General features: G+C 40.6%; 3 protein-coding genes across 3 annotated transcripts in view; 2 read left to right on the top strand and 1 right to left on the bottom strand.

Moving 5' to 3' along the window:
* The first annotated feature begins 56,504 nt into the window (after positions 1 to 56,504).
* Positions 56,505 to 63,891, top strand: Cd209al3 (CD209a molecule like 3). Its single transcript, XM_039089901.2, has 6 exons — positions 56,505 to 56,632; positions 57,121 to 57,210; positions 57,528 to 57,599; positions 58,226 to 58,377; positions 59,478 to 59,587; positions 61,908 to 63,891. The coding sequence occupies exons 1-6, from the start codon at positions 56,584 to 56,586 to the stop codon at positions 62,056 to 62,058; spliced, it is 624 nt and encodes a 207-aa protein (XP_038945829.1). The 5' UTR covers positions 56,505 to 56,583; the 3' UTR covers positions 62,059 to 63,891.
* Positions 63,892 to 89,481: 25,590 nt separating this feature from the next.
* Cd209cl2 (CD209c molecule like 2) lies at positions 89,482 to 103,293 on the bottom strand. The gene is made up of 8 exons (XM_039089902.1): positions 103,194 to 103,293; positions 103,007 to 103,085; positions 102,423 to 102,494; positions 95,725 to 95,814; positions 94,773 to 94,844; positions 94,224 to 94,375; positions 92,485 to 92,594; positions 89,482 to 91,615 (listed from the first exon to the last, which is right to left on the bottom strand). The coding sequence occupies exons 1-8, from the start codon at positions 103,215 to 103,217 to the stop codon at positions 91,462 to 91,464; spliced, it is 753 nt and encodes a 250-aa protein (XP_038945830.1). The 5' UTR covers positions 103,218 to 103,293; the 3' UTR covers positions 89,482 to 91,461.
* A 39,952-nt stretch (positions 103,294 to 143,245) lies between these two features.
* Cd209cl1 (CD209c molecule like 1) overlaps positions 143,246 to 144,179 on the top strand; it is a 4,681-nt gene continuing 3,747 nt past the window's right edge. Inside the window, exons 1-2 of the mRNA XM_039090085.2 lie at positions 143,246 to 143,270; positions 143,340 to 143,423. Coding sequence (XP_038946013.1) covers positions 143,246 to 143,270; positions 143,340 to 143,423 — 109 coding nt within the window. The remainder of the gene's footprint in view (positions 143,271 to 143,339; positions 143,424 to 144,179) is intronic.

The following is a 144,179-nucleotide window of genomic DNA, read 5'->3' on the forward strand; positions in this document are numbered from 1 at the left end:
TCTGATTTTATTAATTTGTACAAACTGTGTCCTCTCGTTAGTCTGGCTAAGGGTTTATCTAATCTGTTGACTTTCTCAAAGAACCAATTTTTGGTCTGTTGAATCTTGGTATGGCCCTTTTTGTTTCTACTTGGTTGATTACACCACTGAGTTTGATTATTTCCCGACATCTACTCCTCCTGGGTGTATTTGCTTCTTTTTGTTCTAGAGCTTTTAAGTGTGCTGTCAAGCTGGTGACATATGCTCTCTCCTGTTTCTTTCTGCAGGCACTCAGAGCTATGAGTTTTTCTCTTAGCACAGCTTTCATTGTGTCCCATATGTTTGGGTATGTTGTACCTTCATTTTCATTGAATTCTATGAAGTCTTTAATTTCTTTCTTTATGTCTTCCTTGACCAGTTTATCATTGAGTAGAGCATTATTCAACTTCCATGTATATGTGGGCTTTCTTCCCTTTTTGTTATTGAAGACCAGCTTTAGCCTGTGGTGGTCTGATAGGACGCATGGGATTATTTCTATCTTTCTGTATCTATTGAGGCCTATTTTTTGACCAATTATATGGTCAATTTTGGAGAAAGTACCATGAGGTGGTGAGAAGAAGGTATATCCTTTTGTTTTAGGATAGAATGTTCTATAAATATCTGTTAAAGCCATTTGTTTTATGACTTTTCTTAGTCTGTCTATGTCTCTGTTTAATTTCTGTTTCCATGATCTGTCCATTGATGAGAGTGGGATGTTGAAATCTCCTACTATTATTGTGTGAGGTGCAATATGTGCTTTGAGCTTTAGTAAGGTTTCTTTTATGTATGTAGGTGCCCTTGTATTTGGAGCACAGATATTTAGGATTGACAGTTCATCCTGGTGTATTTTTCCTTTGATGAATATGAAGTGTCTTTCCTTATCTTTTTGATGACTTTTGGTTGAAATCAATTTTATTCGATATTAGAATGGCTACTCCAGCTTGCTTCTTCAGACCATTTGCATGGAATGTTTTTTTCAAGCCTTTCACTCTGGGGTAGTGTCTTTCTTTGTCTCTGACGTGTATTTCCTGGAGGCAGCAGAATGCAGAGTCCTTATTGCATATCCAGTTTGTTAATCTATGTCTTTTTATTGGGGAATTGAGTCCATTGATGTTGAGAGATGTTAAGGAATAGTGATTGTTGCCTGTTATATTCGTATTTGGATGTGAGATTATGCTTGTGTGCTTTTCTTCTCTTTGTTTTGTTGGCAAGACGATTAGTTTCTTGCTTTTTCTAGGGTGTAGCTTTTCTCCTTATGTTGGGCTTTACCATTTATTATCCTTTGTAGGGCGGTATTTGTAGAAAGATATTGTGTAAATTTGGTTTTGTCATGGAATATCTTGCTTTCTCCATCTATGTTAATTGAGAGTTTTGCAGGATACAGTAACCTGGGCTGGCATTTGTGTTCTCTTAGGGTCTGTATGACATCTGTCCAGGATCTTCTGGCTTTCATAGTCTCTGGTGAGAAGTCTGGTGTGATTCTGATAGGTCTGCTTTTATATGTTACTTGACCTTTTTCCCTTACTACTTTTAATATTCTTTCTTTGTTTTGTGCACTTGGTGTTTTGACTATTATGTGACGGGAGAAGTTTCTTTTCTGGTCCAATCTATTTGGAGTTCTGTAGGCTTCTTGGGTGTTAATGGGCATCTCTTTCTTTGGATTAGGAAAGTTTTCTTCTATGATTTTGTTGAAGATATTGGTCCTTTGAGCTGGGAGTCTTCACTCTCTTCTATACCTATTATCCTTAGGTTTGATCTTCTCATTGAAATCTGGATTTCCTGTATGTTTTGGATCAGTAGCTTTTTCTGTTTTACATCATCTTTAACTGTTGTATTGAAAATTTCTATGAATCTTCTGCTCCTGAGATTCTCTCTTCTGTCTCTTGTATTCTGTTGGTGATGTTTGTATCTACGGTTCCTAGTCTCTTCCTTTGGTTTTCTATATCCAGGGTTGTCTCCCTTTGTGCTTTCTTTATTGCTTCTTTTTCCATTTTTAATTCCTTCACCTGTTTGACTGTGTTTTCCTGGAATTCTTTCAGGGATTTTTGTGATTCCTCTCTATAGGCTGCTACTTGTTTATTTATGTTTTCCTGAGTTTCTCTAAGGGAGTTCTTTTTTTTTTTTGGTTCTTTTTTTTTCGGAGCTGGGGACCGAACCCAGGGCCTTGCGCTTCCTAGGTAAGCGCTCTACCACTGAGCTAAATCCCCAGCCCTCTAAGGGAGTTCTTTATGTCTTTCTTGAAGTCCTCCAGCATCATGATGAGATTTTGAATCTAGGTCTTGCTTTTCTGGGGTGTTTGGATATTCAGTGTTTGCTTTGGTGGGAGAATTGGGCTCCAATGATGCTATGTAGTCTTGGTTTCTGTTGCTTGGGTTCCTGTGCTTACCTCTCCCCATAGATTGTCTCTGGTGTTATTTTTTTTCTGCTATTTCTGACAGTGGCTAGACCATCCTATATGCCTCAGTGTCAGGAGTGCTGTAAACCTGTTTTCCTGTTTTCTTTCAGCCAGTTATGGGAACAGAATGTTCTGCTTTCAGGCGTGTAGTCTTTCCTGTCTACTGGTCTTCAGCTGTTCCTGTGGGCCTGTGTCCTGAGTCCACCAGGCAGGACGCTTTGAGCAGAAAAGTTGGTCTTACCTGTGGTCCCACAGTTGAAGTTGCTCCTGGGAGGTTGCTTTTGAGCTCTCTATGAGGGCGACAACCAGGAGGGCCTGCGCCGCCTTTTCCTGGGGACCCCATGCACCAGTGTCCCAGATGGCATTAGGTGTTTTCCTCTGGAGTCAAAAATGTGGGCAGAATGTAGTCTCTTCTGGCTTCCCAGGTGTGTCTGCCCCTCTGAAGGTTTAGCTCACCCTGCCACAGGATTTGGGTGCAGGGAGCTTTTGACCAGGTCCCTTCAGGTCCGGGTGGTGTCTGGACCTCAGGGGACCTGCTGCTTGAGTGGAAAAAACAATCTTTATTGAAAAAAGTTTCATCTCTAAGCAAGTATGTAGAGCATTTTCTTTATTGGTGGTTGATGTAGGAAGTCCAATACCGTGATGAGTATTGCAATATCTGGGCTTGAAATCTTGGGATGTATGAGAAAGCAGGCTCAACAAGCTATGGGGGACAAGACAATAAAGAGAATTCCTCCATAACTTTTGTGTCAGTTTGTGTTTCAACTTCTTGCTCTGATTTCCTTTGATGATGTAAGATGAGGTATAAGATAAAGTAAACCCTGACCTCCACACAATGCTTTTGGTCATGGTATTTATCACAGCAATAAAAACCTTTATTCTTCCATTGTTGGCCACCAAGTTGGGCTTCCTACCTTAACTATTATGAATAGTGGGGCAAGAAACATATTTAAGTACCTCCATGACGGCAACATGTCTTTCCTTAAAGAGAGATGTGGGAGACCCATCTGCTACACCACCACCAATGTAAGAGAGAGTCGATACCCAAAACATTGTTTGATTAGTGGATTAATCCACCGATGCTCTCAGGCTGCAGATAGGACTTGAATAATTGGGGGAAATCATCAGAAGTTTTGTACAGGAGGGGATGGATGGATGATGAATGGATGGAAGGTAAAGATGCAGGGATGGGATAGTGTAGAGGCTCTGGAGTTATAGAGCAAAGCATGGCAATGTTGACCCTCTAATCTAGCAAGCAAATCAACATTTGTATTATAAACGCATAGTCCCTGAGGATGTATCACACCTAGCCACTGTATTAAATTGCAAAGAAAGGTCATATCAACAACCAATAAGCCAAGTGGGGTCTGGAGATATCTGAGGAAAAGTAGCAGTAAACCAGCACCTCAGAAGACAAGAGACAAAAGAGAAGACAACAGCTGAGTTATTAAGGGTTCCTTGATGCAAATAGAGAGACATGGTCTCCACAAAGGTAGGTAAAGTGTGGTCAGTTTCAGGGAGGTTGGAGCTGCAAGGGCTGAGAGGAGGACAGTTTTGGAGCATGGTACTGACAATTTCTTGCAGATCCAGAATTTCTTCAATGTACAATTGTTGTCATTCCAGCGACCATTTGTCAGTTCTGCACAGTCTTTCTCTGAAGCATTTTTGGTTTCTCATGGGGTCCAATATTTGTTTTTAAAGCTGCAAATCCCATGCACAGTGTTAACCTGTGTCTCTACACCCATTTATAATTGGTTTTGTAGCTTCTGAAAACTAGATGTTTTCATGTTTCTCCTGGTCCCTTAGTAATTATCTGCCTAGGGCTAGAGAGAGAATTCTTCCTGCTGAATGTATATTTACACACAAATTAATAGGCTGAGACTTTACATCTCAACATCATTATCGAGATTTCATATTCTGGATGCTATGCAACCACTTTAACTAAGCCAGGCAAAAGGAGATATTTAGGAATTGAGTTTATGGAAATGATTAGTACTGGCTACTCCTAACTGAGACAACTATATTAATTTAGAGCTATTGACTTAATAAAAAAGCAGCTTCTTATTTCAGGATTTATTTTAATTTAAGTTTGTGTGTGTTTGTGTGTTTGTGTGTGTGTGTGAGACAGAGAGAGAGGGAGAGAGAGAGAGAGAGTGGGTGTTCATGTGTATGTGGGGAGAAGGGTGTTGTACACCATTTAGATTCCCTGAACTTGGAGTAACAGGTGGCACTGAAATGCTTGACCTGAGAGTTTGGAACCTAACTCAGGTTCTTTGCAAAATCCATACATAATCCTAATTCCTAAACCAACCACTCTGGTTTTAGATTATTCATACCACACTATATTTGTTTCTCAGACTCTAAGCTCTCCAGGAATCTCCACTACAGGAGTTTCAGATCAACTACCATCTTACCTGAACTTGAGTATGAGCTCCCTTTCCACTCAGTTAGTGACATCCTTTCATGTGTAGGGGACAAAAACCCTAGAAGAATATTTCACATTAGCTTTTCAGACATCAGTCTCACACCTCCATTCTACCCTTGCTATTTGACTTACCTTGGTGAAAGAGGAGAACCATCTACCCACTGCCAGGAGCCTTCCTCTTTTATGTCTGAGAGCCCAATCCAGAGATTCCTTTTACTCTTACTCATCTTCTATAGAAGGGTCTGAAAGGGCAGAAGAGTATTTGATACAAAGCTGAGTAGATGAATTTTCATCCAGTGTTCCTGAAAAACTCTAGAGGGGAAGTTTTGTTTGCAGTCAGACCTTCTCGGACTGACCATGATTTCTAACATGTGTTCAGTAGATCTGAGTCCTCCCATGTCTGTACTCTATAGCCAAATGACTCATACAGAGAAGTGCACAGTTGGTATCTTGTCGTATATACTTGTTTTTACTGCGTGTTTCTCTGACTTGTGAGTTTTGAGAATGCCTATTTGGATTTTCCCATGATTGACTGAATGTGTGTGAGCCATATTCTAGCAATTGATCAATGGCACAAAGCAGAGTTTTCCCTCTATGAAGTGGTTTGCTAAGTACTAGCCAACCCAGCTTAAGAATTCTTTATATTTTCAAGGCTTCCTAGAAATCTTACACACATGGACAAGAGTTGTCTGGTGTGCATGCGTGTGTGTGTGTGTGTGTGTGTGTGCGTGTGCGTGTGTGTGTGTGTGTGTGTGTGTAAGTTATTTTGATTCTCTAATTGCTTCTCTTCCATTTTCCCTTGAAAATTTATGTCTATCCATCTTAAACTACTTTCCTGTAGTAAAATGCATACTTCTCATCTACATCAGAATTCCTTACCAAGGCTTTGAAATCATTAGAGAAGAGGGACAGAAAGATGGTAAGAGCCAGAAATAGTGGACATCTGAGGTGAAATGGACAGGACAACTTTGATACTTCTATTACAAATGCTAATGTTTATCCCCCAAAACTGTTTGAACAGGGTGTCTGCACATACCTTCAGGAAACCTGCTCCCAGTTGGTTTTGATTGGTAAATAAAAATGTGAGCAGTTAATAGCTAGGGAGGACAAACATAGTGTGATTTTAGGATTCTAGGTCTAGGGACAAGGAGATATGATGGAAAAGATCTAATATGTTTTAGGAGAATGTGGAGAGTGAAGAGACATAGAGGCCTCTGTGGAGTAGAGAAGCAAGGAGAGTTCCCTGGGGTCTGGGCCAAGAAGGCATGACCCAGAGGGACACACACATGGAGTAGTTATCATAATTCTCAGTGGGAGGCAGATTCTAGCAGCATAGAGGCTAGGCAATTGCCTAGCTATTGTGCTGACCACGGCATCTTAAAATATAAAGTGTGTGTGTGTGTGTGTGTATGTGTGTTTGTATGTGTGTGTGTGTATGTGTTCCAATTACTCTATTTATTGAGAATGTAGAAAGTAGCTCCTATTTCTCACATACATATATATGACATATATATGACATATATATATTGTCAACACCATGACCCCTTTTGGTGCTATCCTGTTTCCATTTCACAAGTAATAAATCTGAGACTTAAAAAAGGTCAGAACTCAAGCAAATTGTCCTCACATGGATTGCCCCTTAAGAACATCAGAAAACCAGGCTCGCATCACTCACCTATCCTAGTCTTCAGTTGCGTGAGTTTCTTGTACATTTCCTCCTGATCCTTGGTTTAGGGAACCTTTGGAACTGTTCCAAGAAAAAAGAAACACCTACAGTGTCTCATGGTCTACACTACCTATGTAGGAACATTGTGTCTGAGAGCAAACTGTTTGTTGCAGAACTCTTGAGGAAGAGGAGTACTGGACTGGAGAGATGATTTACTTCGTTAAATAACTGAATGCAGAAATGATGACCTGAATTCAATATTCCAGAACCTAAAAATAAATCCAGCATGCTAGTCTATACACTCATAAACACGTTTTTGAAGATTAAAGGACAGATGGATCCCTTATCCAACCAGACTAATTTCTTGAAAACCTCAGGCAGAAAGAAATATTTTCTCCAAAAAAAGGGGACAGAGTCTGAAAAATGACCCCTGAGGCTGTCTCCTGGGATCTACATATTGCACATACACATGTATGCTTATCTACACAGATCCATGTGCATGCAAATGCATGTGTGTATGTGCATAACTGCACATAGATGAATGAGGGAGATAGAGACAGAGAAAGAGACAGAGGGTAGAGAGAGAGACAAGACAGAGACAGAGAGACAGAAAGACAGAGAGATCTTGCCACACAGAAAGATAGCAAGTGGAATTAAGGCATTCTCAAGTTCCTTTTCAAATTCTCTTTCTCTGTAAGTTGGAGGGTCCTCATATATGCTTAAAAGCCATAGAAGAATCAAGTTTCATCTTTAGGCTTGTCATGCTCCTACATGTGTTTTCTCTAGGTTCGCCCCCGCCAAAAAAACAATATTAAGATCCCAAGTACTAAGGGATATCTGATCTTGGAGAAGAAATGCCACAAGGACCCCAGAGAAGAGAGTGAAGAAAAGCAGCTGCAGCACCAAGGGAAGAAGGCCATGTCTCACACACCCTGTGGAAGAGAAAGATGGGATTTCAGCAAACATGTGCCCTTTTATTGTCTGGACCTAGGGACACACAAGGCACCAGCATACTTCTGCCCAGACACAGGACGTTAATACTTAAACTTCCAGCATCCCATAGCCAAAATCTAGTCTCAACTATCCAGGACCCATGATGGCAGAATTCCCTCTTGCATTTCATAGAAAAAATGTTTGTAGAAAGTATTTACTCCTACTCAACCCCACTTTCTGCAGTGAATACAAAACTCAGTTTCTCCTCTGTTCAACTCAGAGAAGGAAAAGTAAGAGCCTGGTCATATTGCTCTTGGTTACTCAATAGAAACTGTTGGTAAAAACCATTGCTGATGAGACCCCACAGTTTTATCACAAGATGTGGACAAATCTAACTGGCAGTGATAAGGACACTTCCTCCCCTCTAATTATTACTACAGTCCAGGAAGGTTCTGTGCAAGCTTCTAGGGGTAGATAAGTCATCAACAGTCTCATCTAGATATGAACCATGAGAACTGCAGTGATGAAAATATGGCAAGATATGACCACTGATATAACAGTGGCAGTAATGTTATACACTTTCTGAATAAAAGCCTGCTTCATAAAATGGAATTCAGGCCTGACATTCTAGCCAAAAAATGTGTACCTGACTAGTTTCCAAGGCCCTAGAAGTGATATACTAATTATTTTTACCAATGGGCATGATATAAAACTGTCTTCTACATACTCTATACTTGTAGATTAGTGTATCTCTCAGCTATCTTCAGGTAAATTTGTTTGACATTGAATGATGTTTAGAACCAGGTAATAGGTAACACAAGTGCTAGACAAAATTACAAGAGACCAAGATATGATTTAGAAAGCCATGTACTAGATGTTTGCTGATTGATTGTGAGATAGTTTGAAGTATTTAAATATAAATTTTTATTTAGCTGGATGGTCGTTATGCATGCCTTTCATTCCAGCACTTGGGAGGCAGAGGTAGGTGGATTTCTTTGAATTCAAACTCAGTCTTTACTACAAAGTGAGTTCCAGAATAGCCAGGGCTACACAGAAAAACCCTGTCTCAAAAACCCAATTATACACAAACACACACACACACACACACACACACACACACACACACACACACACACACACACACACACACACTGGGGTTTTATTAAACCATGTAGACAAGTGAATGTCACCTACAGAAAATTAGGTGAAAGCGAACATTATTATTCTAAGCAAAATAAGCCAGAGATATCTACCTGTCTCTCTATTTCTCTATCTACCCATCCATCTATCTATCCATCTATCTGTCTGTCTGTCTGTCTGTCTGTCTTCTGTCTATCTCATGGTTTGAATATGATTCCACAAGGCGAGTGGCCTTGTTAGAGTAGGTTGTCCCTGTAGGTGTGGGCATTAAGACCCTCATCATAGCTTCGTGGAAGTCAGTATTCTGCTGGCAGCGTTCAGATGATGATACAGAACTCTCAGCTCAGCCTGAACCACATGTACCTGGATGCTGTCATACTCCCACCTTGAAGACACTTGACTAAATTTTGAACCTGTAAGGCAGTCCCAATTAAATGCTGTCCTTATAAGACTTGCCTAGGTCATGGTGTCTGTTCGCCGCAGTAAAACTTTAAGACAAAAGTTGGTACCAGGAGTGGGGAATTGCTGTGATATGCCTGACCATGCTTTTGTTTAGACGAATGTAGATTTTGGGACTTTGGAAAGCAGTGGTATATTTTAAGTTCATCTTAATGGGCTATCCTAGGAGGAAGTTGTTGCTCTGTAATAAATTCTTTGGTTCTCAAGGGTAATCTTTAGTGGAATTGTTCTATTGTTCTTTGAGTTGAGACATTATGGTGGGGGCGCTTATGTCTCCCTGTGGGAGGAGTTCTCACAACATCCTAAGAACTATCTCCTTCCCCTCCAGGTCCCATGAATGGAAACCCAGAACTTTTGAGTAATCTCCCTGAAGCTCACTGATCCTTTGTACTGTAGATACTTCCTTCTTTGAATAATTTTTACTACCTTTTGCACGCAATTCTTCAGTATTTGAGTGTGACTATGAAGTGTCCTTCCTACCTTTTTTGATAACTTTTGGCTGAAAGTCGATTTTACTCAAAATTAGAATGGCTACTCCAGCTTGTTTCTCGGAACCATGTGCTTGGAAATATTTTTCTAGCCTTTTACTCTAATGTAGCATCTGTTTTTGTCACTGAGGTGCATTTCCTTATTCAGGGAAATGTTGGGTCCAGTTTACCTATCTGGTCAGATGGTCTATGTCTTTTGATTGGGGAACTGAGTCCGTTGATGTTAAATGATATTAAGGAATTGTGATTGTTACTTCCTCTTGTGGTTGTTAGAGGTGGAATTATGTTTGTGTGGCTCTCTTAGGATTTGTTGAAAGAAGATTGATTTCATGTTATTTCTAGGGTGTACTTTCCATCCTTGTGTTGGAGTTTCCCATCTATTATCCTTCGTAGGTCTGGATTTGTGGAAGATATTCTGTCAATTAAGTTTTGTCATAGAATATCTTTTCTATTTATGGTAATTGAGATTTTTGCTAAATATAGTAGCCTGGGCTGGCTTTTGTGTTCTCTTATGGTCTGTATGACATCTGTCCATGACCTTACAGCTCTCATAGTCTCTGTTCAGAAGTCTGGAGTAATTCGGATAGATCTGCCTTTATATGTTACTTGACCTTTTTCCTTTACTGCTTTTCTTATTCTTTCATTGTTTCATGTATTTGGTGTTTCGGCTGTTATGTGACGTGAGAAATTTCTTTTCTGGTACAATCCATTTGATGTTTTGTAGGCTTCTTGTGTGTTCTTAAGCATCTATTTTTTTTTTTTACTTTTTTTTTTTTATTATTAACTTGAGTATTTCTTATATACATTGCGAGTGTTATTCCCTTTCCCAGTTTCCGGGCAAACATCCCCCTCCCCCCTCCCCTTTCTTATCGGTGTTCCCCTCACCACCCTCCCCCTATTGTCCCCCTCCCCCCAATAGTCTAGTTCACTGGGGGTTCAGTCTTAGCAGGACCCAGGGCTTCCCCTTCCACTGGTGCTCTTACTAGGATATTCATTGCTACCTATGAGGTCAGAGTCCAGGGTCAGTCCATGTATAGTCTTTAGGTAGTGGCTTAGTCCCTGGAAGCTCTGGTTGCTTGGCATTGTTGTTCATATGGGGTCTCGAGCCCCTTCAAGCTCTTTCAGTTCTTTCTCTGATTCCTTCAACGGGGGTCCTATTCTGAGTTCAGTGGTTTGCTGCTGGCATTCGCCTCTGTATTTGCTGTATTCTGGCTGTGTCTCTCAGGAGCGATCTACATCTGGCTCCTGTCTGCCTGCACTTCTTTGCTTCATCCATCTTGTCTAATTGGGTGGCTGTACATGTATGGGCCACATGTGGGGCAGGCTCTGAATGGGTGTTCCTTCAGTCTCTGTTTTAATCTTTGCCTCTCTATTCCCTGCTAAGGGTATTCTTGTTCCCCCTTTTAAAGAAGGAGTGAAGCATTCACATTTTGATCATCCGTCTTGAGTTTCATGTGTTCTAGGAATCTAGGGTAATTCAAGCATTTGGGCTAATAGCCACTTATGAATGAGTGCATACCATGTGTGTCTTTCTGTGATTGGGTTACCTCACTCAGGATGATATTTTCCAGTTCCAACCACTTGCCTGCGAATTTCATAAAGCCATTGTTTTTGATAGCTGAGTAATATTCCATTGTGTAGATGTACCACATTTTCTGTATCCATTCCTCTGTTGAAGGGCATCTGGGTTCTTTCCAGCTTCTGGCTATTATAAATAAGGCTGCTATGAACATAGTGGAGCATGTGTCTTTTTTATATGTTGGGGCACCTTGTGGGTATATGCCCAAGAGAGGTATAGCTGGATCCTCAGGCAGTTCAATGTCCAATTTTCTGAGGATCCTCCAGACTGATTTCCAGAATGGTTGTACCAGTTTGCAATCCCACCAACAATGGAGGAGTGTTCCTCTTTCTCCACATCCTCGCCAGCATCTGTTGTCACCTGAGTTTTTGATCTTAGCCATTCTCACTGGCGTGAGGTGAAATCTCAGGGTTGTTTTGATTTGCATTTCCCTTATGACTAAAGATGTTGAACATTTCTTTAGGTGTTTCTCAGCCATTCGACATTCCTCAGCTGTGAATTCTTTGTTTAGCTCTGAACTCCATTTTTTTTTTTTACCTGTGTATCTTATTTTTCTTTTTTTTTTTTCTAGTTCAACTTCTTTTTTTTTTTTTTATTAACTTGAGTATTTCTTATATACATTTCAAGTGTTATTCCCTTTCCCAGTTTCCGGACAAACATCACCCTCCCCCCTCCCCTTCCTTATGGGTGTTCCCCTCCCAAACCTCCCCCCATTGCCACCCTCCCCGCATAGTCTAGTTCACTGGGGGTTCAGTCTTAGCAGGACCCAGGGCTTCCCCTTCCACTGGTGCTCTTACTAGGATATTCATTGCTACCTATGGGGACAGAGTCCAGGGTCAGTCCATGTATAGTCTTTAGGTAGTGGCTTAGTCCCTGGAAGCTCTGGTTGCTTGACATTGTTGTACTTTTGGGGTCTCAAGCACCTTCAAGCTCTTCCAATTCTTTCTCTGATTCCTTCAACGGGGGACCTATTCTCAGTTCAGTGGTTTGCTGCTGGCATTCGCCTCTGTATTTGCTGTATTCTGGCTGTGTCTCTCAGGAGCGATCTACATCCGGCTCCTGTCGGTCTGCACTTCTTTGCTTCATCCATCTTGTCTAATTGGGTGGCTGTATATGTATGGGCCACCTGTGGGGCAGGCTCTGAATGGGTGTTCCTTCAGTCTCTGTTTTAATCTTTGCCTCTCCCTTCCCTGCCAAGGGTATTCTTTTTCCTCATTTAAAGAAGGAGTGAAGCATTCACATTTTGATCATCCGTCTTGAGTTTCCTTTGTTCTAGGGATCTAGGGTAATTCAAGCATTTGGGCTAATAGCCACTTATCAATGAGTGCATACCATGTATGTCTTTCTGTGAGTGGGTTAGCTCACTCAGGATGATATTTTCCAGTTCCAACCATTTGCCTACGAATTTCATAAACTCGTTGTTTTTGATAGCGGAGTAATATTCCATTGTGTAGATGTACCACATTTTCTGTATCCATTCCTCTGTTGAAGGGCATCTGGGTTCTTTCCAGTTTCTGGCTATTATAAATAAGGCTGCGATGAACATAGTGGAGCACGTGACTCTTTTATATGTTGAGGCATCTTTTGGGTATATGCCCAAGAGAGGTATGGCTGGATCCTCAGGCAGTTCAATGTCCAATTTTCTGAGGAACCTCCAGACTGATTTCCAGAATGGTTTTACCAGTCTCCAATCCCACCAACAATGGAGGAGTGTTCCTCTTTCTCCACATCCTCGCCAGCATCTGCTGTCACCTGAGTTTTTGATCTTAGCCATTCTCACTGGTGTGAGGTGAAATCTCAGGGTTGTTTTGATTTGCATTTCCCTTATGACTAAAGATGTTGAACATTTCTTTAGGTGTTTCTCAGCCATTCGGCATTCCTCAGCTGTGAATTCTTTGTTTAGCTCTGAACCCCATTTTTTAATAGGGTTATTTGTTTCCCTACGGTCTAACTTCTTGAGTTCTTTGTATATTTTGGATATAAGGCCTCTATCTGTTATAGGATTGTTAAAGATCTTTTCCCAATCTGTTGGTTGCCGTTTTGTCCTAACCACAGTGTCCTTTGCCTTACAGAAGCTTTGCAGTTTTATGAGATCCCATTTGTCGATTCTTGATCTTAGAGCATAAGCCATTGGTGTTTTGTTCAGGAAATTTTTTCCAGTGCCCATGTGTTCCAGATGCTTCCCTAGTTTTTCTTCTATTAGTTTGAGTGTGTCTGGTTTGATGTGGAGGTCCTTGATCCACTTGGACTTAAGCTTTGTACAGGGTGATAAGCATGGATCGATCTGCATTCTTCTACATGTTGCCCTCCAGTTGAACCAGCACCATTTGCTGAAAATGCTATCTTTTTTCCATTGGATGGTTTTGGCTCCTTTGTCAAAAATCAAGTGACCATAGGTGTGTGGGTTCATTTCTGGGTCTTCAATTCTATTCCATTGGTCTATCTGTCTGTCTCTGTACCAATACCATGCAGTTTTTATCACTATTGCTCTGTAATACTGCTTGAGTTCAGGGATAGTGATTCCCCCTGAAGTCCTCTTATTGTTGAGGATAGCTTTAGCTATCCTGGGTTTTTTGTTATTCCAGATGAATTTGCAAATTGTTCTGTCTAACTCTTTGAAGAATTGGATTGGTATTTTGATGGGGATTGCATTGAATCTGTAGATTGCTTTTGGTAAAATGGCCATTTTTACTATATTAATCCTGCCAATCCATGAGCATGGGAGATCTTTCCATCTTCTGAGGTCTTCTTCAATTTCTTTCCTCAGTGTCTTGAAGTTCTTATTGTACAGATCTTTTACTTGCTTGGTTAAAGTCACACCGAGGTACTTTATATTATTTGGGTCTATTATGAAGGGTGTCATTTCCCTAATTTCTTTCTCGGCTTGTTTCTCTTTTGTATAGAGGAAGGCAACTGATTTATTTGAGTTAATTTTATACCCAGCCACTTTGCTGAAGTTGTTTATCAGCTTTAGTAGTTCTCTGGTGGAACTTTTGGGATCACTTAAATATACTATCATGTCGTCTGCAAATAGTGATATTTTGACCTCTTCTTTTCCGATCTGTATCCCCTTGATCTCCTTTTGTTGTCTGATTGCTCTGGCTAGAACTTCAAGAACTATATTGAATAAGTAGGGAGAGAGTGGGCAGCCTTGTCTAGTCCCTGATTTTAGTGGGATTGCTTCAAGTTTCTCTCCATTTAGTTTAATGTTAGCAACTGGTTTGCTGTATATGGCTTTTACTATGTTTAGGTATGGGCCTTGAATACCTATTCTTTCCAGGACTTTTATCATGAAGGGGTGTTGAATTTTGTCAAATGCTTTCTCAGCATCTAATGAAATGATCATGTGGTTCTGTTCTTTCAGTTTGTTTATATGATGGATCACGTTGATGGTTTTCCTTATATTAAACCATCCCTGCATGCCTGGGATGAAGCCTACTTGATCATGGTGGATGATTGTTTTGATGTGCTCTTGAATTCGGTTTGCCAGAATTTTATTGAGTATTTTTGCGTCGATATTCATAAGGGAAATTGGTCTGAAGTTCTCTTTCTTTGTTGGGTCTTTGTGTGGTTTAGGTATAAGAGTAATTGTGGCTTCATAGAAGGAATTCGGTAGGGCTCCATCTGTTTCAATTTTGTGGAATAGTTTGAATAATATTGGTATAAGGTCTTCTATGAAGGTTTGATAGAATTCTGCACTAAACCCGTCTGGACCTGGGCTCTTTTTGGTTGGGAGACCTTTAATGACTGCTTCTATTTCCTTAGGAGTTATGGGGTTGTTTAACTGGTTTATCTGTTCCTGATTTAACTTCGATACCTGGTATCTGTCTAGGAAATTGTCCATTTCCTGAAGATTTTCAAGTTTTGTTGAATATAGGTTTTTATAGTAAGATCTGATGATTTTTTGAATTTCCTCTGAATCTGTAGTTATGTCTCCGTTTTCATTTCTGATTTTGTTAATTTGGACGCACTCTCTGTGTCCTCTCGTTAGTCTGGCTAAGGGTTTATCTATCTTGTTGATTTTCTCAAAGAACCAACTTTTGGTTCTGTTGATTCTTTCTATGGTCCTTTTTGTTTCTACTTGGTTGATTTCAGCTCTGAGTTTGATTATTTCCTGCCTTCTACTCCTCCTGGGTGTATTTGCTTCTTTTTGTTCTAGAGCTTTTAGGTGTGCTGTCAAGCTGCTGACATATGCTCTTTCCTGTTTCTTTCTGCAGGCACTCAGCGCTATGAGTTTTCCTCTTAGCACAGCTTTCATTGTGTCCCATAAGTTTGGGTATGTTGTACCTTCATTTTCATTAAATTCTAAAAAGTTTTTAATTTCTTTCTTTATTTCTTCCTTGACCAGGTTATCATTGAGTAGAGCATTGTTCAATTTCCACGTATATGTGGGCATTCTTCCCTTATTGTTATTGAAGACCAGTTTTAGGCCGTGGTGGTCCGATAGCACGCATGGGATTATTTCTATCTTTCTGTACCTGTTGAGGCCCATTTTTTGACCAATTATATGGTCAATTTTGGAAAAAGTACCATGAGGAGCTGAGAAGAAGGTATATCCTTTTGCTTTAGGATAGAATGTTCTATAAATATCCGTTAAGTCCATTTGGCTCATGACTTCTCTTAGTCTGTCTACATCTCTGTTTAATTTCTGTTTCCATGATCTGTCCATTGATGAGAGTGGGGTGTTGAAATCTCCCACTATTATTGTGTGAGGTGCAATGTGTGTTTTGAGCTTTAGTAAGGTTTCTTTTACATATGTAGGTGCCCTTGTATTTGGGGCATAGATATTTAGGATTGAGAGTTCATCTTGGTGGATTTTTCCTTTGATGAATATGAAGTGTCCTTCCTTATCTATTTTGATGACTTTTAGTTGAAAATTGATTTTATTTGATATTAGAATGGCTACTCCAGCTTTCTTCTTCTGACCATTTGCTTGGAAAATTGTTTTCCAGCCTTTCACTCTGAGGTAATGTCTGTCTTTGTCTCTGAGGTGTGTTTCCTGTAGGCAGCAGAATGCAGGGTCCTCGTTGCGTATCCAGTTTGTTAATCTATGTCTTTTTATTGGGGAGTTGAGGCCATTGATATTGAGAGATATTAAGGAATAGTGATTATTGCTTCCCGTTATATTCATATTTGGAAGTGAGGTTATGATTGTGTGCTTTCATTCTCTTTGTTTTGTTGCCAAGATGATTAGTTTCTTGCTTCTAGGGTATAGCTTGCCTCCTTATGTTGGGCTTTACCATTTATTATCCTTTGTAGTGCTGGATTTGTAGAAAGATATTGTGTAAATTTGGTTTTGTCATGGAATATCTTGGTTTCTCCATCTATGTTAATTGAGAGTTTTGCAGGATACAGTAACCTGGGCTGGCATTTGTGTTCTCTTAGGGTCTGTATGACATCAGTCCAGGATCTTCTGGCCTTCATAGTTTCTGGCGAAAAGTCTGGTGTGATTCTGATAGGTCTCCCTTTATATGTTATTTGACCTTTTTCCCTTACTGCTTTTAATATTCTTTCTTTATTTTGTGCGTTTGGTGTTTTGACAATTATGTGACGGGAGGTGTTTCTTTTCTGGTCCAATCTATTTGGAGTTCTGTAGGCTTCTTGTATGCCTATGGGTATCTCTTTTTTTAGGTTAGGGAAGTTTTCTTCTATGATTTTGTTGAAGATATTTACTGGTCCTTTGAGCTGGGAGTCTTCACTCTCTTCTATACCTATTATCCTTAGGTTTGATCTTCTCATTGAGTCCTGGATTTCCTGTATGTTTTGGACCAGTAGCTTTTTCTGCTTTACATTATCTTTGACAGTTGAGTCAATGATTTCTATGGAATCTTCTGCTCCCGAGATTCTCTCTTCCATCTCTTGAATTCTGTTGGTGAAGCTTGTATCTACAGCTCCTTGTCTTTTCTTTTGATTTTCTATGTCCAGGGTTGTTTCCATGTGTTCTTTCTTGATTGCTTCTATTTCCATTTTTAATTCCTTCAACTGTTTGATTGTGTTTTCCTGGAATTCTTTCAGGGATTTTTGCGATTCCTCTCTGTAGGCTTCTACTTGTTCTCTAAGGGAGTTCTTTATGTCTTTCTTGAAGTCCTCCAGCATCATGATCAAATACGATTTTGAAACTAGGTCTTGCTTTTCTGGTGTGTTTGGATATTCCGTGTTTGCTTTGGTGGGAGAATTGGGCTCCGATGATGCCATGTAGTCTTGGTTTCTGTTGCTTGGTTTCCTGTGCTTGCCTCTCGCCATCAGATTATCTCTAGTGTTACTTTATTCTGCTATTTCTGACTGTGGCTAGACTGTCCTATAACCTGTGTGTCAGGAGTGCTGTAGACCTGTTTTCCTGTTTTCTTTCAGCCAGTTATGGGGACAGAGTGTTCTGCTTTCGGGCGTGTAGTTTTTCCTCTCTACAGGTCTTCAGCTGTTCCTGTGGGCCTGTGTCTTGAGTTCACCAGGCAGGTTTCTTGCAGGGGAAAAATTGGTCCTACCTGTGGTTCCAAGGCTCAAGTTTGCTCGTGGGGTACTGCCTAAGTCCTCTCTGCTGTGGCAGCAACCGGGAAAATCTGTGCCGCTCCTTCCGGGAGCCTCCGTGCACCAGGGTTTCAGATGACGTTTGGTGTTTTCCTCTGGCGCCTGGATGTGCACAGAGTGCAGTCTCTTCTGGTTTCCCAGGCGTGTCCGCCTCTCTGAAGGTTCAGCTCTCCCTCCCACGGGATTTGGGTGCAGAGAACTGTTTATCCGGTCTGTTTCCTTCAGGTTCCGGCAGTGTCTCAGGCGCAGGGGTCCTGCCGCTCCCGGGCCCTCCCCTACGGGAACCCAGAGGCCTTATACAGTTGCCTCTTGGGCCAGGGATATGGGCAGGGGTGGGCAGTGTTGGTGGTCTCCTCCGCTCTGCAGCCTCAGGAGTGCCCACCTGATCAGGCGGTGGGGTCTCTCTCCCACAGGGTTTGGGAGCAGTGAGCTGCTGCGGTCCGGGATCCGCCGGTGTGGGACTTCCGATAAACACAGGAAGTGCCCGGCCTTAGAGAAATTTTGAGTCTGTGTGTCCTGAGTTCACCAGGCAGGTTTCTTGCAAGAGAAAAGTTGGTCCTACCTGCAGATCCAAGGCTCAAGTTTGCTTGTGGGGTACTGCCTAAGTCCTCTCCGCTGTGGCAGCAACCGGGAAGATCTGCGCCGCTCTTTCCGGGAGCCTCCGTGCACCAGGGTTCCAGATGGCGTTTGGTGTTTTCCTCTGGCGCCTGGATGTGCACAGAGTGCAGTCTCTTCTGGTTTCCCAGGCGTGTCCGCCTCTCTGAAGGTTCAGCTCTCCCTCCCTCGGGATTTGGGTGCAGAGAACTGTTTATCCGGTCTGTTTCCTTCAGGTTCCGGCAGTGTCTCAGGCGCAGGGGTCCTGCCGCTCCCGGGCCCTCCCCTACGGGAACCCAGAGGCCTTATACAGTTGTCTCTTGGGCCAGGGATGTGGCCAGGGGTGGGCAGTGTTGGTGGTCTCCTCCGCTCTGCAGCCTCAGGAGTGCCCACCTGATCAGGCGGTGAGGTCTCTCTCCCACGGGGTTTGGGAGCAGAGAGCTGCTGCGGTCCGGGATCTGAACTCCATTTTTTAATAGGGTTATTTGTCTCCCTGCCGTCTAACTTCTTGAGTTCTTTGTATATTTTGGATATAAACCCTCTATCTGTTGTAGGATTGGTAAAGATCTTTTCCCAATCTGTTGGTTGCCGTTTTGTCCTAACCACAGTGTCTTTGCCTTACAGAAGCTTTGCAGTTTTATGAGATCCCATTTGTCGATTCTTGATCTTAGAGCATAAGCCATTGGTGTTTTGTTCAGGAAATTTTTCCCAGTGCCCATGTGTTACAGATGCTTCCCTAGTTTTTCTTCTATTAGTTTGAGTGTATCTGGTTTGATTCTGAGGTCCTTTATCCACTTGGACTTAAGCTTTGTACAGGGTGTTAAGCATGGATCGATCTGCATTCTTCTACATGTTGACCTCCAGTTGAACCAGCACCATTTGCTGAAAATGCTATCTGTTTTCCAGTGGATGGTTTTGGCTCCTTTGTCAAACATCAAGTGCCCATAGGTGTGTGGGTCCATTTCTAGGTCTTCAATTCTATTCCATTGGTCTATCTGTCCATCTCTGTACCAATACCATGCAGTTTTTATCACTATTGCTCTGTAATACTGCTTGAGTTCAGGGATAGTGATCCCCCCTGAAGTCCTTTTATTGTTGAGGATAGTTTTAGCTATCCTGGGTTTTTTGTTATTGCAGATGAATTTGTAAATTGTCTGTCTAACTCTTTGAAGAATTGGATTGGTATTTTGATGGGGATTGCATTGAATCTGTAGATCGCTTTTGGCAGAATGGCCATTTTTACTATATTAATCCTGCCAATCCATGAGCATGGGAGATCTTTCCATCTTCTGAGGTCTTCTTCAATTTCTTTCTTCAGAGGCTTGAACTTCTTATTGTACAGATCTTTTACTTGCTTGGTTAAAGTCACTCCAAGGTACTTTATATTATTTGGGTCTATTATGAAGCGTGTCGTTTCCCTAATTTCTTTCTCGGCTTACTTCTCTTTTGTGTAGAGGAAGGCTACTGATTTATTTGAGTTAATTTTATACCCAGCCACTTTGCTGAAGTTGTTTATCAGCTTTAGTAGTTCTCTGGTGGAACTTTTGGGGTCACTTAAATATACTATCATATCATCAGCAAATAGTGATATTTTGACTTCTTCTTTTCCGATCTGTATCCCCTTGACCTCCTTTTGTTGTCTGATTGCTCTGGCTAGAACTTCAAGAACTATATTGAATAAATAGGGAGAGAGTGGGCAGCCTTGTCTAGTCCCTGATTTTAGTGGGATTGCTTCAAGTTTCTCTCCATTTAGTTTAATGTTAGTGACTGGTTTGCGATATATGGCTTTTACTATGTTTAGGGATGGGCCTTGAATTCCTATTCTTTCCAGGACTTTTATCATGAAGGGGTGTTGAATTTTGTCAAATGCTTTCTCGGCATCTAATGAATTGATCATGTGGTTTTGTTCTTTCAGTTTGTTTATATAATGGATCACGTTGATGGTTTTCCGTATATTAATCCATCCCTGCATGCCTGGGATGAAGCCTACTTGATCATGGTGGATGATTGTTTTGATGTGTTCTTGGATTCGGTTTGCCAGAATTTTATTGAGTATTTTTGCGTCGATATTCATAAGGGAAATTGGTCTGAAGTTCTCTTTCTTTGTTGGGTCTTTGTGTGGTTTAGGTATAAGAGTAATTGTGGCTTCATAGAAGGAATTCGGTAGTGCTCCATCTGTTTCAATTTTGTGGAATAGTTTGGATAATATTGGTATGAGGTCTTCTATGAATGTCTGATAGAATTCTACACTAAACCCGTCTGGACCTGGGCTCTTTTTGGTTGGGAGACCTTTAATGACTGCTTCTATTTCCTTAGGAGTTATGGGGTTGTTTAACTGGTTTATCTGTTCCTGATTTAACTTTGGTACCTGGTATCTGTCTAGGAAATTGTCCATTTCCTGCAGATTTTCATGTTTTGTTGAATATAGGCTTTTATAGTAAGATCTGATGATTTTTTGAATTTCCTCTGAATCTGTAGTTATGTCTCCCTTTTAATTTCTGATTTTGTTAATTTGTAAACACTCTCTGTGTCCTCTCGTTAGTCTGGCTAAGGGTTTATCTATCTTGTTGATTTTCTCAAAGAACCAACTTTTGGTTCTGTTGATTCTTTCTATGGTCCTTTTTGTTTCTACTTGGTTGATTTCAGCTCTGAGTTTGATTATTTCCTGCCTTCTACTCCTCCTGGGTGTATTTGCTTCTTTTTGTTCTAGAGCTTTTAGGTGTGCTGTCAAGCTGCTGACATATGCTCTTTCCTGTTTCTTTCTGCAGGCACTCAGCGCTATGAGTTTTCCTCTTAGCACAGCTTTCATTGTGTCCCATAAGTTTGGGTATGTTGTACCTTCATTTTCATTAAATTCTAAAAAGTTTTTAATTTCTTTCTTTATTTCTTCCTTGACCAGGTTATCATTGAGTAGAGCATTGTTCAATTTCCACGTATATGTGGGCATTCTTCCCTTATTGTTATTGAAGACCAGTTTTAGGCCGTGGTGGTCCGATAGCACGCATGGGATTATTTCTATCTTTCTGTACCTGTTGAGGCCCATTTTTTGACCAATTATATGGTCAATTTTGGAAAAAGTACCATGAGGAGCTGAGAAGAAGGTATATCCTTTTGCTTTAGGATAGAATGTTCTATAAATATCCGTTAAGTCCATTTGGCTCATGACTTCTCTTAGTCTGTCTACATCTCTGTTTAATTTCTGTTTCCATGATCTGTCCATTGATGAGAGTGGGGTGTTGAAATCTCCCACTATTATTGTGTGAGGTGCAATGTGTGTTTTGAGCTTTAGTAAGGTTTCTTTTACATATGTAGGTGCCCTTGTATTTGGGGCATAGATATTTAGGATTGAGAGTTCATCTTGGTGGATTTTTCCTTTGATGAATATGAAGTGTCCTTCCTTATCTATTTTGATGACTTTTAGTTGAAAATTGATTTTATTTGATATTAGAATGGCTACTCCAGCTTTCTTCTTCTGACCATTTGCTTGGAAAATTGTTTTCCAGCCTTTCACTCTGAGGTAATGTCTGTCTTTGTCTCTGAGGTGTGTTTCCTGTAGGCAGCAGAATGCAGGGTCCTCGTTGCGTATCCAGTTTGTTAATCTATGTCTTTTTATTGGGGAGTTGAGGCCATTGATATTGAGAGATATTAAGGAATAGTGATTATTGCTTCCCGTTATATTCATATTTGGAAGTGAGGTTATGATTGTGTGCTTTCATTCTCTTTGTTTTGTTGCCAAGATGATTAGTTTCTTGCTTCTAGGGTATAGCTTGCCTCCTTATGTTGGGCTTTACCATTTATTATCCTTTGTAGTGCTGGATTTGTAGAAAGATATTGTGTAAATTTGGTTTTGTCATGGAATATCTTGGTTTCTCCATCTATGTTAATTGAGAGTTTTGCAGGATACAGTAACCTGGGCTGGCATTTGTGTTCTCTTAGGGTCTGTATGACATCAGTCCAGGATCTTCTGGCCTTCATAGTTTCTGGCGAAAAGTCTGGTGTGATTCTGATAGGTCTCCCTTTATATGTTATTTGACCTTTTTCCCTTACTGCTTTTAATATTCTTTCTTTATTTTGTGCGTTTGGTGTTTTGACAATTATGTGACGGGAGGTGTTTCTTTTCTGGTCCAATCTATTTGGAGTTCTGTAGGCTTCTTGTATGCCTATGGGTATCTCTTTTTTTAGGTTAGGGAAGTTTTCTTCTATGATTTTGTTGAAGATATTTACTGGTCCTTTGAGCTGGGAGTCTTCACTCTCTTCTATACCTATTATCCTTAGGTTTGATCTTCTCATTGAGTCCTGGATTTCCTGTATGTTTTGGACCAGTAGCTTTTTCTGCTTTACATTATCTTTGACAGTTGAGTCAATGATTTCTATGGAATCTTCTGCTCCCGAGATTCTCTCTTCCATCTCTTGAATTCTGTTGGTGAAGCTTGTATCTACAGCTCCTTGTCTTTTCTTTTGATTTTCTATGTCCAGGGTTGTTTCCATGTGTTCTTTCTTGATTGCTTCTATTTCCATTTTTAATTCCTTCAACTGTTTGATTGTGTTTTCCTGGAATTCTTTCAGGGATTTTTGCGATTCCTCTCTGTAGGCTTCTACTTGTTCTCTAAGGGAGTTCTTTATGTCTTTCTTGAAGTCCTCCAGCATCATGATCAAATACGATTTTGAAACTAGGTCTTGCTTTTCTGGTGTGTTTGGATATTCCGTGTTTGCTTTGGTGGGAGAATTGGGCTCCGATGATGCCATGTAGTCTTGGTTTCTGTTGCTTGGTTTCCTGTGCTTGCCTCTCGCCATCAGATTATCTCTAGTGTTACTTTATTCTGCTATTTCTGACTGTGGCTAGACTGTCCTATAACCTGTGTGTCAGGAGTGCTGTAGACCTGTTTTCCTGTTTTCTTTCAGCCAGTTATGGGGACAGAGTGTTCTGCTTTCGGGCGTGTAGTTTTTCCTCTCTACAGGTCTTCAGCTGTTCCTGTGGGCCTGTGTCTTGAGTTCACCAGGCAGGTTTCTTGCAGGGGAAAAATTGGTCCTACCTGTGGTTCCAAGGCTCAAGTTTGCTCGTGGGGTACTGCCTAAGTCCTCTCTGCTGTGGCAGCAACCGGGAAAATCTGTGCCGCTCCTTCCGGGAGCCTCCGTGCACCAGGGTTTCAGATGACGTTTGGTGTTTTCCTCTGGCGCCTGGATGTGCACAGAGTGCAGTCTCTTCTGGTTTCCCAGGCGTGTCCGCCTCTCTGAAGGTTCAGCTCTCCCTCCCACGGGATTTGGGTGCAGAGAACTGTTTATCCGGTCTGTTTCCTTCAGGTTCCGGCAGTGTCTCAGGCGCAGGGGTCCTGCCGCTCCCGGGCCCTCCCCTACGGGAACCCAGAGGCCTTATACAGTTGCCTCTTGGGCCAGGGATATGGGCAGGGGTGGGCAGTGTTGGTGGTCTCCTCCGCTCTGCAGCCTCAGGAGTGCCCACCTGATCAGGCGGTGGGGTCTCTCTCCCACAGGGTTTGGGAGCAGTGAGCTGCTGCGGTCCGGGATCCGCCGGTGTGGGACTTCCGATAAACACAGGAAGTGCCCGGCCTTAGAGAAATTTTGAGTCTGTGTGTCCTGAGTTCACCAGGCAGGTTTCTTGCAAGAGAAAAGTTGGTCCTACCTGCAGATCCAAGGCTCAAGTTTGCTTGTGGGGTACTGCCTAAGTCCTCTCCGCTGTGGCAGCAACCGGGAAGATCTGCGCCGCTCTTTCCGGGAGCCTCCGTGCACCAGGGTTCCAGATGGCGTTTGGTGTTTTCCTCTGGCGCCTGGATGTGCACAGAGTGCAGTCTCTTCTGGTTTCCCAGGCGTGTCCGCCTCTCTGAAGGTTCAGCTCTCCCTCCCTCGGGATTTGGGTGCAGAGAACTGTTTATCCGGTCTGTTTCCTTCAGGTTCCGGCAGTGTCTCAGGCGCAGGGGTCCTGCCGCTCCCGGGCCCTCCCCTACGGGAACCCAGAGGCCTTATACAGTTGTCTCTTGGGCCAGGGATGTGGCCAGGGGTGGGCAGTGTTGGTGGTCTCCTCCGCTCTGCAGCCTCAGGAGTGCCCACCTGATCAGGCGGTGAGGTCTCTCTCCCACGGGGTTTGGGAGCAGAGAGCTGCTGCGGTCCGGGATCTGAACTCCATTTTTTAATAGGGTTATTTGTCTCCCTGCCGTCTAACTTCTTGAGTTCTTTGTATATTTTGGATATAAACCCTCTATCTGTTGTAGGATTGGTAAAGATCTTTTCCCAATCTGTTGGTTGCCGTTTTGTCCTAACCACAGTGTCTTTGCCTTACAGAAGCTTTGCAGTTTTATGAGATCCCATTTGTCGATTCTTGATCTTAGAGCATAAGCCATTGGTGTTTTGTTCAGGAAATTTTTCCCAGTGCCCATGTGTTACAGATGCTTCCCTAGTTTTTCTTCTATTAGTTTGAGTGTATCTGGTTTGATTCTGAGGTCCTTTATCCACTTGGACTTAAGCTTTGTACAGGGTGTTAAGCATGGATCGATCTGCATTCTTCTACATGTTGACCTCCAGTTGAACCAGCACCATTTGCTGAAAATGCTATCTGTTTTCCAGTGGATGGTTTTGGCTCCTTTGTCAAACATCAAGTGCCCATAGGTGTGTGGGTCCATTTCTAGGTCTTCAATTCTATTCCATTGGTCTATCTGTCCATCTCTGTACCAATACCATGCAGTTTTTATCACTATTGCTCTGTAATACTGCTTGAGTTCAGGGATAGTGATCCCCCCTGAAGTCCTTTTATTGTTGAGGATAGTTTTAGCTATCCTGGGTTTTTTGTTATTGCAGATGAATTTGTAAATTGTCTGTCTAACTCTTTGAAGAATTGGATTGGTATTTTGATGGGGATTGCATTGAATCTGTAGATCGCTTTTGGCAGAATGGCCATTTTTACTATATTAATCCTGCCAATCCATGAGCATGGGAGATCTTTCCATCTTCTGAGGTCTTCTTCAATTTCTTTCTTCAGAGGCTTGAACTTCTTATTGTACAGATCTTTTACTTGCTTGGTTAAAGTCACTCCAAGGTACTTTATATTATTTGGGTCTATTATGAAGCGTGTCGTTTCCCTAATTTCTTTCTCGGCTTACTTCTCTTTTGTGTAGAGGAAGGCTACTGATTTATTTGAGTTAATTTTATACCCAGCCACTTTGCTGAAGTTGTTTATCAGCTTTAGTAGTTCTCTGGTGGAACTTTTGGGGTCACTTAAATATACTATCATATCATCAGCAAATAGTGATATTTTGACTTCTTCTTTTCCGATCTGTATCCCCTTGACCTCCTTTTGTTGTCTGATTGCTCTGGCTAGAACTTCAAGAACTATATTGAATAAATAGGGAGAGAGTGGGCAGCCTTGTCTAGTCCCTGATTTTAGTGGGATTGCTTCAAGTTTCTCTCCATTTAGTTTAATGTTAGTGACTGGTTTGCGATATATGGCTTTTACTATGTTTAGGGATGGGCCTTGAATTCCTATTCTTTCCAGGACTTTTATCATGAAGGGGTGTTGAATTTTGTCAAATGCTTTCTCGGCATCTAATGAATTGATCATGTGGTTTTGTTCTTTCAGTTTGTTTATATAATGGATCACGTTGATGGTTTTCCGTATATTAATCCATCCCTGCATGCCTGGGATGAAGCCTACTTGATCATGGTGGATGATTGTTTTGATGTGTTCTTGGATTCGGTTTGCCAGAATTTTATTGAGTATTTTTGCGTCGATATTCATAAGGGAAATTGGTCTGAAGTTCTCTTTCTTTGTTGGGTCTTTGTGTGGTTTAGGTATAAGAGTAATTGTGGCTTCATAGAAGGAATTCGGTAGTGCTCCATCTGTTTCAATTTTGTGGAATAGTTTGGATAATATTGGTATGAGGTCTTCTATGAATGTCTGATAGAATTCTACACTAAACCCGTCTGGACCTGGGCTCTTTTTGGTTGGGAGACCTTTAATGACTGCTTCTATTTCCTTAGGAGTTATGGGGTTGTTTAACTGGTTTATCTGTTCCTGATTTAACTTTGGTACCTGGTATCTGTCTAGGAAATTGTCCATTTCCTGCAGATTTTCATGTTTTGTTGAATATAGGCTTTTATAGTAAGATCTGATGATTTTTTGAATTTCCTCTGAATCTGTAGTTATGTCTCCCTTTTAATTTCTGATTTTGTTAATTTGTAAACACTCTCTGTGTCCTCTCGTTAGTCTGGCTAAGGGTTTATCTATCTTGTTGATTTTCTCAAAGAACCAACTTTTGGTTCTGTTGATTCTTTCTATGGTCCTTTTTGTTTCTACTTGGTTGATTTCAGCTCTGAGTTTGATTATTTCCTGCCTTCTACTCCTCCTGAGTGTATTTGCTTCTTCTTGTTCTAGAGCTTTTAGGTGTGTTGTCAAGCTGGTGACATATGCTCTTTCCTGTTTCTTTCTGCAGGCACTCAGAGCTATGAGTTTTCCTCTTAGCACAGCTTTCATTGTGTCCCATAAGTTTGGGTATGTTGTACCTTCATTTTCATTAAATTCTAAAATATCATTAATTTCTTTCTTTATTTCTTCCTTGACCAGGTTATCATTGAGTAGAGCATTGTTCAATTTCCACGTATATGTGGGCATTCTTCCCTTATTTTTAATTGAAGACCAGTTTTAGGCCGTGGTGGTCTGATAGCACGCATGGTATTATTTCTATCTTTCTGTACAAGTTGAGGCCTGTTTTTTGAGCAATTATATGTTCAACTTTGGAGAAAGTACCATGAGGAGCTGAGAAGAAGGTATATCCTTTTGCTTTAGGATAGAATGTTCTATAAATATCTGTTAAGTCCATATGTCTCATGACTTATAGTCTGTCTACGTCTCTGTTTAATTTCTGTTTCCATGATCTGTCCATTGATGAGAGTGGGGTGTTGAAATTTCCTACTATTATTGTGTGAGCTGCAGTGTGTGTTTTGAGGTTTAGTAAGGTTTCTTTTACGTATGTAGGTACCCTTGTATTGGGGCATAGATATTTAGGATTGAGAGTTCATCTTGGTGGATTTTTCCTTTGATGAATATGAAGTGTCCTTCCTTATCTTTTTGATGACTTTTAGTTGAAAATTGATTTTATTTGATATTAGAATGGCTACTCCAGCTTGGTTCTTCCAACCATTTGCTTGGAAAGTTGTTTTCTAGCTTTTACTCTGAGGGAGTGTCTGTCTTTGTCTCTGAGGTGTGTTTCCTGTAGGCAGCAGAATGCATGGTCCTCGTTGCGTATCCTGTTTGTTAATCTATGTCTTTTTATTGGGCAGTGGAGACCATTGATGTTGAGAGATATTAAGGAATAGTGATTATTGCTTCCTGTTACATTCATATTTGGATGTGAGGTTATGTTTGTGTGCTTTTCTTCTCTTTGTTTTGTTGCCAAGACGATTAGTTACTTGCTTCTTCTAGGGTGTAGCTTGCCTCCTTATGTTGGGCTTTACCATTTATTATCCTTTGTAGTGCTGGATTTGTAGAAAGATATTGTGTAAATTTGGTTTTGCCATGGAATATCTTGGTTTCTCCATCTATGTTAATTGAGAGTTTTGCAGGATACAGTACCCTGGGCTGGCATTTGTGTTCTCTTTTGGTCTGTATGACATCTGTCCAGGATCTTCTGACCTTCATAGTCTCTGGCGAAAATCTGGTGTGATTCTGATAGGTCTGCCTTTATATGTTACTTGACCTTTTTCCCTTACTGCTTTTAATATTCTTTCTTTATTTTGTGCATTTGGTGTTTTGACTATTATGTGTCGGGGGAAGTTTCTTTTCTGGTCCAATCTATTTGGAGTTCTGTAGGCTTCTTGTATGCCTATGGGTATCTCTTTTTTTAGGTTAGTGAAGTTTTCTTCTATGATTGTTGAAGATATTTACTGGTCCTTTGAGCTGGGTGTCTTCACTCTCTTCTATACCTATTATCCTTAGGTTTGATCTTCTCATTGAGTCCTGGATTTCCTGTATGTTTTGGACCAGTAGCTTTTTCTGCTTTACATTATCTTTGACTGTTGAGTTGATGATTTCTATGGAATCTTCTGCTCCTGAGATTCTCTCTTCCATCACTTGTATTCAGTTGGTGATGCTTGTATCTACAGTTCCTTGTCTCTTCCTTTGGTTTTCTATATCCAGGGTTGTTTCCATGTGTTCTTTCTTGATTGCTTCTATTTCCATTTTTAATTCCTTCAATTGTTTGATTGTGGTTTCCTGGAATTCTTTCAGGGATTTTTGTGATTCCTCTCTATAGGCTACTACTTGTTTATTTATATTTTCCTGGAATTCTTTCAGGGATTTTTGTGATTCTTCTCTGTAGGCTTCTACTTGTTTATTTATGTTTTCCTGTGTTTCTCTAAGGGAGTTCTTCATGTCTTTCTTGAAGTCCTCCAGCATCATGATCAAATATGATTTTGAAACTAGATCTTGCTTTTCTGGTGTGTTTGGATATTCCGTGTTAGTTTTGGTGGGAGAATTGGGCTCCGATGATGCCATGTAGTCTTGGTTTCTGTTGCTTGGGTTCCTGCGCTTGCCTCTCGCCATCAGATTATCTCTAGTGTTACTTTGTTCTGCTATTTCTGACAGTGGCTAGACTGTCCTATAAGCCTGTGTGTCAGGAGTGCTGTAGACCTGTTTTCCTGTTTTCTTTCAGCCAGTTATGGGGACAGAGTGTTCTGCTTTCGGGCATGTAGTTTTTCCTATCTACAGGGCTTCAGCTGTTTCTGTGGGCCTGTGTCTTGAGTTCACCAGGCAGGTCGCTTGCAGCAGAAAAGTTGGTCTTACCTGCAGTCCCAAGGCTCAAGTTTGCTCGTGGGGTGTTGCTTATGAGCTCTCCGTGGCGGCAGCAACCAGGAAGATCTGCGCCGCCCTTTCCGGGAGCTTCTGTGCACCAGGGTTCCAGATGGCATTTGGTGTTTTCCTCTGGAGTCAGAGATGTGGGCTGAGTGTAGACTCTTCTGGTTTTCCAGGTGTCTCTGCCTCTCTGAAGGTTTAGCTCTCCCTCCCACGGGATTTGGGTGCAGAGAACTGTTTATCCTGTCGGTCCCTTCAGGTTCCGGCGGTGTCTCAGACACAGCAGATTTCCTGCTCCTGTGCCCTTATCCAAAGGAACTCAGAGGCTGTATCCACAATTACTCTTATACCTAAACCACACAAAGACCCAACAAAGAAAGAGAACTTCAGACCAATTTCCCTTATGAATTTCGACGCAAAAATACTCAATAAAATTCTGGCAAACCGAATCCAAGAACACATCAAAACAATCATCCACCATGATCAAGTAGGCTTCATCCCAGGCATGCAGGGATGGATTAATATACCGAAAACTATCAATGTGATCCATTATATAAACAAACTGAAAGAACAAAACCACATGATCATTTCATTAGATGCCGAGAAAGCATTTGACAAAATTCAACACCCCTTCATGATAAAAGTCCTGGAAAGAATAGGAATTCAAGGCCCATCCCTAAACATAGTAAAAACCATATATAGCAAACCAGTCACTAACATTAAACTAAATGGAGAAAAACTTGAAGCAATCCCACTAAAATCAGGAACGAGACAAGGCTGCCCACTCTCCCCCTACTTATTCAATAGAGTTCTTGAAGTTCTAGCCAGAGCAATCAGACAACAAAAGGAGGTCAAGGGGATACAGATCGGAAAAGAAGAAGTCAAAATATCACTATTTGCTGATGATATGATAGTATATTTAAGTGATCCCAAAAGTTCCACCAGAGAACTACTAAAGCTGATAAACAACTTCAGCAAAGTGGCTGTGTATAAAATTAACTCAAATAAATCAGTAGCCTTCCTCTACACAAAAGAGAAACAAGCCAAGAAAGAAATTAGGGAAACGACACCCTTCATAATAGTCCCAAATAATATAAAGTTCCTTGGAGTGACTTTAACCAAGCAAGTAAAAGACCTGTACAATAAGAACTTCAAGCCTGTGAAGAAAGAAATTGAAGAAGACCTCAGAAGATCGAAAGATCTCCCATGGTCATGGATTGGCAGGATTAATATAGTAAAAGTGGCCATTTTACCAAAAGCGATCTACAGATTCAATGCAATCCCCATCAATATACCAATCCAATTCTTCGAAGAGTTAGAACAATTTACAAATTCATCTGGAATAACAATAAACCTAGGATAGCTAAAACTAACCTCAACAATAAAAGGACTTCAGGCAGAATCACTATCCCTGAACTCAAGCAACATTACAGAGCAATAGTGTTAAAAACTGCATGGTATTGGTACAGAAACAGACAGATAGACCAATGGAATAGAATTGAAGACCCAGAAATGAACCCACACACCTACGGTCACTTGATTTTTGACAAAGGAGCCAAAACCATCCAATGGAAAACAGATAGCATTTTCAGCAAATGGTGCTGGTTCAACTGGAGGTCAACATGTAGAAGAATGCAGATCGATCCATGCTTATCACCCTGTACAAAACTTAAGTCCAAGTGGATCAAGGACCTCCACATCAAACCAGATATACTCATACTAATAGAAGAAAAAGTGGGGAAGCAACTTGAACACATGGGCACTGGAGAAAATTTCCTGAACAAAACACCAATGGCTTATGCTCTAAGATCAAGAATCGATAAATGGGATCTCATAAAACTGCAAAGCTTCTGTAAAGCAAAGAACACTGTGGTTACGACAAAACGGCAACCAACAGATTGGGAAAAGATCTTTACCAATCCTACAACAGATAGAGGGCTTATATCCAAAATATACAATGAACTCAAGAAGTTAGACCGAAGGGAGTCAAATAACCCTATTAAAAAAATGGAGTTCAGAGCTAAACAAAGAATTCACAGCTGAGGAATGTCGAATGGCTGAGAAACACCTAAAGAAATGTTCAACATCTTTAGTCATAAGGGAAATGCAAATCAAAACAACCCTGAGATTTCACCTCACACCAGTGAGAATGGCTAAGATCAAAAACTCAGGTGACAGCAGATGCTGGCGAGGATGTGGAGAAAGAGGAACACTCCTCCATTGTTGGTGGGATTACAGACTGATACAGCCATTCTGGAAATCAGTCTGGAGGTTCCTCAGAAAATTGGACATTGAACTACCTGAGGACCCAGCTATACCTCTCGTAGGCATATACCCACAAGATTCCCCAACATATAAAAAAGACACATGCTCCACTATGTTCATAGCAGCCTTATTTATAATAGCCAGAAGCTGGAAAGAACCCAGATGCCCTTCAACAAAGGAATGGATACAGAAAATGTGTTACATCTACACAATGGAATATTACTCAGCTATCAAAAAATGATTTTATGAAATTCATAGGCAAATGGAGGGAACTGGAAAATATCATCCTGAGTGAGGTAACCCAATCACAGAAAAACACACATGGTATGTACTCATTGATAAGTGGCTATTAGCCCAAATGCTTGAATTACCCTAGATGCACAGAACACATGAAACTCAAGACGGATGATCAAAATGTGAATGCTTCACTCCTTCTTTAGAAGGGGAACAAGAATACCCTTGGCAGAGAATAGGGAGGCAAAGATTAAAACAGAGGCAGAAGGAACACCCATTCAGGACCTGTCCCACATGTGGCCCATACATATACAGCTACCCAATTAGACAAGATGGATGAAGCAAAGAAGTGCAGGCCAACAGGAACCGGATATAGATCTCTCCTGAGAGACACCGCCAGAATACAGCAAATACAGAGGCGAATGCCAGCAGCAAACCACTGAACTGAGAACAGGTCCCCCACTGAAGGAATCAGAGAAAGGACTGAAATAGTTTGAAGGGGTTCGAGACCCCATATGAACAACAATGCCAAGCCACCAGAGCTTCCAGGGACTAAGCCACTACCCAAAGACTATACATGGACTGACACTGGGCTCCAACCTCATAGGTAGCAATGAATGGCCTAGTAAGAGCACCAGTGGAAGGGGAAGCCCTTGTTCCTGCCAAGACTGAACCCCAAGTGAACGTAATTGTTGGGGGGAGGGCGGCAATGGGGGGAGGATGGGGAGGGGAACACCCATATAGTGGGGGAGGGGGAGGGGCTAGGGGGATGTTTGCCTGGAAACCGGGAAAGGGAATAACATTCGAAATGTAAATAAGAAATACTCAAGTTAATAAAAAAAAAAGGAGTTTCGATGCTGATAATATGCAGACTGGTGTTTTTCAATTCTCTCCAAGTAAATAGCAATTAAATTAGGGTACTACAGAATACCTGCAGTTGAATACATAAGAAATAATAAGAATATGAGGTTTTAAAATACTTGCAAAATTAATTTAATTAAAAAATAAAAATAATTTTCTTCATTAAAAAAAAAGAGTTCTGTAACAAATAGTTGGCTCTCAGACACAATGTTCCTACATAGGCAGTGTAGACCATGAGACACTGTAGGTGTTTCTTTTTTCTTGGAACAGTTCCAAAGGTTTCCTGCACCAAGGATCAGGAGGAAACCTACAAGAAACTCACGCAACTGAAGACTGGAATAGGTGAGTGATGAGAGGCTGGTTGTCTGATGTTCTTAATGGACAATCCATGTGGGGACAATTTACGTGAGTTCTGACCTCTTTTTTTTTCACTTTTTTTTTTATTAACTTGAGTATTTCTTATTTACATTTCGAATGTTATTCCCTTTCCCGGTTTCTGGGCAAACATTCCCCTAATCCCTCCCCCTCCCCTTCTTTATGGGTGTTCCCCTCCCCATCCTACCCCCATTGCCGCCCTCCCCCCAACAATTACGTTCACTGGGGGTTCAGTGTTAGCAGGACCAATGGCTTCCCCTTCTACTGGTGATCTTACTAGGCTATTCATTGCTACCTATGAGGGCAGAGTCCAGGGTCAGTCCATGTATAGTCTTTAGGTAGTGGCTTAGTCCCTGGAAGCTCTGGTTGCTTGGCATAGTTGTTCATAAGGGGTCTCAAGCCCCTTCAATCGAGTTCTGACCTCTTTTAAGTCTCAGTTTTATTCCTTGTGAAATGGAAACAGGATAGCACCAAAAGGGGTCCTAGTGTTGACAAAAACATATATATATATATATATATATATATATATATATATATATATATATATATATATATATATAATCATATATACATATATATATGATTAAATTATTCTATTTATTGAGAATGTAGAATGAAGCTCCTATTTCTCCTAGTGTGGATGAGATGGGGCAGAACACGTGGATTCCCACAGTACGAGGAAAATACTTAGGAAATGGAAAGGGTAATGTCTCTCATCTGTGGTACTTGGAGGTCCCTGATTCTGGAGGTTTTGAAGGCTGAGCAGACACAGTAATACAATCAAATTTGGGTTCATTCTAACTATCCCAACAGACCTCCCATCTCCTGGGACTGGATGCTTTTCAATGGAAATTGTTACTTCTTCTCCGTAACTAAACATAACTGGCATGATTCTCTCACTGCTTGCAAGGAAGTAGGGGCACAACTAATCATCATTGAAAGTGACGAGGAGCAGGTGTGACTGACTCTGGAGACATCCGTGCATGTTTTTATTACTAAGAAGTTAATGCATCACATCATGCTTCTTGAGTAAACATATTAACTACCTTCACATTCCCTTCTTATGGTGCCACCACTTTTGCTTTTCAATTATGTGTACTATCTCTTTCTTAAGTCATGGAGTCCCCTTAGTGCTGCCTACATGTCCACAAGTATAAGAATATCCACTGGAACTTGGATAGTCTCTCAGGAATTACATGTCTGAAAATACTTACTTTTCACCTTTCAGTTGTCAATAGGTCTTTAGTTAAGGGTGAGACTCCGTGAGACTTTCTCCTGCCTAAGCTAAGAGTTTAGCTGCCTTGATCTTGTGCAGCCAGTGTGAGTTCATGTGTGGAATTGCCCTGTTGTATTAGTTAACTGACAAATCTCATCGTGGAGTTTGCTATCCACCTCAATGGTTTATGTGCAAAAATGAAAGACACACACATACACAGTCTTTATATTTTAAGATGCCATGGTCAGCACAATAGCTAGGCAATTGCCTAGCCTCTATGCTGCTATGATCTGCCTCCCACTGAGAATTCTGAGTGAGTTCTTACTAACTGCTATGCTCCGTCTTAGCTACTCCATTTGTGGGTCACTCTGGGCCATGCCTTCTTGTCCCAGACCCCAGGGAACTCTCCTTGCTTCTCTACACCACAGAGGCCTCTATGTCTCTCCACATTCTCCTAAAACGTATTAGACTTTCTCATTATTTCCTGGTCCCAAGACCTAGAATCCTAAAATCCCACTGTGTCTGTCCTCCCCAGCTATTAACTGCTGTTTGATTTAATTACCAATCAAAACCAACTGGGGGCAGGTTTCCTGAAGGTATGTGCAGACACCCTTTTGCAAAGAGTTTTGGGGGAGCACAATTAGCATTTGCAATAGAAGCAGCAATATTGCCCGATCATTTCAGCTCAGATGTCCACTATATCTGTCTCTTAACAATCTTTCTGTCCCTCTTCCCCAATGATTTCAAAGCCTTGTAGAAGGAATTGTGATGTAGATGAGATGTGTGCATTTTACTACAGGAAAAGTAGTTTAAGATGGATAGACATTAATTTTCAAGGGAAAAGGGGAAAAAACAATTAGAGAATCAAAATGGCTTAAACACACACACACACACACACACACACACACAAACACATGCACACACATGCACGCACACACCAAACAACTCTTGTCCATGTGTGTAAGATTTCGAGGAAGCCTTGAAAATATAAAGAATGCTTATGATACATTGGCTACTACTTAGAAAATCACTTCATAGAGGGAAAACTCTGCTTTGTGCCATTGATCAATTGCTAGACTATGGCTCACACACATTCAGTCAATCATGGGAAAATCCAAAGAGGCATTCACAAAACTCACAAGTCAGAGAAACACGCAGTAAAAACAAGTATATACGACAAGATACCAACTGTGCACTTCTCCGTATGAGTCATTTGGCTATAGAGCACAGACATGGGAGGACTCAGATCTACTGAACACATGTTAGAAATCATGGTCAGACCTAGAAGGTCTGACTACAAACAAAACCTCCCCTCTAGAGTTTTTCAGGAACACTGGATGAAAATTCAAGTACTCAGCTCTGTATCAATTACTCTTCTCCCCTTTCAGACCCTTCTACAGAAGATGTGTAAGAGTATAGGAAATCTCTGGATTGGGCTCTCAGACATAAAAGAGGAAGGCTCATGGCAGTGGGTGGGTGGTTCACCTCTGTCACCAAGGTAGGTCAAGTAACAAGGGAAGAATGGAGGTGTGAGACTGATGTCTGAAACGCTAATGTGAAATATTCTTCCTGGGATTTTTGTCCCCTACACATGAAAGGATGTCACTAACTGAGTGGAAAGGGAGCTCATACTCAAGTTCAGGTAAGATGGTAGATAAATTGAAACTCCTGTAGTGGAGATTCCTGGAGAGCTTAGAGTCTGAGAAACAAATATAGTGTGGTATGAATAATCTAAAACCTAAGTGGTTGGCTCAGGAATTAGGATTATATATGGAAAAATCCAAAGAACATGAGTAAGGTTCCAAGCTCTCAAGTCAAGCATTTCAGTGCCACCTGTTACTCCAAGTGCAGGGGATCTAAATGGTGTACAAACCCCCGCCACACACATGCTCTCGCTCTCTCTCTCGCTCTTTCTCTAACACACACACACACACACACACACACACACACACACACCACAGAACACACACACACTTAAATTAAATCCTCAAAAATCCTCAAATAAGAACCTGCTCATTGATTAAGACAATAGATCTAAATAAATACATTTATCTCAGTTTGGATTAGCCAGTTTTATTTTCCTCCATCTTTATTAACATGGGTATTTCTTATTTACATTTCAATTGTTATTCCCTTTCCCGGTTTCCAGGCCTACATTGCCCTAACTCTTCTACCTCCCCTTCTATATGGGTGTTCCCCTCCCCATCCTCCCCCCATTACTACCCTCCCCCCAAAAATCACGTTCACTGGGGATTCAGTCTCCACAGAACCAAGGGCTTCCCCTTCCCCTGGTTCCCTTACTAGGCTATTCATTGCTACCTATTCAGTTGGAGCCCAGGGTCAGTCCTGGTATAGCCTTTGGGTAGTGACTTAGTCCCTGGGAGCTCTGGTTGGTTGGCATTGTTGTTCATCTAGGGTCTCAAGCCCCTTCGCGTTCATTAAGTCCTTTCTCTGAATCCTTCCAAGGGGGTCCCATTCTCAGTTCACTGGTTTAATGATGGCATTCGCCTATGTATAGTTCTATTAGTTTGAGTGTGTCTGCTTTGATGTGGAGGTCCTTGATCCACTTGGACTTAAGTTAAGCATCTATTTTTTATTGGAAATATTATTTATTTACATTTCACATGTTATCTCCTTTCTCTGTTCCTCCCTCTCCCATCCCCACTGGCTCTGCTTCTCTGAGGATGCCGCCCTTCCCACATAGGCACTTCCACCTAACACTCTGGCATTATCCTATGCTGGGCAAAGAAGTCAGCATCTCTTTCTTTAGATTAGGGATGTTTCCTTCTACACTTTTGTTTCAAGATATTTACTGGAATTTTATTTTGAAAAATCTTTGTTATCTTCTGTACCTATTATCCTTAGGTTTGGTCTTCTCATTGTGCTGGATTTCCTGGATGTTGTGTATTAGGAGCTTTTTGAATTTTGCATTTTATTTAAACATTATGTCAATGTTTTCTATGGTACATTGTGCCTCAGAGATTCTTACTTCTATCTCTTATATTCTGTTGGTTATGCTTACGTCTATGACTCCTGATCTCTTTCATAGTTTTTCTATCTCTGGGATTGTCTCCCTGTGATTTCCTTATTGTTTCTATTTCCATTTTGTAGAACCTGAATTGTTTTTCTTTAATTCCTTCACCTGTTTGATTGTTTTCCTCTAATTCTTTAAGAGGTTTTTGTGTTCTCTCTTTAAGGCTTCTATGTGTTTATATATGTTCTGTATTTCTTTAAGGGAGTTATGCATGTCCTTTTTTAAAGTCCTCTATCATCCCAAGATGCGATTTTTAAAACCACATCCTGCTTTTCCCATGTTTTCAGTTAGTCAGGACTTGTTGTGGTGGGTAACTGTGTTCTGATGATGACACATATCCTTTGTTTCTCTTTCTTATGTTATTGACCTTGCCTCTTGCCATTTGGTTATCTCTCTTATTAGTTGATCTTCTCTCTGACTGGCGGCTGTCCCTCCTGTTGTCCTGTTAGCCTATGATGATAAGAGTGAGAGTGCTCCTGGTAGACCAGCTCTCTACTGATAGGATTTGGTTACAGGGTTCTGTGAGACAGCTTTAGCCATGGGCGAATATGAAGACTGGAAGGATCCTGTTTCCAGCTACTCCTCGGTTTCTGTGCCCTGTGTACTTCTGGTGGGTCCCTCTTGGACAGTTATTTGAGCAAAAGTGGTGGTCTCACCTGTGGGCTTAGGAGTGAGAGCAGTCCTGGGAGACCAGCTCTCTCTGTGCAGAATTTAGATATGGAGGGCTGTGGGATAACCTTAGCTCTAGGCACAGATAGAAACCAGAAGGATCCTGTCCATAATCTTAAATTTTTAAATTATTTTAAACATGGGAATTTGAAGGAAAGAAAACTTTGGATGGTTTCAATGAGTTTTTGTGCAGTCCAGGCTGTGAAAAAGGAATGAATATCAAGAAGGAACAGAAGTACTGTAAGTCGGCAGCACAGCACATATCATCAGCATCTGCTCACTGTCTCTGAATCTCTGTAGTGCCAGTCCAGGAAGGAGGCAGTTTAAGGTGCACAGAGCTCACAGTCACTAAAAGAAAGGAAACACAAATCTTAAAAAGGCACACTCAGAATTTAGTAGAGAGGAATTTCGTGAAAATAAAAACAAACAACAAACAGACATAAACGCACCCCCCCCACACACACACACACAGACAAAAAATGTCAATATGCTCTTGGGTATGCCATTTTCTTTCCCTGACTACATTTCTATTTTACTATTTTGTTCATTAATTAACTCACTCATTCATTGTGTGTGTATGCTCTTGTGTGTGTGTGTGTGTGTGTGTGTGTGTGTGCATGCACATGACACTGTGAGTGTGTGAAGGTCAGAAGATGACTTGGTAGAGTTGATTCTCTCCTTTCTATTACATAAGTCTTGGGAATCTTACTCAGGTCATGCATGACAGTAGTTTTACTCCCTGATCAATCTCCTTCAACCATTACATTACTTTAAAAAGCCATCAAATTTGACTTCCTACTGCCTTGCCCTGAACTTTTTCTCTGCATCAAAGCAAAGGAATTGGTTTCAAAGTAGTTGAAACCCTAAAAGTTGACAGGAAATCTGTATGCTGCAATCAGTGACTACATGGGGCTGTACTCATCTCTAAATTCTAGATTATTTTTACCACAAATATTAAACAAGTGTAAATGGTGATGATTCAGTTCCCAGAATCAATCACTAGACCTTACTACAAATAAGAACATCAGCAACACAAGGCAGGGAATCCTAGAGTTGGGTTTCCAGGGAAGGAACTTGCTGATCTTCATCATAGGTCCAGGACACATAGCAAAACAGTCTTATTTTGCAAGTTGAATTTTTCTGTTTTTACTTTGCTATGTTTTGTCAAGAAGATTATGGTAATATATGCATATGGAGGCCTGAGGTTGATATGGGTATCATACTTGACTTCTATTGCACTTATTCCTTGAGGCAAGGCCACTCAATCAAGCCCAGAAGTCATCAAGTTGGCTAGTCTTTCTAGTGCTCTAAGATTTCACTGCCTCCAGTGTCCAAGGTTATGGTTAAATATGGGCTTCCATCTTCATACAAAAGACATTAAAATAAACATGCGGTTCAGTGGAAATAATTACATTTATAGGAGTGTGCAAATTGTCCATCCGTAAGTTGATAGGCGCTTCAGTAGGTTCCATTTCTGAGTTACTGTAAGTCCTGCAGCAATGAGCATGCGTGAATACAAACCTCTGTAGTAGGCTCCAGAGATCCTGATGTAGTTCCCCAGAATACGATGGCTGCATTGAGAGATTCTCTGCTAAAAGCATCAAAGAGATTGATCACTAACAGTGGAACAATACTCTCTACCCTGAGCTTCTAAACTATCTGCTCTCCCATGGAAACCAGGGACTAGTCTATGTCATCTATGTTTAATCTTCAGACTCCTTACCGTAGCTCTTGTGGTGACTATTACCACTTCCCTTTTACTCTTCCAGGTTGACTGTAGGTTTGAGGAGTGAGAAAAGGTTTGGTCAAAGAGAAACTGTGCTCCCCCAAATTCTACACATTTGTGGACAGCAGTGAAGATGAGCATATGCAATAGAGAAAGTAAGAAATATCTATGTTTCTTGGGTGAAACTAAGCTAAGACTCAGGGAGCTTAGGGATGAATGAGAGGGGTAGATCAGGAATCAGCATTTTTAGGCTCTAACTAATGCTCTAACCATCCAATGAATGATCTTGTAAACAGAATCAGTAGCCTTTTTAAAAAGCTTTGGAGCAGCTTTTTTTTTAAACTCTAAAAGGATAAAGATACTGAGAAGGGAACAGATGAGGTAATCCTTAATCCCCGGGAAAGAGAGACTGGAATAGTAAATATTTGGTTTCTAGAAAGATTAAGTCTGTGAATCTATTTCTAATGTCTGGGAAATGGAGGATGTGAAATTGGATCCATTGGAGGATGTGACTCAGAAGGTGATGAACACTTGAGATCTTGACTCCTGGACACTAGAAAGGTAGACCCTGGAGACTAGAGTCCTGAGTCCTAAGAAAATTGATTCAGAAAATCCACAATCCTGAAACCTGAGAAGGGTGAACTATTGGGCCTTAGAATCTTGCTTTTCAAAAGGTGCAAGCCAGGGTTAGAATTATTTCTCCTAATAAGGATGAGGTTTATTAATTGATTTCTGGGTTTTAGAGAGGGGGAAAGTGAGTCTATCCTCCTGTTCTTTGGAAATAGGGCATGTGTTAGGTGAAGTGAATACTGGGAATCAGGAACCTTCAGTTTGAGGGGGCGAGGATTGGAATAGGATGCCTGAGACTTGAAGTAGAGCTGGGGTCTGAAGTGTTGATTCTGTGGACGTGGCTTCTGACAGCTGACCTCCTGGTTCTTGGTGTAGTAGGGGCTGAACATCTTTCCTATTGGGTTCCAGGGAGTTCAAAACTGGCACACTGAAATGCAGGATCCAGAGATAGCTGAGGCTGGAAACAGACTTCTGATGCTCCTCTAGTGGATTATGGACAGGACAACTGAAGCCGAAGTAGAATGATGACTATCTGTAATTCTGCATTCAGAAAGGGAAAGAAGACACCAGGTTATCCCTGGTTTAGAGGGTGGTAGGAACCTTTGCCTGATGGGATCACTCTATTCTCTTTCCTCAGGGTGTCTGGGCCGTGAGCTATTCATCACTGTCCTGAAGTTCACCTCCATTGTGATCTTGGCTGCTCTCCTCATAGCTATCCTTGTCAAAGGTCAGAAAATTTCAATGTTAGAGCTTCCTGCTCTAGTCTCCTAGCACATGGGTGGAGTTGATACTGAAGCTGGGACTGTGGTCTTACATGTCTTCTGGGAACCAGCCAAGGGTTCTCTCAAGTGGAAGTAGTTTCAGAGGCGTGGTCTGACTCCTTTTACCCTTGTGGTCATGCTTCCCTGGGCCTCAAGATTCCTCATGATCAAATGAGACAGATTCAAGTAAGATTCTGGGATTTGGACATGATGGTCCTATGAACCCAGTACATGTTAGTTAGATCCTAGTTTGCCCTGCCTTTATAATTTATTTGTGAATTCCATACATGAATAAAATGTTTTGATCAATTCTAATATCTCCTCCCTGTCTTCAAGTTCTCCACCACTACTTTTCCCTCCCAGTTTCAAGAACTACTTCATGTTTATTATCCTCTGAATACTCTTAGTGTTCTCTATGTACATGGATTTAAGACCATTTACTGGAGCATTGGTAGTCTCCTGGGGCAAAAAAAAATCCCAATAACCCTCCATGCCTCCCGACTATCCTATCTTTCTTCCTCTCTCACTTTCACCCTCCTACTCTACCTCCCCCAGAAGCTTTAAGTTGCTGTTACAGAGCTACAGTTGAGGCTTCCTGTGCCCATTCTCCACCTTTGCGGTGATTCTGACTAGCTTGAGTTTCTGTAGGTTTGAACTACAGCCACAACACTGTGAGTTCCTATGAACAACATGTCGGAATCTCTATTTCAATCACAACTTACTACAAAAAGAAGCTTCCATAAGAAAGATTGAGAACTTGTGGTCACCTAAAAGCTGTTTGTCACAGCCTGAACTACTCAGAATTAACACCTGGTTCCTCCGTGTCTCTCTGTTTTTCCGTCTCTCTCTCTCTGTCTCTCTCTGTATCTCTCCAGCTCTCTGTCTCTATTTCTCTCTCTTTCTTTCTCTGTCTCTGTGTGAGAGAGTTAAGAAGCACCTGCATGTGGCTTACCAGACTCCTGTGTTATGATATCCAGCTTCTGTATGATCCTTTTCAAACATGCTATGCTGAACAAATCATGTCATATGAAACTTCATGTGCCTCCCTGAAAGTATAAGAGGTTCAGGTATTTCTCTTGTTTGGAGGAACATCTCGGAAGGCTCCTGTGGCCAAGTTCTACCATCCTGTCATGGCACCTAGCTCTCTGATTTTTATGGGAAGCTGTATTTGGGGTGTTAAGGGGAAACCTCTCCTGCTTTAAGATCCCATTTTATTGTTTTGCTTCTCACTCAGTTTTCTTTTTAAAGGCTCTCCAAACTAGAGGCATGTTCATAGTCTTGAAGCCATTTTAATAAAGCTAATCCCTCAAGGATGATTATTTGTCAGATCCTTTCCTGAACTCGCCTTACATTTATCAGCACTTTGTATTTTCATCGTCTTTTCTTTTCATAGGCACTGAGGTACTTAGATCCCAAGGTCGTGATCAGGAAAAGCAATACATTCACCAGAAACTGGACCAGCTGAAGGTTGGACTAAGTAAGTTAACAGAAAATGGATCTCCAAGAGCATGGAAAGGTTTCCACATGGGATGAAGTGACTGAAGAGACTGGTTCTCCAGTTACTTAATTTCTACCTGTGTTGAATGGGAACACCGAGGAACATTAAAGATCTAAGTAACTAGACACAATAGGCCTTGTCTACTGTCCCTTAGTTTTTAGATCTGTTGAATGGGAACTCAGATAAATATTTAAATTGGTACCTACTAGATTCATGGGGCCACTCACATAGAAGACACTCATTTAAACCAGACTCCTAATGTCTGTTTGAACATTTAAAATCTCTGCTATTCTATGTATTAGGGAGAGCTGTCCAAGATCTCCTGGGTTATCTTGGAGGGAAAAGACTCAGGAAGTTAAGAGGGGAATGGCTGTGACTGAGGAGGTAGATCAGTGAATAAAGTGCTAACCAAACAAGCTTGGGGACCAGAGTTTGGATCCACCACATCACATAGAATTGGAGCAGAGCCACACAGGCCTTAACACAGCAGTGGTGGGGTCCAGGCATAGCCCAGGGCTCACCTGCTAGTCTAGTCAAAACAGGGAGTCCTGTGTTCAGAAAGAGCAAGTCTCAAAAGTAAAAAAAAAAAACATGAAAAAGTTAGAGATAAAGGCATAGAGAGAAAGAGAGACAGATGAGACAGAGACAGAAGAGACAGAGACTGAAGCCAGGCTATACTGAATGGCAGCAAGGAACTAGATCAAGTACCCTGATAAAACTGCATGAAGAAGTTGACAGGGATGTGTGATAGGGCAGTTCTGACAGGAATCTGAAGAGAATGAGTGGGGTGTATTTGATCAAAAGATATTCAGTGTGTACAGACATTCAGTTTAAACCATTATGGATCTGAAGTAGAGTGAAAAATGCATACATAGGAGTGTTTGGAAGAAGGAAATTAAAGTAAGAAATGTTCTAATTGAAATACAATCTCAAAAATGAACAAGCCAAAAAGATATTGTCTGCATATAGCAAATAATCAAAATTAAATAAGAATACATTTCTAATTAGAAATTTTAGTTAAAATATAATTGTATAAATGCCCTCCTGCCCTCTGTCTACATTCCCATTCTAAGCACCCAAAACTCTCTCGAATATTTAGCCTTTTTAATTTCATTTTTGTTGTCTCATATACAGAAGCATTTTTAAAAAATAATGACAGTGATCGATGAAAATCTTTAATATCCACTCTAGCCTCTACTTGTACATACACAGAACAGTGCACAAACACATGTGCATATGCATGAACAACACACATCCAAGAAAATATCGGGAGAACGTAAGGAAATGGTTCCCCTTGTACAGTTTCAAGGAAGGAAAAAGATGTAATCTCAAGGATTTGAAAGTCTAAACTGATGCAGGTACCTTGGTAACTTTGTATATCCACCTGACTCATTTCATAAACAGAATGCCTGTGCCGCCCTTGCCCCTGGATGTGTTCGGAGGGAACCAGAGCTTGTTCCAAAGAAACTGTTATTTCTTCTCCAAATATAAAAGGAATTGGATGGAATCTGTCAAGGCCTGCAAGTACATGGGGGCACAGCTAGTGGTCATAAAAAATAATGAGGAGCAGGTATGTTGAGCTGGGCTTTTCTATTCTATGGGCACGATTCTAGTTAGATGGGATCCTTCTTACAAGGTATTTTTACTATACTTGAATAGGTGAGAATTGTACATTCAGATAAATACAAAGTGGTACCATGTATGTATGAATTAAGGAATAATTAATATGTAGGAATCTTTTGGAGTGCTGACCAGAGTTTAACAAACACTGCCATTCGTGTTCAATGCCCTGATTTGGGGCTCCAGGATGTCTTGATGGGTAAAAGTGCTCGCTGTGAAGCTCAGGAGTCTGGGATCCACACAATAAAAACAGAGTCAATTGTTAGAAGTTGGCCCCTGACCTACACACACACACACACACACACACACACACACACACACACACACACCTTGGCATCTACACACACACACACACATGAATTTTATTATTCTGAGGAGAGAAATCCTGAAGAAATGTTCAAAACCTATGAATCACCAGACTCTTGTAAGTTTGGAAAGCTGGCAGAAAGTTTCTCATATTATTATTTTAGTTGAAAAGCATAAGAGGAAAAGATGGGCCAGGAGCTTAAAATTAAGATCTGTCAAGTCACTCCACACACTGCTACTAAATTCTGAGTCCTCAAGGGAGCTATGTGACACCTGGCCTGATCTTTTAATGTCTAGGCCTGCATGTGTATATGAGTGTAAGTGTAAAGATGTGTAAGTATGTGTGTGTGTGTTTGTAGCAGTATGTGTCCACTGTGTGCATGTGTGTGTGTGTTTGTGTGTGTTTGTGAGTGTGTGTGTAGTGATCCCATCTAAGCACAAGTGTGCATTCATTGTTGTGGTATAAAGCTGGGGTCTGACTGCAAGCAAGAATTCTCTTCCTAGATACCAAGAGGACAAAATGTGAAAATGAGAGCAGAAGTCCAGCATGACTCCCCCCTTTCCCTTCCAGAGCTTCCTCAATAGGACCTCTAAGAAGAAAGGCAATTCCTGGATGGGTCTGTCATACAATAAGAAGGAAAGCAAGTGGCAGTGGGTGGATGGCTCACCATTGCAAGGGAGGTAATACAGTTTGTTGTGGGTGACTCCATGATGCAGGAATGAGTTGTGGTTTGTACACACTCTTTGGAGTCCTAGGCATGAGAGTCTGCCTGTTGGAATGTTATTAGATGAGTTCTGATATGATTTTGCAATTCTATCATGTGATCTGAGGGAGGACATTACAACATGGTAGATATTGCAGGAATTTCTTCTCCCTGAGGGAGGTGAGAATGAGATGGCTGTGACATGTGAGGACCTGATGGTCCTTCCCACACCCTCCTATAAGGAAATGTGAATTGTCCACAAACCCAAAGGACATGGACTTTACCAGAAGACCGAGCTATTCCAATGAAAATGGTGTTGGTTTTTTGAGGGATGCATTTCGCATGGTATTCATAGAGAATCTGAAACACAGGAGCATGCTTGCCTTCAAAATACAATTTGTCCATCATAAAGATCCATTTTACCGTTAGAGCTGCAAAGGAGTTGCTCCATACCATGAAGAACTTGAAAATAGACAGGTGGGAGGATCAAGGCCAGTGTTTTTCTTTTGATGTGTATGGAAAGAAATACATAAGATTGTATACCAGGGTAATTTGGAATGTTAGTGGGATCTTAAATGCCATAGTTTCCCATTTTCAGTAAGAGGCATGCTTAGTGGTCATTCAAAAACCAGGTGGCATTCACCTGGTTCTTGCGTGTCTAGGCAATCTTTATTCATATTAGGCTTAGCAAGTTACAGAGAAGCTAGCAATTGACTGAGACCATTTATCAGGGACAATGGGCAGAGGAATTTTAAGCCCTAGAATATTTGTTATACAAGGCTTTGTGCTCTGAATCAATAGGATGGAACGTTTTGGGAGGAGACTATACTAAACATTGGAAAAATGGTATCTTGATGAAGGACTAAGCCAGTGAAAAATAATCAAGGACAGACAAATGTAGAAAGGACGATAAAAACGACTGCTTTGCTTTAAATATTTGTGGCAGTTGTTTGTTTTGTTTCATTTGGCCTTCTGTCTAGTCCACCACCTGAATCCTCAAAACCTAAGATAAAACTGTCTCAATTTCACAATACGAGTCTGTGAATTCTGTATTATAGACTATTGGTTTCTCACAGAAATATCTTAGGCGTGCTGTCAGGGTCTGAGTGAAGTATGGCCTCCATATGCACACGAGACAGAGAAGGAATAATCCCAGTGCCAGAAGTTAGAAAAGGTTGACATCACGGGGCTGGGAAAGAAGCTCATGTTCTTTGGGGTTTTCAATTTCAGGAACCATTGGTTTGTAGGGGAACCCAAGATGCGAGGAAATAAAGTTTGTGCAATATTCACAGATTACGGATGGATTGCCATCACATGTTCCCGTGAGTCACTCCGGATCTGCATGAAGCCTGCACTGCCCTGCCCTAAGTGAATACTGTTCCCCTCCATGGTCTCCGTACAGGGCTCTTCATCATCTAGTTGAATTTTAGTTCATTTTGCTTTTCTGTGGCACTTGGGTCTCAAAATTCCATCTGAATCCTATATTTCCAGACACCTTGTCTTTACACACTCGGTCCACTCCTGTGTCCTCTCCTGGGCCAAAATTTACGTCGGTTGGGGTCAGGGTTTTGCCATGTTCTTAGCTTTCTTCCTGGATTGAAATCTGGGTTGCTTATCACTCCCCTCACTTGCTGTTCTCACTCTTCCTCCTGAGTGTGGAAGGAAGTATGACCAGCCATCCTCCTGCATCTGTTGTCATGCCGTTACTTCCTCCAGCTGTTGCTATGCCTACACCAAGACCAAGATCATCAGCCAAAATAAATGGTTTCACCCATATGCTGCTTTCTGTCTGGTTATTTTATCAAAGTAACAGAAAAGTATTTCAATCAAATCTACTGCATAAGAAGTGGATTTGGTACAGAGGAATCAGGTGTGCTGAACCTATGGATCCTGGAACAGACCGGTCTATCACCATCTATCTTGAAGAACTCATATTTCCAAATGTTTTTATTAGAAGAGGGAGGTACAAAGAGAGCATGAGCAGTAAGCCTGTCTCCTGAACAAAATACTCTTATCTACAGCGTTTGTCTCCTTTATCCTCATCATTAGAAAATTGAAGTTTATTCTGGCCACTATACCAAGTGCTTTTAATTTTCTTTAAAGAGACATGTTTTATTTCATAAAATTAAACCTATCATCCCCTTACAGTATTCCCACAGGGAATGACTATGAACATACTAGCTAGCTCAATAAGAAAGTATTCTCACTCTGAATGGCAGACAAATATACGTCTCAAGGCCTCCCAAGATTCTGAGAATAAGTGCTAGTTGTGGACTTAGCATGAACAAAGACATAGACATGTTCACCCTTCTAAGGCATAGACAACATTACAGAAGAGATTAAAGAGTACCTAAGGCCTGCACTCTGAATTGACCCAGTGCCACAGCTCTCTGTATCCAGATCCCATGGGGATAGAGCTGGATTCTCAGAAGCGCGGCCCAACCTGAGAGCACAGATCCTGCCAGGAAAAAGCTGGTCCAGGAGTGCTGACACAGCTGAGAACCCAGATAAGACCATCACTTCTGTTCCAAGGGACATGCTAAGAGCCTTCAGGACACAGGAACCAAGGGACAGTCTGGGACAGGATTCTTCTGTTTTCCACCAATGCCTGAGCTGACCCTATGCCAAAGCTAGTTCCTCCTGGGAGAAAGCCTGTCTCCAGAAGTTCTGACACACAGGGTTACAGGAGGGTCATGCCACTGTCAGAGACAGCGAGACCTGCTAGCACCAGAAATAAGCAGATGGCAAGAGGCAAGGGCAAGAACCTAAGCAACAGAAACCAAGGCCACTAGGCATCATCAGGATCCATTGATGTGAATACTCTTGGTGTCATTTGGGGAAAGTTTTCTGAATTCTACAGCCAAAAAAAAAAAAAAAAAACCCTCCATTATGTTTGATGACATAGGAAGAAATTTTATAATGAACCCACAAAATGGACTGAAGATAAGTTCTTTTCAGGAAAGCTTATCTAAACCATGATAAAGACAAGGAACTGGTGAAGCTCACTCAGTATCTCAAGGAGACAACCAAGCTTGATGACTTCCTGGAGCTGAATCACAAGTACTGGGAATGGTATCTATCTAAGAAGCAAAGACGGTAGTTACCAGTTACATTCACAATTGAAGATCCTTGAGATCCATGGACCTTCGTTTCTTTGCTAGGCATTAGCATGTTTGTGTTGGACACTGAAGTGGATGCCGGGCTGCCTAGCTGTGGTCTTCCAGTGCTTTGTAAATTTAATTTTGTATTTTTGAAGATCATAACAAAGCATTAAAAAGCAAAACAAAACAAAACAAAACGTTCTCTTCCCTCTGTGTTAATTTACTCTTAAAGAAATGTTCTCGGGCATTATTTACTGAGATGTTTCCCAAACCCTAAAAAATGCAAAAAAAGAAAAGTGGAGAAAAATATTTCTACCAGTGTCATCCTGTGACTTTGGAAATGAGTTTTGTCTTATGGTTTTATGCTTTTTTCTTCTTTTATAATCAGCTGCCTGAGTCTGAGACCAAATCTATCTCCAAACTAGCTAGTGTTCTCCCCCTTAAACGAAATGCAAAACCAAAAAACCCAGACCAGCTTTTAAGTAATGACCTGGTTTTTTATGCTGAAAACTCCCAAGAGTTGTCTTTCCTTGTCAGAGTTTCTGTACAGTCTACCACAAAGATCTTGAATCTGGAGTTGTCAGTGTTCTTTAAGAATGAAGGACATCTGTGTGATAAGACTGTGCCCTAGATGACACAGTAACAAGCAGACTGAAATAACACTGCAGGACAAGAATATGTTTCTTTTTGGTGGCTTGTTAGAAGAAGCACTTCTGCCTAAAATTGTCATCATGAGCACAGCTTACCACAGAATTAAAAAGGCACTGTCACCAACTCCACTCTCAGAAGCATGGATAACATTTCTGTGAACTCAACCTGGGTGCCATTGTAACCGCTAACACCAAAACATCTAACCTATGGATTAAAAAGACCTGATACTTGCAAGACTTAAGACTTCTGCAAGTATGTAATGTGACTGTTGTATTATATTGACAGTATTGCTTTATACAGTTCTTTCATTGAAGGGAATTGCTCCTTTTAAATGAACATGGTGTACATTGTTTTCATGGGACTATTTCAGTGGTGTAAACAATAAATATATTTTCTTAACAAAGAAAGAAAATGAGCTTTCACAGTTACAGTATGAGAGAAATAGAATTGGAACAAATATGTGTTCAAGGAAAAACATTTACATGCAAGGAAAAAGACATGGGTATGCACTATGATAAAACAAGGCCATGTAAAATTGTTGTTTTGAATGTATAATGAGCACATAGAATGAAACACTGCTATTAAATTAATATTAGCATCCTTCTGTAACTCCCATTTTGTTAACATTTTATCTGGGAGCTAATATTCTAAGAATTTTGTCTATGGAAATATTTTAAAGGCCAAGAAAACAAGGATGTGGAGAAAGAGGAACAATCCTCCATTGTTGGTGGGATTGCAGACTGGTACAACCATTCTGGAAATCAGTCTGGAGGTTCCTCAGAAAATTGGACTTTGAACTACCTGAGGGTCCAGCTATACCTCTCTTGGGCATACACCCAAAAGATGCCCCAACATATAACAAAGACACATGCTCCACTATGTTCATAGCAGCCTTATTTATAATAGCCAGAAGCTAGAAAGAACCCAGATGCCCTTCAACAAAGGAATAGATACAGAAAATGTGGTACATCTACACAATGGAATATTACTCAGCTATCAAAAACAATGACTTTATGAAATTCATAGGCAAATGGAGTGAACTGGAAAATATCATGCTGAGTGAGGTAACCCGGTCACAGAAAAACACACATGGCATGCACTCATTGATGAATGGATATTAGCACAAATGCTTGAATTACCCTAGGTGCACAGAACACATGAAACTCAAGACGGATGATTAAAATGTGAATGCTTCACTCCTTCTTTAAAAGGGGAACAAGAATATCATTGGCAGGGAATAGGGAGGCAAAGATTAAAAGAGGTAGAAGGAACACCCATTCAGAGCCTGCCCCACATGTGGCTCATACATATACAGCCACCCAATTAGACAAGATGGATGAAGCAAAGAAGTGCAGGCCGACAGGAACCAGATGTAGATCTCTCCTGAGTGACACAGCCAGAATACAGCAAATACATAGGTGAATGCCAGCAGCAAACCACTGAACTGAGAACAGGACCCCCGTTGAAGGAATCAGAGAAAGGACTGGAAGAGCTTGAAGGGGCTCGAGACCCCATATGAACAACAATGCCAACCAACCAGAGCTTCCAGGGACTAAGCCACTACCCAAAGACTATACATGGACTGACCCTGGGTTCCAACCTCATAGGTAGCAATGAATAGCCTAGTAAGAGCACCAGTGGAAGGGGAAGCCCTTGGTCCTGCTAAGACTGAACCCCCAGTGAATGTGATTGTTGGGGAGAAGGCGGTAATGGGGGGAGGATGGGGAGGGGAACACCCATAAAGAAGGGGAGAGGGAGGGGTTAAGGGGATGTTGGCCCGGAAACCGGGAAAGGGAATAACATTCGAAATGTAAATAAGAAATACTCAAGTTAATAATAAAAAAAAAAAGGCCAAGAAAAGAAATAAGGTTGTTGGCTTGAGGGTTTCTGCCCTATCCATCCAACAATACAAATGTCTATGTCTGTTTGCTTATATGTACATATGAAGGTATTTGTGTAAGTATGCAAGCATGCATGAACACTAGTGGTGCTGATGAGACAGATGGCTAGGCCCAGCCAGAGTGGGTGTATGTGAAAGTGTTTAAAAGCTATAAAAAGCTAAATAAATAATAATAAATAAAAGGTAATGTAGCCATTTCCTGCTTTGTTCAATGTGTGTGTGATTTCTGTGTGAGTGACTCCTTCTTTTCTGGTTTACATATGATTAACCAGTCAAATCAGTAAGGGGATTCTGGCTACCTGGACATAGAAGGGAGCACTAGCAATAAATACTTTACTTACCCCCATCCCCAACCCCTGTTGTTATCAACAAATATCAATAGGTCCAGAGGCCTGCAGCTTCAGGCCTCAGAGTAACTTAGTCAAGATAGGTATACATTATATCTAATCTCTCCCAAGGCCGAGTCTTTCCCCCACTACCTTCAAGAGAGAACCAGGGCTCCAGGTTTACCCTCTAACAAGGAACAAAGAGAGGCAGTGGATCCATCTCCACACACATCCATCTTGCAAGGTGTAAAACAAGGCTCAGTTGTAACAAGAGGGCCAGAGATGTATAGAGCTAAGCAGTCCCAAAGATGTGGCCTGAGCCTTCATCATTGTCTAAGCTCCAGTCTCTCTTGAGCTAGTCTGTCAAGTTGGAAGTGCAGTGTGAAATCTCTTCTTGGGGAAATGCCCCACCTGCAGCTGGCACCAGAATTACAGCCTTTGCTTTCTATTGAGATAATATTGCTTGGGAAGATTGAAATTTCCTGGATTCCTGCCAGTCTATGTAGAGGACACTGTCCATAGACATCTGAAGGTCTCTGGTCTAGCCAGACTGACCAAAGAGTTACAGCTCTTCAAGGGGAAGCCAGAGTAAGGCAAATTTCTGCACCCCTTCTGAGGCTACTACTACCCTGGAGTTGGTGGCAGTTGGCAGAACATAATGCCAGCTAGGGGCCAACATTTGATCCACCCAGCAGAAAGTGGCTGAGGTCAGGTTTGTGAACCCTGTTGGTTAGGCCAGTTCAAGGTCCAGCCTTGAAACCTTTGGGAGAAAAACATCTTCCCTGGAGTGTTATACCTTCATAAGACAGGCACTTTTACAATCTTTAGTGAAAGAACTCATACTTAATTCTTTGTGGATAGGGCCCTACAAACATTTGGGGGTGGGTTGGGATCTAGAAGCAGATGCTTTCTATTGACTTGGTGTGATATGTTAGGGATGCCTCATCTGCATGTGAAAGGACTTCAGGTGTTGTCTCTATATGACTGATTATCACAGTACTCTCAATGAGCTGTTGTGGTCAAGTGTTCCAGGATAGACAACTGGCCAGGAGTAGATTTAAGTGCCTACCATTCTCAATGATGAGAATTGCTGTGATTACTGAATCCATTTTACATTACCGGGTTTTCTGTCTGGAGGCACAGTCCACTACCCCACATGTTCAATATTTAGATACCTAGGAGAAGGCCTAAGTGTCTCTTTGAATAAATTCATTCTCCTGAGGGTTGTTAAATTACTGCCATCAAGAGCCATGAGATTCTGCAGTAAACTCTTGTCAGATGCCGTGGCTATCATGGCAGCAGACATGAGTGAGCCCCGCTCCTGGAAGCAGGCTATGAAGTGTCTGGTGGTGGGTGGGGGAGGCATGCTGCTAGAAAACAAGCAGAGCCAGAGCCAAAGCCAGTATGGGGAGGGCAGCCCAGGTACCTGGTTCTAAATATGTCTGGAGTGTCCCCTTAGATCAGGGCAGCAAGATGTCTAGGGGTCCATCATGCAGATGATTGGCTATTTCTCTTTTGTGAGCCTCCTGGCCTCCTGCCTGGACCTGGGGCTGTCAAGATGCAGAGCCATGCCCCCTAGAGGAGCTTGCACAAATCCCTCCTTCATTCAGTTTCAACTAGACATCTCTTAAGTCTACTTTCTGGCCCTGGCAGTGAACTGGCTCCAAGCCTCCTACCTGTATAAACTCTATCAGCAATACCACTTCCTCGAGGGTCAGATTGCTATCCATTACGGACCGTGGCCTTGTCTCCACGGTCCTCTTTTGTAAGGATTGGATTTGGGCCTGGTTACCTGGTAGATTGTTGGATAAAAACCTCTCCCATGAATTTACCACAAAAGAAGATAACAATCAGCTCAAACAAAATCCTTCTGAGTCTCTTGCAGGGTTTGACCCCTGCTGAGCCCTGCTGAAGCCTTTTGTTCTGAACTATGAACAGTCTGCTACTTCTCACCTGAGTCAGAATTAGGCTGGCCTTCCTGGTTATTTCCCTAATTTATTCAGGTCTCATAGTCAGTCTTTTGTTAAGTCTCCAGCCAGGGTTTCCCCACCTGCTAAGTGGTGTACTTGGGATATATAGTTTGGTCAATAAAGAAACCAGAGGCCTTTTCCTCTTCTGGCTTGACATGAATAACCTGTGTGTGTGTGTGTGTGTGTGTGTGTGTGTGTGTGTGTGTGTGTGTGTGTGTGTCTTTAATCCCACAGGCTTTCGCCCGATTCTCGGTACAGTGTCTGTGCTGGCACCGACACTCTTTGGCCTAGTAGCCTCCTCCCTGTGGACTAGCTGGATCATAAGAATTCCTGTGTCCTTTTCTCCCTCACTCTCTATGCTGCATAACCAAGCACATTCAGGACAAATTTGGGTTTCTGGAGGGAGTAGTTTGTGGGCTGTCCATTGTTCTCCTCTTCTCTGCCTTGAGGCCTGGTACATCCATGCACACGTGGAGAGGCATGACTATGCTGCTGAGTGGATCCCAGCTGTATTTGCCTGGGCTGCCTTCAGGAACCATGTGCTGGCTGTAGCAGCAGATGTGGCAGCTAAATATTTGGCTAGTTGGATGGAACTGCGGCCAGTAGCACCCCATGTGGCTGCCAACTTTTTTCTGGCTCGAGCGAGGGCCATGGGCCTTCGAAACTTGGGAGAGAATTATGACTGTCAGCAGTGCCTTCTCTGAGACCTGTGCTGGAGGCCTGTGCTGCCTCCTGTCTTACCGCTGGGTGTTGCTGCTGGGTGTCCTACAAGCCCTGTTTGAGAGTGTCATCTTCATCTTTATCTTTGTCTTCCTCTGGACACCTGTGCTAGACCTACCTGGGCTCCACTGGGCATTGTGTTCTCCAGATTCATGGCTGCCAGCCTTCTGGATTCTTCCCTGTACCAAATCGCTACCTCCAAGAGATACCACTTTAAAACCATGCACCTACTTTCCCTCGCTGTCCTCATTGTTGTCTTCTCTCTCCTCGTGTTGATTTTCTACTTCAGTCCAGGCCAAGAAAATCCTGTGGAATCCTTTGTCACCCTTTTACTTATTGAGGTGGCCGGTGGGCTCTACTTTCCCAGCATGAGCTTCCTGTGAAGGAAAGTGATCCCTGAGACAACACTGGCTGGTATTCTCAATTGGTTCTGAGGGCCCCTCCATTTACTCGCCTGTCTAGGGCTCCTTGTCTCCATGACAGTGATTGGAAAATGGGCATCAGGAATATGTTTAGCATCTGCTCTGCCATCATGGTGACACTGGCATTGGCAGGACTCTTCACAGTCGTGAGACACAATGCTGAGTTGTGGGGGCCCTGGCCCACCAGGGAGCCCTATGCTCCTGAGCTTTGCTTCTTTAAGACAAGGGGTCTGAGATGGGCTCTGGAACCCCACTTGCACACCTATGACTCACTTTGTGACTCTGTCCTGCAGCCCCTCTTGCCAGAGCTTTTTATTGGGAAGAACATGGGGAAATATTCCAAAAGCTGACCCTGTACTTTCCTTTCTCCTTGCTGTGTACAAAGAAACACATTTAATGGATCAGAAAAAAATACCAGAAGCATAAGATATCCACAATGTGCATTAGCTTCTGTTTCAAGTTATTGACACTTTTGGTAGTTGTTTCACCAAATGTCCAACTTTTCTTTATTTTTCTGTCGTAGTTTATGCACCAAGAAATAGGTGGCATTAAAATGGGAGTCTGGACTTCCACTATTTACTGGAATGACAAAGTCTCCTTGAAACTCAGGTCTGTCATGAGCTGCTTTGGAAGCCCCTGGTATGCTCTTTTAGGACACTGCGATTGTCTTCATTTCCTATCCAGAATTCTCTAGGATTACTGTGCTAGAATTGGAGGCAGGTGGTAGGACAGATCTGAGAAGTAAGGCTTTTTAATTTTTTAAAAACATCTATGTTGGGGATTGGTCTGTTGCTATGTGCTATAATGTTAACTTTGGTCTCCCAAGTGTTGGTTTTCCCAGAGACAAGAGAGTCCTAATGTAGACTATGGACACAATAATACTATATGAACTTAACCCCAAGTTATTTCTGATTGGTGAATAAAGATGGCAACATAAGCAGGGTTTAAGGTTCCTGTGCTTGAGGTCAGAGAAGAACTACAAGGGGGAGAAGGAGGGGGAGAGAGGAGATAGCTTCCATGGGTTAGGTGAGACATAAGCTAAAGGCCATCTGGGTTGGCTAATTAGAGAAGAGCAGTCCAGACAAAACATGGCAAATTATATACAGGATTATTCGCTTGGAATTAGAAAAAATAGCACAGAAGATAGATTTCTTCCCAGATCTTGCAGTGATTAAGACTCACTATAAATATAAAGGAGATGTGTGTCATTTATCTGGGAGCTAAATGGTCATAGGTGGGGTAGAAACCCCCGAATTGAGATTGAATAATTTTGACAGCACATCTATTTGTGTGTCCACCTGTATTCACACAAATATGCAGGCACTCACACATAAGCACATGCATTCACATATGTATATACATAAACCTGTACACACAAAACATATATGCATCTGCATGCAGACACACACACACATGTACCAGTATGTACACACATGTGCACCTGAATATACATATACAGCTATATGCACAAACTTACAAACATACTTGCATGTGCACAAACTCATATGTCTGTATGTGCACACATGCATCTGTGGGACCATAATGGCCCAGGCACACAGAGGAAGGGTTGGAACAGCTTCAATCCCAGAAACCTCAAAGACAGATTGGCAGGAGTTGGCTCTCTCCCCTCCTCCCAATCTGGATCCAGAAAGCCAGCTCTCCCACACCATTAACCCTAGTAAGAATTTACAGTCCTTATAGTTATTACACTCTACTCCTTGTTTGACTTTATAAGCCTATCTCCCTGAACTCTATTGCTGTGGAGTATGCAAATGAAGTACATGCAAACACACACACACACACACACACACACACACACACACACACACACCTGAATACAAAGGAACACACTTGCTGTAGCACCATGTACACACACATCTGCATGTGCACACACTCATGCAAAGTGATTAACAATGGTAGGTGCTAAATAAACCAAGTACTGATGATTTACCTCTGTCTTTGAAGATAATTATGAGTGGAGACATCAGCAAATACAAACAGAAAACCATGGGCAGTGTTCTGTGGAGAGGGGGCATAGATAGTTGTGTCCCTCTTTAGTGCACCAGGTATAGTGAAGACGCTTCAGGGCAGGTTGTTGGTTTTATGCACAGCATGCCCGCCATTTTATCACACCACAAGTGACACATTCTTTGGTTCCTCACCCCACGACTTCTGAGATGGTATTCCTAAATGTTAACTTGGTTGGATTTAAGATCAGTCTAGAAACAAATCTCTGGGCATGTCTGTGAAAGGAAATGGGGCGGGGCGAGGGGTTCTAGGTGGTGGCAGTGTGCACAGCCTTCGTATGTCCTGGTCACTCTAACTTCCACACCAAGATGCAATATATCCTCAAGCTGTGAGCCAAAACCCAAACCAGAACAACTGTCTTCGTTCTTTTTGTCAGATATTTGGTCACAGCAATAAAAGAATTAATTAGCACACATCCACAGCCCTCGCTTAACTTGATGGAAAGTCTGACAAATGTGATGCTGTATCAGATGTTCAATGCTTCCTTCTAGATGCTTCCGGCACTGGAACTCACTTCCCTTTTTCTCTTTATGAGTTCACATTCAGAGAGTGAAGAAAGTAAAAGCTGATGTTGCCAGCAGGCCCCAGCACTGAAGGGCAGAAGCGAGGATGATTCTCTCCATGGAATTAAATGAGAAGCAGCAGCTAGGCCCCCTAGGTAAGGCAGGAATGGGGCTTGGTGGTTTGGTGGTTTGTAGCTCCAGGTCACAGCAATTCACCTCTGGTCTCCACACACGATTGCATATAGGTGCACACATGAACTCATATTTATGCATGCATCACACATTCCCATGTGCACACGCACACACACACACACACACACACACACACACACTCATTCCTCTCTGTTCTCCACACAAAGTTGTGTGTGTGTGTGTGTGTGTGTGTGTGTGTGTGTGTGTGTGTGTGTGTGTGTTGAATTCCTTGGAGACAAGCTGGGGACAAGAGCCAAGAAGAGGTAGAAGTCTTTTCTAAGAGTCTTATATTCTGGAGATTTAAAGATTTCTCTGGTTTCCTGGAACGCAAAGGCTCAGACTTAGACTGGTTGCTGGTCTTTGTAGCACTAGAAGGGTAGAATCTGGGGCCTGAACTGCTGTTTATTGGGGAGTGACAGCCTTGTTGTGAAATACGCACTTTCTTCCACAGGGTGTGTGAGGCACAGCCATGGCCTTGTGGTGTTGCATCTGCTCTCCATCGTGCTCCTGGCTGGGCTTCTGGTGACTGTTCTCATTCAAGGTCTGGCAGAAATGGGACTGTGCACCTCTGGTCCGTCTCACCGGCTGTGAAAGCTGGATCTGGGTCATACTTAGGGGACTGAGAGAAAATAATGAGAATGGGTTGTACCATAGCCTCTAGTGTAGTTCCCACTTTGGAACATAAGATGGTAAGAGTAAAGGCATGACCCAGGTCCATTACTTGTGTTTCATTCATCACTAAGTGTCATTGTCTTCTCCTTAAATGTTATTAGAGAAGATTTCTGCTGCAAAGATCCAGAGCACTTTGTAACACACAGTAATCATTACAAAGTTTTAGTTTCTGGATTCTTTGTGCAGGTTTTAAGGATCCAAGCTCATCAGTGAATGAAAAAATCTACAAGCAACTGATGCAACTGGGGATTGGAGTGGGTAAGTGAGCAAAAATCAGTGTTGTGGAACCAAGAAGGTCACCTTGTGATGGCACTATGCTTGAGGATTTGATCCTTTCTATACCAAGGTTTTCACTCCTGTGGGAACTTGATGTCTTAGTTGGAAAAGTGCTTGCCATAAAGAAACTGAGCATGAGTCAAGAACCTACTTTTTTTAAGAACCTACTGTTTAATGGCATGGGGAGGTATGTTTTTAATGCCAGCATTGTAGAGTACCAGAGAATCACTGGTCATCCAGATTAGTGCAGTTATACACCTTCACAAACACAAATACATGAATACATCGGTCATCAGAAAACAAATTAATAGGAGCACAGGAAAAACAGCCAGGGTATCACCTTATGGTCTCAGGGGGAGACAACAAAGTAGGATCTCACTATTCTCAGAGGTCCTGGGGCTGTGCACAGAGTAGGCACTCAGTTTTCACAGTGACCATGCACACAGTAGTCAAGATATTCTCCTGGGCTCTGGTTTGAACTTTTAAGTGCCTGTTTTCCCCCAGGATGCAGTGTCAAGTGAGGGAGGGCCCTAATCTGGAGGGCTTGAGAAGATGCATGATCATGTGCATCCAAGCATTCATCTATCCTGATCCACCTCTCCCAATAGACAGCCTTTGCCGTCCTTGCCCTTGGGAATGGACATTCTTCCACGGAAGATGTTATTACTTCTCCAAATCCCAGCGTAACTGGAATGATTCTGTTGCTGCTTGCCAGGAAGTGGATGCTCAACTAGTCACTGTTGAGAGTGACGAAGAACAGGTATTCCTCATGGGTTCTTCGTCCTGGGATTGGGCACGATCATTGAATGTGAAAGCAATGGTTGGAAAGAAAGTGTTTCTGGTTAAGGGATGTTTGCTCCACTTGGAAAGGGGGCTATGTGGGAATGAGGGTACCTAGGATGCTCTGAGTAGATGCACCAATGCCTACATAATGCCTACATGAATGCTTCAGAGAACACCTAAAATATAAGTCATGGTCTTAGTAAAACTCTAACTCCAAGGGATCTGATGCATTCTTCTGCCCTCTACCACAACTGAACTCACACACAGACACATAAACATAATAGAAATAATATAATGAAATGTTGTAAAAGCAATTTAAGACAAAAGAGGCATTCATTGCTTAAGGTTCTGGGTTATAGTGCATGATGACCCAGAAATCACAGTCACAGGAGCTTAAGAGATCCAACCACATGGGACTCACAGTCAAGTAGAAAATAGTAAATGGTGATCCTCAGCTCACTTTCTTCATTTCCCAAGACCGAGGACTTGTACTCAGGGAATGAGTCTGCCCACAGTTAAAATGGCTTTTCTCACATGAATTAATATAGACAATACCTACCCATGCCAAGAAGCCTATCTCCTATATGATTCCCCGTTCGGTCAAGTTGAAAATTAAACCTATCACATAATCCCAGCTGGCATGCTAGATAAAAGATAGAATATTGTTCTCTTAGGGAAAATACTTAAGACTATGCCTTTAGCCAGTTTCTGTGGTATAAATCATGTAATCCCACTGCTCTTTGGATATCACTCCACACAGAGCTAAGAGATGCTGCACATTGCTAGCTGTGCTGAACCATCTGACTCTGGCACACTAAACCTCATAGATCAGTTTGTGTGGGCATGCATGTCACAAACACGGGCAACACTCGCAGGAACATGTGTGAAGACTTCAGCTGTGGACAATCAGTCAGCAGACCTTATTTGGCCATAGGATAGAGATGTAAGAGGGACTCAGACACTGGAGCATGTATCAGGGGCTCCTCTCAGGTATAAGAGTGAAAGTTGGGGAGACACTAGGTAGAAAATATTGGAAATGAAGTAGAAACTCTACTGACTTCTCTCTTTCCCCCACAGACATTCCTGGATACGTTCTTAAAGAATAAAGGACCTGCCTGGATGGGTCTCTCAGACTTGAAACAGGAAAGCACGTGGCAGTGGGTAGATGGCTCACCTTTGTCAGACAGGTAGACCTGGGGCAAGGGAACATTACAGAGAGTGGGATGGGGTTGTGCTCTACATGAGCTGAGCTCAAAGTTCCTTGTTACTCCCTAGCTGCCTTAGGCTTAAGAGTCCATGTTATTCACTGGGAGTCATGGTGTTAGTCTCCATATACATGTTCAGATAGATGGTGGGAATTTTAAATTCTATAATCAGAGTGGCAAAATCAATCTGAGGTTTGTTTGGGTTGTTTAAATATAGTGTGTTAAATAGCTGTGGAGGGAAATACTTCAGCCAGTAAAGTGCTGGCTTTGCCAAAATGAGCACCTGAGTTTGATTCCCCAGAACCCACTTTAAAAAAAAAAAAAAAAAAAAAAAAAAAACACCAGCAGGGTTACTTGAGAGGAAGTTGAAGGCTTGTCATAAGACAGAGTAAAGGAGATGTTATCAAGAGAGAATTGATGACTTAGTGGGAAGAATGTCCATCATGCAAATATGAAGATCTGAGTTAAGATTCTCAACAGACAAAAGCATTTTAAAACCCTGGGTGGTGTTGTTAACATGTACGTGTAATACTGCTGCTGAGTGTGGTGTCACATGCATGTAATACTAGTGCTGAGGAAGCAAAGACAGGATAATTCCTAAAGACTACTGACCAGCTAGTTAGCTTCATTTGTTAACTTCCTGTTCAGCAAGAGACATTTTCTTTAAAAATAGAGGGTTGAGGCTAGTGAGACAGTTCATTTAGTAAGAGCCTAGCATGCAAGCATAAAGATTGAGTTTAAATTCACTGCACCCTCAAAAACTGGGGTGATAGCAACCATCTGTTATCCTAGCACAGACAGATCTCTGGTGCTCACTAGCCTAGGCAATCAGTGACCTACAGGTTCAGCAAGGAACCATGTTTCAAACTATGATGTGGATCGAGTACTCTTGTGGATTTTGGCACTGACTGAGGGGCAGGCATGTCTTCGAATTTGAAGCCAGCCTAATCTACACGGAGAGTTTCAGGACAGAGATCCAAAGGGAGAACCTATTTCAAAATAAATGTAGAGAGAAGAAACAAAGGAAGGTAGGAAGGAACGAAGGAAGGAAGGAAAGAAGGAAGGAAAAAATGAAGGAAGAAAGAAAGGACAGGAAGGAAAGAAAGCAGAAAGAAAAGAGGGGACAAAATAAGGAGAAAAATGGGAGTAACCAAAGCAGACACTCTATGTCAACCTCTGCACTCCAAATACAAGTATTCAAACATTTACACAAATATATATACATTACACTACACTACAAACACACACACATACACACACACACACACAGACACAACTGATGAAGACATTTATGTTGACATGTAGACACACGGTCATGCACTCATCTTCATGGATATACATGAGCAAACAAATGTACTCACACAACATCACACCCAACACACACAAACTGAGGTCAGATTTAGAGAAGGATTGAAATATAGATAAGAAACATTACCTTTTTATGTCATTTAATGGGTTCTGTGCAAGGGGTGTCTACAATGTGTTTCACAGAATATGGCTTAACACAGGCTCAAATTATTATGGGTGTAAAGTTTGTATGTGAAGCATGTGGACATTTTTGTGTATGAATGGGTGTGTAAAACTGCATGTATACTCATGCTTTTGTGTGTGTGCGTGTGTGCGTGTGTGTGTGTGTGTGTGTGTGTGTGTGTGTGTGTGTCTGCGTGCACGTGCACAAGGCCATAAATAGATGTATCATACCTTCCTCTATCACTCTCCATGAGTTCACTCTTACATGAGTTTGGAAAACTAACTTAGGTTATCTGGAAAAGCAGCAAGCATTCTTAATGTCTAAGCCATCTCTTCATACACATTTCATTGTATTTATACCCCAAGTGTGTATAAATGTATACCCAGAGCTGCTTGTTGTACTCAAAAGGCCAAAGAGAAGAAGCTTGTATCACCCCTTGATGGTGTGGCAGGAGACCAAGGACCTGACCTCTCGATGTGGAGATAACATCTGGATAAAGGCCTTGGTTGAAGTGTTAAAAAAAGAATTAGATGATGTTGGTCAAGGAGGCTTCAGAGTGGGTGTGTTAAAGTGTGTTAGTGAGTTCTAGGTGCTGTCTTTCCTAGCTTGCCATGTATTGATGTGGTGAAAACCATGACCAGAAACAGTGTGGGGAATAACAGATTTATTTCCTCTTACAACACCCTGGTCACATCCCATCACTGAGAGAGGTCAGGGTAGGGATTCAAGATAGGAAATAAAACAGAAATCAAAGAGGAACAAAGTCCACTTGCTTTTCACAGCTTACAGACTATGGCTGTGACGGAATCTCATGTCTCCTTGTCTTTGAAGTTTCAGGAAGTATTGGATAAAAGGGGAACCTAACAACCAGGGAAATGAAGACTGTGCAGAGCTCAGAGAAGACGGCTGGAATGACAACAAATGTGACAACAAGAAATTCTGGATCTGCAAAAAACCTGAAACGTCCTGCTCTAGCAAATGATGACAAACTCCCTCCATTGCCCCCACAGTCCCAAACCCCTGCCAGATAGTAGAACTTTACCCATAGCAATTCCAGTTTATTCTACTTGTCTGTGGCCATTGATATCTTGACCAGATCTGTGAGACATTTCTCTGGCAGGTACCTTGTCCCCTGCATTGCTCCTGGACCAGCATGTTTCCTTGACCTCTGCTGTATAGTCTTCTGATGTCTGCAGGGTCTCGTTGGGTTAGTGGTTGTGGCACTGTTCCACTGTTGCTGCTTAATGAAATGAACAGACATGATGTGTATACAGGTCCTTAAATGAGTTCCTTTCATCCCCTCTGTCTTCCTTTCTGAGGTCAGACAGTGCATTACCATGCATGATTGATGACACATCTTATGTGGCTTCATAGCATTTCTGAGTACTTTACTCCCATCTACTAAATTTTCATCCATCCACCCTGCACACATTTCTATGGGAGCCTTCTCAGATTTCAGGAGCTCAACCCATAGGCCAAAAGCTAAAAAGAACCAATTCCTTACTTCTGAGTCATGATCTGAAATTATTGTGTTAATACCCTGGCTCCATCTCCACCCCTTTGTGGACATGGTGAGCCTCAATGTTATAGACCCTGAGATTGACCTCCCAAATATTTATTGAATCTTCTCATTGACAATTTTTATACGTATGTATATATAAATATAAGTATAAAGCAACTCTGATTATTGCCATCCTTCACCCATCGTGAATCCCTCTTTTTTAACTGCTTCTTTTCTCCTTTTATGAACTTTTGTTTGGTTCTTGACCCACTGAATTTAACCAGGGCCATCTTCTGACCATGGGTTTGAAACTGTCCAGTGGAGACTTGTACGCTCATCATCAAGTAAAAACAATGGATATCCCTCTCCAAAAATCCTTCAGTAGCCAATAATTTAACAGAGAGTGAAAGGACCCTGTGAGTTCCTCTCTGATCCATAACTGACTGTTGGGAGGCCAGACTTTGTGCAGCCTCAGCCACTGTGAGATCACATCTGAACCTAAGAGCAAAATCAAAAACAAAAAACAGAATTTCACAGTTCTTCTCCAGCTTTTCTATATTTCCAACACCTCTTTCCTATCATTCCGTGAAATCTTCTTTCTTGGAGGAGGAACACAGTGCTCCAGGTCTTGGAAATTCTTCTCCCCTTTCCTTAACTGTCCCAGATCACTGCATCATCTGCCTTCTCTGAGGTCAGACTTCCTGGTGAAGCTCACATAGAGGAGATACAACCATGTTAGGGTTAGCATGGGACAACTATACAGGATTCTTCAGGTTCCATAGCCCCCCATGAAGTCACCTGTATCTACTTTCAGACCTACGTTTGTAGACCTGTCCTTCTGCTAGTTTTGCTTTTATTTTACAAAATAATTGAAAATGGGTTGTTGTCTATGTTACTAAGTGATGGTTTTCTTTTCTTATTTACAATTCATACCATTGTACACTGTTGCATTTATGCCATTGAGTGACTTGGTCTAGAACAGAAAATCTCAGCATGGGTCCAGGCACCAAGAAAGCCAAAGAGGTGATTAAAGTCTAGAATGTTCGTCCACATACACCACCACCCAGGCATGTAGAGACTGAACTTTGTCAATCTCTAAGCCATAAAAAAACACATTTTGATAGACATCACTTTCTCCACTAGGATGACCACAAAAAAATTTGAATTTATGATTGAATACTAACATTTATCTCAGATAAGTCAAACTTCAACATGTAGTATACCTCAGAGACACTTTCCACAGTAACTCTCAGGAGCTCCTGGTTCTCTCCCTCCCTCGCTCCTTCCTTCCCTTCTTCCCTCTCTCTCTCTCTTTCTCTCTCTCTCTTGTGTGTGTGTGTGTGTGTGTGTGTGTGTGTGTGTGTGTCACTGGTATATACATAAAAGCTACAGTGACTTTTACAGTAATTAGATGGCTGTGAGCCAGAATGTGGGTGTTGAATCCTCTGCAAGACTTGGCTTTTGAAATAAAGTCTACCACTGAACATGGAACGTGCTGCCACACCTAGCTGACACATGTCTAACAGCACCGTGCAATCTACTGTTCTATGAGTTTCCCAGTACTGAGGTTAAAGTTGCCCATTAGGCTGAGGAGCCAAATTTGGGTCCTTATAATGTATCTGTGTGTCCCAGAGCATGCACACGCACATATGCACACACATGAGCCACCCTATAAGTGTGAAAGTCAAAAGATGCCTTTGTTCTCTCCATTGATATTTACACACCTTGCAGGGATGGAATTCAAATAATCAGGCCTGAGAAACAAATATGTTTCAGATGCCCTTCTTTGTGTTTTCAAACAGGGCCTCACATTATAGCCCACACTGTACTGAAACGTACTGTGTAGGCCAAGCTGAATCTACAACCTTCTGCCACTGCTTCCCCAGCACTGGGATAATAAACATGAGCCACCACTCTCAGCAGCTCACCACAACTTAATTTCTTTTTAGGCAAACTTAAACTTCCTAGCTTACAGCTATGTTCATCTTCTTTTTAATTTATCAAAAACATTATTTTCATTTTCCATGATTTAGTAAAACATTCCTGTAACTGACCTCTTACTCATCTAAGGAAGCTTTCTCTTATCTGTTGCTTGCTAATTTTATTTTTGCATGTTTAGGGATGCTGCATAGAAGCATCTCGTGATTGTAATGAGGAAAAGACAAAATCAAGATCAGGAAGGATGTAGGCCATGTGCCTGCCTCTTTATGAATCCTCCAAATGTACAAAACAACTCAATAGACTGTCAATGGCTCAACATGTGAAGGTTTTCTAATATTCTGAACACCATCTTTCAAAATGAAACTCCTTGGAGACAGACTCAAGAGAATGAGACCAGGCAGGAACAGAGCATCTTCTAAAATGTCCACTGTATTTGCTCCCTGTGCTTTCAAGAATGTCTAAATATCTAAGGACCAGAGAAATACACCGTGGGTAAGAGCACATCCTGCTCTTATTGGGGACCTGTGTTCAGTTCCCAGAACCAGTGTCAGGCAGCTCACAAGCACCTGTAACTCCAGTTCCAGGGGCTCCAACACCCTCTTCTGTTCCCCCATATCCTACAACAAGTACTCACAGACACAAATACACACACAAACTTCATAAATAAATATTAGATGATAGAAAGACAGAAAGATAGATAGATAAATAGATGATAGATAGGTAGATATATAGATAATAGAAAAATAGACAGACAGATGATAGATAGATAGGTAGATAGATAGATAGATAGATAGATAGATAGATAGATAGATAGATAGATAGGGTTTTTTTTAAATAAAATGATCTGGAGCTGGAAAAGTGACACAGCAGTTGAGATCACTGACTGCTCTTCCAGAGGTTCTGACTTCAATCCCCAGCAAGCACATGGTGGATTATAACCATCTATATGGAATTTGATGCCCTCTTCTAGTGTGTCTGAAGACAGATAGAGTGTACTCATACACATAAATAAATAAATCTGTACTAAGTTCTATTTTTTTTACATTTAAGTCATTACCTCCCTCCAAGTCTGTTCTCCCACAATTCCTCATCTCATTCCTCCTCCCTCTGTCTCCAAGAGGTTATCTCCCTCCTACTTGCCTCTGCACTTCTTGGGACCTCAAGTCTCTTGAGCATTAGGCCTATCTTCTCCCACTGAGGCCTGATCAGGCAGCCCACTGATGTATAAAACTAAATAAATGTTTTGGAAAAGATGATCTGATAGTGCCTCTGGACAAAGGAATATAGGAGCAGTACCCCCAGTAGGGCAACTGTCTAGATCTGAGCCAGGATCTGAACTGAAGTAGTCAAACAGCTCCCTACACTTAAATCCCATGTGGAGGAGAGCTAGACCCTCAGAAGTGTGGACAAAAGAAATTAAAGACTTCTTAGAATTTAATGAAAATGAAGATACAACATACTCATACTTATGGGACACAATGAAATTTGTGTTAAGAGGAAAACTCATAACTCTGAGTGCCTGCAAGAAGAAACAGGAGAGAGTATACATCAGCAGCTTGACAGCACACCTAAAACTCTAGAACAAAAAGAAGCAAATACACCTCAAATGGTGTAGAAGGCAGGAAACAATCAAACTCAAGGTTGAAATCAACCAAATAGAAACAAAAAGGACTATACAGAGAATCAACCAAAACAGGAGGCGATTCTTGGAGAAAATCAACAAGATAGATAAACCCTTAGCTAGACAAACCAGAGGGCACAGAGAGTATGTCTAAATTAACAAAATCAGAAATGAAAGGGGAGACATAACAACAGAATCAGAAGAAATTTAAAAAAAAATCTTCAGATCCTACTACAAAAGTCTATGTTCAACAAAACTTGAAAATTTGAAGGAAATGGATATTTTTCTAGACAAATAACAGGTACAAAATTTAAATCAGGAAAAGATGAACCATTTAAACAAACCCCTACTCCTAAAGATACAGAAGCAGTTATTGAAGGTCACATACCCAAAAAAAGCCCAGGACCAGATGGGTTTAGCACACAATTCTACCAGAACTTCATAGAAAATATCATACCAATACTGTCCAAACTATTCCAAAAATAGAACACTACAAAATTCCTTCTATGAAGCCACAATTGCTCTTATACCTAAACCACACTAAGATCCCACAAAGAAAGAGAACTTCACATCAATTTGCCTTTGAATATTGACACAACAATACTCAATAAAATTCTTGCCAACCGAATTCAAGAACACAATAAACTTGATCCATCATGATCAAGTAGGCTTCATCCCAGGTATGCAGGGATGGTTCAATATATGGAAAACCATCAACATAATCCACTATAAAAACAAACTCAAATATAAATGCCACATAATCATTTCATTAGATGCTGAGAAAGGATTTGACAAAATTCAACACACTTTCATGATAAAAGTCCTGGAAAAAACAGGAATTTAAGGCCCATGTTTGAACATAGTCAAAGCAATATACAGGAAACCAGGAGCTAACAGCAAACTAAATGAAGACAAACTATGCAATCCCACTAAAATCAGGGACTAGGAAAGGCTGTGCACTGCCTCCCTACTTATTCAATATAGTACTCAAAGTCCTAGTGAGAGCAATCAGACAACAAAAGGAGGTCAAAGGTATACAAATTGGAAAGGAAGAAGTCAAAATATCACTATTTGCAGATGATATGATAGTATACTTAAGTGACCCCAAAAGTTCCACCAGAGAACTACTTAACCTGATAAACAACTTCAGCAAAGTGTCCGGGTATAAAATTAACTAAAAAAAATCAGTAGCCTTCCTCTACTCAAAGTAGAAACAGGCTGAGAAAGAAATTATGGAAATGACACCTTTCATGATAGCCCCAAATAATATAAAATACCTCAGTGTGACTATAACCAAGCAAATGAAAGATTTGTATGATAAGAACTTCAAGTCTTTGAAAAAAGAAATTGAAGAAGATATCAGAAGGAAAGATCTCCCAGGTTCATGGATTGGCAGGACTAATATAGTAAAAATGGCCATTTTACCAAAAGCGATCTACAGATTCAATGCAATCTCCATCAAAATACCAATCCAATTCTTCAGAGAGTTAGACAGAACAATTTGCAAATTCATCTGGAATAACAAAAAACTCAGGATAGCTAAAACTATCCTCAACAATAAAAGGACTTCTGGGGGAATCACTATCCCTGAACTCAAGCAGTATTACAGAGCAATAGTGATAAAAACTGCATGGTATTGGTACAGAGACAGACAGATAGACCAGTGGAATAGAACTGAAGACCCAGAAATGAACCCACACACCTATGGTCACTTGATTTTTGACAAAGGATCCAAAACCATCCAATGAAAAAAAAAAAAAGATCGCATTTTCAACAAATGGTGCTAGTTCAACTGCAGGTCAGCATGTAGAAGAATGCAGATCGATTCATTCTTATCATCCTGTACAAAGTTTAAGTCCAAGTGTATCAAGGACCTCTACATCAAACCAGATACACTCAAACTAATAGAAGAAAAAGTGGGGAAGCATCTCGAACACATGGGCACTGGAGAAAATTTTGTGAACAGAACACCAATGCCTTATGCTCTAAGATCAAGAATCGACAAATGGGATCTCATAAAACTGCAAAGCTTCTGTAAAGCAAAGGACACTGTCATTAGGACAAAACAGCAGCCAACAGATTGGGAAAAGATCTTTACCAATCCTACAACAGATAGAGGGCTTATATCCAAAATATACAAAGAACTCATGAAGTTAGATTCCAAAGAGCCAAATAACCCTATTAAAAATGGGGTACAGAGATAAACAAAGTTGAGGAATATTGAATAGCTGAGAAGCACCTAAATAAATGTTCAACATCCTTAGGTATCAGGGAAAGGCAAATCAAAACAACCCTGAGATTTCACCTCACACCAGTGAGAATGGCAAAGATCAAAAACTCAGGTGACAACAAATGCTGGCGAAGATGTGGAGAAAGAGGAACACTCCTCCATTGTTGGTGGGATTGCAGACTGGTACAATCATTCTGGAAATCAGTCTGGAGGTTCCTCAGAAAATTGGACATTGAACTACCTGAGGATCTAGCTATACCTCTCTTGGGCATATACCCAAAAGATGCCCCAACATATAAAAAAGACACGTGCTCCACTATGTTCATAGCAGCCTTATTTATAATAGCCAGAAGCTGGAAAGAACCCAGATGCCCTTCAACAGAGGAATGGATACAGAAAGTGTGGTACATCTACACAATGGAGTACTACTCAGCTATCAAAAACAATGATTTCATGAAACTCATAGGCATATGGATGGGACTAGAAAATATCATCCTGAATGAGGTAACCCAATTACAGAAAAACACACATGGTATGCACACATTGATAAGTGGATGCTAGCCCAAATGCTCAAATTAACCAAGATGCACAAACCACACGATACTCAAGAAGGATGACCAAAATGTGGATGCTTCACTCCTTCTTTAAAAGTGGAACAAAAATATTCATAAGAGGAGATAGGGAGTCAAAGTTTAGGGCAGAGACTGAAGGAATGGCCATTCAGAACCTGCCCCACATGTGGCCCACATATATACAGCCACCAAAACTAGATAAGATGGATGAAGCTAAGAAGTGCATGCTGACAGGAATCAGATATAGATCTGTCTTGAGAAACACAGCCAGAACATGTCAAACACAGAGGCAAATGCCAGCAGCAAAACACTGAAATGAGAACAGGATCCCTGTTGGAGGAATTAGAGAAAGGACTGAAAGAGCTGAAGGGGCTTGAGACGCCATAAGAGCAACAGTACCAACCAACCACAGCTCCCAGGGTCTGAACCACTACCCAAAGTCTATACATGGATAGAACCTGGGCTCTAACTTCATAGGTAGCAGTGAATAGCCTTGTTGGGTCACCAGTGGAAGGGGAAGCCCTTGGTCCTGCCAAGTATGGACCCCCAGTGTAGGGAATTGTTGGGAGGAGCAGTAATTGGGGGTGGATGGGGAGGGGAACACCCATATTGAAAGGGAAGGAGAGGGGTTAAGGGGCTGATGGACAGGAAACCGGGAAAGGGAATAACATTTGAAATGTAAATAAATACCCAATTTAATAAAAATGGGAGAAAAATGAACTACCCAATTTAATAAAAATGGAAGAAACAACAACAACAACAAAGATGATCTGAATTATATGATGGCACAACTTGATGAAGCTGAAATCCAGGCAAGATCGTTTTATGTATAACTCTTTTTTTTTTTTTTTTTTTTTTTGGTTCTTTTTTTCGGAGCTAGGGATCAAACCCAGGGCCTTGTGCTTCCTAGGCAAGCGCTCTACCACTGAGCTAAATCCCCAACCCCTCGTTTTATGTATAACTCTTACACGTTTTATTTTTTCATAATAAGAAGCAAAGGCATGGAGCTGGGGAGATGACTTATTGGTATAGTACTAGTTATGAAAGCATGAGAACCTTAGTTCAGCTCAACAGTACTCACATTTTTAAAATAAAGTGTTGTAATCCTATACAGGTGAAGAAGTAGAAAAGGGAGAATCCCTGGACATCGCTGGCCAGACAGTTGAGCTATATTTTTTAGTCTCAGTTCAATGAGAGACCCTATCTCAAAAAAATGAGGTAGATACTGATTAAAGAAGACAATGAACATAAACTTCTGGCCACCATAAGCACATACACATATGCAGGTGTATGCAAGAGAGACTGAAACACTGAGAGACAGAAAGACAGAGAAAGAATTAAAATAAGCCACCAAATAGTGATATTCCATTTGTAATAAGCTGTCACTACAATCTGTCCAAGATAACTGTTAACCATCAGAATTTGTCTTAGGAAAAGAACAGATTTGAATTAATTCACCAGATCTAAATACTCCACTGAGGAGATGACTCAGTAGTGATGCATGCCGACTATAGTTCAAATATCAAGGACGCACCTAAATGCCAGATAGTGTAGAAGATTTACTTGTCATTCCAACTTCAGAAGGTAGAAATGAGAAACCTAGGGAAATCCTTGGGTTTGATGAAAGACTCTGCTTCACTGAATCATGTGGAAGTGTGATTGAAGATGATCTACATGTACATCCACATGCATACATACATGTGTGTGTGTGAAATACATACAAAAACAGGCATATGGAAACAGGAAGGGGTGGGGAACTCATTCATGTACCTGGGGAGTCAGAGGAGACTTTTCTGGAAGCATTGGTGCTTCAGTGGTGCTCTGGCCACAGAGCTAAAGAGACTGCAAGCTACAGAGGGCTCCTTGTCTTGAGGCTCAATCCTGGGTTCATTGCTTTCCCCATTAATGCAGAGCAAAACTCTCTGCTTGTTTTATATAGACTGGCCACAGCTGACACCTATCCTCAGATGAGTTCCCCTCTGTTCATCTTAGCACCTCTAGAGAAAGTGATTCTCTTAAGCCTCCAACTCTGCAGCTGATAACTGATTATCAATGTGGCAAAGTCCTGAATCATATAGGTACAAAAGCAAGGCTTTGGGCATGCCAGGGGTGGGGAAGCATTGATTAACTTGAAGTGGAAATACTCCCACTAAGAGTGGATGGCAAAATTCCATAGAGTTCAGTCATGGACTACATGAAAAGGAGAAAGCTGTAGTCTGGCAAGATGTCTCAGTTTAAACAAACATGCTGCCTAGCCAAATGACCTGAGTTCAATAACTTAGATCCATATGGTAGTAGAAAACTAACTTACAAAATTTGTACTTGACCTCCACACATACACACACACACACACACACACACACACACACACACACACACACACACACTACCACCATCACCACCACCAAAAACAACAACAACCACTACAACAAAAACAAATCCACAATGAATACATAAATAATAACTGCCCACCCTTTCACCTAGGTGCAGTGGTATACACCTGTAATCTTACAACTCAAGAGGGTGAAATAGAAGTTTTTTTGATACAAAGGCAGCCTGGGATACACACAAATGAAAAATTATCACATTGCTTTAATATTTTGTAAATATGTGTATGTATGTGTATACATGTGTGTGTGGCATCTGAGGAGGCTAGAAAAGGGCTTTGGATTCCTGGGAATTGAAGTCACAAGAGACTAAGAGCCATCTATGGAAGCTGAGAAGTGAAATCTAGTCTTTGACAAAAGCCAAGTACTCTTAACCACTGAGCCATGTCTCCTACTTCTAACTACTTTGTTTATTGTTTGCTATTTTATTTAGTATAAGGTAACTTATATATCATTACTTGTGCTTCAAATCCTATCGAATTTAAGCTTTCCTAAAATGCATGTCCAATGTTCTATTTTGGTTTAGTTTTTGTGAACAGGGTCTTGTGTTGTCCAGACTGGCATTGAACTTGTAATACTTTTGTATAAACCCCAAGTGCTGGGTTCACACAACTGAATCACCACTTAAGTTGAGTCTCTTTTCTAGGTTTTGCTACTTCATTCCCTTGGCCTACTTTATCTGCTAATGACTGCAGGTTTTTTAAATTTGTATAAATACTTTCGCAGATTCTATAAAGCAAGTAATTGTCAGTTTTAGACGACGTGGCAATGAGGCCTTCTCAACCCCCACAAACACATCATATAGACGCTTGCCTCCTTTTGTATAGTCCAGGTCTACTTTCATGTCAGTTTTTTTTTTTTGAAATCCAGACTCTGCATAAAATAAAAATCATGTGATATTTTCCTTCACAACACTCTTCAGTTCCATCCATTTCCCTAATTTTTTAGGAAATTGCTTCCTTATTAATTAAAAAATACAACTCCATTATGTGTGTGTGTACCTCATTTTCTTTTTCCATTCATCTGCTAATGGACACCTAGGCTGTTCTATAACTTGACCAGTGTAAGTAGTGCTATAACAAGTGTGATGTGCTGACTGACAGAATCCTGTGTGTGTGTGTGTGTGTGTGTGTGTGTGTGTGTGTGTGTGTGTGTGCATGTTGGGATGAGAGGTTCCTGTGACACTATTCCTGAAGAGATGTGAACAAGGCTCTTCTCACATGGATAGGGAGCCAACAACAAACCAAAATAAAGATATCACCACTGAAGTCCAATGAGATAAACTAATGAGTTTATTGAGGAAATTTAAAGGAATGTGAGGAGTTTCTCACAGGAGCATGTACAATTTAAATGCAACTGAATAACTGAAGATCCATCTCATCCTGGGTGCTGACTTATGAAATCTGAAAGCCTGTAGCTCTCTACATAAATTGAAGGCCAGAGATCCCACTGAAATAAGGAACTAAATAGGAATGTCCACTATTCCCATTCGTTTTCAATATTGTGCTCAAAATACAATCTATAGCAATAAGGAAATTGAAGTGATGCAAACAGAAAAGGAAGTCAAATTTGCTCTACTTGATGTGATGCTATACATTAGAGATCCCAAGAATTCTACTAAAAAAGTTCTAGAACTGGTAAACAAATTTAACAGTGTGGCAAGATACAAAAATCAGCTTACACAAACCAATAGTGTTATCAACAAATACATAAAGGAGATGACATATACCCATTCATAATACCCTTAAAATAATCTAGAAATGAACCTAACTAAAGAGGTGAAGAACTTTTACAGTAAAAACATTCAACCTGTAAAGAAAGTTAAAGACACAGGAACTGAAGGGGAGGACGAACCATAGGATGATCAGCTGTCTCAACTAACCTGGACTACTGGGAACTCCTAGAGACTGAGCCACCAACCAGGCAGCATACATGGGCTAGCCCAAGGCACCCGCACATATACAGCAGAGGATTGCCTAGTCTGGCTTCAGTGGTTTCAGAAAATGTGCCTAATCCTTGAGGTCCCAGAGAAAGGAGGGAGGGAGAGGGGAGGGCACCCTCTTGGAAACAAGAGGGAAGAGAAATAGAATGAGGAACTGTGAGAAGGGAGGAATGGAGGGTAGTAATGGATAGAATGTAAACAATAACAACAACAAAAACAACAACAACAAAGTAATGAAGTCACTAGAAAATGTAAAGACGGCAGTCCAGACACTGCGTGGATCTGAAGGGAAGCAGTCAAACAGCTCCTTGCACCCAAACCCCATGGGAGGGAGAGCTAGACCTTCAGAGGGGAAGACACACTCAGAAAGCTGGAGGAGACTACTCTCTGCCCACATTTCTGACACTAGAGGAAAACGCCTAGCGCCATCTGGGCTCCCTGTGCACAGGGTCCAGAGCTAATCCTGGGAAGGCACTTCTGGTTGCTGCCCGCATGGAGAGCTGAAACCCAGATCTGAGAAGCTACTCCAGGCCAGAGACCAGAGGCAAGACCAACTTTTCTGCTCCAAGTGACCGTCCAGGTAAACACAGTACATATGCCCACAGAAACACCTGAAGACTGGTAGACAGGAATGACTACACGCCTGAAAACAGAACACTCTGTTCCCATAACTGGCTGAAAAGAGAACAGGAAAACAGGTATACAACACTCTTGACACACAGGCCTATAGGATGGTCTAACCACTGTCAGAAATAGCAGAACAAGGTAACACCAGAGACAACATGATGTCAAGAGGCAAAAGCACGAACCAAAGCAACAGAAACCAAGACTACATGGCATCATTGGAGCCCAATTCTCCCACAAAAGTAAACATTGAATAACCAAACATGCCAGAAAAGCAAGATCTAGATTTAAAATCACCTTTGATCATAATGATGGGGGACTTCAAGAAAGACATAAAGAACTCCCTTAGAGAATTACACGAAAACAAAAATAAACAAGCAGAAGCTTATAGAGAGGAATCACAAAAATCCCTGAAAGAATTCCAGGAAAACACAATCAAACAGGTGAAGGAATTAAAAATGGAAATAAAAGCAACAAAGAAAGCACAAAAGGAGACAACCCAGGATAGAGAAAACAAAAGGAAGAGAAAAGGAGCAGTAGATACAAGAATCGTCAACAGAATGCAAGAGATAGAAGAGAGAATCTCAAGAGCAGAAGATTCCATAGAAATCATCGACACAACTATCAAAGATAATGTAAAATGGAAAAAGCTACTGGCCCAAAACATACAGGAAATCCAGGACACGATGACAAAATCAAACCTAAGGGTAATAGGTATAGAAGAGAGGGAAGACTCCCAGCTCAAAGGACCAGTAAATATCTTCAACAAATTCATAGAAGAAAACTTCCATAACCTAAAGAAAGAGATGCCCATAAACATACAAGAAGCCTACAGAATTCCACATAGATTGGACCAGAAAAGAAACTCCTCCCATCACATTATAGTCAAAACACAAAAATGCACAAAACAAAGAAAGAATATTAAAAGCAGTAAGGGAAAAAGGTCAAGTAATACATGAAGGCAGAACTATCAGAATTACACTAGACTTCTAACCAGAGACTATGAAAGCCAGAAGATCCTGGACAGATGTCATACAGACCTTAAGAGAACACAAATGCTAGCCCAGATTACTGTATCCAGCAAAGCTCTCAATTAACATAGATGGAGAAACCAAGATATTCCATGACAAAATCAAATTTACACAATATCTTTCTATAAATCCAGCACTACAAAGGATAATAAATGGTAAAGCCCAATGCAAGGAGGCAAACTACACCCTAGACAAAGCAAGAAACTAATCTTTTTGCAACAAAACAAAGAGAAGACAAACACAAATATAATCTCACATCCAAACACGAATATAACAGGAAGCAACAATCAGTATTCCTTAATATCTCTCAATAAAAATGGACTCAATTCCCCAATAAAAGACACAGATTAACAAACTGGATATGCAATGAAGACCCAACATTTTGCTGCCTACAGGAAACACACCTCAGAGACAAAGACAGACACTACAGCAGAGTAAAAGGCTGGAAAAGAACTTTCCAAGGAAATGGTCTGAAGAAGCAAGCTGGAATAAACATTCTAATATCGAATAAAATCAATTTTCAACCAAAAGTCATCAAAAAATATAAGAAAGGACACTTCACATTCATCAAAGGAAAAATCCATCAAGATGAACTCTCAATCCTAAATATCTATGCTCCAAATAGAGGGGCACCTACATACATAAAAGAAACCTTACTAAAGCTCAAAGCACATATTACACCTCACATAATAGTAGTAGGAGATTTCAACACTCCACTCTCATCAATGGACAGATCATAAAAACAGAAATTATACAGAGACATAAACAGACTAAGAGAAGTCATGAACCAAATGGATTTGCAGATATTTATAGACATTCTATCCTAAAACAAAAGGTTATACCTTCTTTTCACCACCTTATGGTACTTTCTTCAAAATTGACCATATAATCGGTCATAAAACCGGCCTCAACATATAAAAAAACATAGAGGCTGCCGCCGCAGAGAGCCCTTGGGCAGCACCCCGCGAGCAAACTTGAGCCTCGGGACCACAGGTAAGACCAACTTGTCTGCTGCAAGAGAGCTGCCTGGTGAGATCGGGACACACAGAGGCAGAGTTCATCTAGGACCGGGCACGTCCTGTGTTTGCCGGAGGTCCCACGCCCGCAGATCCCGGGCCCGCAACAGCTCTCTGCTCCCAGACCCTGTGGGAAAGAGACCTCACCGCCTGATCAGGTGGGCACTCCTGAGGCTGCAGAGCGGAAGAGACCACCAGCACTGCCCACCCCAGCCCACATCCCTGGCCCAAGAGGAAACTGTATAAGGCCTCTGGGCTCCCGTAGGGGAGGGCCCAGGAGCGGCAGGACCCCTGCCTGAGACACCGCCTGAACCTGAGGGAAACAGACCGGATAAACAGTTCTCTGCACCCAAATCCCGTGGGAGGGAGAGCTGAACCTTCAGAGAGGCAGACAAGCCTGGGAAACCAGAAGAGACTGCTCTCTGTACATACATCTCGGACGCCAGAGGAAAACACCAAAGGCCATCTGGAACCCTGGTGCAATGAAGCTCCCGGAAGGGGCGGCACAGGTCTTCCTGGTTGCTGCCGCCGCAGAGAGCCCTTGGGCAGCACCCCGCGAGCAAACTTGAGCCTCGGGACCACAGGTAAGACAAACTTGTCTGCTGCAAGAAAGCTGCCTGGTGAACTCAAGACACAGGCCCACAGGAACAGCTGAAGACCTGTAGAGAGGAAAAACTACACGCCCGAAAGCAGAACACTCTGTCCCCATAAGTGACTGAAAGAGAGGAAAACAGGTCTACAGCACTCCTGACACACAGGCTTATAGGACAGTCTAGCCACTGTCAGAAATAGCAGAACAAAGTAACACTAGAGATAATATGATGGCGAGAGGCAAGCGCAGAAACCCAAGCAACAGAAACCAAGACTACACGCCATCATCGGAGCCCAATTCTCCCACCAAAACAAACATGGAATATCCAAACACACCAGAAAAGCAAGATCTAGTTTCAAAATCATATTTGATCATGATGCTGGAGGACTTCAAGAAAGACATGAACACACTTAGGGAAACACAGGAAAACATTAATAAACAAGTAGAAGCCTACAGAGAGGAATCGCAAAAATCCCTGAAAGAATTCCAGGAAAACACAATCAAACAGTTGAAGGAATTAAAAATGGAAATAGAAGCAATCAAGAAAGAACACATGGAAACAACCCTGGATATAGAAAACCAAAAGAAGAGACAAGGAGCTGTAGATACAAGCCTCACCAACAGAATTCAAGAGATGGAAGAGAGAATCTCAGGAGCAGAAGATTCCATAGAAATCATTGACTCAACTGTCAAAGATAATGTAAAGCGGAAAAAGCTACTGGTCTAAAACATACAGGAAATCCAGGACTCAATGAGAAGATCAAACCTAAGGATAATAGGTATAGAAGAGAGTGAAGACTCCCAGCTCAAAGGACCAGTAAATATCTTCAACAAAATCATAGAAGAAAACTTCCCTAACCTAAAAAAAGAGATACCCATAGGCATACAAGATGCCTACAGAACTCCAAATAGATTGGACCAGAAAAGAAACACCTCCTGTCACATAATAGTCAAAAGACCAAATGCACAAAATAAAGAAAGAATATTAAAAGCAGTAAGGGAAAAAGGTCAAGTAACATATAAAGGCAGACCTATCAGAATCACACCAGACTTCTCGCCAGAAACTATGAAGGCCAGAAGATCCTGGACTGATGTCATACAGACCCTAAGAGAACACAAATGCCAGCCCAGGTTACTGTATCCTGCAAAACTCTCAATTAACATAGATGGAGAAACCAAGATATTCCATGACAAAACCAAATTTACACAATATCTTTCTACAAATCCAGCACTACAAAGGATAATAAATGGTAAAGCCCAACATAAGGAGGCAAGCTATACCCTAGAAGAAGCAAGAAACTAATCATCTTGGCAACAAAACAAAGAGAATGAAAGCACACAAACATAACCTCACATCCAAATATGAATAAAACGGGAAGCAATAACCACTATTCCTTAATATCTCTCAACATCAATGGCCTCAATTCCCCAATAAAAAGAAATAGAATAACAAACTGGATATGCAACGAGGACCCTGCATTCTGTTGCCTACAGGAAACACACCTCAGAGACAAAGACAGACACTACCTCAGAGTGAAAGGCTGGAAAACAACTTTCCAAGCAAATGGTCAGAAGAAGCAAGCTGGAGTAGCCATTCTAATATCAAATAAAATCAATTTCCAACTAAAAGTCATCAAAAAAGATAAGGAAGGACACTTCATATTCATCGAAGGAAAAATCCACCAAGATGAACTCTCAATCCTAAATATCTATGCCCCAAATACAAGGGCACCTACATATGTAAAAGAAACCTTACTAAAGCTCAAAACACACATTGGACCTCACACAATAAGAGTGGGAGATTTCAACACCCCACTCTCATCAATGGACAGATCATGGAAACAGAAATTAAACAGAGATGTAGACAGACTAAGAGAAGTCATGAGCCAAATGGACCTAACGGATATTTATAGAACATTCTATCCTAAAGCAAAAGGATATACCTTCTTCTCAGCTCCTCATGGTACTTTCTCCAAAATTGACCATATAATTGGTCAAAAAACGGGCCTCAACAGGTACAGAAAGATAGAAATAATCCCATGTGTGCTATCGGACCACCACGGCCTAAAACTGGTCTTCAATAACAATCAAGGAAGAATGTCCACATATACTTGGAAATTGAACAATGCTCTACTCAATGATAACCTGGTCAAGGAAGAAATAAAGAAAGAAATTAAAGACTTTTTAGAATTCAATGAAAATGAAGGTACAACATACCCAAACTTATGGGACACAATGAAAGCTGTGCTAAGAGGAAAACTCATAGCGCTGAGTGCCTGCAGAAAGAAACAGGAAAGAGCATATGTCAGCAGCTTGACAGCACACCTAAAAGCTCTAGAACAAAAAGAAGCAAATACACCCAGGAGGAGTAGAAGGCAGGAAATAATCAAACTCAGAGCTGAAATCAACCAAGTAGAAACAAAAAGGACCATAGAAAGAATCAACAGAACCAAAAGTTGGTTCTTTGAGAAAATCAACAAGATAGATAAACCCTTAGCCAGACTAACGAGAGGACACAGAGAGTGCGTCCAAATTAACAAAATCAGAAATGAAAAGGGAGACATAACAACAGATTCAGAGGAAATTCAAAAAATCATCAGATCTTACTACAAAAACTTATATTCAACAAAACTTGAAAATCTTCAGGAAACGGACAATTTCCTAGACAGATACCAGGTACCAAAGTTAAATCAGGAACAGATAAACCAGTTAAACAACCCCATAACTCCTAAGGAAATAGAAGCAGTCATTAAAGGTCTCCCAACCAAAAAGAGCCCAGGTCCAGACGGGTTTAGTGCAGAATTCTATCAAACCTTCATAGAAGACCTCATACCAATATTATTCAAACTATTCCACAAAATTGAAACAGATGGATCACTACCGAATACCTTCTACGAAGTCACAATTACTCTTATACCTAAACAACACAAAGACACAACAAAGAAAGAGAACTTCAGACCAATTTCCCTTATGAATATCGACGCAAAAATACTCAACAAAATTCTGGCAAACCGAATCCAAGAGCACATCAAAACAATCATCCACCATGATCAAGTAGGCTTCATCCCAGGCATGCAGGGATGGTTTAATATACGGAAAACCATCAACGTGATCCATTATATAAACAAACTGAAAGAACAAAACCACATGATCATTTCATTAGATGCTGAGAAAGCATTTGACAAAATTCAACACCCCTTCATGATAAAAGTCCTGGAAAGAATAGGAATTCAAGGCCCACACCTGAACATGGTAAAAGCCATATACAGCAAACCAGTTGCTAACATTAAACTAAATGGAGAGAAACCTGAAGCAATCCCACTAAAATCAGGGACTAGACAAGGCTGCCCCCTCTCTCCCTACTTATTCAATATAGTTCTTGAAGTTCTAGCCAGAGCAATCAGACAACAAAAGGAGGTCAAGGGGATACAGATCGGAAAAGAAGAAGTCAAAATATCACTATTTGCAGATGATATGATAGTATATTTAAGTGATCCCAAAAGTTCCACCAGAGAACTACTAAAGCTGATAAACAACTTCAGCAAAGTGGCTGTGTATAAAATTAACTCAAATAAATCAGTTGCCTTCCTCTATACAAAAGAGAAACAAGCCGAGAAAGAAATTAGAGAAACGACACCCTTCATAATAGACCCAAATAATATAAAGTACCTCGGAGTGACTTTAACAAAGCAAGTAAAAGATCTGTACAATAAGAACTTCAAGACACTGAAGAAGGAAATTGAAGAAGACCTCAGAAGATGGAAAGATCTCCCATGCTCATGGATTGGCAGGATTAATATAGTAAAAATGGCCATTTTACCAAAAGCAATCTACAGATTCAATGCAATCCCCATCAAAATACCAATCCAATTCTTCAAAGAGTTAGACAGAACAATTTGCAAATTCATCTGGAATAACAAAAAACCCACGATAGCTAAAGCTATCCTCAACAATGAAAGGACTTCAGGGGGAATCACTATCCCTGAACTCAAGCAGTATTACAGAGCAATAGTGATAAAAACTGCATGGTATTGGTACAGAGACAGACAGATAGACCAATGGAATAGAATTGAAGACCCAGAAATGAACCCACACACATATGGTCACTTGATTTTTGACAAAGGAGCCAAAACCATCCAATGGAAAAAAGATAGCATTTTCAGCAAATGGTGCTGGTTCAACTGGAGGTCAACATGTAGAAGAATGCAGATCGATCCATGCTTATCACCCTGTACAAAGCTTAAGTCCAAGTGGATCAAGGACCTCCACATCAAAGCAGACACACTCAAACTAATAGAAGAAAAACTAGGGAAGCATCTGGAACACATGGGCACTGGAAAAAATTTCCTGAACAAAACACCAATGGCTTACGCTCTAAGATCAAGAATTGACAAATGGGATCTCATAAAACTGCAAAGCTTCTGTAAGGCAAAGGACACTGTGGTTAGGACAAAACGGCAACCAACAGATTGGGAAAAGATCTTTACCAATCCTACAACAGATAGAGGCCTTATATCCAAAATATACAAAGAACTCAAGAAGTTAGACCACAGGGAAACAAATAACCCTATTAAAAAATGGGGCTCAGAGCTAAACAAAGAATTCACAGCTGAGGAATGCCGAATGGCTGAGAAACACCTAAAGAAATGTTCAACATCTTTAGTCATAAGGGAAATGCAAATCAAAACAACCCTGAGATTTCACCTCACACCAGTGAGAATGGCTAAGATCAAAAACTCAGGGGACAACAGATGCCGGCAAGGATGTGGAGAAAGAGGAACACTCCTCCATTGTTGGTGGGATTGCAAACTGGTACAACCATTCTGGAAATCAGTCTGGAGGATCCTCAGAAAATTGGACATTGAACTGCCTGAGGATCCAGCTATACCTCTCTTGGGCATATACCCAAAAGATGCCCCAACATATAAAAAAGACACGTGCTCCACTATGTTCATTGCAGCCTTATTTATAATAGCCAGAAGCTGGAAAGAACCCAGATGCCCTTCAACAGAGGAATGGATACAGAAAATGTGGTACATCTACACAATGGAATATTACTCAGCTATCAAAAACAACGACTTTATGAAATTCGTAGGCAAATGGCTGGAACTGGAAAGTATCATCCTGAGTGAGCTAACCCAAACACAGAAAGACATACATGGTATTCACTCACTGATAAGTGGCTATTAGCCCAAATGCTTGAATTACCCTAAATGCCTAGAACAAATGAAACTCAAGACAGATGATCAAAATGTGAATGGTTCACTCCTTCTTTAAAAGGGGAACAAGAATACCCTTGGCAGGGAAGAGAGAGGCAAAGATTAAAACAGAGACTGAAGGAACACCCATTCAGAGTCTGCCCCACATGTGGCCCATGCATATACAGCCAACCAATTAGACAAGATGGATGAAGCAAAGAAGTGCAGACCGACAGGAGCCGGATGTAGATCGCTCCTGAGAGACACAGTCAGAATACAGCAAATACAGAGGCGAATGCCAACAGCAAACCACTGAACTGAGAATAGGACCCCCGTTGAAGGAATCAGAGAAAGAACTAGAAGATCTTGAAGGGGCTCGAGACCCCATATGTACAACAATGCTAAGCAACCAGAGCTTCCAGGGACTAAGCCACTACCTAAAGACTATACATGGACTGACCCTGGACTCTGACCTCATAGGTAGCAATGAATATCCTAGTAAGAGCACCAGTGGAAGGGGAAGCCCTGGGTCCTGCTAAGACTGAACCCACAGTGAACTAGACTGTTGGGGGGAGGGGGACAATGGGGGGAGGGTGGGGAGGGGAACACCAATAAGAAAGGGGAGGGGGGAGAGGGATGTTTGCCCGGAAACTGGGAAAGGGAATAACACTCGAAATATATATAAGAAATACTCAAGTTAATAATAATAAAAAAAAACCATAGAAATAATCCCACGCGTCCTATCAGACCACCACGGGCAAAGGCTGGTCTTAAATAACAATAAGGAAAGAATGCCCACATATACATGGCAGTTGAATAATGCTCTACTCAATGATAACCTGGTCAAGGAAGGAATAAAGAAAGGAATTTAAGACTTCTTAGAATTTAATGAAAATGAAGGTACAACATACCCAAATTTATGGGACCCAATGAAAGCTGTACTAAGAGGAAAACCCATAGCTTTGAGTGCCTGCAGAAAGAAACAGGAGAGAGAATATATCAGCAGCTTGAAGGCACACTTAAAAGCTCTAGAACAAAAAGAAACAAACACACCCAGAAGGAGTAGAAGGCAGGAAATAATCACACTCAGAGCTGAAATCAGCCAAGTAGAAACAAAAAGGACTACACAAAGAATCAACAAAGACAAAACCTGGTTACTTGAAAAATCAACAAGATAGATAAACCCTTAGCCATACTAATGAGAGGACACAGAGAGGGTGTACAAATTAACAAAATCAGTAATGAAAAGGAAGACAGATACAGAGGAAATTCAAAAAATCATCAGATCCTACTATAAAAGCCTATATTCAACAAACCTTGAAAATCTGGAAGAAATGGACAATTTCCTAGACAAATACCGGATACCAAAGCTAAATCAGGAAGAGATAAACCATCTAAACAACCCCATAACTCCTAAAGAAATAAAAGTAGTCATTAAAAGTCTCCCAACCAAAAAGAGCCCATGTCCAGATGGATTCAGTGCAGAATTCTATCAGACCTTCATAGAAGACCTCATACCAATACTATCAAAACTATTCCACAAAATTGAAACAGATGGAATGCTACCGAATTCCTTCTATTATGCCACAATTACTCTTATACCTAAACCACACAAAGACCCAACAAGGAAAGAGATCTGCAGATCAATTTCCCTTATTAATATCAACACAAAGATACTCAATAAAATTCTTGCAAACCGAATCCAAGAGCACATGAACACAATCATCCATCATGATCAAGTAGGCTTTATTCCAGGGATGCAGGGATGGATTAATATACAGAAAACCATCAACCTAATCCACTATATAAACAAACTACTGAAAGATAAAAATCACATGATCATTTCATTAGATGCTGAGAAAGCATTTGACAAAATTCAACACACATTCATGATCAAAGTCCTGGAAAGAACACAAATTCAAGGCCCATACCAAAACATAGTAAAAGCCATATACAGCAAACCAGTAGCTAGTATTAAAGTAAATGGAGAGAAACTTGAAGCAATTCAACTATAATCAGGGACTAGACAAGGCTGCCCACTCTCTCCCTACTTATTTAATATAGTTCTTGAAGTCCTAGCCAGAGGAATCAGACAAAAAAAAGGAGATCAAAGGGGAAATGTTTGGAAAGGAAGAAGTCAAAATATCACTATTTGCAGATGATATGATAGTATACTTAAGTGATCCCCAAAGTTCCACCAGAGAACTACTAAACCTGATAAACACCTTCAGCAAAGTGGCTGGGTATAAAATTAACTCAAATAAATCAGTAGGCTTTGTCTATACAAAAGACAAACGAGCCAAGAAAGAAATTAGGGAAATGACACCCTTCATAATAATCCCAAATGATATAAAATATCTTGGTGTGACTTTAACCAAGCAAGTGAAAAATCTGTATGATAAGAACTTCAAGCCTTTGAAAAAAGAAATTGAAGATCTCAGAAGATGGAAAGATCTCCTATGATCATGGATTGGCAGGATTAATATAGTAAAATTGGCCATTTTGCCAAAAGCGATATACTGATTCAATGCAATCCCCATCAAAATTCCAACCCAATTCTTCATAGAGTTAGACAGAACAATTTGCAAATTCATTTGGAAAAACAAAAACCCAGGATTGCTAAAAATATTCTCTACCATAAAAGGGCAACTTGGGGAAAAACTATCCCCGAACTCAAACAGTATTATAGAGCAATAGTGATAAAAACTGCATGGTATTGGTACAGAGACAGACAGACAGTGGAATAGAATTGAAGACCCAGAAATGAACGCACACACTTATGGTCACTTGATTTTTGACAAAGGAGCCAAAACCATCCAATGGAAAAAAAGATAGCATTTTCAGCAAATGGTGCTGGTTCTACTGCAGGTCAGCATGTAGAAGAGTGCAGATCAATCCATTCTTATCACCCTGTACAAAGCTTAAGTCCAAGTAGATCAAGGACCTCCACATCAAACCAGATACACTCAAACTAATAGAATAAAAAGTGGGGAAGTGTCTCAAACACTTGGGCACTGGAGAAAATTTCCTGAACAAAACACCAATGGCTTATGCTCTAAGATCAAGAATAAATAAATGGGATCTCATAAAACTGCAAAGCTTCTGTAAGTCAAAGGACACAGATGTTAGGACAAAATAGCAACCAACAGACTGGGAAAAGATCTTTACCAATCCTAGAACTGATAGAGGGCTTATGTCCAAAATATACAAAGAATTCAGAAGTTAAACTGCATGGAGACAAATATCCCTGTTAAAAAATGGGATCAGACTCTCTCTCCTCTGCTCTCTTACCCTATTCTCCTTTGTCCCTTCTCTCCCCACTCCCCATCCCCCTTCCCTCCACATACTCATGGCTGGCCTTTACTTCTCCCCTCTTCTACTCTTCTTCTCTTATTAAACCATTCCACGTGGGGGAAAAGAATGGGTTCAGAGCTGAACAAAGAATTTACAGCTGAGGAATGCCGAATGGCTGAGAAATACCTAAAAAATGTTCAACATCTTTAGTCATAAGGGAAATGCAAATCAAAACAACCCTGAGTTTCTAGCTCACACCAGTCAGAATGGCTAGGATCAAAAACTCAGGTGACAGCAGATGCTGGTGAGGATGTGGAGAAAGAATTCACTCCTCCAATGTTGGTGGGATTGCAGACTGGTACAACCATTCTGGAAATTAGTCTGGAGGGTTCTTCAGAAAATTGGACATTGAACTAATTAAGAACCCAGCTATACCTCTCTTGGGCATATACCCACAAGATGCCCCAACATATAACAAAGACACATGCTCCACTATGTTCATAGCACCCTTATTTATAATAGCCAGAAGCTGGAAAGAACCCAGATGCCCTTCAACAGAGGAATGGATGCAGAAAATGTGGTACATCTACACAATGGAATACTACTCAGCTATCAAAATAATGTGTTTATGAAATTAATAGGCAAATGGATAGAACTGGAAAATATCATCCTGAGTGAGGTAACCCAATCACAGAAAAACACACATGGTATGCACTCATTGATAAGTGGCTATTAGCCCAAATGCTTGAATTACCCTAGATGCACAGAACACATGAAACTCAAGAAGGATGACCAAAATGTGAATGCTTCACTCCTTCTTTACAAGGGGAACAAGAATACCCTTGGCAGGGAATAGGGAGACAAAGTTTAGAACAGAGGCAGAAGGAACACCTATTCAGAGCCTGCCCCACATGTGGCCCATACATATTCAGCCACCAAACTAGATAAGATGGATGAAGCAAATAAGTGCAGGCTGACAGGAACAGGATGTAGATCTCTCCTGAGAGACACAGCCAGAATACAGAAAATACATAGGCGAATGCCATTACTAAACCACTGAACTGAGAACGGGACCCCGTTGAAGGAATCAAAGAAAGGACTGAAAGAGCTTGAAGGGGCTTGAGACCCCATATGACCAACAACGCCAACCAACCAGAGCTTTCAGGGACTAAGCCACTACCCAAAGATTATACAGGGACTGACCCTGGGCTCCAACCGCATAGTTAGCAATGTATAGCCTAATAAGATCACAGGTGGAAGGGGAATCCCTTGGTCCTGCCAAGACTGAACCCCCAGTGAATGTGATTGTTGGGGGGAGCGCGGTAATTGGGGGAGGATTGGGAGGGGAACACTCATATAGAAGGGAAGGGGGAGGTGGTCAGGGGGATGTTGGCCCGGAAACTGGGAAAGGGAATAACAATCAAAATGTAAATAAGTAATACCCAAGTTAATAAAGATGGAGAAAAACAAAAATAAAAATAAATCATGTTAAAAAAAAGAAAATGTAAAGACATCCCATGTTTATGATGATCTTTCTTATTTTATTCTGAAATAAAAATCTTTTATATTTATTATTGTGAAAATGATTGTACCAGAAGCTTCTTACAGATTCTCAGTTGGTTTCTCCTGATTTGTACTTTCTTGGTCAAATACTTTTAGAACTGTCTTATATTGTAAATAATTGCTCCTTTTCATAGGCAATTTGTAATCCCCAGCAACACAAAAATTTATTCCATTAAACATTTTTTCCTAAGGTATTTGTTTCTGGATCACAAATAGCATATCGTCCATATAATAGCAAATCATGGTTTGAGGAAACTGCTTACTAATTATTTCTAATGGCTATTGTATAAATATTGGCATAAGGTAGGACTATTCAATATTCCCTGTGGCAAGACTGTTCAATGATATCTGTTTAATGGAAAACACCTATTAAAAGTAGGTACTGGGAAAGCACACCATTCCCTGTCATGCTGATGTAACAGAATCATGAAAAGGCAGTCTTTTAAACAAATCACTATAAGAGACCATAAATTAGGTAACAAGAAAATCAATGGGATTCCATGCTGTGAAGGGCCAATTGGCTGAATGGTTTTATTAATTTCTTTCTGATCTGTCAACATCCTCCATTTGCCAAATTTCTGTTTAATTACAAATACAGAAGTATTCCAACTGCTTTTGCACCCTTCTATTGTTCGAGCCTCTAGTTGTTATTGGGCTAGCTAGTCTAGCACCTGAAACATTTCTTTTCTCAAAGGTCATTTTTCTTTTCAAACAGGCTTATCAATTTGCCATTTCAGTAGTCAGGCAGCTGGAGATGGATTGGTAATGGCTTCCCTATATGAAGTTGAAGAGTCAACCTCTACCATGTCCTACTGGCAGACAGCATGGGCAGTGTAACTGACTTTGATAACATTTAAAAGTTTTTTAATAGGAAAATCTCCTCTTTTATACCATATAAAGTTGGATGAATGCTAATCTGTGTTTTCAGCTGTTGCAATAGGTCTCTTCCCCTTAGGATTGTGGCAATATTAGCCACATATGGCCTTAATTTTCTTATTTAACCTTCTGGTCCTATGCACTTAATTGATTTTAGACTTGTTTTTTACCTGAGATAATGTCACAGTTCCTAGCAGCTATGTAGAAACCCTTTGAAGTGGGCAAAATGTATTATAGAACCCTTTGAAGTATATTCTAGAAATCTTGTGATACTATAATTGTATTAGCTCCTGTGCTCACAAATCCTTCAATCTCAATTCCATCTAATTGTAATTTCAACTTTGTTCTCTTATCATTTATAATAGGTTGCCAAAACATCTGTTGGGTGGTTTTTTTAGGTATCTTTAGAATACCTCACTTTAGATTTAGCATCTGTTATTGTATTCATAGGAGTGACTCTACTACTGTTAAATAATTTAATTTTAAGCAGCTCTGTTTGTTCTATCCAGCTTTGATTTTCCTAGTTTTGTTCTTAGAATACACTTTCTTTGGAAACAAAACAAATTGCTCATTTTGTTGTTGTTGCTGTTCTTGTTGTTGGGCTTTGATCAAAGCCACTTAGTTAGTTTTCCGACATTAAGGAATTGCCTTGAATATCTTTTGATGTCCTACATCATCATCATTAGGTCTGTTCTTTGCATATCTTCTATTTTTCCCAGGAAACTTTCTCTCTGAAGTATGATTACTATAGAAGAATTTATCCTTAGAAACTCATTGTTACAGTCCTTTAGGGACTGACCTAATCTTTCAGAATGAAGAAACTGGCATTTTGTGTTTTTATATCTTTTGTCATGGCTTGTCAACCATAACTGAATTTTGAACATTAAGCTCTATATCTGCAGTAGTTTTAATCCATTCATAAAGAGGTGTAGCATTTTCAAAAGCCAAATATTCAGTTTAAAATTATCTAGCAGTTGGAGTTGATATTGCTCTATTTAGAGCTGTGGGTAATCTTTGTAAAAAAAAGTCCGTGAAAGATTCATTGGAACCCCTGGTTGTATTTGTACACAATTCAGTTCATTCCTTCCCCCAAACATTTAAGGCTATTGTACAACATTGTTCTCGGATAATATCATCAAGGGCAATCTGAACTCTCAATTCTGACTATAGGCTCTCCTCTAATAATTGATTCTTGACAATAGCAATGCCTTTAGTCAAATTTCATTGCTTCATAATTGAAGTCTCATCTCACCCCCATGTTAGCCACTGTAATTGATAGCTGACCCTAAAATGACTGTCATCAAATCTCTCCAATGTTTTGAAATTCTAAAAATTTTTTCATGGCCCAGTTATTAAGCATCTGTGTGACATATGGTTAATATAAACCATAGGCTATTGTTACTTCTTTAAATCTTTTAAAATCTCATCTCTCTACAAGTTGCTACTTGAATTTTTGATAATCTTGTGGAATTCCTTTATCAAGACATTATCTTCCTCACTTTTATTCATAATTTTTCTAATATTTTCTTCTAAGTTTTATATCTATCATTTTTTATATTTTCAAAATAAGGACCATCTTAAGTCATTCTATCTGCATAAACTCAAGTTAGTCAAATATGTTATTTAGCTTAAGCAACTTGACACAGTCTTGGTCACCTAAGCATGTGTAATGGGGAGTCTTATTTGAGTGTCATTATCAGGTTGCTCTGCCAAGGGCTGCATAGATTAGCAATTCAGTTAGGAGAGACCAGAACACTGTGGGAGGCATCTTTTCTGTCTCTCATGTCTTTTTGTTTCACTTTGAGTCTTATAGTCACACAGGGTTGTCTTTATGACCTGGGTTTGGAACTATCCTTTGGAGTCTCTCAAGGTATTACATGCATAGCCACATGAAGATAATGACAGCCTCCTCAGATCCATGGCATCATGCCGTCCAGTGGGTTCTGGAGGAGGGTGGTTACATGGTATTTTTAACCTATTCACTGATATTACCACTCTTTGTACACTCCTGCTCCTCTTCATATTTTTCTTCATAAACACTTATTCTAATCTCCCCCCTCTCTCAGAATCAGTGAGTTTGATTAATATTATTTTCAGAAGCATGTGACCTTACCAGTGTTACACCACAGAAGAAAACTACTCCACCAGCCACAAGTAACTGCCTGTATATCCACAAGGATGAGTGTGGTCTCATGAGCCTTCCCAAGGGACTTCCTAAATGTGCATATATAATACAGGGGGTACATAGATATATGTGCTCAGACTTGGCCAGATCCAGATCTTTATTTTTCTGTACCCCTTCAAGCTAATCCAGAAGAAGTGTGGCATTGAAAAAAACAATTTTCTGTGTCAATTCAGGAATGAAAGTACTGGCAGGTGACAGCTATCTACAACTGAACTCTCAATAGTTGGGGCAACATAGGTTTTTTTTTAAAATGAGGTGCTTTAGTGGATTAAGATACTCATTGCCAAGCCTGATGGCCTGACTTTGATCCCTGGTGTCCAGAATGTAGTGGCTGCCTAGCCACACCCTGAAATTCATATGATAGGAGAAACCAACTCCAATAAGTTGTTCTCTGACATCCATACATGTGTTCTGATGCACATACCTACACATGTGCACAAATAAATTTAATAATATTTTCAAATCTCTTAGAAGTGTAGATCCCTTGTTGAGTGTATCCCTTACCCCTACTCCATCCTTCCCTCCTCCCATCATTCTTCCCTTGTTCCCCTAGGCAACGTCATTTCTATTTTCACTAATATATGCATACATGATCTTATGTAACTGTATATGAACCACAATTTGGATAACATACATTTGTCTTCTTGAGACTGCCTTGGTTCACTCAATGTGGTTATCTCTAGTTGCATCCATGATCTTGCAGAGAGTGTTGACTGTATTCTTTATGACTGAGAAAAATTCTATTCTGTTGTGATGGCCAGTTTTTTCTTCTCAACTGGACACAAGTTAAGGTAATTTATAGAAAAACAATGTTAATTGAAAAAAGTGTGTTCTGTAGGCAAGTGTGTAGGGCATTTTCTTTATTGGTGTTCGATGTAGGAAGTCCAATATCACAATGATTATTGACATATCTAGGCTGGCAATCTTGGGAAATATGTGAAAGCTGGCTCAGCAAGCTATGGCGAGCAAGACAATAAAGAGAATTCCTCCATAACTTTTGTGTCAGTTTGTGCTTTGAGCTCTTGCTCTGATTTCCTTTGATGATGTAAGATGAGGTGTAAGGTGAAATGAACCCCAATGTCCAGGAGATGCCTTTGGTCATGGTATTTATCACAGCAACAGAAACCTTTATTCTTCCATTGCTGGCTACCAAGGTGGGCTCCCTAACTTAACTATTATGAATAGTGGGGCAAGAAACATATTTAAGTACCTCCATGACGGCAACATGTCTTTCCTTAAAGAGAGATGTGGGAGACCCATATGTCACACCACTACCAATGGAAGAGAGAGTCGATACCCAAAACATTGTTTGATTGGTGGATTAATCCACGGATGCACTCAGGCTGCAGATAGGACTGAAATAATTGGGGAAACTTATCAGAAGTTTTGTACAGGAGGAGACGGATGGACGATGAATGGATGGAAGGTGAAGATGCAGGGATGGGATAGTGTAGAGACTCTGGTGTTATAGAGCAAAGCATGGCAATACCGACTCTCCAATCTCAGCAAGGAAATCAACATTTGTATTATAAATGCATAGTCCCTGAGGATGTATCACACCTAGCCATTGTATTAAATTGCAAAGAAAGACCATGTCAACAACCAATAAGCCAAGTGGGGTCTGGAGATATCTGAGGAAAGATAGGAATGAACCAGCACCTGAGAAGATAAGAGACATAAGAGAAGACAACAGCTGAGCTATTAAGGGTTCCTTGATGCAAATATGGAGACATGGTCACCACAAGTGTAGGTAAAGTCTGGTCAGTTTTCAGGGAGGGTGGAGCTGCAAGGGATGAGGGGAGGACCTGAACATCAATTTTTGAAGCACGATATTGACGATTTCTTGCAGATCCAGAAATTCTTCAATGTACAATTGTTGTCATTCCAGCCATCATTTGTCAGCTCTACACAGTCTTTCTCTGAAGCATTTTTGGTTTCCCACGGGGTCCAATATTTGTTTTTAAAGCTGCAAAGCACATACATAGTGTTAATCTGTGTCTCTACACTCATTTATGAGTGGTTTGGAAACTTCTGAAAACTAGATGTTTTCATGTTTGTCCTGGTCCCTATAACTTACTTAGTAATCTTCTGCCTAGCGTTAGAGAGAGAATTCTTCCTGCTGAAGGTATATTTACACACAAATTAATAAGCTGAGAATTTACAATTCAACATCATTATCAAGCTTTCATAACTCTGGATTTTATGCAACTACTTTAACTAAACCAAGTAAAAGGAGATAGGTAGGAATATAGTTTATAGAAATGATTAAAACTGGCTAATCCAAACTGAGATAACTGTATTAAATTAAAGCTATTGGCTTAATCAAAGAGCAGGTTCTTATTTGAGGATTTATTTTAATTTAAGTGTGTGTGTGTGTGTGTGTGTGTGTGTGTGTGTGAGAGAGAGAGAGAGAGAGAGAGAGAGAGAGAGAGAGAGAGAGAATGTGTGTGTGTGTAGAGGGGGGGTGTACACCATTTAGATTCCCTGAACTTGGAGTAACAGGTGGCACTGAAATGCTTGACCTGAGAACTTGGAATGTAACTCATATTCTTTGCAAAATCCACACTATTACTAATTCCTGAACCAACCACTTAGGTTTTAGACTATTTATACCACACTATATTTGTTTCTCAGGCTCTAAGTTCTTCCTGAATCTCCACTACAGGAGTTTCAGATCATCTACCATCTTCCCTGAACTTGAGTATTAGCTCCGTTTCCACTAAGTTAATGACATCCTTTCATGTGTAGGAAACAAAAACCCCAGGAAGAATATTTCACAATAGCGTTTCAGACATCAGTCTCACACCTCCATTCCTCCCTTGTTACTTGACCTACCTTAGTGACAGAGGTGAACCATCCACCCACTGCCATGAGCCTTCCTCTTTTATGTCTGAGAGCCCAATCCAGAGATTTCCTATACTCTTACACATCTTCTGTAGAAAGGTCTGAAAGGGGAGAAGAGTAATTGATACAGAGCTGAGTACTTGAATTTTCATCCAGTGTTCCTGAAAATCTCTAGAGGGGAAGTTTTGTTTGCAGTCAGACCTTCTGGATCTGACCATGATTTCTAACATGTGTTCAGGAGATCTGAGTCCTGCCATGTCTGTGCTCTATAGCCAAATGACTTGTACAGAAAAGTACACAGCTGGTATCTTGTCATATATACTTGTTTTTACTGCGTGTTTCTCTGACTTGTGAGTTTTGAGAATGCCTATTTGGATTTTCCCATGATTGACTGAATGTGTGTGAGCCATATTCTAGCAATTGATCAATGGCACAAAGCAGAGTTTTCCCTCTATGAAGTAGTTTGCTAAGTAGTAGCCAACCTAGCATAAGAATTCTTTATATTTTCAAGGCTTCCTCGAAATCTTACACACATGGACAAGAGTTGTCTGGTGTGCATGCGTGTGTGTGTGTGTGTGTGTGTGTGTGTAAGTTATTTTGATTCTCTAATTGCTTCTCTTCCATTTTCCCTTGAAAATTTATGTCTATCCATCTTAAACTACTTTTCCTGAAGTAAATTGCATACCTCTCATCTACATCAGAATTCCTTCTCCCAGGCTTTGAAATCATTAGGGAAGAGGAACAGAAAGATTGTAAGAACTGGAAATAGTGGACATCTGAGGTGAAATGTACAGGTCAATCTTGCTGCTTCTATTACAAATGCTAATTATGCTACCCCCAAACTATTTGCACAAGGGTGTCTGCACATGCCTTCTAGAAACCTGCCCCCAGTTGGTTTTGATTGGTAAATCAAAATGCCAGCAGTCAATAGCTGGGGAAGACAGATACAGTGGGATTTTAGGATTCTAGGTCTAGGGACCAGGAGATAAGGAGGGTGAAGATCTAATATGTTTTAGGAGAATGTGGAGAGTGGAGAGACATAGAGGCATCTATGGGGTAGAGAAGCAAGGAGAGTTCCCTGGGTTCTGGGCCAAGAAGACATGGCCAAGAGGGACCCACAAATAGAGTAGCTAAGACAGAGCATAGCAGTTAGTAAGAACTAACTCATAATTAGTGGGAGGCAGATTCTAACAGAATAGAGGCTAGGCAATTGCCTAGCTATTGTGCTGACCATGGCATCTTAAAATATAAAGATTGTGTGTGTGTGTGTGTGTGTGTGTGTGTGTGTGTGTGTGTGTGTGTGTCTTTCATTTTGGCTCAAAAATCATTGAGGTGGGTAGCAAACTCTACAATGAGATTTGTCAATTAACTAATACAACAGGGTAATTGCACATATGAACTCACAGTGGCTGCACAAGATCAAGCCAGCTAAACTCTTAACTTAGACAGGAGATAAGCTCACGGTGGAAAAATAAGTATTTTCAGACATGTAATTACTGAGAGACTATCCAAGCTCCAGTGGATATTTTTATACTAGTGGACATGTAGGCAGCACTAAGGGGACTCCATGACTTTAGAAAGAGATAGTACACATAATTAAAAAGCAAAAGTGTTGGCACATTAAGAAAGGAATTGGAAGGGAGGTAATATGTTTACTCAAGAAGCATGATATGACACATTAAGTTTGTAGTAATAAAAACATGCATGGATGTCTCCAGAATTAGGCATACCTGCTCCTCATCACTTTCAATGATGATGAGTTGTGCCCCTACTTCCTTGCAAGCAGTGAGAGAATCATTCCAGTTATGTTTAGTTATGGAGAAGAAGTAACAATTTCCATGGAAAAGCATCCAGTCCCAGGAGCAGGGACGACATAGGAGGTCTGTTGGAATAGTTAGAATGAACCGACAATTGATTGTTTGTATTACTGTGTCTGCTCAGACTTCAAAACCTCCAGAATCAAGGACCTCCAAGTACCACAGATGAGAGACATTACCCTTTCCATTTCCTAAGTATTTTCCTCATATTATGGGATTCCAAGTATCTTGTCCCATCTCATCCACACTAGAAGAAATAGGAGCTAATTTCTACATTCTCAATAAGTAGAAAAATTGGATCATTACATATATATTGTCAACGCCATGGCCCCTTTTTGTGCTATCCTGTTTCCATTTCACAAGTAATAAAACTGAGATATAAAAGAGATCAGAATTCAAGCAAATTGTCCCCACATGAATTGCCTACTAAGAACCTCAGACAACCAGCCTCTCATCACTCACCTATTCGAGTCTTCAGTTGTGTGAGTTTCTTGTAGATTTCCTCCTGATCCTTGGTGCAGGGCACCTTTGGAACTGTGTCAAGAAAAAAGAAACACCTACAGTGTCTCAGGGTCTATACTGCCTATGTAGGAACATTGTGTCTAAGAGCCAACTATTTGTTACAGAACTCTTGAAGAAGAGGAATACTGGACTGGAAAGATGATTTACTTGGTAAAGTACTTGCATGCAGGCATGATGACCTGAATTCAATATTCCAGAACCTACATTTAAAAATCAGGCATGCTAGTGTATACACTCATAATCACGTTTTTGGGGATTAAAGGACAGATGGATCCCTTGTCCAACCAGACTAGATTTCTTGAAAACCTTAGGACAGTAAGAAATATTTTCTCCAGAAAAGTGGACAGAGTCTGAAAAATGACCCCTGAGGCTGTCTCCTGGCAACTACATATTGCATATATACATGTATGCTTATCTACACAGATCCACGTGCATGCAAATACATGTGTGTATGTGGATACATGCACATAGATACATGAGGGAGAGAGAGACAGAGAAAGGTACAGAGGGGAGAGAGAGGGAGAGGGAGAGACAGAGAGACAGAGAGACAGAGGGACCGATCTTGTCACACAGAAAGATAGCAAGTGGAGTGAAGACATTCTTTCTTTTTTTTTTTTTTTTTTTGGAGCTGGGGACTGAACCCAGGGCCTTGCGCTTGCTAGGCAAGCGCTCTACCACTGAGCCAAAACCCCAACCCCTGAGTGAAGACATTCTTATGTTCCTCTTCAATTTCCCTTTCTCTGTAAGTTAGAGGGTCCTGATACATGTTTAGAAGCCATAGAAGAATCGAGTTCCATCTTCAGGCTTGTCATGCTCCTACATGTGTTTTTCCTAGATTCCCCCCCCCAAAAAAGAACAGCATTAAGGACCCAAGTACTCAGGGATGTCTGACCTTGGAGAAGAAATGTCACAAGGACCCCAGAGAAGAGAGTGAAGAAAAGCAGCTGCAGCACCAAGGGAACAAGGCCATGTCTCACACACCCTGTGGAGGAGAAAGATGGGATTTCAGCAAACATGTGCCCTTGTATTGTCTGGGCCTAGTGACACACAAGCCACCAGCATACTTCTGCCCAGACACAGGGCTTTAATACTTAAACTTCCAGCTTCCCATAGCCAAAAGTCTAGGTATCAACTGTCCAGGATCCATGACGGCAGAATTCCCTCTTGCATTTCATAGAAACATGTTTGTAGAAAGTATTCACACCTGCTCAGCCTCACTTCGTGCAGTGAGTGCAAAACTCAGTTTCTCCTGTGTTCAACTCAGAGAAGGAAAAGTAAGAGTCTGGTCATATTGCTCTTGGTTACTCAATAGAAACTGTTGGTAAAAATCATTGCTGACGAGACCCCACAGTTTGATCAGAGGATGTGGAAAAATTTAACTGGCAGTGATAGGGACACTTCTTTCCCACTAATTAGTTTCTATAGTCCAGGAAGATTCCATGCAAGCTTCTAGGGGTAGAAAAGTCATCAACAGTCTCATCTAGATATGAACCATGAGAACTACAGTGTTGACTAATGTGGCAAGATATGACCACTGATAACAGTGGCAGTAATATTATACACTTTCTGAATAAAAACCTGCTTCATAAAATGGAATTCAGGCCTGACAATCCAGCCAAAAATGTGTACTTGACCAGTTTCTAAAGCCCTAGGAGTGATATGCTAATTATTTTTACCAATGGACATGGTATAAAACTGTCTTATAAATACTCTATATTTGTAGATTAGTTATCTCTTAGCTATCATCAGGTAAATTTGTTTGGCAGTGAATGATGGTTAATACACAGATTCATAACTGTTTAAAGTGCAGAAAACGAATGTTTATGAAGTGCTCAGCTACAAATTGGACATCTAGGTCACAACTGTCTCTACCTGGTGTAGGAAACACAGAGAAAGGGAGGTTATCTGGACTGGGTAAAATAACATCTTCTGGACATGACAAGACCATACCACTCATGAATGGCAGCTGTGGTTTCTTGCAAAAGGCCTGAAGAACAGTGAACCAGTCAACATTAACATGAACGTGAGCTCATGAGCTCACACCACAAATTGAGAATTTATTAACAACTATGGCTGCTACGAAATATAGAGTCAGTTTTCTTCATGATTTGTCTCCTGGAAGGGTTGCCAGACTTCAGTGGATAGCTTCACACCTACGTGCATGTGAACAGCACTAATTGGTCTCTGTGGACTTTTTTTTAAAGGTACAGAAACGGACATTGGGGGACCTAGGATCAGTTGGAGGGGGAAGTAGGGATGAATATGATCAAAATTCTCTTTTGCATAAGCATGTGTCATATATATGTGTGTGTATAATTATTTTAGTCATATGCACGCTAACTTGTGCCTATAAATAATATAGAAAGTAGATTTTTGAGTGAAATTATCAAAAAATTCATTTTCAAAAATTAAAAAAAGTGCCCAGTTAGAATAAAGCTGAGTTATTTCCCTCTTGAGCTTTAAAAATTCCAACCCAACATCACCTAGGGGCTCAGCTGCAACCTTACTTCCTTGGAGGCCCTCATAGTGAATTCATGATCCTAAATCATGGAAACTGTTATTGCACAATGTTTATTTGCCTCTCTATGTCCCTCAGTCACTGAACTCACTCACACTAAGGAAGAATTATGGAAGAGTTGGTATATAGCTAGGGAGGGCAAGTGTAGAAATAGTTTATACATTCACACTCATTTTCAGACAAAGAAGCACCCTTGTGGGTGGTTTGTGGTCAAATAAATCCTAGAATGTATATTGGAACTAGAAGGAAATGAGACATTTCAGTCCAAGTCTATTTCAGCTGCATTGTACAGCAAGGAAACATCTGACTTCTGAGCAAACGTTTAGAAAAAAATCTTTTTTCCACCATATTCATATGCATCTGTGAACATACATTTAATTAAAATAATGATATATATGACCCATGCCTTTCCCATCAGTGTACTGGGAGGTTAACAGATCAGAAGAAATGAATCCAAAGCCTGTCCCCAAATTGTAGAACAAAGGTGTTTGAGCAAAACAGCTACCATGCTAATCCTTGTGTTTAGCAAGTAGAGCCAGGTAGATCACTATGTGTTCAAGGTCAACCTGGTCTGCATAGTGAATTCCACAATAACAAGAGCTACATAAATAGAGTCTGTTTAAAAACAAACAAACAAACAACAACAACACACACATGCACACACACACACACACACACACTCACTCGCTCACTCACACAATGTCAGTATTTCCATCTGTTGTGGCTACTTATAAGATTCTATCAAAATGGGACTTATTCACAATCTCTCATGGGAGATGAGAAACATCATTGGACCCTTACCTGAAATTCCAACAGCTCTTCCCAGCCAGCCATTTGTATAAAATTCTAACCTAATTACACATAGCCTTCGGGGTTTCAGGGTTGTGCAAGCTTAAATAAGGAAGGCTCCTTCTATGCTAGACCAACAGACTGTATAAAGACCATCAGTATATATGATTGGGGTTACTCATGTTTCTGTGACTAATTACTCACTCATGCTCTGTAATAAACTCTTTGGTTCTTAGGTGTAAACTTTAGTGGAATTGTTCTTTGAGTTGAGACCTTATGATGAGGGAGTTTATGTCTCCCTGTGGGAGGAGTTCTCACAACATCCTAGGAACTTCCCCTTCAGGTCCCATGAATGGGGGACCCAGAACTTTTGAGTAATCTCCGTGAAGCTCACTGATCCTTTGCAATGTAGATACTTCCTTCTCTGAATAATATTTTACTACTTTTTGCAAGCAATTCTTCAGTATTTGAACATGATGCAAAGAACCTATGTTAGAACCAGGTAATAGGTAACACAAGAGACCAAGATATGATTTAGAAAGCCATGTACTAGATGTTTGGTGATTGCTAATGAGACATTTGGAGGTATTTAAACACAAATTTTGATTTAGCTGTGTGGTATTGTGCATGCCTTTCATTCCAGCACTTGGGTGGCAGAGGCAGGTGGATTTCTTTGAATTCAAACTCAGTCTTTACTACAAAGTGAATTCCAGAATAGCCAGGGCTACACAGAGAAACCCTGTTACACACACACACACACACACACACACACACACACACACACACACTCTGGTGTTTTCTTCAGCCATGTAGACAAGTGAATGTCACCTACAGAGAAATAGGTGAAAACGAACATTATTATTCTAAACAAAATAAGCCTGAGATAACTATCTGTCTCTCTATCTCTCTATCTCTGTCTGTCTGTCTGTCTGTCTATCTGTCATGGTTTGAATATGCTTCCACAAGGTTGTGGCACTTTTTGGAGGTGTGGCCTTGTTAGAGTAGGTTGTCACTGTGGGAGTGGGCATTAAGACCTTCATCATAGCTTCCTGGAAGTCAGTCAGTATTCTGCTGGCATCTTCAGATGATGATACAGAACTCTCAGCTCAGTCTGAACCACATGTTCCTAGATGCTGTCATACTCCCACCTTGATGACGCTTGACTAAATATTTGAACCTGTAAGGCAGTCCCAATTAAATGCTGTCCTTAGAAGACTTGCCTTGGTCATGGTGTCTGTTCACTGCAGTAAAACTTTAAGATAAAAGTTGGTTTCAGGAGTTGGGAATTGCTGTGATATTCTTGACCATGCATTTGTTTAGAGGAATGTGGATTTTTGGACTTTGGAAAGCAGTGGGATGCTTTAAGTTGGTCTTAATGGGCTATCCTAGGAGGAAGTTGTTGTTGAATATGATTTGAACTCTGCAGACCTGGTTCAAAAGGTTTAAGTGGAGAGCTTCAGAATGTGGCCTAGAGACTGTTTTGTGGTATTTTGGTTAAGAATGTGGCTGCTTTTTGTTTTAAGAGTCTACCTGAGTCTAAGGTAAAGAGACTAGTATTAATTGCATTGATAAAGGAAGTCTCAAAAAAGCCCATTATAGATTTTGTTTTCTGTTCAAGTCTAATGAAGAGCATTTTGAACAAGAATAGCAAGCTTAGAAAAGAAAAATATAAAACACATGACTCAAGTATTAATGGGGCATCAGGAACTGAATCCTATGTTCTAGGAGATAACAGATTAGGGGATTTGGGGACAAGGTCCTACCCAGATAAATTTAGATTTAGACATGGTGGATGGTGGTACACAAAGCTTAATAGATCTCTGAGTTTCGGAAACCAGGAAAGGGAATAACAATCGAAATGTAAATAAGAAATACTCAAGCTAATAAAGATTAAAAAAAAAAAAGATCTCTGAGTTCAAAGCCAGGCTGGGATAAAGCAGGTGTTAGGTGAAAAAAAGCTTAAATCCAGGCATGGTGTTACATGCCTTTAATCCCAGCATTACAAGAGACAGAGTCATAGTTCCAGGAAAACCAATCTTAGACAGAGAGGGAGAAATCTGATAATAGAATAGGGGAGGGGGGCATTCTCCAGCCCAGTAGAACACGACAGCTTCGGCCATGTGCCACTGGCTTTAGAATGAAAAACAGAAGGGACTACTGGGGCAATTGATGCTGGTTAACTGAAGCTAAGGAATTAACAATGATTAAGAAGAATAACAACAATATCAATCTTCTGGGGAATGTTTTCTGACAGCACAAAAAAGCTTTGTTTCAGAGATAACAAAGGTGGTACCGCATGCTGCAGCTGTACTTAATAATGTGTAAGAATCACCCCAGTGGTACTGGTTTTGAAGGAATGAAGGGGTCATGAAGAGCAGCTGAGGCTTGGGACTGTGAGAGTCTATGTAAGACCATTGGTGAAGGTACAGCCTCAGCTGCAGTTTATAACCCAGGACTGAAGGGGACAGGCAGAGTACTTCAAGCTTGGTACCATGAAGAGAACCATGAAGAGAACCCTTGAGAGGCTGTTGGTGAATTCTAGTTGCAGTATAAGACCCAAGCATATTGGAGGTGCCAGTGCCATGTCACGATCACCAAGAACAGCAGCAGCAGTGGAGTGGATCAACCTGAGCTTAGAGCGCTACAGAGGACGGAGCTGGAGAAGTGATACTAACCCTTTCGAGGAGCCCAGGAGATGATGTGTCCCCAAACATTGAAACAGGAAGCTGTAACATTGAAAGCTGCCTTGGAGATCCCAAGATTTTTGAGATTCCAGAGCCATAGGATATCTCCAAAGTAAAGGTGCTGACATGGAGTGGAACCAGCCCAGGAAAAGATATTTATTGCAGACAACAAAGATAAAAAGGAGTTGGAGATGTGAAAGCTGCTTTGACATCAGACATGGAGATGCAGAGTTTGGAGTTTTCCCAGCTCCTTTCCTATCTTGCTTTGGGGATTACAGTTAAGTGATTGGATGGATTTCAGAAGAGACTTTTTACTTTGTACTTTTTACTGTAAACATTATTGATACTGCTCTAGGCTATGGGGACTTCGCAAGTTGTAATTAATGTACTTTTTTATTTTCTTATGGCTATATATGGCCCCCGTAGACTCATGTGTTTAAACAAACCCATGAGGCGCCAGGAAATGGAAGTCATAGTTTAAATGTGGTTGGTCCAGGGAGTGGTACTATTTGGAGGTGTGGTCTTGTTGAAGTAGGTTTGTCACTATGGGAGTGGGCTTTATGTCCCTTATCCTATCTATCTGAAAGTCAATATTCTGCTAGCAGCCTTCAGATGAAGATATAGAACTCTCCCGGCTTAGCCTACACCATGCCTGCCTGGACACTGTCATACACCCTCCTGTCTTGATGATACTGTACTGAACCTCTGAACCTGTAAGTCAGTCCCAATTAAATTGTGTCCTTGTAAGACTTGCCCTGGTCATGGTGTTTGTTCACAACAGTAAAACCCTAACCAAGACACTGTCTTTCCATGTATCAGCTATCTATACATCTATCTATCTATCTATCTATCTATCTATCTATCTATCCACCCATCTGTTTTTCTACCTTCCTCTCGATCTATTTGTCAATATGTCTGTCTATATATCATCTATCCACATATCCAAAAATAGAAGGGGAATGGGAGTGACAAGAAGGGACTGTGGGAACAAGAATCTCAATTAAAGAAAATATCTCATGGTATATTTTCTACATGAAATATACACATGCATATGACATAAAAACAATGAAACTCTTTGGGGTATACATCCTTATGTGTGTAGGGAAACAGAGTGGTAATAGGGCAACTATGAAAAAAATCTAATACTATACCCTGTAGAAAATGTCATAAAGTAACTCATTGTATTATACACCTTCTACAACAATTTATAAAACCTGTAGAAGAACTCCAGAGTTAATACTGTTCCTTGACAGGGAAGCCATAGGAAGCTGCACTATGACCAGCTACTCTCTATGTCCAGGAGAACATAATTATTCTTGCCCCATGTCTTTCAAAATGAGGGAAGTAAGGACTTTATAATTCTGACAAAATCCAAAATACTGTCCCTGTACATGGATATCTGTGAATAACTTGTGCCTCCTCAATGTTCCTCTGTGTCTCTATTTCACAGTAGAAACAAGTAAGGCATGATGGAAGCTTTACTTCCAGAGACACAAGCAACCGCACCACAAATGTATCTGAATTGGAGGACAGAGATAAAAGCAACCGTATCACAGAGATATCTGCAGGCACGTGGGGAGTTGGTTTCTAGTCACTCACCAATTTTAGGTTTTACCTCTGTCACTTCAGTATAGATATGCTCTTCACTCTGGGAACTGGAGACACTGACAACTGTGCCAAAAAAAAAAAAGGAGTTATTGCTCATCCCTCATAATCAGTAATTAAAATGTGATGCATACACAGTAGAATTTTATTCGGTGGTAAATAAAGATCAAGTTTGTAAGAAATGATTGACTCTGGAAAATACACTATTGAATGTCATGGGAAGCAGAGAACAAGATCCTGTATCAAGGTAGCAGATGAGCACTGACTTCAGCAAATTGCACTATATTCTACTGGTACATGCATTTACACAGACACATCATTAAACTCAGGCATGTGCACATTCACACACTTTCAAGTGCATAAAATTCAAAGATCAACCACCCAGCCATCATTTATCACCCCAATGTCACCGCTTAGTCCAGTGGTGTAAGCATTCACTATCCAGGACCTAGAAGCCCAGATTTCTAAACTCAGCCTCCCTAGACCCAGGAATTTAGAGAAACAATCTACTTAAAAACCTACAGATACAGGTATATGGGAGAAACTGCCTAGTCCCCAGCCTCTTATCCATGCTGTACCTGAAAATCTATAAAGTTCAAAACTTGGCTGGAGCCCAGAGCCCTTAGAGGAAGATCTGATGCCACTGGTCTTCAATTCCTGCTCAGATCGAAAAGAACATCAGTACAGAGCTGGGAGGATATCTGAAATGCCCTCAGTGGAGCTCCCACTCCCCCACTCCACCTTACTCAGAGGGGCTATGCTCACCCTGACTTTCTTGGAGTTACTCATGGTCACAGCTGTCTCTTGGTGTGCAGGAATCCTGGACAACAGCTTTTAATTGTCACACCCTGTTACTCAGTCCCCAAGTCTAACTTCAGTAAGACAAATACGGAAGTGGTTTTACACTGACAAAGATAAGAGTGGAGGTTGAGCTTCTTAAATGGCATGGTACTTGCTAAATATTTTAGAAAATTGGTCTGAGAAAATTTGACATCTTTACCAGAAAGAACTACTTTCTCATGGTATGACCAAGGGGTGTGTTGCCTTTAATAATTTCAGTGACTTCCGAAAGAAATTGTTTCATTAATTCCATTTATTCATGGCATCTATTCATCCAACAAGTGTTTAACTTCCTTGGTTTGCCATTGTCCTTACTCATAGCGACTTCTGTTCACTGAATCATTGTTGCAGAGAGTGCCTGATATCTTGTCATGTTTATAGCTGCTCTCCTCTGTTCATTCATTTACTTTTCACATACTGACAGTTAATTCACTATAAACTTAGCAGGTAAGGAGAACCAATGCACACATAAGTCAGGATTCAGACTATCAGCAATACAGCTCCTTTATGGGAAATTCAGAATTTGTTTTCTCGTTTTTAAAAAAGAAAACTTATATTCATTCTTTGACAATTCCATACATTTATACAATTTGTCTTTATTATATTGACCCCTAACTTCCTTTTTCACCTACCCAGGTTATACCCCAATACACCTCCCTCCTACTTTCATGTCCTCTTTTCTTTTTTTCTTTTATGTAACTCACCAAGTCCAATTACTTCTGTTGCCTGCTAAAATGACTGGTTCAGCTGGCTTGAATTTGTCCAAGACTTCTGCAAGTAACCATAACTGCTATGAATTCACTAGTGCAGCAGCCATGTTGTGTCCATAAGACAGCATTTTACAGCACCTACCTAGGCTCTGGATCTTTCATTTTTGCTCCCCTTCTTTCTCATAGAAGCCTTGTAATAGTTGAAAATTGATGTTGTATTTATGACTGAACTTTCAGTAGTTATTCTAGACCTTGTTCTATGCACTTTTACTAGCTATGGGTCTTGGGCATTGTTGCCTTCTGCGGAAGGAGGCTGAGAGCAGCATTAACCCATGTATATAAACACGAATATTTAAAATATATAAAATATTTAGCAAAGCAACTGTAGCAAGTTCCCCTGCTTGAGAACATGACCTCCTGGGACATGGGCTTTTGATCATGTTTAAAATGTTGTGGATGAATTGCCTACTGGAGTGCAGACCTCAGATCCAATCAGAAAGCACTTTATGACTCCTGTATCGTTTTGTCCACTATTGCATGAGTGGAAAAAATTAAGAATATCATGATTTACATGGATAATGTGACTAATGTCAAGAGACATTAATAGTGTGCATACCAATTTCCTTAAAGGACCCACTATCAATCCTGCCCAAGTGGCAATCAAATTTCAATGTGAATTTCGGGTGAACACAAAAGCTGCATTCAAACCACAGCCCTTTTTCGGTGTATTCCCTCAAATGCTTGTTCTTCTGCAACTGCAATGATTTGATCCCAATGGTCTACAAAGCCTTTTTGTTCCAGCTCCAACTCAAAAGCCCCAAAATTCAAACTGCTAGTCTATACATCCAAACCAACAACTTTAAATTATAATGGTGATGCTATCATATCCAAGTATCCTGTATACTGTCTCCTGCTTACTGTCCCCTGACCCCAAACCTCAATGCTTGGAAGATGGGAATTAGTTAAACAAAGCAAAGCAAAACAACAAAACCCAAATAATATTTATTCAAGTGATAATCATTTGAGAACTGATAAGGTGACAGAATGTCTGAGAAAATCAATATACAGTAGAGACATTTGGCTCATTGTTTCAGAGGTTTCCGTCTGTGGTCCTGTAATGCTTCTGGCTTGTTATGAAGGATAATGTCATGACTAGGAGCATGTGGTGGAACACAGATGCTCAACTCATGACAGCCTGCAAAGAAGAGAGTGGTAGTGATAGTGATGGTACTGGTGGTAGTGGTAGTGGCGATGGTGATGGTGATGGCGATGGCGATGGTGATGATGATGATGATGATGATGATGATGATGATGATGACGACAGCAATGATGACAACAATAATAACTACAATGGTGACAACAACAATGATGATAAGGAGAAAGAGAAGAAGGAAGAAGAGCTGCAGAGGTGATGTGAAGACTGCACTTAACCTCAGGATAGGTGCAAGGCGCTCAGTTCAATGTCTCTCAACAGCTTCAAAGGTACCATATCAGAGTGAGGACCAGATTTAGTATACGTTAGGCTCACAAGAGCACAACCAGTGATACATGTCCCAGAAGCTTTTGCAGAAGTTATGTGCCTAGGATATGATTATATTGGACTTGTCATTTGTTCTACAGGTGCATAGAAAGTTCTATATCCTATACCAACTTCAACATGAGGTATGGATATGGGTGGGAACAGGATGTGATTCTGAGTAAGCCACACCTGTGTGTGCAGGAATGGGGAGTGTTCCACATCTCATAGAAAAGCCGTGACCCAGGAATGAGGCATTAGATAACATAGGACAATATCTCATAAGAAAACTTAAGATAGAGCTTAAATAAAGAAAGAAACCCTAGAAATTAATAAAAATGGACTTAATAGATGTCTACAAAGCATTCCACCCAAGCATTAAAGAACTGTTTTAATTGTTGTTACTATTGATGTGTTGGGACACCATAAATTAAAAGAAATTTAAGGAGGAAAAGGTTTACTTTGCTCAGTTTCACATTTCAGACATAGTTCATCATGAGAGGCAGTGAGGGAAAGGGCATAAGTAGGATAGCAACCTGGATGTAGGAGCTAATGTGGAGGCCATAAAAGAGTGAAAATGACTGGCTTATTCACCACGACTTGCTCAGTCTTCTTATAGAACCCAGGAGCACCAGCCCAGGGAAGGCGGCATCCACAGCGGGGTGGCACCTCCTCATCCATCATCAATTAAGGAAATGCCCAATAGCCAGATTTTGTGGACGCATTTTCTAAATTATGAAAAACAAATGAAACAAACTCTTTTAGGTAAAGTTTGGAAAATTGAAATCACATCCTCCATTCCATGTGACCACAACGGAATGAAGTTAGACGTCAGCAGCGATAGAAATTCCAGAAAGTGCAGGGAAACTAAAGAAGAAACTGCTGAACAACTGAGTAGAGGGATAAATCAAGTAAAAAAATTAAATTCCCATAATCGAATGACACAAACAAACAAAACCAAAACCTGTGTGATCCAATGAACAATCCTGAGCACTGAGTTTATAGCACTAAATACCTACATCAAAGAACTGAGGGACCTCTGTTTAATCTTTTAATGATGTACTGTTATGATGTGTGAAAATAAGAGCAACCAAATGCACAAGTCGATATACAAAAAAGAAATAATAACCAAATTCAGGGCTGAACTTGAAATAAAAATAAAAAATATAATCAATGAAATGAAGAGTAACTTCATTGGAAAGGTTAACAGGATTGATAATTCTGTAGTTAAATTAACCAAAAGAAAAGAAAAGAAAATGATTCAAATTAAAATTAGATACAGTAGGGGAGCTGTAATAGTAGACACTGAGGAAATGACAGAAATTTTTAGCATATACTTTAAAAATTGTATTCCACATCTCCATCTTTCGGTCCATACAACTACCTGCAATTTTTTATCAGAACCTCATTACCCAGATCAGAGCTCTGTCTTCCTCCAGGGAAGCCTGCTACCATCCATAACAACAAGTCTGAGAAGCCTGCTACTCCCAGGGACTTTCAGGCCTGCTAACACTTGAGACAATGAGATGGCTAAAGGCAAATGGAAGAACATAAACAACAAAGCCAGTGCAATATAACACCATCAGAAACCAGCTCTCCTAATACAGCAAGACCTGGATATCCTAACACAACTGAAGAACATCCTATGAAGAAGATAGAGACCTTTAAAGAGGAGACAAATAAATCTCTTAAAGAAATATGGGAAATGCAATTGAAAAGATGAAGGAAACAAATAAAATTAAAGACGAAAATGGAAATAAAAGCAAGAAAGAAAACACTAACTTAGACAAACTGGAGATGGAAATCTAGTAAGAGAACAGGAACTACAAACACAAGCATCACCAACAAAATACGAGAGATATAAGAGAGACTCTCGAAGATACAATACAGTAAATTGGTGCATCAGTAAAAGAATATGCCAAACGTACAAAGTTCTTAACAAAAAACTTTCAGGAAATTTGGGATGGTGTGATAACACAGCACCTCTCAAGAATAGTTGGAGGTCCATGACAAAATTCCCAGTTCAACAACTCAGAACATATTTTCAACAAAAAAATTTTAAATATTTATTTATTTATTATCTATAAGTACCCTTTAACTGTCTTCAGACACACCAGAAGAGGGCATCAGATCCCATTACAGATGGCTGTGAGCCACCACGTGGTCGCTGGGAATTGAACTCGGGACCTCTGGGAGAGCAGTCGGTGCTCTTAACCGCTAAGCCATCTCTCCAGCCCACAACAAAATTTAAAAAACAAAACAAAACAAAACAAATGAACCAACCAAACAACCACAACAAAAATGAACAAACTCTGTACCTTAAAGAAAGATGGCTATGAACAGATGAGAAGGTAACAGAATACTAAATAGATGGGGCCAGAAAAGAAAATCTGTCCTCCACATAATAATCAAAAGACTAAAAGTACATAACAAAGAAAGAATATTAAAATCAGCAGGGGAAAAAACAACATATAAAGGCACACATATCATAATTACACCTGACTCCCCAACAGAGACACCAAAATCCAGATGGGCCTGGAGAGGTGTCTTGGAGAACCTAAGAGATTACAGATGTCAGCCTAGACTACTATACCCAGCAAAACTTGCAATCACCATACATAGAGAAACCAGGGTATTTCATGACAAAAGCAAATTGAAACAATATCTTTCCACTAATCCAGACCTACAGAGGATATGAGAAGGAAAACTCTAACATAAGTGAGCAGGGAGGGCATCTGTAGGATGTGCCTGAGTTCTGGGCTGGGGTGCAGGCACCAGAAAGCCCATGGGGGTTATTTTTGTGATACTTTTAGCTGTGGGGAATATGGTACCTAAAATACGGCACCAGACTCCCAGTGGAGGGATAAAGACCACAAAATCTATAGGTGTCCTGCCTATAAGACGTGCAGGAGCAAAGACGCAGCAGAGACAGAGTGAATGGCCAATCAATGACTGGCACAAATTAAGACCCACTTCATGGGCAAGAATCAATCCCTGAAATTATTAACTTTAATAATTACTTTGTTATGTTTACAGACAGGATTCCAGACAAACTGTTCTCTGAAAGGTTCCACCAATGAAAAAAGATGCAGAGATCCACAGATGAGCATTAGTTAGAGCTTGGGGAGTCTTGTGGAAGAGTTGGAGGAATGAGTGAGGGACCTGAAGGGGATAGGAACACCACAGGAAGACCAACAGATTTAACGAACCTGGACCCTTTGGGACTCCCAGAGTATGAACCACCAAGCAAAGAGTGAGCATGGGCTAGACCTAGACCGCCCCAAACATATGTAGCAGATGTACAACTTGATCTTCATTCAGGTCTCCCAAATAAACTGGAACAGGCACTGTCTCTCAACCTGTTACCCACCTTTGAATCCAGTTTCCATAACTGGGTCTCTTTGTCTGGCCTTATTAGGAGAGGATGTACCCAGTCCTGCAGTAACCTGGTGTGCCAGGTTGGAGTCACATAGAAGGGGGTCCTCAGCCCACTCAAAGGTGAAAAGAAGGGGTCAGTAGGGGAGGGGCAGGAACTGTGTGGTTGTGATATTGGGAGAAGGGTGCCTGACTTTGGGATGTAAATTGAATGAATGAATGGATGAATGAATGAATGAATGAATGAATAGAAACAGATGATAGAGAGATAGATGATAGATAGATAGATAGATAGATAGATAGATAGATAGATAGATAGATAGATGATAGATAGATAGATAGATAGATAGATGATAGATAGGTAGATAGATAGATAGATAGATAGATAGATAGATAGATAGATAGATAGATAGATAGATAGATAGGTAGGTAGGTAGGTAGGTAGGTAGATAGATAGATAGATAGATAGATAGATAGATAGATAGATAGATAGATAGATAGATAGAATCTAGGAATTTTATCTCAACAGTGGGCTGAAGATGCAAACGGGTTGCTGCTGCAGATCACAGAAGGCTTATTTGAGAATGTGATGACAATGTCTTCTCAGCTGGCTTGGGAATGCAAGTCTAGTACTCTGGATGTGAAATGCCTCCAGCTTCATATAGAGAACCAGTGGAATGTGTGCATCCCATGATTTGTCTCCAAGGAATTATGAGCCAACAAAAACGTTTTGAACATAGAAGCTGAAAGAGGAACTCTCACTGATCCAGAAACAACTAAGAAACAACAATGGAAGGTCAGAGGATGTACGACTAAAGCTGAGTCCCTAACTATTCCATCCAGGGGATTTTTTAAGTGCTTCTCAGAGAAAATTTTATTTTGTAAGAACTATGAAGCAATATCTATAATGACTGAGAAGATCTGCCAAAAGAATAGTCTCCAACCCAAGTTCTGTTCTTTACCCCGCCATCAAAAAGTAGCAAATATTATCCAGAGAAGATTTGATTGGTAGTTTATTATATAAGTAATTCTATGAAGAAGATGAGCATTATGGTTGTATTGTATTGGGTGAGACAGTGTTAACAAGTTTGCAGAAGATTTGTATCTTGCCCCTACCCCCTGTCCCTACGTTTGCAATATCAGTTTTTAGGTAAATATGAAATTTATTTGCTTTTCAAGAAAAAAAGAAATGGGCAAAACATAAACTTGGGTGGGAAGTGGGAGAGTGTCTGGAAGGACTTGAAAAAAGAGAAAGAATACAATCAAAATATGTTGTGTAATTTTAAAAATGTGAAACACAATAAAAATTTAAACATTTAAACACCAATAAAGATCAGAGTAATGGGGAGAAAAACATTAACCTGTAGCAATACTTGACTACACTCCTTTGGCTCCTGGGGGTCGCACCTGCCCAGGAGATATCTGGATTCACACACACATGCACGCACACACACACACACATACACATGCAGATGAGGGATGAGGGGAGAGAAAGAGAGAGAGAGAGAGAGAGAGAGAGAGAGAGAGAGAGAGAGAGAGAGAGAGAGAGAGAGGGGTGGGTATTTTTTAAATCGCTTGGCTAGCTCAAAGACTGGATAGTTCTAATCCTCCCCACAACTAGCATACATCTGACTCTTGTAATCCTGGCTTAATACCCTCCAATTCTAGATTTAATCTTTGTTGCTCTGGCTCCTTCTGGGTGGTTTCCTAGTCTTTGCTGCACAAGATGCTTCTGGGCAGCCTTCCAGGGACTGCATTCCTTCTCACATATATTTCAGATTATTTTCCTTCTGCAGATCTAAATCTGATCCATCTCCCTCTGAATCATGGCAATTTTTCTCCTTCTCCCAGTTTCTAACCTGACCAAATCCAAAGGTCCTAGCTTATTCTACTTGCCTAGCCATTGGCCATTGGCTCTTTATTGATCGATTGACAATAAAGCAATCAGCTTTTGGACATGAAGATTCCTGATTTTTGGGGCCAGATTAATTAAAAACATTAGAACCAATTCCCAACATTAACCATATTCCAACACAAAGAAATAATCAATGTCAGAAACCACATACTCATTCATTAGATGCAAAAAAACCTTTGACACAATTCAAAATATTTCTATTATAAAAACCCTAGAAAGTCTAGGAATGGGGGCAATACATCACACCATAGTAAAGGCATCATATAACAAACCCACAGTTAACCTAATCCTAAATGGATAAAAACTTGAAACATTTTGACTAAAATCAGAAACAAGACAATCGTGTCACTCTCCTTATTCCAATTCAAGATGGCATGGTATAGAAACAGACAAGTTGATCAATGAAATAAAATGAAAGAACCAGAAATAACTTCATACAGCTATGTACACTTGATTGTGATGAAGAAGCCAAAAACATACAAAGGAAAGAAGGCATCTTCAAGAAATGATGCTGGTCTCACTAGACATCTGCATGTAGAAGAATGCAAATAGATTCATATTTATCATCCTGCACAAAATTCAAGTCCAAGCGAATCAAGGACCTCAACATAAAACCAGATACACTAAATCTCATAGAAGATAATGTGGGAAATATCCTTGAACACTTTGATACAAGAGACAATTTTCTGAGCAGAAAACCAATGTCTCAGACTCTAAGACCAACAATTAATAAATGGAACTGCATGAAACTAAAACACTTCTATAAGGCAAGGACACTATCAATAGGAAAAAAACAACAGCCTGGATAAGATTTTCACTAACCCCACATCTAATCAAGGGTTAATATTCAATGTATGTGAAGATCTCAACAAAACAAATAACCAAATTAAAAATGGGTAAGGAGATTAAACAGAGACTTTTTAATTTTTTTATTTACTTGTTTATTCGTTTGCTTGTTTTTACACTCCAGATTCCACCTGGTCCACCGCCTGACTGTTCCACATCCCAAACCTTCCCCTTCTCCCCTACCTGCACAAGAATATCCCCACCAGACCCACCCCACCAGACCTCTAAACTTCCTGGGGCCTCCAGTCCCTTGAAGGTTAGGTGCATCTTCTCTGACTAAACCCAGACCTGGGAGTCTTCTGCTGTATATGTGTATTGGACACCTCTTCTCAGCTGGTGTATGTTGCCTAGTTTGTGGTTTAGTGTCTGAATGATCTCTGGGGTTCAGATTAATTGAAATTTCTGGTCCTCCTACAGGGTTGTCCTCCTCCTCAGCTTCCTCCAGCTTTTCTGTGATTCAACCAGAGAGGTCAGGACCTTCTGTTCATTGGTTGGGTGCCCATATCTGCATCTGACACTTTCAGCTGCTTGTTGGGTCTTTTGGAGGGCAGTCATGATAGGTTCTTTCTGTGAATGCCCCATAGCCACAGCAATGGTGTCAGATCTTGGGGCCTCCCCTTGAGCTGGATCCCACTTTGGGCCTGTCGCTTGAGCTTCTTTTCCTCAGGCTCTTCTCAATTTCCATCCCTGCATTTCTTTTAGACTGGAAGAATTATGAGTCATTTGACTGTGGGATAGCAACTCACTTGATGCCCTATCTTTCTGCTGGAAGTGGGTTCAATAAGTTTCTTCTCGCCACTGTAGGGCATTTCATCTAGTGTCCCAGACTTTGAGTCCTGTGGATCTCTCATTTCCCAGGTCTCTGGTACATTCTAGAAAGTCCTCCCAACCTCCTTCCTCCTGAGGTTGCCATTTTCAATTATTTCTGCTGGCCCTCAGGACTTCAGTCCTTTTCCCCCACCCAATACCAGATCATGTTCTCCTCTCCCCCAACATCCATCCCCTTTCTCTCCCCTGTTCCTCCATCCCTCCTTGCCCCCTTGGTGTTGCTTTCTTCTCCCTCCCAAGTGGGACTGAGGCCTCCTCACTTGGGCCCTTCAGCTTGTTGAACTTTTTGAGTTTTGTGGACTATATCTTGGGTATTCTGTACTTGGCCAATATTCAATCTAGTGAGAACATACCATGCATCTCCTTCTGGTTCTGAGTTACTTCACTCAGTATAATATTTTCTACTTCCATCCATTTGTCTACAAAACTCAGGATGTCTTCATTCTTAATAGCTGAGTACTATTCCATTGTATAAATGAATCACATTTTCTGTATCCATTCTTTTGTCATGGGACATCTTGGTTGTTTCTAGCTTCTGGCTATCACAAATAAGGCCACTATGAACAGAGTGGAACATGTGCCTCTGTGGCATGGTGGGACATCTTTTGGGTATATTCCCAAGAGTGATAATGCTGGGTCTTTAGATAGGACTATTTCCAATTTTCTGAGGAAACTCCAAAATGATTTCCAGAGTGATTTTACTAGTTTATAATCCTACCAAAAATAGAGGAGTGTTCCTCTTTCTCCACATCCTCACCAACATGTATTGTCACCTGAGGTCTTGATCTTAGCTCTTCTGACTGGTGTGAGGTGGAATCTCAGGGTCCTTTTGATTTGCATTTCTCTGATCACTAAGGACTTTGAACATTTCTTTAAATGCTTCACAGCCATTTGAGATTCCTCTGTTGTGAATTCTCAGTTTAGTTCTATATCCCAGTTTTGATTGGGTTGTTTGGTTTTTTTGGTGGTGACCTTCTTAAGTTCTTTATATATTTTGGATATGAGCCCTCTGTTGGATGTAGGGTTAGTGAAGTTTTTCCCAATCTGTAGGATGCCGATTTGTTTTATTGACTATGTCCTTTGCCTTACAGGAGTTTTCCAGTTTCAAAAGTCCCATTTATCAACTCTTGATCTTAGAGTCTGAGCCATTGGAGTTCTGTTTAGGAAATTTCCTCCTGGGCCAATGAGTTCAAGTCTCTCTCACACTTTCTCTTATCTTAGATTTAGTGTATCTGGTATTATGTTGAGGTCCTTGATCCACTTGGACTCGAATATTGTGCATGGTGATAAATATGGGTCTATTTTCATTTTTCTACATACAGACAGCCAGTTAGACCAGCACCATTTATTGAAGATGGTTTCTTTTTCCATTGTATATTTTTGGCTTCTTTGTCAAAGATCAAGTGTGCATAAGTGTGTGGTTTTATTTCTGAGTCTTCAACATTATTCCATTGATCAATGTGTCTGTCTCTGTACCAATACCATGCAGTTTTTATCACTATTGCTCTATTGTAGAGCTTGAGTTCAGGGATGGTATTTCCCTCAGAGGTTCTTTTATTTTTAAGAATTGTTTTCACTGCTCTGTGTTTTTTGCCATTCCAGATTAATTGGAGAATTGCTCTTTCCATGTCTTTGAAGAATTGTGTTGGGATTTTAATAGGGATTGCATTGAGTCTGTAGGTTGCCTTTGGTAGGATGGCTATTTTTACTATGGTAATTCTGCCAATCCATGAGCATGGGAGTTCTCTACATTTTCTGAGATCTTGTTCTATTTCTTTCCTGGGAGACTTGAAGTTCTTATCATAAAGAACTTTCCCTTGTTTGGGTGGAGTTACCCCCAAGATATTGTGAAGGGAATTGTTTCCCTAATTTCTTTCTCAGCCTGTTTATCATTTGCATAAGGGAAGGCTACTGATTTATTTGAGTTAATTTTATATCTGGCCACTTTGCTGAAGTTGTGTAACAGCTGGAGAAGTTTTCTGGTAAGATTTTTGGAGTTCTTTATGTAGACTATCATATCATCATCATATTATCAATAGTGATACCTTTAATTCATCTTTCCCAATTTATATCCTCTTGATGTCTTTATGTTGTCTTATGGTTCTAGCTAGCACTTTGAGTACCATATTGAATAGATATGGGGAGAGTAGGCATCCCTGGCTTGTCTCCGATTTTAGTGGTATTGCTTCAAGTATCTCTCCATTTAATTTGATATTGGGTGTTGGTTTGCAGTAAATTGCTTTTATTTTGGTGTGAACCTGGAATTCCTGATCTCTCCATTACTTTTATAATGAAGGGGTGTTGTATTTTATCAAATGCTTGTTCTGTATCTAAGGAGATGATCATGTGATTTTTTTTCTTTGAGTTTGTTTATATGGTGGATTACTTCAATGGATTTTTGTATAGTGAACCAACCATGCATCCTTGGAATAAATCCTACTTGATCATGGTGGGTGATGGATTTGATGTGTTCTTGGATTCAGTTTGCAAGAACTTTTTTGAGATTTTTGCAACAATATTCATAAATAAGATTGGTCTTAAGTTCACTTTTTGGTAGGGTCCTTGTGTAGTTTTGTTATCAGTGTAATTGTGGCTTAATAGAATGAATTATGTAGTGTTCCTTTTGTTTCGTTTTTATGGAATAGTTTTGAGAAATATTGGTATCAGGTCTTCTTTGAAAGTCTGGTAGAATTCCGGAATAAATCCATCCAGCCCTGGGCTTTTTTTGCGGGGGTTGGGGGGTGTTGGGAGGGTTTTAATGACTTCTTATATTTCCTTATGGGATATGGGCCTGTTTAGAAAGTTTACCTGATCTTGATATAACTTTGGTATGTGGTATGTGTCTAGAAAAACCATCCATTTCATCTAAATTTTCCAGTTTTGTTAAGTATAGGCTTTTTGTAGTAGGATCTGATGATTTTTTGAATTTCCTCCATTGTTATGTCTCCCTTTTCATTTCTGATTTTGTTAATTTGGATACTATATCTAGGCCCTTTAGTTAGTTTGGCTAGGGGTTTATCTATATTGTTAATTCTCTCAAAGAACTGACTTTTGGTTTTGCTCATTCTTTGTATTGTTCTCTCTATTTCTATTTCATTGATTTCAGCCCTGAGTTTAACAATTTCCTCTGTTTATTCCTCTTGGACGTGTTTGCTTCTTTTTATTCTAGAGCTCTTAGGTGTCCTGTTAAGTGACTAGTGTAAGTTCTCTCCAATTTTGATGCTAGTGCATGTAGTGCTATGAATTTTACTCTTAGCAAAACTTTTATTGTGTCCCATAAGTTTGGGTATGATCTGTCAATATTTTCATTAAATTCCATGAAGTCTTTAATTTCTTTCTTTATTTCATCCCTGGCCAAATTGTCATTGAGTAGAGAGGCGTTCCTTTTCCACATGTGCCTGGGTTTTCTGTTGCTTTTGCTGTTATTGAAGATCAGCTTTAGGCCTTGGTATAATAAGATGCATGGTATTATCTCAATCTTCTTGTATCAGTTGTGGGTTGTTTTGTGACCACTTTCATGGTCAGTTTTGGAGAAGGTACCATGAGGTGCTGAAAAGAAGGTGTATTCCTTTTTGGAAGGTGGAATGTCCTATAGATAGCAGTTAAATACATTTGGTTCATAATCTCTCTTAGTTTCACTGAGTCTCTGTTTAGTTTCTGTTTCAGTGACCTGTACTTTGGTGAGAGTGTGGTATTGAAGTCTCCCACAATAATTGTGTGGTGTTCAATGAATGTTTTGGGGTTTAATAAATTTTCTTTTATGAATGTGGGTACCCTTGCATTTGGGGATTAGTTGTTCAGAATTGAGACACTCTCTTGGTGGAATTTCCTTTTGATGAGTATGAAGTGGCTTTCCTCATCAGAGAATTTTTAATAGAAAAATCTCAAATTGTTGAGAAGCACTTAAAGAAATGTTCAATATCCTTAGTCATCAGGGAAATGCAAATCAAAAGGACCCTGAGATTCCACTTCATACCAATGAGAATGGCTACAATAAAAAAAAAACTGAAGCAAAAGGATACTGGCAAGCATGTTGAGAAAGATGAACACTCCTCTATTGATGGTGGGAGTGCAAACTTGTATCGTCACTCTGGAAATCAATCTGGTGGTTTCTCAGAAAATTAAAAATAGTTCCACCTGAAAACCTAGATATACCACTCCTAGGCATCTACTCCTGGATTCATAGGATTATTATTTTGAGAATGGCCATCTCACCAAAAGCAATCTACAATTTTAATGTAATTCCCATCAACATTCTTCTTAGAATGAAAATATACTACTGTAGAAACTTTATGAAATATATAGATATACACATACAAGAAGAGTTTAAATAGAGTTCTCTATAATAGGACAACAAAACACTATCACACACCAAACTCTAACAAATAAAATGCCAGGTACAGGGAATGTGTAGCCTTTCTTGAGCTGCTATCTAATAAAAATTGAATAGATTTCCTCCAAAACTTGATGTTAGGACCCTACTATTTAAGACACCTATATTAATCAGGGTTCTCTAGAGTCAGAGAACTTCCAGAGTATATCTAAATATTAAGAGGATTTATTGTAATGACTTACATTCTTCAGTCCAACTAACCCAACAATGGGCCACTGTGAATGGGAAGTTCAAGAATCAAGTATTTCCTCAGTCTCATGAGGCTAATTGTTTCAGCTAGTCTTCTGTATAAGCTGAAATCCTGTAGACATAGATACCAACACAAGTGCAATCAGGCAAAGAAGAGTGAGAATTCCTTCTTTCATTTTTTTTTTTTTCGGAGCTGGTGACTTAACCCAGGGCCTTGCGCTTGCTAGGCAAGCCCTCTACCGCTGAGCCAAATCCCCAACCCCAAGACTCCCTTCTTACAATGTCTTTATGTAGGCCTCCAGCAGAAGGTGTGGCCCAAATTAAAGTTGTGTTCCTCCTCACCTGAATTTGCAACTTGCTCTGTCTCAGGCTGGCCTTGAACACAGAGATTTTCTTGCCTCACTCTCTTGGGATTAAAGGTGTGGACTACCTTACACGGGCCTAAGATTCTCTTGGCCACTATGTCTCAAGATATGGATCAAAAGCATATTCCATCCATGTCAAGACCCTGGTCAGAAGCCTGTGTCTTCCAGCCTCAAGATCTGGATCACAAATGTGCCCTCCATCTCTAGATTGTAGTTTATTCCAGATGTAGAGATGTTGATAACTAGGAATAGCCAACACAACACCACCTACTTGCGGCATAGTTTTTGGAGAAATCATGCTGATATTCACATAAAAGTTTACCCCTAGGGGTTAGCAATCAGTGTTGGAATGTGCTATGAGTGTTCCTAGGGGTAAAAAGTAGTCACAGATCTCACTCAACTGTGAATTCTCAGAGTATCACTTAATGCTGACTGGGAAAGATAGGTACACTGCTATAATACTTGCTTAAATGTCAGAGGAGTATTCAACAACTTCCTGACTGAACTTCAAGTCCACCTCAAAGTGGGCACTGTTATCTGGACCAAATCTGGTGCCATTATTAGGGTCAATAACCTATGGCTATTTGGACCAAACCTGAGACCTGTATTTGGACCAATACATGTTGCTAAATAAGTCATAGGCCTGTAAGAGAATCTAATGCTATTAACCTGCAAAATGGGCATAGTAATTAGTCTGTCACCCAAATTCTTACATTTATATTTAGAGTTCCATTCATCTCTCAACTCTCATAAAGGAAGCTCCATTCATGGAAAGGTGGTGCTAATAATGAGGGACATAGTAGGTAAACATGTAGAGAATAACAACCTGGTATTCTTAGCTCTAAATAGGACATCTGTATCATACTGCCATCCAAGGATTAGTGATCATCTAGGGACGGGTAGAAAGATTTAATAGTCAACGGTAGTGATTCTCCTCAACAAAACATTTTCTCACCATGAGAGAGTTATTGTATACATGAACACAAACTGTAACTGCATGAACCACAAGATCAAGTCAGAAAAAAATCCCATCTTGGACATGAAATGATACCATGAAACTATTGAACCTTCCTGGGCTTCCTCAGTTATAGGCTCCCTGCTGAGCCTTGCTGATGCATGTGGAAGTTTTTGTTCTTAACAAAAGAACATCTTGGCCTTTTTTGTTTGGCCATGGGCAGCACACCAGGGTAGTAACCGTTGAGTCAGTTCCTGGTTTTTTGCTCCTGTTTATATCCTGAGGGCATAGACTTGTTTTTCCACTGTGCTTCCTGGTATTTTCAACCTCGTGGACTTGGTGTATTTATACTGTGGACCCTACTTAAAGCTTTTGTATTCTTGTAGCATGAATGACCCAAGTCTGCCTTTTCTTAACCCTGTCCACCCCGCCCCAGGCCTATGCCTGGTTCTTAGTACCATGGTGGTACGGGCGTCATCATGAAGCCACACTACTAGCTGCTAATCTATGAGCAATTGATAGTTCCCAAGGAGGGAGAACGGGTTTCCTTCAGGGATTCAGGGTTCTTCAGGGATGGTCTTTCACCTATGTACATAGACCCAAGCACTAAATGGTGTAAGTGCTTTGTGTTGTATTTAGCATTTTGCTACATAACCTTAGGTCCAGGAATAGGCCATGCTACCACCCTCCACCCAGCTTCCATGAATCCACAGATAAAACACACACACACACACACACACACACACACACACACACACACACACACACAATTGTTCATGTGCAACTTGCCTTTTGGCACAATTGCTGGGTATTACTATCTCTCAAATGGGAAGGCATGACTTTATCAATTTCTTATCTCTGTACCTCCCACCCTCCCTAAACTTTAGTTGCTAGGATACATCTAGTCTCTGCCAAAATTTCTTACCACACACTTGTAGGAGTGGCCACAGCTCCTCCGGAGATCTCATGTGGTTTCAGGGTTCCTCTCTCTCCAAAGCATGGTGAACCTCTTCTCCCCTGCATCTCTGCTTTTCTCCAAAAACACCAAAATCCCACCTATTCCTTCTGCCCAGGAAATGCCCCATGGCTTTCTTTACTGACAGATTAAAAACCAATTGGGGGCCCTTCCAGTCTCCATCTGTATCACAGCCTTCAGACCCCAAACCTGACTGCAGAGAGTTGATCTGCCAGGAGTGCTCTCCCTCCTCAACCCACAGGTAGGACCCAACTTTCTCTCTACTGACTATCCAAAGAGAAACCTGCCAGGAGTGCACAGGGCCCAGGAGAAGCAGGGAGGCCTGTGATGCAACCCTTCCAGTCCCCATCTGTGTCCAGAGTAAAGCTGTCCCACAGCTCTTAGATGCAAAACCTGCCAACAGAGAGCTGGTCTGCCAGGAGCACTCTCCCTCCTAAGTCCACAGCCCACAGCCCACAGGTGGGCCCCCACTTTCTCTCCACATATTATCCAAAGAGAGAACTGCCTACAGCGCATGTAGTACAGGAGTCCCAGGATGGCCTAGGACAGGACCCTACCAGTCTTCATCTGCACCCAGAGCTAAGGCTGTCCCTCAGTCCTTCAGACTCAAAACCTGCCCTGAGAGAGCTGGTCTGCTGGGAGTGCTCTCCCTCCTAAGCCCATAGGTGGGACCCCATGATCACTCCACTGACTGTCCAAGTAGAAACCCACTGACAGTGTGCAGGACATGGGAGCCACAGAACAACCTGCGACAGGAAGCTTCTGGTATCCATCTACACCCAGAGCTAAAGCTGACCCACACCACTTAGAACCAAAACCTGTCCAGAGAAAGCTGGTCTCCAAGGAGTGCTCTCACTACTAAGATCATAGGCTTACAGGCCCACAGGCCCACAGAAGGTACAAGCTCCAGTCAGAGACAGCAAGACCAACTAACTTCAGAGATAACCAGATGGTGAGAGGAAGCACAAGAACCTAAGCCATAGAAACCAAGACTACTTGGAATCATCAGAACCCAGTTCTCCAACCACAGCAAATACTGGATATTTCAACACACTGGAAGAGCAAGATTTGGATTTGAAATCACATCTGATGATGATGATAGAGGACTTTAAGAAAGATATAAATAAACCCCTTAAACAAATGCAGGACAACACAGGTAAAAAAAGTAGAAGCCTTGAGAAAGGAAACCAAAAAAAAATCCCTTAAAGAATTACAGGAAAACACAACCAAACAGATAAAGGAATTACACAAAACTATACAGGATCTAAAAATGGAAATAGAAACAATAAGGAAATCACAAAGTGAGACAACACTGGAGATAGAAAATGTGGGAAAGAGATCAATAGTCATAGATGCAAGCATCACCAACAGAATACAGGAGATAGGAGAGAGAATCTCAGGTGCAGAAGATGCCATAGAATACATTGACAGAATAGTCAAAGAAAATGCAAAAGCTCCTAACCAAAAACATCCAGGAAATCCAGGACACAATGAAAAGACCAAACCTAAGGATAATAGGTATAGAAGAGAATGAAGATTCACAATTTAAATGGCCAGTAAATATCATCAACAAAATTATAGAAGAAAACTTCCCTAACCTAAAAAAAAAAAAAGATGCCCATGAACATACAAGAAGCCTGTAGAATTCCAAAAAGATTGGACCAGAAAAGAAATTTGTCCCATCAAATAATAGTCAAAACACCAAATACACAAAACAAAGAATATTACAAGCAGTAACAGAAAAAGGTCAAGTAACATATAAAGGCAGACCTATCAGAATTACTGCGGACTTCCTGACAGAGACTATGAAAGATAGAAGATCTGAGGCAGATGAATTCCAGACCCTAGGAGAAAACAAATGCCAACCCAGGCTACTATATCCAGCAAAACTATCAATCAACATTGAAGGAGAAACAAAGATATTCCATACAAAACAAAATTTGTACAAGATCTTTCCACAAATCCAGCCCTACAAAGGATAATAGATGGAAAACTCCAACACAAGGAGGGAAAGTACACCCTAGGAAAAGCAAGAAAGTAATCATCTTGCAAGAAACCCAAAAGAAGATAGCAAAACAAACATACTTCCACCTCTAACAAACAAAAATAACAGGAAACAACAATCACTATACTTTAACATCTCTTAACATCAATGGACTCAATTCCTCAATAAAAAGACATAGACTAAATGACTGGATTCATAAACAAGACATAGCATTTAGGAAATACACCACAGTGACAAAGACAAACACTACCTCACAGTAAAAGGCTGGGAAACTTTTTCCAAGCAAATGGTCCCAAGAAACAAGTTGGACTATCCATATTAATATCGAATAAAATTGATTTTCAACCACAAGTTATCAGAAAAGGAAGGACACTTCATATTCATCAAAGGAAAAATCTAACAAGATGAATTCTCAATTCTGAACATGTATGCTCCAAATACAAGGGCACTCACATTCATAAAAGAAACTTTACTAAAGCTCAAAGCATACATTGTACCTCACACAATAATAGTGGGAGACTTCAACACACCACTCTCATCAACAGACAGAAACTAAACAGACACAGTGAAACTAACAAGTTATGAACCAAATGGATTTAACAGACATCTATAGAACATTTCATCCTAAATCAAAAGAATATACCTTCTTCTCAGAACCTCTTGGTACCTTCTCTAAAATTGACCATGTAATTTGTCAAAAATAGGCCTCAATAGATACAAGAAGATTGAAATAATCCCATGCTTCCTACTAGATCACCATGAACTAAGTCTGCTCTTCAATAACAACCAAAACAAAAGAAAGCACACAAATACATGGAACCTGAACAATGCTCTACTCAATAACTACTTGGTCAAGGATGAAATAAAGAAAGAAACTAAAGACTTTTTAGAATTTAATGAAAATGAAGGCACAACATACCCAAACTTATGGGACACAAGGAAAGCAGTGCTAAGAGGAAAACTCATAGCTTCAAGTGCTCCAAAAAGAAAATGGAGAGAGCAAAAAACTAACAACTTGAGACCACACCTCAGACCTCTAGAATAAAAAGAAGCAAATTTAACCAAGAGGAGAAGATGACAGGAAATAATCAAACTCATGGCTGAAATCAACCAAGTAGAAACAAAAAGAAGTATACAAAGTACCAACAATCCAGGAGCTGGTTCACTGACAAAATCAACAAAATCGATAAGCACAGAGACAGTGTCCAAGTTAATAAAATCAGAAATGAAAAGAGATACGTAATAGAAACTGAGGAAATTCAAAAAATGATCAAATCCTACTATGAAAGCTTATATGTTCCAATAAAAATAAAAAAAGGGGCAGAACCAGTTCACTTATGGACACTCACAGTCATGCTCTCTTGCTAGTTCTGACTCAGGTGAACCATTGTAGCTAGTACAGGTTTGTCTCAGTGACTCCAAGCTGCCCACATCTATTTCCTGACCCGCTGTCAGTGAGCCATTCAAACACCCCACCCTGTAAGGCTGCTCCACCCCCTCTCACAGCTCTCTTGGCTGGCTTCCAGCACTCCAGACATACATATCCCAATTCTGTGGTGGACCAGGTGTATCAGGCCACGATACACTCTCTTGAACTCAATTAAGTTGCCACATGACAGAACAAATCATACAATGTCCAGTGATCCAATTGATAAGATATAATTTGCTTATCTAGACAACACAAAATCCTATACACATCCATCCCTTAAGAATAGTCCAACACTCCACTGTATTCATAGCAGCCTTATTTGTAATAGCCAGAAGCTGGAAAGAACACAGATGTCCTTCAACAGAGGAATGGATACAGAGAATGTGGTACATTTACACAGTGGAATACTATTAAACACTATTAAATACTATTAAACACAATGACTTCATAAAATTCTTAGGCAAATAGATGGAACTAGAAAATATCATCCTGAGTGAGGTAACCCAGTCACACAAATACACACTCGTCATGCACTCACTGATAAGTGGAAATTAGCCCAAAAGTTCTGATTACCCAAGATACACTCCACAGATCACATGAAGCTCAAGAAAAAGGATACCAAAGTTCAGATCTTTCAATCCTTCTTAGAAGGGGGAGCAAAAATACTTACAGAAGGAAATACAGAGACAAAGTTTGGAGCAGAGACTGAAGGAAAGGCCATCCAGAGACTGCCCTCTTGGGTATCCAGTCCACATACATACAGTCACCAAATCCAGACAATATTACTGATGCAAAGATGTGCATGCTGACAGGAGCCTGATATAGCTGTCTTCTGAGAGGCTCTGCCAGAGCATGACAAATACAGAGGTGAATGCTCGCAGCCAATCTTTTTTTTTTTTAACCTTTGACCCAAATGGTAAGATATAATTGCCCACTTAAACATACAAAGCCCAGTACCATCCATCCCTTAAGAACATTAATAACAACCTGTAAATACACAGAACAGAATCTTAACATGACCTGCCATGGCTTCTCACCCTCTCCTCTCTCCTGTCTCCTTTCCATTCCAGTCTCCTCCTCTTCCTTCAAACTTCTCTCCCGCCCATCCTTCCTTCTCCTCCAATGACAGGCTTCCTTCTATCCTGTACCTGTCCCTCACCTGTACTTTACAAATTCGTTGGGGAGGTGGTTCTGTTGAAGTCACCTGAGTTCTGAGTACTGGACTAGGCAGCTGTCCTTGGGGCAGTGGAATTAGCATCAAAATACAGATAACTTCATGGCAAACCACAACATTTCCCCCTTTTCGTCCAGTTAAAAAGCCTTTTCACTTATATATAAATTGAGTACAATTATTACCATTCTACAATTTACAAAGCCTATGATATACTCAACACCCAGTCCATCACTATATCAGTTAGACAGAACATTTAGTTATTCATTCCAGCTTAAGAAAGGCTTAAAATCTGTATTATATCTTGGCTAGCTTGTATACTATCTGATAACTATCCAATAAAATATGTATATTCAGAGTTATGCAGCCTGATAGGCTATGAGACTATAATCAGTCTTCAACCCCGTCAGAAATCTGAGAATGACCAAATATCTATACACATAGGAAGCCTAACATGGCTTCTGGAACTGAGAGATTGTAGAGACAAACCTTCACTAGCACAGTCCCCTGTTAGCAACACGTGAGCACAAGTCTTCAGCCTTCTGGCCCAAAATCAACTGACAGACTCTTGAAATGCAGATTTTGAAGGGCTGATCACCCTGTCTTGGCAGAGTTTATCAGTCAACTATTCTGCATAATTTGTCCTTTTTTGGACAGTATTAGTCTGTAGATGAAACAGGCAGTTTTGTGCAGTGGCTGCCTAGCCACAAAGTATTGCTTCACCTGGAGGTAGAGATGTTCAAATTCTTGGTTAAATCCACCAAAGGGAAACTATTAGGAGCAGATGTGTCTCAACAAAAGATAAATAACTTAAAATCTCAAATTTTGTGGATTTCTGACGTTTTTGAAAACCATCTATCTATATAAGACAGTCTGAACTGTTGTCTTTATATTTTAATATTATCTTGAAAGTTCTCTCACAAAGTCAGTAATATGTTTACTATTTGGCCCTTAACTCACATGTGTAATCAACTCAGAAGCTTGTAATGACATCAATAGAAGGACTGGCTCTAAACCTTGTACTTTTAAACTTTTAACAAATAAATTCCATATCAAAGCAAAGATATGATTTTAGCTTAGTTAACAAATGAGATTATGACTGTATAAGTCAATCTACCTAATTCCTCCCTGTTAAATTACAACCATTCCTAAATTCCTTATAAAAAACAACTTTAGAATAACCACTTTCAGCCCCCCAAAGTCCAGGGAATTGGGGCAACAACTCCTCCATAACTTCTTCAAGCTGTACATGGGCGTTGAGATATACTTGGGAGTAGGGGGTAGGAAGAATAAAGCAAATGATGTAGCCAATGTATCCTGACTGGACCCAGCTGAAAGTCCTTGAGACCAGGAAACCAAGTAGGCACACTCTGTAAAATACAACTCTCAAGACAAAAGTTTAGAATCGAGATATCTTTTTGTTTGATTCTCCTGAATAAATTTTTCAGGCGGTCTACCTCTATCAAATCTGATCAGTATGACTCTGCAAGGTTTCCAGAGCCTAAACACACTTTTTAAAAACATAAAGACAAAATCTTTCTCCCAAAATACTGTGTTCCTTAGTCTGAAACCAGAAAAGCTTGTATCTTGCACTCTCTCCCAGTGTAATAATATAACCATAAAACTCAAAGTCACACCCATCATGAAGACTAAACAATTTAAGAAGGAAGTAAGCTAAACAATGAACCTGATAGGCTTTAGTACTCTGTGATATCAGGAAATTAACCCAAAGTTCCCATGGAGCCCAAGTTAAGAGAATCCGAGCTTCCTGTGTGGTAAATATCAAAAGTAACCACAAACCCTCGCTAGCCGGCATCAACGAGCCATATGGCCTTTAGCGGTGTAATTCATAAAACAAACCAAATACTTTTTATCAATTCCAATATCAATAAGCAACATATCAAACCAGGACTTTAGCCCAAAATATCTCAATCTGTCAAGCTCTCTACCCGGAGCCACAGATTTTTCTTTAACCTTAATAACTTCTATAATATATGCCTGCATTCACTCTCCCTGGTGTTACAGACATTTATCACAACTCTCTACTTGGAGTTAGTGACCAATTTTTCCCTATCTAAATTCCGAACCATAGATGAAAATCCCCCACGTGATTCGGGTAATCTCTTTACTCTCCTTAAAACAAACTTAAACACCTTCTATCAATTGTAAAACCAATAAGCAACTTAAAACTAAGGACTTTAGCCCAAAATATATCCATCTGTTAAGCTCTCTACCTGGAGCCACAGATTTTTATTTAACCTTAATAACTTCTATAATATATGTCTGCATTCACTCTCCCTGGTGTTAGAGACATTCATCACAACTCTTTACTTGGAGTTAGTGACTAATTTTTTCCTATCTAAGCTCTGAACTGTGGATGAAAATCCCCACCTGATTCAGGTAATTTCTTTACTCTCTTCTTTCTAAAAACAAACTTAATCACCTTTTAATAATACCTGTAATTAAGAAGTAGCTTGTCTAACTAGGATTTCAATCTAAAATTCCCGTGGAGCCCACGTTAAAAAGAATATGAGTATCCTGAAAGACTTTCTAAACAACTTTCTTTAAAACCTTTTAATCTCTAACTCTCTGAGCTGCCATTACTTATCACACAGCAGGGGACCTACAACCTGCCAGCCCAGGCAGCTTCCCTGTTTCATTGTTTGAATTCCCCATCCTTAAGATATCACATGACTTAACATGGCACCGGCCTCCTCTTACTTAGAAAATAAAACTTTCTCTCAACTTTTAGGATTACTAGTGGATTCTTGCCTATCACATTAGTTCACCATCTGTTGTTGTAAAAATATAAAAAATAAAAAACAGTATTGTCTTTTACCCCACTAGGTCCACTCCACGATGACCCAAGATATCTGCTAGATATATTGGCAGAAACACATCCCAACTTCGCGGCCGCCCAGTGTCTCTTGCTACCACACACTTTTCTACACTCAAACCGTCACATAAAAGAACACACAACACAATAACCTTTGACCCAAATGGTAAGATATAATTGCCCACTTAAACATACAAAGCCTGGTACCATCCATCATTTAGGAACATTAATAACAACCTGTAAATACACAGAGCAGAACATCACCTGCCATGGCTTCTTACCCTCTCCTCTCTCCTGTCTCTTGCAGCCAATCTTTGAACTGAAAACAGAGTCTGCATTGGAAGAATTAGAGAAAGGATTGAAGGAGATGAAAGGCTTTACAACCCCATAACAACAATACCAACCAACCAGAGATCCCAAAAAGCACCATCCAAAAAGCACACATGGACAGACCCATTGCTCCAGCTGCATATGTAGCAGAGGATGGCCTTGTTGGGTACAAATAAGAAGAGAAGCTCTTGTTCCTTCCAAGGCTCCATGCCTCACTGTAGGGTAATTTCAGGGTGAGAAGGCAGGAAGGGATAGGTGGGTGCATAGGGGAGCACCCTCGCAGAAGAAGGGGGGAAGGGGAATGGGATAAGGCGTTATGGATGGGAAATGAGGAAAGGGAATAACATTTGAAGTGTAAGTTTAAAAATATCCAATTTTGAAAAAAAAAAAAAAAAGAAGTCATAACATACGTGCAGAGAGGAATCACAACATCTGCTGCCATGTTCTCCCAGGACCCTCCTCCTCACTCAGCCCTCCTCTGCATCTTCAAAACTTTTCTCCCATCCATCCATCCTTCTCATACAATAACAGACCTCGTTCTAGCCTATACTTGCCTTCACCTGCATAATGACATCAATCTACACGTTACCCTTTCTGTCTAATGAAAAAACATTTCTCTCTCAAATATAAGCAGAGCACAACTATTATCATTTTGTAATTTAAAAGTATAAAATGTACCTAACACCCAATACAACATTTATCAGTTAAACATAACATTTAGTTATCTATTTTATCTTAATAAAGGCTCAAAAATCCATGTTATATCCTGGCTAGTTTGTATACTACCTGATAAGTATCTATTTAAATATGTATTCTCAAAGTTAACAGCCTGTGTAGGCTATGAGACTATAATCAATCTTCAACCCCATCAGAAATCTAAGAATGACCAATATATCTGTAAATATAGAAAGCCTGACACAGCTTCTAGAACTGAGACAGTTTGAAGAGACAAGTTTCTACTTGCACAGTACCCTGTCAGCAATATGTGAGAAAAAGTCTTCAGCCTTCCGTCCTAGGATCATCTGACAGATTTTTAAAACACAGAATCTTGAAGGGCTGATCCCTCTGGGCTTGGTACATATTATCAGCCAGCTTATTCTATACTGTGTCCTTTTCTGGACAGTATTTAGTCTGTAGATGAATAGAGGCAATTCTTGCCAAGTGGCTGTCTTGCCACAATTCATTACCTCACCTGGAAGTGGAGATGTTCAATTTTTTCTTTGAATCCACCAAAGGGGAGCTGGTAGGAGTAGACATGTCTCAACAAAATTTAAATAACATTGAATGTCAGATTTTGGGGATTGCTGACATTTTTGGAAACCATCTAACCATGTAAGTAATCTGGACTATTGTCTATTAATTATCTTAATAAATTATCTTGAAAGCACTCTAACAATAAACTTAGAGTCATGAATTTACTATTTGGGCCTTAACTCACGTGCTTAATCATCTCAGCTTCGTTTTTTGACAGCAGTAAGGACCAGGTATAAACCTTATATGCTTAACTGTGTTTATGGACCCAATGCATATACATGAGAGCAACAATATTCATTTTAAATTGATAAAAAAAATTATATCAAAGAAAATCTAAACCTGTAGCAAATAAATTCTGGACCAATGTAAAAGATTATAACTTTAGCTTAGTAATAAATATAAGTATTTCTACCAAATGAGATTATGGCTGTATAATACATTTGAGCTAATTCTTCCCTGTCAAATTATGACCATTACTAAATTCCTCAGAGAAACAACTTTATAATAACCACCTTCCCCCCACCAACGTCCAGGAAATTGGGGCAATTACCCTTCAATGGCTTCTTCAAGTTGTGCAAGGGCATTGAGATATCTAGGCGGGGAGATGAGGAAGCTGGCCACACCTACAATTATTGTATTCTGTGATGTCTGTCTGGGACTGGATCCTAAGGATCAGGAGTTCAAGCTGGTATGACAGTGAGACTCACCAAAGCTCTATATTCTTTGATATATAAATTTCAAACAAAACTTTAGTATCCTGAAGATATCTCTATGAGTTGACTCAGTCAGTGGAAGATGTACATATTGGTTAGGAAGAAATTTTGTTCATTTTTTTTTTATTTTATTCTCCTGAATCTACTTCTTCACACAGTAACCCTTTATCAAATCTAATCCATATTACTCTGGAAGGTGTTGAGAGCTTAATAATCTTTTTTAAAATGGTGAAGACAAAACATTTCTCCCAAAATACTGTATTCTTTAGTCTGAAACCTGAAAAGCTTGTATCCTGCACTCTCTCCCAGAGAAAGACTAGAACAAGACTCAAAATTACATCCGTTACGAACATTAAAACCATTTTAAAAAACAATATAGGCTGCCTTCACGGAGAGCTGAAACCCAGCTCTGAGGAGCGACTTCAGGCCCAAAATCAGAGGTAAGACCAACTTTTCTGCTCCAAGTGACCTGCCTGGTGGACTCAGGACACACGAAGGCAAAGTTCCTCTCAGACTGGGCACTTCCAGTTTCTGGCTGCGGACGAGCCTCACTGATCCCAGCCCACAACTCCCTGCTCCCAAACCCCAAGGGAGAGAGAGCTCACCGCCCAGACAGGTGGGCGCTCCTGAGACTGCAGGGCAGGAGGGACAGCCAGTACAGCCAAATTTTGCACACATCCCTGGCTCAAGAGAAAACTGTATAGGGCCTCTGGGAACAGGAAGATAGGAGCACACAAGCTGCAGGAATGCTGCGATCCAAACTCTGCACGAATCTGAAGGGACCCGATTAAGCAGTTCCCTGCACCCAAATTCCATGGGAGGGAAAGCTAGACCTTGAGAGGGGCAGACACCCCTGGGAAGCCAGAGGAAACTACACTCTGTCCACATTACTGACTCTAGAGGAAAACGCCTAGCTCCATCTGGGCACCCTGTGCACAGGGTCCTGAGAGAAAGCAGGGCAGGCCCTTTTGGTTGCTGCCCTCACGGAGAGCTGAAACCTGGGTCTAAGGAGTGACTTCAGGCCCGAGACCAGAAGTAAGACCAACTTTTCTGCTCTAAGTGACCTACCTGGTGGACTCAGAACACACACCCACAGGAACACCTGAAGACCAGTAGACAGGAATGACTACAGGCCTAGAAGCAGAACACTCTCTCCCCATAACTGGCTGAAAGAAAACAGGATAACAAGTCTACAGCACTCATGACCAACAGGCCTATAGGACAGAATAACCACTGTCAGAAATAGCAAAACAAGGTAACACCAGAGACAAAGTAATGGCAAGAGGCAAGCACAGGAACCCAAGAAACAGAAACCAAGACTACATGGCATCATTGGAACCCAATTCTCCCTCCAAAGCAAACACTGAATAACCAAAAAAACCAGGAAAGCAAGATCTACATTTAAAATCACATTTCATCATTATGATGGAGGAGCTTAAGAAAGACATAAAGAACTCCATTAGAGAATTACAGGAAAACACAAATAAACAATCAGAGGACTTTTGAGAGGAAACACAAAAATCCCTGAAAGAATTCCAGGAAAACACAATCAAACGGGTGAAGGAATTAAAAATGGAAATAGAAGCAATAAAGAAAGCACAAAGGGGGAGAACCTTGGATATAGAAAACCAAAGGAAGAGACAAGGAGCCGTGGATACAAGCATCACAAACAAAATACAAGAGATAGAAGAGAGAATCTAGGAGCAGAAGATTCCATAGAAATCATTGACACAATGGTCAAAGACAATGTAAAACAGAAAAAGATACTGGTCCAAAATATACAGGAAATCCAGGACTCAATGAGAAGATCAAACCTAAGGATAATAGGTATAGAAGAGAGTGTAGACTCCCAGTTCAAAGGACCAGTAAATATCTTCAACAAAATCATAGAAGAAAACTTCCCTAACCTAAGGAAAGAGATGCCCATAAACATACAAGAAGGCTACAGAACTCCAAATAGATTGGACCAGAAAAGAAAATCCTCCCGTCACATAGTCAAAACAGCAAATGCACGAAATAAAGAAAGAATATTAAAAAGCAGTAAGGTCAAGTAACATATAAGGTCAAGTAAAAAGGAAAGGTCAAGTAACATATAAAGGCAGACCTATCAGAATCACACCAGACTTCTCACCAGAGACTATGAAAGCCAGAAGATCCTGGACAGATGTCATACAGACCTTAAGAGAACACAAATGCCAGCCCAGGTTACTGTATCCTGCAAAACTCTCAATTAACATAGATGGACAAACCAAGATATTCCATGACAAAACCAAATTTACACAATATCTTTCTACAAATCCAGCCCTACAAAGGATAATAAATGGTAAAGCCCAACATAAGGAGGCAAGCTACACCTTAGAAAAAGGAAGAAACTAATTGTCTTGACAAAAAAACAAAGAAAAGAAAAGCACACAAACATAATCTCACATCCAACTATGAGTATAACAGGAAGTAATAATCACTATTTCTTAATATCTCTCAACATCAATGGTCTCAACTCCCCAGTAAAAAAATAGATTAACAAACTGGATATGCAATGAGGACTCTGCATTCTACTGCCTACAGGAAACACACCTCAGAGACAAAGACAGACACTATCTCAGAGTCAAAGGTTGGAAAACAACTTTCCAAGGAAATGGTCCGAAGAAGCAAGCTGGAGTAACAATTCTATACTGAATGAAATCGATTTTCAACCAAAAGTCATCAAAAAAGATAAGGAAGGACACTTCATATTCATCAAAGGAAAAATCCACCAAGATGAACTGTCAATCCTAAATATCTATGCCCCAAATACAAGGGCACCTACATACATAAAAGAAACCTTACTAAAGCTCAAACACACATTGTACTTCACAAAATGATAGTAGGAGATTTCAACACCCCACTCTCATCAATGGACAGGTCATGGAAACAGAAATTAAACAGAGACACAGACAGACTAAGAGAAATCATGAACCAAATGAACTTAACAGATATTTATAGAACATTCTATTCTAAAACAAAAGGATATACCTTCTTCTCACCACCTCATGGTACTTTCTCCATAATTGACCATATAATTGGTCATAAAACAGGCCTCAACAGACACAGAAACATAGAAATAATCCTGTGCGTCCTATCAGACCAGAACAGGCTAAAGCTGGTCTTCAATAACAATAAGGGAAGAACGACCACATATGCATGGAAGTTAAACAATGCTCTACTCAAGGATAACCTGGTCAGGGAAGAAATAAAGAAAGAAATTAAAGACTTTTTAGAATTTAATGAAAATGAAGGTACAACATACCCAAACTTATGGGACACAATGAAAACCATGCTAAGTGAAAATTCTGAGAGCTTGCAGAAAGAAACAGGAGAGAGCATATGTCAGCAGCTTGACAGCACACCTAAAAGCTCTAGAACAAAAAGAAGCAAATACACCCAGGAGGAGTAGAAGGCAGGAAATAATCAAACTCAGAGCTGAAATCAACCAAGTAGAAACAAAAAGGACCATACAAAGAATCAACAGAACCAAAAGTTGGTTCTTTGAGACAATCAACAAGATAGATAAGCCCTTAGGCAGACTAACGAGAGGACACAGAGAGTCTGTCCAAATTAACAAAATCAGAAATGAAAGGGAGACATAACTACAGAATCAAAGAAAATTCAAAAAGTCATCAGATCCTACTACAAAAGCCTATATTCAACAAAACTTAAAAATCTGCAGGAAATGGACAAATTCCTAGACAGATACCAGGTACCAAAGTTAAATCAGAAACAGATAAAGTATTTAAACAACCCCATAACTCCGAATGAAATAGAAGCAGTCATTAAAGTCTCCCAACCAAAAAGAGCCAGGTCCAGACGGGTTTAGTGCAGAATTCTATCAAACCTTCATAGAAGACCTCATACCAATATTATCCAAACTATTCCACAAAATTGAAACAGATGGATCACTACCGAATTCCTTCTACGAAGCCACAATTACTCTTATACCTAAACCACACAAAGACACAACAAAGAAAGAGAACTTCAGACCAATTTCCTTTATGAATATCGACGCAAAAATACTCAATAAAATTCTGGCAAACTGAATCCAAGAGCACATCAAAACAATCATCCACCATGATCAAGTAGGCTTCATCCCAGGCATGCAGGGATGGTTTAATATACGGAAAACCATCAACGTGATCCATTATATAAACAAACTGAAAGAACAAAACCACATGATCATTTCATTAGATGCTGAGAAAGCATTTGACAAAATTCAACACCCCTTCATGATAAAAGTCCTGGAAAGAATAGGAATTCAAGGCCCATACCTAAACATAGTAAAAGCCATATATAACAAACCAGTTGCTAACATTAAACTAAATGGAAAGAAACTTGAAGAAATCCCACTAAAATCAGGCACTAGACAAGGCTGCCCACACCCTCCCTACTTATTCAATATAGTTCTTGAGGTTCTAGCCAGAACAATCAAACAACAAAAGGAGATCAAAGGGATACAGATTAGAGTGACAGGATTAATAAAGTAAAAATGGCCATCTTGCTGAAAGAAATCTGCAGATTCAATGGCATCCCCAACAAAATTCTAACTCAATTCTTCATAGGGTTAGAAAGAGCAACTCTTACATTTATTTGGAATAACAAAAAAAAAACCAGATAGCAAAAACTATTCTCAACAGTAAGATAACTTCTAGGGAAATCACCATCCCTGACCTCAAGCTGTATTACAGAGCAATCATGATAAAAAACTCTATTGTATTGGTACAGAGACTGGCAGGAAGACCAATGGAATAAAATTGAAGATGCAGAAATGAACCCACACACCTATGGTCACTTAATCTTTGACAAAGGAGCTAAAATTATCCAATGGAAAAAATGACAGGATTTTCAATAAATGGTGATGGTTCAACTGGAGGTCAGCATGCAGAAGAATGCGAATTGACCCATTCTTATCTCCTTATACAAAGCTCAATTCCAAGTGGATCAAAAACCTCCACATAAAATGAGATACACTGAAAATAATAGAAGAGAAACTGGGGAGGAGCCTCAAACACGTAGACTACAGGGGAAATGTTTTCGAACAGAACACCAATGGAACTTCATAAAATTGCAAAGCTTCTATAAGGTAAAAGACATTCTCATTAGGACAAAATGGCAATCAACAGATTGGGAAACGATATTTACCAATCGTACCTCAATAGAGGCTTAATATCTAATATATACAAAGAACTCAAAAGTTAGACTCCAGAGAATCAAATAATGTTATTAAAAATGGGGCACAGTGTTAAACAAAGAACTCTCAACTGAAGAATACTGAATGGTTGAGAAGCACCTAAAGAAATGTTCCACATCCTTAGTCATCAGGGAAATGCCAACCAGTCAGAATGGCTAAGATCAAAAACTCAGGTAACAGTAGATGCTGGCAAGGATGTGGATATATAGAAACATGCCTCCGTTGCTGGTGGGATTGCAAGCTAGCACAACCCCACTGAAAATCAATCTGCCAGTTCTTTACAAAATTGGACATAGTACTACCTGAGGACCCAGCTATCCCATTCCTGGAGAAACACCCAAAAGATGCTCCAACATATAACAAGGACACCCACTCCATTATGTTCATAGCAGCTGTAATTATGATAGTCAGAAGCTGGAAAGAACCCAGATGTCCTTCAACAGATGAGTGGATACAGACAATGTGTTACATCTACACAATGGAGTACTACTCAGATATTAAAAAAAAAATGATGTCAAGAAATTCTTAGGCAAATGGAAGGAACTAGAAAATATCATCCTGACTGACATTCTACACTCATAAAAGAACACAAATGGTATGCACTCACTGATAATTGGCTATAATCCCAAAAGTTTGGAATACCTAATAAAAATTCACAGATCTTATGAAACTCAAGAAATAGGAAGACCAAAATGTGGATGTTTCAGTCCTTCTTAAAATGGAGAATGAAATAATTACAGGAGGAAATACAGGGACAAAGAGTAGAGCAGGGACTGAAGAAAATGTCCTCCAGAGACTGCCCTACCTGGAGATTCATCCCATAGTCAGCTACCAAGTCCAGTGACTATTGCTGATGCCAAAAATTACTTCCTTAGAGCAGGCTGCTTGCAGCTAACCATTGTGCTGAGTATGGGTACCGCAGTGGACAAGTTAGAGAAAATACTGAAGGAGCTGAAAGGGTTTGCAACCCCATAGGAAGAAAAACATTTCAACCAACAAGACTCCACCAGAGCTCCCAGAGACTAAATCACCAACCAATGAGTACATATGGAGGGCTCCAGGGCTCCAGCCACATATGTAGCAGAGGATGGCATTGTCTAACATCAATAGGGGGAAAAAACCCTTGGTCCTCTGAAGGCTCATTTCCCCAGTATAGGGGAATGCCAGGGTGTTGATGTGGGAGTAAGTAGTTCAGGTTGGAATCATCCTCATAGAAGCATGGGGAAGGGGTATAGAGATGGACATAAAGGAGATAACTTTTGAAATGTAAATGCATAAAACATCCAAGAAAAGTAAAATTTTAAAAATGGAGAACAGTACCGTAGCATCAGAACCTCCCCTGTGGTTTTTCTCCCTATATTAAGGTGGGAGGGAAAAGTGATGGGAGGGATAGATGGGTATTAGAGGGGAAGGACTGGGGTGAACTTAATAAAAAAACAGTACAAGCAGGTGTGATACCCTGGAATAATAAAACATTTAATTAAAAGATGAAGAAAGCAAAGAGGATAAAATGAGGCAGATGAAAGGAAGAAAGAAGGAAATAAATTAAAAGGAAAGGTGATGACAAGTTGTACCTTCTGTGTCTATCTCCATTGACCTACTTCCTCCATCTATAGGCCACCTCTGAAGAGTTCATTCAGCTATACATTAAAAATACACCAATAGATTTATCAACTTATCAGCCTCATATGTATAAATAAGTCCTAATAATTTCATTACCTCTGGATGAAGGATCTCTGATAACTGCTGTTGCATTGAGTACCAACCTTCAACGTATACTGACTTGGAGGATACCATATATCTGCAAAATAAAATCCCAAAATAAGGTTGTCTAAGGTAAACATATGAGTCTTTTAGGAAGAAATGAAGCCTCAAGAGACAGAAAACAGGGTGACCACATGCCACTCCATGTTTTTATCGTCATTTTCCTACAGTACTTTTCCCTTCTACTTGAATATTCTTAGGACAACTTAGCCTATTTTGGCTTCCTATTGCTATGACAAAATACCCTGCAAAGCAACTTTATGGAGGCGAAGGGTCCTTTGGATCTAAGTTCCATGTTCTACTCCATCAAAGCAGAGAAGTTACAGTGCCATGAGCTTTTAGACACTGATCACATCGATAATCAGGAACAGAATAATTAACCTATGAATGGTAGTAGTCAGCTTGGTTTCTACTCTTAAACAGTTCAGAGTCCTCTGCTTTGGGAACAGTGTCACTCACAGTGGGTGTGTCTTACCACATCAATTGAGGCAATGAAGACCATCACAGACATAGACACAGGTGTGCATGCAATGTAGTGCAGCACATGCACACATGTACCAGTGCGTGTTCAGGGTGACAAAAGTGGGGATGACAGGTATCCTGTTCTGTCATGTTACACATTACTGCCTTTAGAATGGCTGTCTAACTGAACCGAAAGCTCGGATGGAAGCACACAAGCTCCAGTAGTCATATCAACACACACACACACACACACACACACACACACTGACACACACACACACACAGACACATAGACACACACACACATACAGACACACACACACAGACACACATACACAGACACACACACAGACACACACACACAGACACACACAGACACACACACACAGACACACACACACAGACACACACACACAGACACACACACACACATAGACACACACACACACAGACACACACACACAGACACACACACACAGACACAAACACACACACACAGAAACACACACACAGACACACATACAGACACACACACACAGACACACACACACACAGACACACACATACACACACACACACACACACATACAGACACAAACACACACACACAGAAACACACACACAGAAACACACACACACACAGTGACCGGATTACAGAACCTGCCTTCCTTATGTAACAAGCACACTTACTGCTGAGCCATCTCCTCAATTCCTGTTACACCAATCTAAAAACCATCAAGATTAGCAAGTTTCTGGACTGTTCTCTGATGGGATATGAAGACCATTACAGGTTCTGAGCTCTGAAAGACAAAGCAACCTGCTGACCAGGGTTTATCTATTTCCTTTTCCTGTAATGTTTCACAGCAGTAGTTAGAATGTATATCACTCAAAGGAAAACTTCTTAAAATTTACAATCTTGCTGAATAGGAGAGACAAAAAAAAGATATTATTTACAAAGATCAACTTGCCAACTACAAAGGGTCTAAAGCAGTAAAGTGAAGCTTGATTTACATTTCGCTCTTGACAATGTATTTGATGAGGTACTTCAATTTCCAGAGTTTTGTGTTGTTGTTGTTGTTGTTGTTGTTGTTGTTGTTCCCAACAATAATGGACTGTAACCTGGAACTATAACCTAAATAATCCTTCTTTTTCATGCACTTCTTTTGTCACAGCAGCAGAAATAAAAGGAGCAAATTTCCCACAGAGACATAACTTTAGGTTTACCACTTAGAAAGCTTGGGAATCAGTCTCTGCCAAAGAAAATCTTTTTCATGCAGCTAAGCTGGTGAATAGTAACATTTATTGACCATAATAAAATTGTTCTTGGGATACTTTTCCTCTCATTGGTTGACTTCTTCAGTCTGATCCAATCTATTTGGAGATCTGTGGGCTTCTTGTATGTTCATGGGCATCTCTTTCTTTAGGATAGGGAAGTTTTCTTCTATACTTTTGTTGAAGATATTACTGGCCCTTTTAGGTTGGGAATTTTCACTCTCTATACCTATTATCCTTAGGTTAATCTTCTCATTCTGTCTGTTTTCCTGGATGTTGTGGGTTAGGACCTTTTTTATTTTTACATTTTCTTTGACTATTGTGTCAATGTTTTCTATGGCAACTTCTGCCCCTGAGATTCTCTCTTCAATCTCTTGTATTGTGTTGGTGATACTTTCATCCATGACTCCTGATCTCTTTCCTACGTTTTTTATCTCCAGTGTTGTCTCACTTGTGATTCCTTTATTTCTATTTTCATTTTTAGATACTGGATGGTTCTGATCAATTTTCCTTTTTAGATCTGTATGGTTTTGTTCAATTCCTTTACCTGTTTGGTTGTGTTTTCCTTTAATTCTTTAAGGGACTTTTGTGTTTCCTTTTTACAGGTGTCTACTTGTTTACTTGTGTTGTCCTGTATTTCTCTAAGGGAGTCATTTACATTTTCCTTAAAGTCCTCTATCATCATCATGATAAGTGATTGTAAATCCACATCTTGCTTTCCCAGGATGTGGGGTGTCCAGGAGTTGCTGTGGTGGGAGAACTGGGTACTGATGATACCAAGTGTCTTTTGTATCTGTTGCTTAGGTTCTTGCCCTTGCCTCCTGCCATCTGGTTATGTCTGATGGTAGTTAGTCCTGCTGTCTCTGACTGGAGCTTGTTCCTCCTGTGGGTCCATGAGCCTGTGATGTTAGAAGTGAGAGCATGCCTGAGAGACAAGCTCTGTCCGGGCAGGATTTGGATATGGAAGGCTGTTTGACAGCCTTAGCTCCAGGCTCAGATGGAGACCAAAAGGATCCTGTCCAAATTCTTACATTTTTAAATTACTTTAAACTTGTGAATGTGAAGGAAAGCAAACTTTGGTTGGTCCTCAATGGGTTATTTCCAATCCAGATTCTGAAAAAGGGAAGAATATCAAGAAAGACCAAAGGCAGCAGAAGTAGGCAGCAGGCCACATATCCATCAGCATCTGTTTACTGTCTCTGAATCTCTGTAGTGCCAGTCCAGGAAGGAGGCAGTTTAAGGTTCATAGAGTTCACTGTCACTAATGGAAAGGAAACACAAATCTTAAAAGACACACGCAAAAGTGAGCAGACAGAAACATTTTTAGAAAAAACAATAACAAACAAACTAACAAACCTCCAAGAATCCTGGAAAGCAATGATATTCCAAAAGTTTCCAAAAGTCACTATTAAAACATTTAGCTAAAAATCTTTAAGAAGCTCTTGGGTATGCATTTTTCTTTCCCTGAGAACATTTCTATTTTTCTATTTTTGTTCATTCATTCCCTCATTCATTAACTTATTCATTGTTGTGTGTGCAAACTCATGTGTGTGTATGCCCATGCCAGAGTGAGTGTGTGAAGGTCAGGAGGTCATGATACAGCTTGTTAGAGTTGATTGTCTCCATCAGTCACATGGGTACCAGGCATCGAACTCAAGTCAGGCTTGACAGTAAGGTTTTACTCCCTGAGCCATCACCTCCAACCACTACATTACTTTTAAAAATCCTCAAATTTGACCTCATACTGCCTTGTCCTGAAGATGTTCTTCATATCAAAGCCAAGGAACTGGTTTCACATTATGTGAACCCCTAAAAGATGAATGGAAATCCTTGGGGGGGCTATGGGTGACAATATGGGGCTGTGCCAGTCTCTAAATTGTTGGTTATTTCCAAAACAAATATTAAATGTAAATGTTGATGATTCAGTTCTAAGAGTCAATCACTAGGCATTACCACGAATAAGAAGATCAGCAACACAAGGCAGGGAATCCTAGATTTGAGATTGGGTTTCCAGAGAAGGAACTTGCTGATCTTCACCATAACTCCAGAACACATAACAACACAGTCTTACTTTGCAAGTTGAAATTTTCTGTTTTCATTTTCCTAGGTTTTAACATGAAGGATGTGGTACACAAGCACGTGGAGGCCTGAGGTTAATATTGTGTAGCATACTTGACTTCAATTCCACTTATTCCTTGAGGCAAGACCACTCAGTCAAGTCCAAAAGTCATAGTGATGGCTACTCTTTCTAGCCAGTGTGCTCTAAGATTTCACTGTCTCCAATTCCAATTGGATTTTCAATTTCCAAGGCTATGATTACACATGGGCTTCCATTTTCATACAAAGGCATTAAAATACATATGAGGTTCAGTGGGAATGATTATAATTATAGGAATGTGCAAAAACATTACCATTGTCCATCCATAACTTGATAGGCGCTTCAGTAGGATCCATTTCTGAGTTACTGTAAGTCCTGCAGCAATGAGCATGCGTGAATACAAACCTCTGTAGTAGGATACAGAGAACCTGATGCAGTTCCCAAGAATACGAAGGCTGCATTGAGAGATTCTCTGCTAAAAGCATCAAAGAGATTGATCACTAGCAATGGACCAATACTCTCTACCCTGAGCTTCTAAACTGTCTGATCTCTCCCAGAAACCTAGGAACTAGTCTATTTCACCTATATTTAATCTTCAGTCTCCTTACCGTAGCTCATGTAGTGACAGTTACCACTTCTCTTTTTCTCTTCCTGGTTGAGTGTAGGTTTGAGGAGTGAGACGATGTTTTCGCAAAGAAAAGCTGTGCTCCCCAAAATTCTACACATTGGTGGACAGCAGGAAAGATGAGCATATGCAACAGAAAGAATGAGAAACATCTGCATTCGTTGGGTGAGGCTTGGCTAAGACTCAGGGAGCTTAGGGTTGAGCGAGAGGGGCAACTCAAAACTCAGCATTCTCAGGCTCTAACTGATGCTCTAACCACTCACTGAAGAAGCATGTAAACAGAAACAGTAGCCTTTGTGAGAAGCTTTGGACCAGGGTGGGTTTTTTCATTTGGTTTCTTTGGGGGTTTGGGGGGGCTATACAAGGATTAAGAAGGTACTGGGGTGGGAAGAATATTAAGCAAATTATTAATCAAATAATATTTGATTTCTAGAAGGATTAGAGATGTTAGTCTATTTCAAATGTCTGAGGACTGGACGATGTGCAGTTGGAAACTAGGTCATGAACACATGAGGGCTTGATTTCTAGAGGCTGGGGACTAGAGTCCTGAGTCCTAAGAACACTGATTCTGAAACCCAGAATCCTGTGACCTGAGAAGGGCAAGCTGATGGTTTCTAGATTCTTGCGTTTCAAGGAGGTGAAGGCTAGGGTCAGGATTCCTTGCTCATGCGGAGGAGGAGGAGGTTGATTAATTGTTCACTGTGATTTTGGGGTAGGGGGAGTGAGCCTGTCCTCTTGTTCTTGGGAAGTGAGGCAGGCATTAGGTGAGTTGAATGCTGGGAAACAGGAATCCTCAATTTTGTGGGGGAAAGGGTAGGTACAGAATGCCTGAGGCTTGAAGTAGATCTGAGGTCTAAAGTGTCGATTCTGTGGATGTGGAATCTGGAAACTGAACTCCTGACTCTTTGTGTGGTAAGTACTGAACGCCTTTCCCATTTTGTTCAAAAGATTTGAAAACTAATGGATTGATAATCCGGATCCTGGGATAGCTGAGGATGGAAACAGACTTCTGATGCTCCTCTAGTGTACTATGGACAGGACAACTGAAGCACTGCTAGAATGATGACTATCTGTAATCCTGTATTCAGAAAGGGAAAGAAGACACTAGGCTACCCATGGTTTAGAGTATGATAGGAACCTTGCCCTAACAGGATCACTCTATTCTCTTTCCTCAGGGTATCAGGAACATGAGCATTTCATCACTGTGCTGCAGCTCATCTCCATTGTCCTCTTGGCTGCTCTGCTCACGGCTATCCTTTTCAAAGGTCAGGAAACTTTACTGCTAGAGCTTCCTGCTCTAGTCTCCTAGCACGTGGGTGGAGGTGATACTGAAGCTGGGACTCTGGTCTTACATGTCTTCTAGGAGGTAGTCAAGGGTTCTCTCAGACTCCTATGTAACAAGAAGGAAGTAGTTTCAGAGGCGTGGTCTGACTCCATTTACCTTTGTGGTCAGACTTCCCTGGGCATCAGGATTCCTCATAATCAAATGAGACACATTCAAATAAAATTTGGGGATTTGGACATGATGTTCCTGGGAACCCAGCACGTGTTAGTTAGAGCCCAGTCTGCCCTGGTTTACAATTTATTTGTGAATTCCATACATGAATAAAATGTTTTGATCAATTCCATTACCTCCTCCCTGTTTTCAAGTTCCTCCCCTCTTCTCCACCACTACTTTTCCCTCCCAGTTTCATGAACTACATGTTTATAATCCACTGAATACACTTAGTGTTCACTATGTACATGGCTTAAAGACCATTTACTGGAGCATGTGTCATCTCCTGGGGTAAAAAATCCCAATGACCCACCCTACCTACCTTTCCTGCTTATCTTTCTCCCTCCGTCTGTCTCTTCTTCCCACTCTCTGTCTCCCAGCAGTTTCAAGTTGCTAATTATTACAGAGCTAGAGCTGAGGCTTCCTGTGCCATTCTCTACCTTTGCTGGGATTCTATCTAGCTTGAGTTTCTGCAGGTTTGAGCTGCAGTCACAACACTGAGAGTCCACATGAATCCCAGGTCTGTGGGGTCCAGAAAACACTGTTTTGCAGCAGTCCTCCACTACCTATGGCTCTTACAGTCTTTCCACCCCACTGCTTGTGTTAGATATGTCCTGTCTTCATCTGAGCTCTCCACGGGAGCTGATTCTATGTGCATTGAACAGTTCTGAGTCTCTATGTCAATCACAACTTACAACAAAAAGAGTCTTCCATGACAAATATTGAAAACTTTTGGTCACCAAAAGGCTGGATCTCATAACCTGAGTTAATCAGACTTAACACTTAGTCACTCCCTGTCTCTCTGTCTCTGTCTCTCTGTCCCTCTGTCTCTCTCTGTCAGTAAGAGAGTTAAGAAGCATGTGCATGTGACTTACCAGCATCCTGGGTTATGATGCCCAGCTTCTGTATGATCTTTTCCAAAAATGCTATACTGAACTAATCATGTGGTATAAAATGCAATGTGCCTTCCTGTAAGTATAAGAAATTCAGATATTCCCATTGTTTGGAGGAACATCTCTGGAGTCTCCTGTGCCCTAGCCCTACCACCCTGTCATGATAGCTAGCTCTCTGACTTTTATGTGAAGCCCTAGTCTAGGTGGTAACAAGAAGACTCTCTGGCTTTAAGGTCCCGTTTTATTGTTTTTATTATAGCTGTGTTTTATTTTTAAAGGCTGTCTAAACTGGAGGCCTGGTCATAGTCTTGAAGCCATATTATAAAACAAACCCCTCAAGGATGGTCATGTGTCAGCTCCTGTCCTGTACCAGTTATTTACACTCTTCATAGATTTATCATCATTTACTATTTTCATTGTCTTTTCTTGACATAGGTTCTGAGGTTCCTACATCCCAAGAGCATGATCATGAAAAGCAACGCATTCACCAGAAACTGGATCAGCTGAAGGCTAAACTGGGTATGTGACCAGACAGTGGATCTCTAAGAGCATGGAAATGTTTCCACATGGCATGAAGTGACTGCAGAGGTTGGACCTCCAGTCACTCAGTTTCTACATATGTTGAATGGGAACACTGAGGAACATTAAAGATATAAGTTACTAGACACAACAGGCCCTGCCTACAGTCCCTTAATTTCTAAATCTGTTGAATGGGAACTCAGATAAATATTTAAAATGGCACTTACTGGATACATGGGTCCATTCACACAGAAGGCATTCTCTTAATCCAGACTCCTAATGTCTGTTTAAACATTCTCTATTTAGGAGAGCTATCCAAGACCCCCTGGGTTATCTTGAAGGAAAAAGACTCAGGAAGCTAAGCGGGGATTGGCTGTGCTTAGGGAGATAGATCAGTGAGTAAAGTGCTCGCCAAACAGCATGGGGACCAGAGTCTGGATTGATCAACACATAGAATTTGAACATATGTACACATGCCTTAACATAGCAGTGGCGGGTACAGGCATACCCCAGGGCTGACTAGAGAAATCAGGGAGTTGTTTGTTCATAAATAACAAGTCTCAAAAGTAAAAAAAAAATGAAAGAGTCAGAGATAAACCATAGAGAGAAAGAAAGACAGAGAGAAATAGAGACAGAGAACGTGAGACAAAGAGAGACACAGACTGAGACAAATTAAGACAGAAGTCAGGCATAGCTACAGTGGCCGGCAGTAAGTAACTGGATTCAGTACCCTGATACAACAGCTCATGAAGACGT

This window comes from Rattus norvegicus, chromosome 12, assembly GCF_036323735.1.
Source record: "Rattus norvegicus strain BN/NHsdMcwi chromosome 12, GRCr8, whole genome shotgun sequence".
Lineage (NCBI taxonomy): Eukaryota > Metazoa > Chordata > Mammalia > Rodentia > Muridae > Rattus > Rattus norvegicus.

Bases quoted from the DNA above. Each gene is read 5' to 3' on its own strand.
- Cd209al3 (XM_039089901.2), top strand. From the start codon at position 56,584: ATGATTCTCTCCATGGAATTAAATGAGAAGCAGCAGCTAGGCCCCCTA. The intron at 56,633-57,120 runs GTAAGGCAGGAA...TTTCTTCCACAG, and splicing joins GCAGCAGCTAGGCCCCCTAG to GGTGTGTGAGGCACAGCCAT. The intron at 57,600-58,225 runs GTAAGTGAGCAA...CTCTCCCAATAG, and splicing joins GCAACTGGGGATTGGAGTGG to ACAGCCTTTGCCGTCCTTGC.
- Cd209cl2 (XM_039089902.1), bottom strand. From the start codon at position 103,217: ATGAGTAACTCCAAGAAAGTCAGG. The intron at 103,086-103,193 runs GTGAGCATAGCC...CGATCTGAGCAG, and splicing joins GTAACTCCAAGAAAGTCAGG to GAATTGAAGACCAGTGGCAT. The intron at 91,616-92,484 runs GTAGGTCAAGTA...TGTGCTTTGCAG, and splicing joins GGTTCACCTCTGTCACTAAG to CTTTAAAAACAAATATTGGA.